This window comes from Sarcophilus harrisii, chromosome 5, assembly GCF_902635505.1.
Source record: "Sarcophilus harrisii chromosome 5, mSarHar1.11, whole genome shotgun sequence".
NCBI lineage: Eukaryota > Metazoa > Chordata > Mammalia > Dasyuromorphia > Dasyuridae > Sarcophilus > Sarcophilus harrisii.
In genome coordinates, this window is record NC_045430.1 from 142,196,620 (window position 1) to 142,340,798 (window position 144,179).

The following is a 144,179-nucleotide window of genomic DNA, read 5'->3' on the forward strand; positions in this document are numbered from 1 at the left end:
ACTGTTTTGAGAAAGAGAAGGATATCTTGTCTTCACACACAGACACATTAATATGTGTATATATGTATAAATGTGTGTGTGCATGTGTGTGCTGGCCTTCTGTTTGATACTTCAGTTCTAGATAACATCCCTTTTATTTGTTCAAAATTCTGTATTTCTATCAAAAACTTAGTCTTGTGGTACTAGTATTTGTTAGCTGACTATTCCTAAGCATGAGAAACTGCTGTAAATATTAGTTTTTATGTTAAATCCACTGTTATTAACATTATTAAATATAGTAGAACATTCTTAAATATGTGATTTCAAAATATTTTTAAGGACCAAGTCTTAAAAGCTCTTTCCCATAGTAAATATCCATTTATCTTTCTTTTTAATGCACAAGGAACAAGTGTAACATGACTGGATCATATGCTGAGCTAATAATTTTAAAATTGTAAATAATAATAATAGTAATATCAATATTAATACTAATAAATCATCATTGCTTGGCACTATAAGGTTTAAAAATATTTAACCTTTCTAACCTACTTGATCTTCACAGCAAACCTGCATGAAAGAAGGAATCTTATCACCCCCAATTTACAGATAAGAAAACTGATGGTTAAATAATCAACCTATGTCACATGGCTACTAAGTTTGGGACAGAATTGTAACTCAGTTCTTCTAAATCTAAGTCTTATGTTTTATCTACTATACCACCTAGAAAATATAAATTTTATGCAGGAGAAGACACTGGAAAATTGTTTAGTGTTCAATTAAAGGAGTGACTCTTCCTTAAGATTTATCTGGCAAAGGGATGCCTTAGGAGAATTAAAAAACAAACAAACAAACAAAAAATTGTAAACCAGGAAAAAGGAAATGCAAAGATAATTGATAGGCCCAATGAAACAGCATTAGCATTCAAATTCAGGAATCCTATATCTTAATTCCTTGCAATTATGCATTTAGGGATTTAAGACATTTTTTAGCTCTTTTTCTTGGTTAAACAGAGCACTGGCCTTCTACAGTGTATACTAGATGATATGAAAACATTGTAAACTGGATAAATGCACCCAGCCAAAGTGACAAAGTCCATTTAGAAAGTGAGCATATTCAGGAATTCAAGGCCCCATTCCTTCTCCCCAAAGTAGTCTACCATTATTTCCTTCAACCAGGTGCAAGACCTACTGGGAGCAGAAACTAAGGAAGATGATGAAGAGGGCTGACAGCAGTCTCATGTAAGAGATGCAAGAGGGAAAAGGGAAGATGTCTGAAAGGGTGTGCCTGTCAGTGCAAAGCTCCATGAACTAAATGAACCACAGAAAGAGCATCTGGTTGTTGAAAGCCAAAGGGAATAGAGAAATCATGAAGGAATGAACATAGCTGTGCTGAGTAATACTTGGACACTTGAGTATGAGAGGACAGTCAGATCAATGGGAGATTACTATTGCAGGAGAAAGCTGCTGGCTAAGAGTAAAAAACTAACAACAGACTCCACTAAAGTACCTATCCTGAAATCCAGTTTGAGAACACATATAAATAGCATGGAAAATACAATTGTGACTAGAAATGATTATTTTTCCAACTCTCAGTCACCAGGCTGTTTTACTTCTTCTAACACTTCTTGTAAGGAATGTCTTCCTTTTCAGCTTTCAGAAAATAGTTCAAATTGTATTTGAATACTTGGTCTATGCAGGTTAAAAGAGTGACAACAAAGTATAATTTGGCATTGACTTGAGGGTAGAGTTTTAAGATATACTTCCCTAGGATGAAATGCATGTCATTATAACTACATATAATTATTTTTACATGTTATTTAGTGCCTGGATTCTGAGCAGCCTAGTTCAGAAGGAGGGAGGGAGAAAATTAAAGAAGGAAACTCCCTAATTTAAATAAGAACATTCTCAAATTCATAGAAGGGGAAAGGGAAGGGGAAAGGAAAGAAGGAAACATTCATTTATAAAGCTTAAGCACTTAATATGTGTTAAGCACTGTATTAAGCTCTTTAGAAATACTATTCATTTGATACTCTCAACCCTAAGAGATAAGTGCTATTATTATCCTTATTTTGCAATTAAGAAAACTGAAGCAGATCAAAATTAGGTATGTAGTTAGTATCTTGAGTCTATATTTGAACTCAGGTCTTCCTGACTAACAAGGGAGATTAGTGGTTCATTACCCTGAAGTTAGGAAGACCTGAGATTAGTTCTGTTATGCCAAAGTTCCCTTTTAATATTATGACCCAGTTTCTCCACTGTCCTTCTCCAATTGTCCTATTTAGTTATTCTGCCTTAGGTTATAACCTTTCCTTCTTAATGTTTGGGATAAAGGTTTTATAGACATTCCTTCTTAATGTTTGACAAGATAAAAGTTTATCCATTTTAGATGTCATTAGAGTATCAGTAATGTCATTGTTCTTGTTATTCCATAAAAAGCTCGCTGCCCCATACTCGGGCTAGACTCTTTGAGATGATAGTCTTATCTAGTCCTGGGATCAACCATGGATCCATTGGTCCCAGTATTTCTCCCCATTTAATAAACTATTGAATTGGTCTCTAATCTCTTGTCTTGCTCAATTTCTTTGACATTACATTTTGGAGCTCCCCAGCAAGATAATTAGAAAATGAGCAGGATTAGAGATAAGAGACATCTGGGTCTTTCTGACACCATTGATTCTTTATGAGTGGCTAACTGGACATGGTTGTCACTATTGGGGTGTCCTTGAGAAATCCGGAACTCTGGACAAGGTAAAAGACTTTTTTTCTTTCCTAATCTTGTGGTGGACACTGCAGTCATCAAATGGATGATGTTTGCAGTCGTCGTGGATCTCTTGGAAGCTCTGGCACAATTCTTTAGGAAATGCTGCAGCTCTGTCTCTAAAAAGAGATACAAGGGAGGCTGGAAAGATTTGGAAAACTAAGTTTTTACCTGTCCACAATCTAGACACTCTGCTGCCTCTAAAATCTTTTCCTGGAGCAGATGCTTTGCTTGAGGAAACTCTTTCTGTCCAAATCCTTTTCCAGAGACAAAGGTCCTTCCTTTGCATCTCAATGCATTTCTAAGAGAGGTCCTCTCTCACCCTCGCTTTGGCCTCTCCTCCCACTTCTTCCATTGAGTGGAGAGTGTATACATTAGAAAATGGGACTCGGTTTTCCTGTTTTGGTCATGCTATGTTAGAGCAATGCCCCTCCCATCACAGCCTTTTAACTGTAAAAGCCTCAGAATTAGGCTTTTGCATGCTTAGGGGGCTATCTACAAAGACTGGGGATTTTAAAAAGCCATTTTTTTTTTTGGCTTTAATGTTAGTGTCCTACTGAATGTTGTAATTGTGTAGTTCTGTATGGCTTGTATGTTATTAGACAGTCTAGTTGCGCTCTGTTCTGTGTGATTTTTGTCTGTGTTAAAATTGTTTGTAATTTGTTTTGTTCATTTAAGAGCTCTGTTAAATTTAAGAACAATGATCAAATTTGGGAATTGGTTATTTCAATACTGAACTCCAGCTACAGAAAACATTTCATTAGGAATTTAAAGATGATTCTAAATTTGGGAAATGAATTGGTTATCTTTAAGTATAAGATCTTAAAGGAACAATAGCTTGTTAAAGAAGTTCTGTTAATCCGCCTGAAAGGGGTCTGACTTTTCTGAAAGTTTCAACTCTGGCCAAATTGAGGCTTAGGACAAGTCCATTGGGAATAATGGCCACATGGGGCCAAAAGGAGAGAAAGAAACTATGTTGTTTATTATTTGAAATGTGATACAAATGGATTATATGCTTTAAATCCAGCTCTGCTGGATTTGTGGGTTTTATGGGATTCTCCCACCCACCTACTGATTTCTGCTACTTTAAATGTTGGGTGGGGTAGGGCTCTTTTGTAAAGATTTAAACTCTTCCCCCACTGCTGCTACTTCAGCTATTGGAGCATGTAGTTAGCCTGGAGTGAAGTTTAGTTTAGGTTTAAAACTAATGAGAAGCCACATTTTGTAGCAGTCCTTGTGGACCAGTCTTTCTATCTCAGACTGTTCTAACTTTTCTTTGTTAGATTTGTTTTAATTTCTGGATTTGGTCAAATTACAAATATATTGACTTGCTCCTGGGATCTACATCAAGCTTTGTCAGCACGCCACACTACATGCACCCATCCCCCTCGCGGACTGAGCATCGTCCCTGTTCAGCAGGAAGAAGCAATTGAGAACCATTGCCCACTTTTCCTGATGTAATTTGGACTGATATAGGGGAGTGGGAAAGTTGTTGACTTGTTAGAATTTTAACTGTATTACTGTGAGTTTAAGACTTGGGATGGAAATTGTTAAACTTGTGTAACTATTGCTGTTATGTTTGAGGGACTTTTAGTCTGTTATGTACATGTATATGTATATGATTTATATGTGGGATGGTCATTTGATAATTCCTTTCCAAAAGAAAAAAAGGGAGGAGAAGAAATAGGAAATTGGGGAAACTGGTGTATTTCCTTAGGCATTTCTGCCCTACCTCCTATCTTGCTCATTCAGATTTAATTGGAAGTCCTTTACTCCTTGCTTAAATTTACTAGACTATGATTTGCTGATTGTGCTTTAACTTGGAAATCCCTTATTCTGTTGGAATTGCCCTGGCAGACTCAGTTTTGGGGATTATTTTTTAGAAACAACCAGAAATTAGATACCTGTCATGGAACTGGCAGTCTCTCTGATCTGTTTCTCCACTCCTGTTACCCCAGGTACTTAATTAATATTTCAGCATACTTAAAAGGACTTTGTAGCTGATATTGAGGCCTCTAAAAGTTTGGGGTTTGCCTGCCTTGATCTGACTGTGCATAATCTGCTCAGAAATCTGATGCTTTCTACAGTCCTGTTTGTTCCTCTGGGCAGGACAGGTGGAGCTGCTCCAAGACTCACCCTCCTCCCCCGGAGCAGGCTACCCCTCTGAATGGGCGGCACAACTGCCTTGAGTCCTGCTGCTCTGTAAGCAGAGGCCGAGTCATGCACAAATGACCACAACTGTCCACACGCTCTCCAACTGCAGAGGATCTGACAATTGATTGCCAGAAATAATTGAAATAAGGAACTTTGTGTATTGCTGATTAATTCTGGGGTTATGGGGAGAGACTTGACCTTGCCATAAGTCCTTGCATTGGTCTAGCTTTATTTTGATTTTTATTTGGTCTATTTACTTCACATAGGGTTGTTCAAAATTATGATGCTAAGACCTTCTAGAAGAAGGTAATTCAAAGATTTGAACAGTTCCAAGAGAAAAAGGGGGGAATGTTATGGCAAAGTTCCCTTTTAATGTTGTGAATAGTTTCTCCAATTGTCCTATTTAGTTATTCTGCCTTAGATTATAACCTTTCCCTCTTAATGTTTGGGATAAAGATTTTATAGACATTCCTTCTTAATGTTTGACAAGATAAAGGTTTATCTATTTTAGATGTCAATAGAATATCAATAACCTCCCTCCATTAGGTTATCTCCACCTGCGTACCTCCATTATGTCATTGTTCTTGTTATTCTATAAAAAGCTTGCTGTCTCAAATCTCGGGGCTAGACTCTTTGAGATTATAGTCTCATCCAGCCCTGGGATCAACCATGGATCCATTGGTCCCAGTATTTCTCTCCACTTAATAAACTATTGAATTGGTCTCTAATCTCTTGTCTTGCTCAGTTTCTTTGGCATTACAAGTTCCAACCTCAGAAATTTAATATCTATGAGATATTAGGGCAAGTCACTTAACCTCTGTTTGCCTTAATCTACTGAAGAAGGCTGTATCTTTACTAAGAAAATCCTAGGGACGGTATGTTCCATGGGGTCATGAAGATGGAATCACACGTGACTGAACAACAATAAAACTTCTTGTCTCTGAGCCAGACTTTGTGCCACCTGGCTTCCTTTAGGGATCAAAAATCTGAAGAAAGAACTCAATCTTGTTATTCTGGGATTTTGTTTGTGAAGAAAGGCATTTCCTACTGTTTCCCGAGTGGAATCAGTAAATCAACATTTATTAAATGTCTCATATGTTCCAGGCACAGTACCAGGTCCTGAGAGTGCTAATTAAAAGAGCTAAGCTCCCCTTCTCAAAGAGCTTACATTTCAGCGTGGCCATCATAGAATGTGTAGGAAATAGATGCTGGACTTGGAACAAGGAGACTCAGGCTAGCTATGTATTATAGCCATGTGACCCTGAGAATATTTTTTAACTTCTACAGGCCTCACTTTCTAAACCTGTGAAATGAAAGGGTTGGAATCAATGTCCGAGTGCTCATTCAATTCTAAATCTATCTTCTTATATGTATTTGTAAATATTTTTGAAATGGATGCAAGGTAATTTGGAATGGAGGGCACTAATACTTGAGGGTATCAAGAAAAGCCTTCTGTAAGTAGTGTTGCATGAGTTATGACTTGGAAAAAAAGAAATCTTATGATAGAGGAAACATTATATTCTGGGTATATAGAGTATTGCAAAGGCATAAAGAGAGGAGAAATGGATCTTCATTTATAAAAAAGAAAGAAAAGTCCATTTTGAGTAGATGTGGGAAAGGGAATAATGTTGGTTGATTGTTCTTTCTTAAAGAGGATAAAAATGACATTATAATGTTAGGGTCTAACTGTGGCTAATCAGACCAACATGAGCTTGGAAGTTTTTGCCACAAGTTGGGACCAAATAATTCATGTAATGTATTGTGAGAGTGAAAAGAATTTTTGGTCCTAGACTTTGAGAATCAAACAGAAGTGTTTAAAATTGATCACAGAAATAAAAGAGAAATACTTAAGTTTATTGAGAAGGGGAGTGACATGATTAGGTTTATGCTTAAGGAAAGTTATTGGGTAATGTAAGAAGAGAGAGATGAGTCAGGCTGAACCAAGGAAAGCTATAGGAATACTTCCTAGAAAAGATACAAATTATCCTTTTTTTTAAATTTTTCTTTTTTATTTGTTTGTTTATTTTAACACATCGCTTTATGAATCATGTTGGGAGAGGAAAATCAGAGCAAAAGGGAAAAACCATGTGAGATTAAAAAAAAAAAAAAAACAGAAAAAGAAGTGAATATAGAATGTATTGATTTACATTCAGTGTCCTTAGTTCTTTTTCTGGATGCAGATGGCATTTTCTATCCAAAGTCTATTGAGATTTCCTTGGATCACTGAACCATTGAGAAGAACCAAGCTTTTCATAGTTGATCATTGCACATTTTTGCTGTTATTATGTACAATGTATTCCTGGTTCTGCTTGTTTCACTCAGCATCAGATTATGTAAATTTTTCCAGACCTTTCTATAATCATCTTGTTCATCATTTTTTTTTAAAGAACAATAAATATTCCATTACATTCATATACCACAGTTTGTTTAGTTATTCCCCAATTGGTGGGTATCTACTCATTTTTCAATTCTTTGCTACCAAAAAAAGAGCTGCTACAAACATTTTTGAAGAAGTGGATCCTTTCCCCTCTTTTATGATTTCCTTGGAATATAGATCAAGTAATGGCACTGCTGGGACATTGGAGTATGCACAGTTTTATAACCCTTTGGACATAGGTCCAAACAACTTTCCAGAATGGTTGGATCATGTGACTAGCCCACCAACAATGCATTAATGTCCCAATTTTCCCACATCACCTCCTATATTTATCATTATTTTTTTCCTGTCATCTTGGCCAATCTGAGAAGTGTGAGGTATTACCTCAGAGTTGTTTTAATTTTCATTTCTCTAATCAATAGTGATTTAGAGCATTTTTTATATGACTTATAGATGGCTTTAATTTCATCATGTGAAAATTGTTCATAGCCTTTGGTCATCTATCAATTGGGGAATGATTTGCATTCTTTATATATTTTAGAAGTGAGACCTTTATTAGAAATATTGGCTGTAAAGATTTTTCCCAGCTTTGTACTTCTCTTTTAATCTTGTTTCTCTTGGTTTTGTCTGCAAAGCCTTGTTAATTTATTGTAATCAAAGTTGTCCATTTTATATTTCATAATGTTTTCTCATTCTTCTTTGGTCATAAATTCCTCCCTTGTCCAAGATCTGATAGATAAACTCTCCCTTCTTCTCCTAATTTATTTATACTATTATCCTTTATGCCCAAATCATGGATGCATTTTGACCTTATTTTTGTATGGGGTGTAAGATGAAGATCTATGCTCAGTTTCTGACCTATTATTTTCCAATTCCCCCCCCCCCCCCAATTTTTGTCAAATAGTGAGTTCTTATTCCAGAAGCTGGAGTTTGTGAGTTTATCAAATACAAGATTGCTATAGGCCTTAATTATTATGTCATGTATATCTAATCTATTCCACAGATCCACCATTCTACTTCATAGCCAGTACCAATTTTTTTTTTTTTTTTGTGACTAGTGCTTTATAATATAGTTTTAGATTTGGGGCTGCTAAGCCACCATCCTTTGTAATTTTTTTTTCATTAATTCCCTTGATATGCTTGACCTTTTGTTCTTCCATGAATTTTTTTATTTTTTTCTAGTTCTCTGAAATAATGTTTTGGCAGTTTGATTGATAAGGCAATATCCCTTATTGTTGATGCTAGGGGCAGCAAGGATCTCTTAATTGATACCATATTAATGACTGAATCCACAAGTCAGGTAGCTCTTGGGTTTAAGCTTTTGCCACGTGTATTATTAAACTTTGGGTTACAAGAAGCAGATTAGGCTATATAGCATGGTTGTAAGCATGTTTAGCCATTAATCATGAAATGCAAAAAAAGATAGGCCTTTTTGTGAGGAGAAATAGCTTTTTGAATTTGACAAAATATTTATTCCCAGGTGGGCTGCTGTTGTTATTAATCAGGTTAAGTTCAAATGAGTTGTGACATGGAAAGCTATACCTATATGTGCTTATTGATTGTCTTTAGTAAAAGCACTTTTTACCATTGTTTTTTGCCTTATTAATTCCTTCCCATACTTCTCACACGGTCTTTGGAGCTGATGTGACTGGGACTAAAATATCTTTAACAAAAGAAATAGAGACACAGAAAAAAAAGTACAAATATATGTAACAAAAGATAGGAAGGAAGTCAGAGATTGGTAAATAGACATAGAGATTTTAGGCTACTCAAAGACTCTGAGAGAGTCCTCACATCCCTGTGACCCCTTAAAGATAATCACACATGAGAAGATTGGAAGGACTCCAGAATCCTTTATGAGATGGCACAATAGCAAGTTACTGCAATAAAATGCTACTTCTGAAATAGTTTGTTTTAATGAACCTCATTAAAAAATGTGGATACCTTTGAGGAAAAAAACAAGGACAGCTTCTATAATGTCCTCTAAGACCTCTCATGTCTCACATTGAAACTGCTATTATTGGTGCTGCTCCTTCATATGCCTAATCATCTTTCAGTTTTCTGAGATAGCTATACTGTTATAATAACTAAAATTTATCTGGTGATATATACACATAAGTAGGTATCTATTGTATAAAAATAAAGAGATCTATATAGATTAAGATCATTTTACCTCCCCTATCTCTACCTTTTTTTTTCCAATCTAGTTCTCTTAAATCTCCCTTTACCTATGTAAATGTCCTTCATACATATTCACATATTGACTCTGGATTTTTCTGTTCAGATTTCTACAAGCTAAAAGGCAAAAGAACACCAACTGATTTCAATTTTGGTTGATTCAGGGTCATAAAATGGCAGAGAACTTTATTTATTCTCTTCCAGTCAGTATGATATGACTACTTTGTCTTTTTAATATCCCACATTCATGTTCTTCCTCAAGACTTAAATCAAGGGAGAGTCTATTATCTCCAGAAATAGTTTATTTAACTTTTAGATAGCTCTCATTATTAGCAAGTTTCCTTCCCCCTAGCATCCCCAAGCATCAAACTTTAATTCTCCTCTTTTCAAGTTTTAGTCATTATTCTAGTTTTGTTCTTCTGTGGTAGACCTAGCAGGTAAGTGCCCTAAATATTAGCACTAATGCATTTTCCCCTTCAAATTAGTCCTAAATAATCAGGATTTATTTATTTTTAATAAATTGTAACAGTGAATGCCATTGTTCTTGGCCAAGTTCTGCAGATTCTAATGCTATTTAAAACTAATACCATTAAAATCAATATATTTATGATGAACAAAGTAGGCCTGTGAATATACGCACTTATTGTATAATTTAAGTCTTGAATGTGTTTGACTTTAGTCATGATATTCCAATATGAAGCCTCATTTGATAGCATGAAGTTCAATAAATAATCACTTTATACAAATAACACATAAGTATGCAGGTCAAGTCACAAACTACAGCAGCATGCTTTGTCTTTTTAATATCCCACATTCATGTTCTTCCTCAAGACTTAAATCAAGGGAGAGTCTATTATCTCCAGAAATAGCTTGTTTAAGTTTTAGATAGATCTCATTATTAGCAAGTTTCCCTGCCCCCAGCATCCCCAAGCATCAAACTTTAATTTTCCTTTTTGCAAGTTTTAGTCATCTTTCTAGTTTTGTTCTATAGAGACAAAGAAAGCAGATTTATTCCCTTTTCCACAAGACAGTTCCTCAAATGAATGGACACAATCATCATATCCTTCCCAAAGTTTCTCCAGGCTAAACATATTCAATATCTTCAATCACTCCATAAATATGTTGTAGAATCAAGGTCTTTTGTCATCCTGATTGCTTTCTTCTGGATCTTTTCCAACTTAGTGTTCTTCCTAAACTGTAGCACCCAAACCAGTCTTCTTTGTTCAAGTTATGGAAATGAACACAAGATTCTATAGGTTGTCTGATAAGAATGTAGGACAATGGAAATAAAACTAAATAAACTGAGAATTACACATACAAAGTAGAATAAAAAGAATTTCAAATGAGACTCTTATTAGTGAATCTCTTATTAGTTATAGTTTGCTTTAAACGTGTAAAATTTAATATGAAATTTTCAAAGTTGTCCTATTTGTATTTCCTTCTCATTTCAGTGCATGAATGTATGCAAATCTGCCAAGGTTTTCCTGAAATCATCTTTTTCATCATTTTGTACTGCTCAATAATATTCCATTATATTCAGATACTGTAAATTTGTCCAGTCTTTCTTCAATTGATGGGTGCTCACTCTTAATTACCATTTCCATGCTAAAGTTTCTAAAAGGTCTTTTTTTATATACGGACCCCTTCCCTCTTTACTTGATCTTCTTATAATATAGGAATGCATCTCTCTCTTAATAAAAAGAAATAGGGTAAACAATGTTCTCTGCCCTCACAGAGCTTCAAGCTTCCTGTGATCTAAAAGATTGGTTTGAATTGCTCCTTTATTCCTTTACTTATAATTTCCTTGTGTTTGCATTTATAAACTCTGTACATTGATTTTATATGATATTAAATATGCTTCATTCTAATGTATTCCTTTTATAGATAAGGAAACCAAATCCTAGAAAATTGAAACTGTGTCCAAGATCACACAAGAAGTAAACAGAAGAAATGAATTAGAACAGAGCTGCTCTGACTGTAAAGCCAGTGGTTTCTTTTGTTATACTACACCTTCTCTCTATCTTGTCCTCCCCACAACACTGTAAACGTTTAATTCACTATTTTTTTTTCCACCTCATTTTACTGATCAAAAATGAGGCAAACAGATTTAAATGCCTTGCCCAAATTTACCCAGGTAATAAATGCCAGAGACTAAATTTGAACTCAGGGAGATGAATCTTCCTGATTCCAGACCTGGTGCTCTATCCACTGTATCACCTAGCTCCCCTACAAGAAGAGCTACTTATAATTATAATTTTCTAGAATTATAAATATATAGAGAAATTTGAATTCTGATTTTATATCAGCTTTCTTCAATATTCAAAGTATCTTTTATAAAGTAATCGGTAAATTTAAAAATGGTTAAGTTCATGTGGAATTTGTCTTTTGATAAATGCATTGTCTTGCCTACTTCCTGGTGGGAGTTGGTTTTAGACCGTTGGGTTAACTAGTGAAGTGTTCTAAAGATTTTTGGAATGCAATAAGCAAGATAATTGTGAAATCCTAAAGTAACTCTGACCTTTCATACCTTTCCGTATCTCAAAAACAATGATATGGTGGTATTGGCTAGAATCAACAATCAGAAGAGCAAGCGTCAGGGTAGCTGTTCCTTTGTGATGGTAAGGGCACTGGAGTGGAAATAGAGGAATTCAGAGAGTGAGTTGAGTCAGGAACAAGCTAAATATCCTCAATGGAAAATAATGATGATTGTTGGAGGGGATGCGGGAAAACTGGGACATTGATGCATTGTTGGTGGAGTTGTGAACGAATCCAACCATTTTGGAGAGTAGTTTGGAACTATGCTCAAAAAGTTATCAAACTGTGCATACCCTTTGATCCAGCAGTGTTACTACAGGGATTATATCCCAAAGAGATTATAAAGAAGGGAAAGGGACCTGTATGTGCACGAATGTTTGTGGCAGCCCTTTTTGTAGTGGCTAAAAACTGGAAACTGAATGGATGTCCATCAGTTGGAGAATGGCTGAATAAATTGTGGTATATGAAAATTATGGAATATTACTGTTCTGTAAGAAATGACCAACAGGATGATTTCAGAAAGGCCTGGAGAGACTTACACGAACTGATGCTGAGTGAAATGAGCAGGACCAGGAGATCATTATATACTTCAACAACAATACTAGATGATGACCAGTTCTGATGGATCAGGCCATCCTCAGCAACGAGATCAACCAAATCATTTCTAATGGAGCAGTAATGAACTGAACTAGCTATGCCCAGAAAAAGAACTCTGGGAGATGACTAAAAACCATTACATTGAATTCCCAATCCCTATATTTATGCACACCTGCATTTTTGATTTCCTTCACAAGCTAATTGTACAATATTTCAGAGTCTGATTCTTTTTGTACAGCAAAATAACGTTTTGGTCATGTATACCTTATTGTGTATCTAATTTATATTTTAATATATTTAACATCTACTGGTCATCCTGCCATCTAGGGGAGGGGGTGGGGGGGGGGTAATAGGTGAAAAATTGGAACAAGAGGATTGGCAATTGTTAATGCTGTAAAGTTACCCATGCATATATCCTGTAAATAAATGGCTATTAAATAAAAAAAAAAGAAAAAAAATAAATATCCTCAATGGGCACTGTCAATATTCTGTATTAAAAATAAGGCCTCTACAAGAATAATTGGAGTATATTATTGAACACAAAATAGATAATTTTGATTATATTAAGTCAAAAGACTTTTGTACAAACGTGACCAACACAGACAAGATTAAAAAGGAAGCAATACACTTGGAAAAATATTTTTACATTCCAGGGTTCTGATGAAGGCCTCATTTCTAAAATATATAAAGAATTGGCTCAAATTTATAAGAATTCAAGCTATTCTCTAATTGGTAAATAGTCAAAGGATATGGACAGACAATTTTCAGATGAAGAAATTGAAACCATATCTAGTCATAAGAAAAGTTACTTCAAATTACTATTGATCAGAGAAATACAAAATAAGACAACTCTGAGATACCACTGCATACCTTCTCAGATTGGCTAAGTTGAAAGGAAAAGATAATGATGAATGTTGGAGGGGATGTTGGAAAACTGGAACACTAATATATTGTTGGTGGGGTTGTAAATTGATCCAACCATTCTGGAGAGCAATTTAGAATTATGCCCAAATGACTATCAAAATGTACAGAGCCTTTGATCCAGCAGTGTTTCTGCTGGGCTTATATTCCAAAGAGATCTTAAAGGTAGGAAAGGGACTCATATGGGCAAAAAATATTTGTGGCAATCCTTTTTGTAGTAGCAAGAAATTGGAAACTAAATGGATGCCTATCAATTGGAGAATGGCTGAACAAGTTATGGAATATTATTGTTCTATAAGAAGGAATCAGCAGAATGATTTTATAGAGGCCTGAGAGACTTACATGAACTAATGCAAAGTGAAATGAGCAGAACCAGGAGATCATTATACATAGCAATAATAAGATTATATGATGACCAATGCTGATGGACGTGACTCTCCAACAATAAGATGATTGAAGCCAGTTCCAATGGTCTTGTGTTGGAGAGCCATCTACACCCAAGAGAGAGGACTGTGGGAACTGAGTATGGATCACAAGATAGCATTTTCACTCTTTTTGTTGTTTGCTTGAATTTTGTTTTCTTTCTCTTTTTTTTTCCTTTTTGATCTGATTTTTCTTGTGCAGCATGATAATTGTATAAATATATATACATATATTGGATTTAATTATATTTTTAACATTTTAACATATATTGTATTACTTGCCATTTAGAGGAAAGGGTGGGAGAAAGGGAGGGAAAATTTTGGAACACAAGGTTTTACAAAGGTAAATGTTGAAAAATTATCCATATATATGTTTTAAAAATAAAAAACTTTAATAAAAAAAGAGAAAATAAAAGAAAATAAGACCATCCCTTGAGGGTACTTCTGTGTGTATGTGTGTGTGCCCACAATGGGTGAGATCTACAAGTATCTAATCCTATAATGATTTTACTTGTTTGGGATTAAATATGCTTGCAATTTTTTCAAATTTGGAAATTCTTCTGTGCTCACTTTACTTACAATCTTTATATTTATTTCACTGCTGTTCTCCAGCTGGACATAAATATGCAACTTTTCTTTAATTTAAAATATTGGATTTTGCGGCATCTAGGTGATGCAGTGGATAGAGCCCTGAAGTCAGGAGGATCTGAATTCAAATCTGGCCTCAGACACTTAATACTTCTTAGTTGTATGACCCTGGGCAAGTCACTTAACCCCAATTGCCTCAGCAAAACAAAACAAAACAAAAGAAAAACATTGGATTTATATTAATCAACAATGATCTTATGCATATTAAACCTTGGCAATAGCTAATGCTGAGATTTCAGTAACTTAAGGGAGAAAAACTACAGAATCTCCTTCTACTATTCAATATCTGAAATTTTTACCTTAAGCCATCATCTGTATTATTTCAGGCTTTCTTCCCTGGGAGACACATATTAGTTACATCTATATCTCATTCACAGTCAAGGCCAATGAGAAAAAGACAAGAAGCATTAGCTTATTGCCCTAGAATAGTGAGTCATCTGGAGCTGGTCAATTCCGTATGCCAGAAATCATGTAAAAAGCAAAGAGAAATAGTGTTTGGGAGGGGGAAATAAAAGGAAAACAAAAGCTTCAGGGCACACTAACCTCCCCTCCTTCAACTCCAGAGATTTCTAACAGAGGGTATGGCTAAGAATAAGGAGAAGTATCTTTTATTAAAAGGCAAGGATATAATTCCAAATACTTGAACATTTTTATGTGCAAAACAAAGAAGTTCTTAATAAAGTATAAATAATTTTAGACTTAAAAAGAATCTTAAATGTAGTTTATTGCAAATCCTTTATTTTATAGAACATTCAAAGGGCTAAAGGGGTTAAGATTTACCCAATGTCACAGGCAATTAGGTGACTCAGTGGATAGTGGTCCTGAAGCAGGAGAACCTGAGTTCAAATTTGACCTTATACATTTACTAGCAGAGTAACCCTGATTAAAATTTTAACCTTATTTTCTTCCATTTTCTTATCTGAAAAATGAGCTGGAAAAGGAAATTGTCAGTCATTTCAGTATCTTTGCCAAGAAAATCCCAAATAGAGTCACAAAGAATTAGATAGTTAATAAACAACAAACAACATCAAATATTGAGACTTAATTTCAGAGCTGGGAACAGAACCTAGGTCTTTAACTCCCTATCCAAAGTTCTTTCCTTTAGGATAAAGGATTTACAGGGGGAAAGGACCTTGGAGGTCATATAATGTAGATCATTTTAAAGTTTCAATGACTTACTCAAGCTATATAAGTAATAAGTCATAGGAATAGAGCCTTTATCTTCTGAATCCAAGTCCATCATTGTTTACTGTGTATTATGATAACTTTCTAAGCCATTCCATTATATTCATAAATAAATTTAGTGCAGAATAATAGTTACTAATGCATGTAAAGAAAACATCAGTGCTATGTTCCCATTCTAATTTTATCAAATAAACAGGCAAAAAAAAATTTTTTTTTCTATTTCCTCCTTTGTGGTTTTCTTTAGGTCTGTGTCTGCCACCTAGTGGCTATTTTAGGAACATGTTAAAAACCCAGTGAGTAAGAGATGAAGTAGGTTAACATGGAGTTGGAATCTTGCTTGCTATTTCTTCCTCTAGCATCTATTGAAAGGCAAAGTTTTCTGATATTTCATGAAGTTATTTTAATTCATTGTTCTATTAAATATGCAAAATTTCTAGCTTACATATTCTCATTTTGAGAATTCTAAAGTATAGTAAAGCAGTGATTTAAAAAAAAAAAGAGGGTAAAATGGAAGTTCAGGCATAAAAAGAAAAATTTAGACTGCGTCAAGAGGGGCAAATGGAATAAAGAAGGGAAAAAAAAACATGAAGCCTGAATGGCACAAGAAAATATTCTGTGGTATGAGTAGATGGGACAACAAGGAATTGATTCCAAATTACATGGATATTCTATTGCAGAATGATGGAAGATCCATGAAATACTTGGAAACAAATAATATAGTCAAAATGATGCTAATACCTAGGCTGATAAATAACATGTTTTGTGCTTTATTTTTTACATAGTAAAAGTAATCTTTTAAAACATTTAATTATTGGTGGAAGCATTTTGGATGGATTGCAGTTGTTTGGATTAAACCTATTATGGGAAAAATATTTCATTCTGTAAAACAATAACAGAATTATCACACTAATGTACACACTAATTTTGTGTAGCACCTTGATGGAAGGGTGATGGTGCAGGACAGGAGAAACACACACAAAGAGAGACAGAGAGAAAGAGAGAGAGACAGATTGAGAGACATTGACAGAGAAACAAAGAATGTTCTGCAATCTATCTTGATATTTCTCACTGTATTGGGGTTGGAGGAGATTTTCAAAATTTATTCTGAAGTTATGTGAACTACTTGGATAAATCATTTAACTTTCATGATTCCTCTTATGTAAAATGAATCTATTGAATTAGATTGCATTGGAGGTCCCTTTCAGGTGTATATCAAGAAATCATAGTAAATTTGACACTAAACAGAAGACTCTATGCTACTGAGCTGATCAGAAAATGCTGATAACTCTTATCAAACCATAAATTTGAACGGTGCAATACATTGTAATACAGTAGAATGCAACACTGGTGCAATAAATATTAGAGGACAGAGTCTAAACATAAAAGAAAAGTTCTAATCTGCGTAAAGCATCTTAATTAGGTAGGGGCAGGGAAATATATGATGTTATTCAGTTGTATTTGGAACTTTTACAGGACTTTAACTTAAGAAATCATCACCTCACCTGGTACGTTGGCTGGAACAATAATTACCTTTGAGGAAGTTATTGGATTATTGAAAAATTAAATGCAAATATTTTGGTATTGATGTTCCTGTACTGAAGAAAAATACAGACACTTAATCCTGAAATTGCTATTATTCTTTTACTCTTTCATTAAAAATGCCATATGGAGGATGACAAAATTCCAAAGTGTGCCAACTCAAGTTACACTATCCTACGGATTAACTTTATTTTTCTAATCTCAAAGTGATAATAGAGACATTAAGAGTTTCAAAGTATCTGTGTTTATAATTCCTTGAGTGGGTTATTGACACATACTGTTCACACTAGATAGAGTCCTTTGTGACCCCACTTCATTTGGGTGGGAAATATACCTAGAATGAAAATGATGTTATCATTAAGCCACAAAGTAACCATAAAACTTAGTCCAAGGTTACATAGAATTTTTTTTTAAATCACCACAGGATTATATTATCTGTTCTGTAGGACTATGTATAAATAGAACTGATTCCTTGAGTATTTTTCACATGAGAATACTTTGGAAAGTAGCATAATTCAGTGAAAAGAGTTCTTGCTTTGGAACCAGAGAATTTGAGTTAAAATCTGATTCTAATACTATTGGTATGACATTATGTATGTCACTTAAACTCCCTGGGCCTCTATTTCCTCATTTGTAAATTCATGGCACTGGACTATATTGTCAAAGCCTCTTACTGACCTAATTCTGTCATTCTACAATGAGATAACATGCTTAAATATTAACTGAATTAAATAGGAACGGAAGCATTAAATGATGGATCCACATCATCTAAAGAGAGTATCCATATAGTTAAAATATGACTACAAGTATGCAAAATAGTAAGAGCTATGCAGAAAAAGAGGAAGGAAGCAGAAAATACTCACTATTATTTATTTTTTTTGTAATGAAAGCTTATTTATTTTTACATACATTTCAAAATGGTACTATTTGGGGGTCATAAGTTGAAAGGCAGAATGTTCTGTATCTTTAATATAAATATAACAACTCATTGGGAAATGATTAATCAAATTATACTGTGAAACAAATAAGAGTGAAGATACTTATGGGGAAACAGGCAATGTAATTCTATGAATACATATGAAAAGAGAAAAGAGTTATAAAAGTATACAGAATGTAGTTAGAATGATACCAAACCTCCAAGATTTCCACAGTTTAGGGGGAAAGAAAAAAAAGATCATTTACTACTCTTCTCCTCTGAGTGACTTCAAATAGAAAGTGGTTTATCATATACTCCAAATTAAACTCTAATAGGAAAAACAATGCTTTGTGTGTAGTTTGACATTTATCATGGGTAATTAAAATAACACAGAAAATGATTGAGACATTATTGCACACATACATATCAACAAGCATTCAGCCCTTTTACAAAGTAGAAACAGGCTGTGTATAACTATATCTATTGCTTTCACAAGCAGTACTAAGTATATATATATATATATATATATATATATATATATATATATATATATTATATATATAATATACATTTTTCCTGAGAATCCAAGCACAATACCATTTTTTTTGTTTCTCAGTTCATATATTAACAGTAAGAAGCATTTATTTTCTGAAAAAAAAACGATGTCTTTTAAATGGCAAAATTTATTCAAGAAAAACTATTTTCAAGGATTTTCATAATTTTTTGCAATTAAGGTTATGGATGATTGCTCTGTATAGTTTTGCATTTTAAAAAATCATGAATTTCACCCACATATAATTACAAATCCTCAAACACTTAACCCCATTGAAAACTAGCCATTCATTTGGGAAAAAACCCCCACTATTTTTACACAAATAAAACTATTAAAAATCCATGCATCTTTTTTTTCTACATGAAAGATATACCCTTGTCTATCTTATATTGTCCTTTCAAAGGTGAAACAGCATTCAGTTTACTGTGAAATATTTTCAATACATTTTACATGAGAATGTTCAGTCTTTGACAATCATATGAAGAATTTTAAAAATTGAAATGCAATGCCTAAAATATAAAAGGAGTGCTGTGAAGTTAAGGTTGCATTTAAACATTCAATGCATGTGGGAAAATAAAGCATCTCATTTCACTTCCCTGATTTGTAAATGCCTGAATCAGGGCTAGAATCCATTATAAATGTCATTAAGTTCTAGCAGTGTAACCCCATGGAACACAGGTCTAGCTTTGCTTTAGGAAGTAATATTAACGAAAGTATTGGGGACTGGAGGTAGATCATGTTTCCTGTCCCAAAACTATGTTAGCCTAGTTCTTGAAGCCCTGGATCTTCCCTAGTACATAAAGATGTTTTGGTGGGTTTTTTTTATTATTGTCTTCTAAATAAGTATGAAAGATAAAATATTTCCACCACAGCAAGTACATCTAAACTTTTTGTCTTAAATGAAATTTCTTGAGGGCTGAATTAACATAAGTTATTTTCTAACTTAAGTAGTCATCTAAACTTTTGGTTATCTTATTGATTGGTTAATATCTGAAAAATAGATTTTGTACATCATAATAAACTAATAAATATTTAGTACACTGAAAAAATATATATCCAATTAACTAATTTTGTTAGATCTCTGAATTCTCCAATGATATTTTTTTTCTCAGACATGCTATGGTACTTTTTGAGATACTAATATGTTCCCAATTTAAATATGAAAATAAAGGATTAATATTCTGGTTCTTGAATTAGCATTTAATGTAAAAATATAATTGTTTTCCTTTTTCTGTACATGAAACCTGAAGTATACTCTTCTTTATGAGAAAAGCAAATTTTTCTTCTACAATACACTGGTGTTATCAATGCCCCTAGAAGAAACAGGCCTCTACCAATGTGGGGGATGGAGGAACTCTATCAAGAGTACATCAACATCTATTTTTTAAAATAAAGAACAAGAAAAGGAACACATCATGTTTCAGTCTTTTCTTCCCCAATTCTTCAGAAAAAATTAAGTTAAAACAAATCAAGATATTGTAACTTGAATGTCAGAGAAACTTAGGTAGAATCTGGATGAAGAAAAGACACCTTAAAATATTCACATGTTGGGAGAACAAAAAAGAAAGATATGTGCTATATGAAAATGAAGATATAGTACAGTAAGATAATATAAAAGAGAACTAATTAAAATCATTTGAATTTTAAATCAATCCTTTTGGAACTATATAATCCTCAGTTATAATGTCACTATTAACTTTATTAATATACACATTGTATGACTGAGCATAATTCATAAAAAAACAACACTTTTGATTCATATCTTTGATGACATTTCTGCATTCTGAAGTAACCAACCTTAAACCTTGGATGAATGAAAGGATGAAGGACTATTCTCACAAACTTCTTAAACAACTGAAAAGCTTGGGGAAAATATCCAAAACCGTATCCGTAAAAAGGAAAAGACAGGAGATTGAAGGATTTTCATTTTTCTGAGCACAGGGTCAAGAATAACAGGGCCTATATTTAGGCAAAATGTAACTGATACATTTTATGTTTCTCAATGGGCTAAAATAGAAATAGTGAGGCCAATGATCAAACAGTCTTATTGGCCTTTCAAGTTATTTTTTCCTCATGAAGTGTTGCACTAATAGCTTTTGAATAAGGGGAAAAAATACTTTATTATTATTGACTATAGGCAATGTGATTGGTGATAGCTCTTTTCCCATGGAACTTTGGAAATCTCAGTCCTTGTGGCCTGTGCAAACTTCAACAATTGTACTGAATCTCTTACCAGATAGTACTAGTGATAGGAACAATTTACTCATGTATAATTGTATTTTCTAGATTTTACAACCAACATAATCATGATCCATTTTTTAAAAGTATGAGATAAATATGTAGTTTTAAGATCAATGTCTCAGCTTTTCTTTACTATAGTCTGTGTATACAAACTATGTCCTTTATTTGAGTCAATGTTACTAAAGATCCTGATTATGACACAGCTATCCTCTGTATCCAGAGTGTTTCTTGCTACCTGTAAAAAGGAGTGAAAAATTAGCAAGTTAACTTTTAAAAGTTAAGAATGTAAAATAAATAGGTTTGTAGTAAATACCAAGTCTCTAATACTAAGTCTCTAAAATACCTTTTTTGGGGTGGGTTGCTAATTCTCCAACCTCTGGGCTACAGAAAAAAATATAGAAAAAAAAAAAAACTAGGAAAAAATGTGTTTTCTAAGTAGTAGTAAAAAGAAAACTTCATCTTATTGCTATTTGGCCTAAATGCTAACAAGTAAAGTGAAAATATCAGACTCATATATACCCTAATTTTCCCAAAAATCTTAGAAAAAACACAACTTAGTGAATGATTAATTTCATGACACAACGCCAGATATAAATGAAGGTAATATGATATAATGTTATGAAACTGACATTCAACCACTACATAGAATTCCCAATCCCTCTATTTTTGTCTGCCTGCATTTTTTATTTCCTCCACAGGCTAATTGTACACTATTTCAAAGTCTGACTCTTTTTATACAGCAAAATAACTGTTTGGACATATATATATATATAATATACTATATATTATATATATATATATTGTATTTAACATACTTTAGCATATTTAACATGTATTTGTCAATCTGCCATCTGGGGGAAGGGATGCGGGGAAGGAGGGCAAAAGTTGGAACGAAAGGTTTTGCAACTGTCAATGCTGAAAAATTACCTATGTAAAAAAAAAAAAAACTATATATATATATATATATATATACATACATATATATATGTATGTATATATGAAATTGACATTCAATTCAATTCAATAAACATTTGTTAAATGCCAAGCATTGAACTGAACATTAGAGGTATACAAATAAAGAAAGCAAGGTGGTTAGTAGTCATAGTAGATGAGGGAGAGCATTTCAGTGAAGTGGAACAGAGAAAATGCCTGGAATGGAGGAATGGAGTGATTTTTCATGGAGGAACTAGTGGGCTATTGTCTGTGAAGAGTAAGTATTAGGAAGTAAGGTATTAACAAGACTAAAAAGTTGAAGAGGGTTTGGTTATGAAGGCATTTTATATGTACTGCCAGTGGCAGTAGGCAGGCCCTGGGGTTTACTGAATAAGGAGATGATATGATCAAACCTGCATTTTAAGAATATCACTTTAGTGGCTCAGTGGTAAAAGCATACAATGGTAATAAAGGGACTTTACTTTGTAGGTTTGTACATTTGAGTCCTTTGGTTTTGGATGAGATAAAGGGAGAGTAAGCTGCCTCTCAAGTATAACATCATATCTAATATATGGTGACCATTTGATCCTGGGGAAGTCACTCTATATCTCAGGACAATCTTGAGGAATACATGCTATTATTTCAATTTTACAGTTGAGTTAATTGAAAAATTAAGTGACTTGCCCAGAATCACACAGTTAGTAAGGGTCTGAGAAGAGACTGGACCTCAGATCTTCCAGGCTGCACCACATATCCATTTTATTAGCTAACAACAACTAGTAATATTATATTATAAAGTTTGTAAGGATTATTAAATAATCTCATTTGATCTCAATAACATTGCAATATAGTGAGTTCTTTGTCAGTAGAAATTTTCAAGCAGAAGTTGGATGGCCAGTAACCATAATATCATAGAATAGGAATGTTTATATTGGGGTTGTCCTATAGAGCTACTAAGGTGTATTCCAACTCTTCAACTCTAAGAATCTATGAAACTATGCCTTCTCTACTAGTTACTTTTTTATCTAAAAATTCATCAAAGTTGTAGAGTAATTGAATGATGGGTTGTTCACACAGAAATATTCACACTTTTAGCTGTATGAATCTTCTTTTGAATACCATGAAAACATTGAAGTTAGTACTTATGCTAAGGCAACAACAATTTTACATTTGTTTGGTTTATGAGAATACTTACTTATTTTATTTTTTTTGACCTGCATACACAATATGCAATCATGGATGCAACAAAGGTCACCAGACCAACGGCAAGTAAAACCATTTCTACCATACCCAAGAGGTTTATTTTGCCAGTTACTTGTTTTCTGAACATTTCAGCTTTCTCATCACCAATAGTACCAGTCTGAAATTAAGACAAAGTACAATTACTTATGAAGAAATAAAACAAAATAATCAACATTTGACAGATATTCCCCTCTTGGATTCTTGTGTTTGTGTATTTTAACAAACAAAGGTATGCATGAGAAGCTTTAAAAAATGTGATTAATAATTAGGATTTATCTGGGGCTAATTCAGCCCAAAACAGAAAAAAAAAATGGATTATGATCAAATGGCTCCCTAGATTAAGAGGAAATCTTATATCCATGCCCTAGGTTTTGCCTAGTAAAAGTTTTTACTCTTTGTGGATCAAGGCAGACTTGAGATAAAGATATGTGCAAAGTGCATTAAATCACTGATGTAGCTTCACTTTTTTCATCCCATTTGCTTTTTCTTTTTCAATAATCTTTCCCCTTTTGCAAGTAGTTACCTCCTCAAAACTCTTGTGTCTGCCCAATTCTCTTTTTACAAACAAGGTCAGGACTGAATGATTAGATTTGGACTAGAGCATGAACACTGAAAATCAGTGAATTATAACCATTCTTCATGTTTGATTTCATTAATCTTTCTTTATTCCCAGTAAGGCACTTTGATAATAATAGTGATTGATTATTACATAAGATTCTAGCCACTAGTAAGACTGATCAGCAGCTAGTTGTACCAAACTGTCAGTAGCCATTTGTTCACCAGTATCAGAAGGAAAGTTCAAAGAATTTTTTGGTTCATTTCCAGTACTGGGGCCCCAAGTATTTATTAGCTCTGTGACTAGTTGTCTTGAATGATTACAAGATGGTATCCAAGTCTTTTAGCAGCAATATGTCCCATGATATTTGTAAACTTGTCCTTGATTTGACATTAGCACACAAAATGTGTTTTAGCATGACGAAACTTAACTAGAACCACTCTATGAAAGATGTAGAATTTGCTTAGGATCTGTTGCCTATTGCAAGACCCTATATAAGCAGATGCTTGAGATAATGAATTAAAATAATCTTAATGGTGCTGATTGGCAGAAAATATTGTTATTTGGTTGGGATAAAGGAACATTTATGTTGCTGTTCATTTTGGTCATTTATTAAAATAGAAAAACACAGGCACTCAGCAGCAAGAGACACAAAGAGAAATTCCATTTAAAATAACTATAGACAAAACAAAATATTTGGGTGTCTACCTGCCAAGACAAATTCAGATACTATATGAACACAATTATAAAACATTCTTACACAAATAAAATCAGATCTAAAAACTTTGAAAAATATCAATTGTTCTTGGGTAGGCCAAGCTAATATAATAAAAATGACAATTATACCTAAATTGGTCTACTTGTTCAGTTCCATACCAATCTATCTGCCAACAATTATTTTATAGAACTAGAAAAAATAATAACAAAATTAATTGGAAAGAACAAAAGGTAAAAAATATCAAGGTAATTAATGGAAAAAACCCACAGAGGATGGCAGCTTAGCAATACCAGACCTAAAACTATATTATAAAGCATTAGTCATCAAAAGCATTTGGCACTGGTTAAAAAATAGAGTGGTACTGGAAAATAATGTTGGAAACTTGGCATATATCTACATCTCACAACACATACCCCCCCAAAATATCAAAATGGGTACATGATTTAGTAATAAAGGGTGATACCATAAGCAAATTAGGAAAGCAAGGGAGAATTTACTTATCAGATCATTGAAGAAAGGAAGAATTTATGACCAAAGAAAAGCTAGAAATAATTATGAAAGGCAAACTGAAAAACTTTGATTACATTAAATTTAAAAGTTTTTGTACAAGCCAAACCAACAGAAACAAAATTAAAAGGGACGTACAAAGCTGGGAATTTTTTTTTATAGACAATGTTTCTGATAAAAGTCTCATTTCTAAAATATATAAAGAACTATGCCAAATATATAAAAATGCATGTCATTCCCCAAGTAATAAATAGTCAAAGGATATGAACAGGCTATTTTCAGATGATGAAATTAAAGCCATCTATAGTCATATGAAAAAAAAAAATTCTCTAAATCACTATTGATTAGAGAAATGCAAATTAAAGCAACTGTGAGGTACCACCTCACACCTCTCAGATGGGCCAAGATGACAGGAAAAAATAATGATAAATATAGGAGGTGATGTGGGAAAATTGGGACATTAATGTATTGTTGATGGGGTTGTCACATGAACCAACTATTCTAGAGAATAAATTAATTAATTAATTAAATTAAAAAGAAAAAGAAAAACAAGCTTAAGTACACATGTGCATATGACCATCCACAGATAATCAGTGCTGCCTAAATTCATTAGCATGCAAACACATTCAAAAATAATAAAACATATCCAATCCCAAACCTTAAACACATCATAAATAAAGAACATATTTTGAAGCAACTATAGGAAGAAAAAAGGAAGGTTTGGGGAAGTATTAAGCTCACAAAGAGAACTGTCATTAAAATACTTCTTTTACGAAGAAAAATTCTTCTGACTTTTAGTAATTAATATATTCAAAATACTTACTTCATTAAGCCAAAGAATTGGGACAATGTAGTGTCGTTTCAGTTTACTTAAAGTTCTGTGAAACAATGGAAAACATAGATTTTTAAAAATTGAATTACGTATTTGGTTCAACCATTTATTAACTATCTTTTATATGTAACAAATTGTATTAAGACTACACAGATGAAAACCAACAATTCTTATCCACAAGGAGCCTACCATCTTCTATGTGAATTATAATCTGTACACTAAAACTAAGAGTTAAACAAGGTATAGTATAAGAGAAAAATGAGAGATCTGGACACAGTATCCTCAACAAATCTGAGGAGGTGGGAAGTTAAAGGGCAGGGAAAACCTCTTAAAAGAGGTGGTACCTGACTTACAAATGAAAAGGAAGAGAAAAATTTCAAAAGACTGACTACCCAGAGGCACAAACTGGCATGTGAATTTCACAGAACAACTAATAATTCATTTCCCTAGAATATCTTCTAGTGTATGAACAAGTTTAATGATCTTGACTCAGCTTATAGAGGCAGATATGAAAATCTTAGGGACCGGGTACCTGTTCACTGGTGATACTTATTTGTTTTGTCTTATAGGGTTACCAAACATTTCCCAAGTTTTTGTGATCTTTTCCTTGACTTTGTACTGACTGAGAAGAAAGAGAAAGAAAAGCTATCCCATGAGGCTTTAGGGGAAGGAAGAGCTATCAGTCAAAGATTTTGCTTGCTAGTAGGAGAGGATATAGGAGACATTCAGACTATAGTTCAAAAGTTAAAGTTGGGACATCATTTGAATTGCTGACTAAGGCCCAATTCAGTAAAAACTGTAGATGGTAACCTATGACCAGAAGCTGTAGGAGACCTCAGTTGTGTGACAACTTCCTGGCCCTTCTTTGAGAACTAAAAGATAGAAGAAGATTCAATTACTGTCAAGACCTTACCCTTCATCCCCACTTTCTGGTCCTTCTTCCTCCCCACTCCTCTTAGAAAAAAAACAGCAATAACAAAAACAAAAAGAAACCAACTTAAAAAAAAAAACAGCTTTAACTCTCTGTTCTTTTCTCTTGCCTTCTATAGAAGGGAAGCCTCTGACAGAGGAGTTTCAATTTCTCTATTTCACTTTATGATACTAAAGATGCTTATATAAATACTTTAAAGCTGATTTAAATTTGGTTATCATATGAATTATTTATAATGAGAAGGATGAATTTCTACTTATAAAGAAGATTCTTAAAAATACAATATATACATATACATATATTATATATGTATATATATATACATATATATGTATATATATATTTTTTTTTATTTTTTTTTTTACTTAGCGATGCTGGACTGGGACCATTGTCAAAGAGATAGTTCTGGTGTTCTTTTCTCTTAACTTTCCTTTGCAAGGGTATCTGAGTCTAATAGAAATAGGTCCAGAAATCATAACGAGGTTCATGAGCTGGAGAGAAAAAGTATCTTTAGATTAATGGGCTATAGGTGTCTGGATATCTTTTAACTATATCAGTCAACAAGAATTTTGGTACATATTATATGCCAGACATTATTTTAGGAGCTTTCACTTATCGTTGAGTCACAAGTTGAAAGCTTAGCCCAGTGAGAGGGAGGAGACAACCTCATGAATGTGTCTTTAGTGTAAGATGAAAGGCAAAACAGTGAATTAGTCAGCTTTAAAAAGAGCCAGCTTTAAGCTTTTAGGGCATAGGCAGCTCCTGTCCTTGCTTATTACCTGTCCAAATAATTAGATGAGTAACCTAAACTAGGTCTGGAAAGGTGAGAGCCTGATAATGGAGAGTCTTAACTTCTAAAGAAATTTGAATTTTACCTTCTTGGCATTAGGCAGTTATTGAAGGTTTTGAGTAGAGGAGGGAAAGAAGTATCTAGTCATTAAGAATATTATTTTGGCAGTGATATGAAGGATGACTAGAGAAAGAAGAGACTACAAGCAGAGAGACTTCTCCAGATGAAAAGTGATAAAAGGCTTGAATCATGGTGGTTGCAGTATGAGAAAGCATGAAAGGTAAAATGAAAGCTATATTGTAGAAATGTAAGGTAATAAAATGTGTGAGGAAGCTGCAAGAGGAGAAGGAATTAAAAGTTTCTTGCCTGAGAGTTTTGCAGTGCCATTAATAGATGTATAGGAGTAGGAGTAGGAGGAAGTTTAAGAGAAAAGTCAATTCAATAAGACAAAAAGTTTCATGGGATAGCAAGAAGTTCAAGTGGAGATGCTCAACAGGAACTGAAAGGTACAAGAACAATATACTTAAGAAGGGTTTCGTAGATTTTTCAAAATCCAATAGTTTAAATATTCCTTGTTTAATTTCCATTTATTGCTTGTCATACCTGTACATCTCAATTGTTTGTTTCAATTTTTTTTCAGTCTTGTCTAACTCTTCATGACTCTACTTGGAGTTTTCTTACTAAAGATACTGGAGTGGTTTGCCATTTCCTTCTTCAACCCATTTTATAGATGAGGAAACCAAAGCAAATGGTGTTCAATGATTTCCCCAGGGTCACAATTAGTAAGTGTTTGAGGAACTCAGGAAGATGAGTCTACCTGACTCCAGGTTTGACACTCTGGTAGATAGATACACTATACCATCTAACTTCCCTGTTTCAAAAGTTTGAAATGTGTCATTTGTGCTCCTTAATGCAAATGATATTGAATTACTAAGTGAAAGCCATTAGCAAAATAAGCAAAAAAATAGATCTTTTGGTTTTAAACTAGATTACATTTGAAGTTTGACCTTTTATATAGATTTAATGTTCTAGTTCCTTTGGTCTAATTACAAGAAATTGTTTTTTATTCATGCAAAAATTCTAAATAAGATACAGAAAACTTACTCAATTTTTTTTACTGGTTTAACAAGTATGTTAACCTGTAGTCGTTTTGCAAATTGCAAAGTAAATCCAGTGATCTAAAATGAAATAAGAATGAAATAAAATTACCTATCTACATTTAGATATTGACCATCTAGAATATATGACAAGATTTCTTAAATGATAATAATAATAATAATCACATAACAATTTAGAGTTTGCAAAGCACTTTACATGTGTTATCTCATTTGATTTTCACAACCTATTGTAAAATACGTTTACCTATTTTACAGATGAACAAACTGAGACTATCAAAGGGGACTTTGATCTGCCCAAAAGTTCATAGCTAGTAATTCTGAGTCAGGATTTGTCTTCAGTCATCAAGTTTAGTATTCTATCATAATAATCCAATATGCATAAATGTGTATATTTACATACATACATATATTTATATTCATACATGTTTGTATATATAGATACACACATTCTCTCTCTCTCTCTATATATATATATATGTATTCACATATATATCACTATATGTGTATTCATACTCAGAGAACAAATCAGCATCATGTTTATAACAGTAAGATATTATTCAATAATTTTCCATTTCATAAATTGGATCACAAATTGGGTCATTAAAATAACAAAATAACATGACTAATTCTAACATATCTTTGTAAGAGAAATTGAAAAGTTGGAAATAATGGCAAAGTAGAAGGCTTATGATTTGCATTGTTGGATCATGTGCCTATGTTGCTGAAATTCTTGAAATTTTAAGGAAAATATTATTTCTGATTTGAACCAAAAGAACTGCCTTGTAAAAGTTTGTCTACTTACAAATTAAGATGAGATTGTCTTGATACTGTATAAGCTTATCCTAGATAACAGAGATAGAGGACTACCAGAGACTCCAGAGATCACCTGATTTTACAAATGAGAAAATAATTCCTGGGAAGTTTATTGACTTGCTCAAGTATTAAAGGTAGGATTTGAATACAGATCCTTCAACGGCATTGTACTATGTAGAAAATCATAGCTCATTATTAGTAATTATAATAACTTACATTTTATAGAAGGAAACAAGGCACACATAGAAAACTAATTTTGGAGCCAAGAAGACTTGGTTAAGGTCCCACTTCTAATATAATCTGGCTTTGTGAATAATAATGAAATCACCTATCCAGTTGCTATTCCAATCCTTTCTAAAGCTTTTAAAAGTACTTTAGAGCTATAATCTCCTTTGATTCTCAAAATAATGTTATAAATATCAAAAGTATTAGAATCTCCATCTTACTAATGAACACAGTGGGTTCAGAGATGTTAACTGCCTTTCTCAAACTCACAAGGCTAATCAAACTCAAATCTGCCTTCAGGTCCATTGTCTTTCCTATTATAGCATGATTCTCAAAAGGGGATCATAAAGAAAACTTTTTAAATTTAGAATGGGAGAACAGGGAAAATTTGAAATGAATTTCAGGTAAGAGGGAAGTATATGTTTATGAGTAAAAATGGGTTTTTGAATATTATTCTAATCACACAATCATTATCCTTTTTCTTACAGGTTCAACATCCAGGTATGTCCGATGTTCTTCTTCATTTGGATTTAGCCCATCTATAGGTTCTGGCACATCAGGGCTTGCATGTAGAAAGTGAGGAAGTGAAATGTACACTGGCTTTTCTGGAAGAAAAGGTAAAAAAAAAATTGATAAAGCCCTTTTAAACATCCACAAAAGCTGTCACAAAATAAATAGTTGAAATGGAAAATATGCTTTTCCTTCTAAAGCTAAACTAATAGAAAAAAAAGTTAAACATAAATATCACATTAATTTAGAAGTGTCATGCTAAGACCAAATATTATAGAGTAGGTGGAATACTATGCTCTGAGTCAGAAAAACTTAAGTGGGTTCAAGTCTTATATTTCATGCCTAGAATATAGGGATCTCTGGGCAAGTCACTTAAGCTCTTAGAATCTTTAGGGAACTCTAAGACAAAAGGTTGCAGAGACCATACTAATTAACATTTGTAGTTCTCTACATGGATAAATTCACAGATCTGGTCAAATAAAGGAAAGGTCCTTATACAAGATGTGAATTGATGATAAACAAGTTGATGTTCATATTTCAGTGGACCTACAATCGCATCTTTGTAGATACACTCTTCCAAGGGCACTTGGAAAATAATATGATCTATCTATGCCATTTCATTCTTTCCCGTGATTTTCAATGGAAAAATGTTTTTTTCAGGTCACTTGGAGATAGGATATAGGAAGTTGGGCAACACTTCAGTTATTTCCTCTTCCCCTATTCGATTTTGGACTCAATTCATTAACCATTTTTAGCTTTTTTCCTAGATAGATGAAATAATATATTAATTCAAGGGAGTGATTCTCTAATCACACACATATCAGCCAGAAAAATTGTTATTCATCAATTTTCCTTTCTTCTAAAGACTATTAGGTTGATATCTTCCTGTAAAAGTGGATCTCATAAGCATTTTAGGACTTGATATAATTGATGCAATGCAATCTATCTCTTCCATTTAAACTGTCCATCTTTCAATGTAAATTATAACAATGTAAACTTAAGATGAGAATGTTTATCCTACTTTGACACTTTGCTTGACATCATATTCAGATTTTCAATGAAGAATTATTTCAATAGCTATGGTTTTGAAAGAATTTTGTATATGGAAAAGAGACATTAGAAGAGAGAGAGTCTTGAGAACATTTGCTTGTCAAATATTGTTTAAATAAAAATATCCTACTAATACATATCATATTTTAAGATTTACAAAATATTTTACAAGCATTACCTTATCCTCACAACAATCCTGGGAATATTTCATTTTATGATGAGGAAATTGAAGCAGACAGATGTCTGTTTCACAACATGAAAAAGGATTTGAGGCCAGATTTCAGCTCAGGTCTTGTAACTCCTAGACTGGGGATATATTCCCTATGAAATCTATCTGCTTATATTGTAAATTTTTTTCAGTCATGTCTGACTTTTTTGTGACCCCTGGCAAAGATACTGGAATGGTTTATTATTTGCCTCTGCAGGTCATTTTATAGATGAGGAAACTGAGGTGAATAGGATTAAGTACCTGCCCAGGGTCTAAGGTTGGATTCAAACTAAATATTCTTGACTCTAGGCCCAGAATTCTTCCACTGAGCCACTGAGCTACTCCTCTAACCTCAATAATACAATGAAATGTCTTCTCAACTCTTTCAGGCCAATGTTGGAGTATGATGATCTGGTCAGCTATAGGAAATCCCCATTTCCTTCTTATTTTCAATCAAGGATATTAGTTTACATAAGTAGATCATCATGTTATCATTCTCATGATGATTTTATTGAAGTAAGAAAGTAAGGAAATTAATCACTATGCAATTAAAAATAGTAAATCTGAGGTATTTTATTACATCATTTGGCATTTTCCCCTTTTACAGACATTTTGAAAATTTATCTCTCAATGCTTTAAATCACATCATTTTCCTAAATTTTCTAACTAATTTTATTTTTTTCCCCAAAGGGCTAATTACTTTCTTATTTAGCACTCTAGGGAAAGAGATTTCACTATTCAAATATGATAAGCTGTAATACTCTCAAAAATGAAGCTAATTTTAAAAATAGTCTTAAGTCTAAATGATCCATGAAATTATAGTTTAAAGAATGAACAGAGTGGGAGGGGCAGGAGAAAAAGATAAAGAAATAGCTTAAATGGAAAAGGCAACCCAGGAAGAGCAAGACATTATTCAAAGAGTTACTTTCATTTTACTCTCATCCTAAAAGGGACATTAAGTAAGCAGACAACCATTTACCTAATAGTAACTACTCATTTTCATAGAATTTAGGAATCCAATTTTACTTGTAGAAACTTGCCTTCAAACAAATATTGTAAGTACTATTCTCTGTATATTTTAAATCATTTTATCCCATTAAATTTTGGAAATTTTAGATATTCTGAGAAAAAGAAAGTAAATTTTGGATAAATAGTCCTATTGATTTATAACAGTAATATTTCACTCACTTCCTTTGCAACTGCTAATGTCTAGAACACCAGCTGATGTGCAGTTGTTTGAGATAACTTTTTCCGTGCAAAAGCAATCATTATCTGGATTTACAACAGGAGATGCAAAGGCCTTAGATGGAAGGACAAATCGGTAGACCGGGATCCCTTTCAGATTGATCTCAGTTTCAAATTCAGCATAGATTGACCTAAAAGTAGAAAACATTTTGCTTTGTTCCAGACACATTTGAAATTCACTTTGCGGATGTTTTTATATTTCTTCATACCCTTGACCCTTGATTAGGGTAATAAAATTCACTTGTGAAATTTTTAAGCTTTGCCTTACCCAGTGATGATAAAATGTAGTTACAAAATGTTACAACTTTACTAAGAATGAGAACCTGAAAATGAACTTTTTTTTTTCTTCTTATCAAATATGAGAGGACATTTCAACATTCTGGATTAGAATTCTGGTAGGAATTGTTATGCTTTTGTCTATATAATGAGCACATTATTTTAATGCATATGTTCAGGACAAAAGTTGTTTAGGGGAAAGTGCTGATTTTTTTAAAAAAGCAATAAAAAATCTGTACTATAATGCCAGCAAACAGTTTAACAGAGCTCCTTAGCATTTATGAAAAACCCTCTGAGGTACCTTTAAAAAGCATGTTTTTGGACAGTTAGTGTTTGATTTAAAATAATAATAATAATAATAATGGTAGGTTAAGAAAAGAGAAAATAATTTTCTTTTAAACTGTCAGCAGATAACATTCCTACTTCTGAAATCAACATAATCCACTTTAAACTCCTTCAGCTCTCTCCCTTAAGCAGACCATATTTTTACACATTTTCTTATCTACAGGGAAGAATGTATCCTCTGTCAATGTTATTACCTCACCCTCAATAACAGATTCCATCTACAGGAGTAGATTCTAACAATTCTTCTCTCTCATGCCTTAGTCAATTTCTCCTTCTTCATAATCTCTTTCCCCTCCATTTGCAAATATGCTTGTTTCCCTCATCCTAAAAAACCTTGCCTTTATTTTTCTGCTTTCATTGCCAACATTTCTTGAGAACATTATTCTATGTTCATCACCATTTACTTTACACTTAGTCCTTTAATATCTAGCTTCCAACCCTATCACTAAAGTGAAATTGTGTTCCCAAAGGTCAATAATCTCATGTTAGTTCTGTTAGTGCCTTTCCTCCTCTACTTTCCAGAGGTATTTGACCCTGCTGATCAAGCTCTTCTTGTTGATGAGTTCCTATCTTGTTTCCATGGTGCTGCATGATACCAAGTTTCCATCTGCCTCCCTTACTACTTTATTGTTTCATTTGCTCATATTTCCTTCCTCTTCTTACCCCCAAATATAGACCTAAGGATTTTTGTTTTTTGCTTATTCCTTTCTCTCCACCCCTTCTTTTTTATATAGTACTCCTTTGGAAATTTCATCTGTTCTCATTTACTCCAAATATCACTTTGTTCAGGTGATTTCCAAATCCTCATCTTTCTCAACAGTATGATTTCTAATCACCCATTGGCCACTCTCTAGATCTATACCCAGAAAACCATATTCAACTTGCCCTAGGGAGAAGGGGCATTCTTTATGACATATCATGTAAATTTGTCTTTTGTGTGTGTGTTTAAAGTGCCAATACAATGGCAGAGACACTGCTTCTCACAAACTTGGGTAGATTTCTAAACTATCTTTCTGCCTCCAATCCACTTCTATTCCCAATATATTTTTATACTATTTCCAAGTTGATCTTCTCATTCAAACATCACCCCACTCTATGAGAAAGTTTAATTGTATCCTATTGATTAATAATTTCGATTAATCTTTTTACTTTAGCATTCAAAGTTTTCCTTTGTCTGGTTCCAGATTCCTTTAATCTTGTTGTATAAAACATCATTTAATGCATTATCCAGTTGTTATGATTATGGTTAAGTTATCCTTGGCTTCTCTTTAAATATTCATGCTTTATCATATTTTGCCAAAAGTATAATATTGTCCCATTCTCTACCCCTAAAAATATCTATCCAATGAAATCACATATATATACTCTTGGTTGGTACCTGTCCCTCGTAACTGGCATTAACTCCCTTATCACCTGCACCCACTTCTTAAAATCCTTAGTTTCTTAGAGGCTAAGCTCATAATTCCTTCTATGTGAAGCCTTTCCAAAATATTTCCCAAATTATCTTGCATACATTTTCTATGGAATTTGAATGTACAAACATATGTACATGTTATCCTTCATTGACTAGGATGTAAGCTGCTTTAGGACAAGGTTCATCTTTTTCATTTTCCTCCCCCCCCCCCATAGCTAGTCCCTAACATGTACCTAATAAATGTTTTATAATTCAGAAAATTGCTCCTCTATGTTTTTTTTTTCCCCTGAGGTAATTGCCCAAGGTGACACATCTAGGAAGTGTTAAGTGTTTGAGATCATTTTTGAACTCAGGTCCTCCTGACTCCAGGGCTGGTGCTTTATCCACTGCACCACCTAACTGCCCCCTTTTTTATTTTTTTAAGAAATGGATTGCTGAGTACCTAGTTTGAGATAAGAAAGGAGATTTGATTCTATATTTGGAAATTATAGTGATGTGAAAACAAAAGTTATCAATGAATGTTTAAAGAATAGATATAATTCTTTAAAATTTTTCAAGATCTAATTTCCATGTTTTTTCTTTCATGAATTTTCCCAATTCTCTAAACCAGTGAACAGTTTTGCCCCAGATGTCTATAAGCCTTTCCACCTTTCTTTGTTCTAATTTGTATTATAGTCATACATATATGGGTCTTACTTCTCCTACTTCAATGCAAGCTCTTTGGGGGCATGGATGTCTTATCTATGAATTTTCTATAGTGCCTTTCACAGTAATATCTATATCATAAATGCTCATCATATCTTAATAGAAGATACAAAAGAGACAAAGACAGTCTGAGTTCATGAAGCTGGAAATGCATTGATCAAAGGGAAGAATGGAAAAGCAACAGTGACCTTGTTTCAAGTGACCCAAAAATTAATCTTTTGTGTCCTTTGAGATTAAATACACACAGCTGACTCCCCTTTCAAACAGTCAAGCAAAATCTCTAAAATTCTAAGTCAAATAATATTTATTGATTTATTAGAAACTAAGCTCTATAGGAATTAAAAACTAAGACAGAATCCATAAGAACAAACTGCTTACAGCAATCTAGCAGAAAAGTATAATTATAATATGTTTCCTTAAATGGGACCTATTAATATGGTATCTTTAACTTTATATCAGTTTATTTGGGAGAAAATTGAATGTAATTTTGAAATGAACTTCAAAATAATTATCTCAGTCTTACCTGCAAATATCAGAGGAAAAGAACCTCAATATCCTGGTCTTCTCCACAAAAGGAGGAAATGAGGCTGCATCTGTTTTTAAAACAATAGAAAGATAAAATGGAAAACTCATCAGATTTTTTTCTGGGCGTAATATTATGTCTAGGCTAGAAAAATCCTGTTATAGACAAAACCTAAATTCATGTGTTTTCCATGTGTGAATCAATTTTATCTCCTAATAAAATGAAATGAAGAATTTTTAAAATACATGGAAAAATCATGATATTATCATAAAAATAATAAAAAAAACTAGCTATTTGTGGTTGTTTACAAAAAAGAAAAAAAAAAGCCATGGAGAATTTGTTTTATAGTTATTGGCTCACTGAATAAGCATTTTGGCTGCCTCAGGTTTTACCCTCGAAGTTACTACATATTATTGTTTAAACCACACAGAAAAGAACAAAAACAAACAAACAAACAAAAAACATAGGAGTCTATATATTCACTCCCAAGCAGTAACTTAGATATTTATTGACAAGTTACCATATCCAAGGCACTGTTTGTAAAGTGGATACCCATACTTACATATGTACGAACTTATATAAAATTATACATAGTATAGGAGAATCTATTCATTATTTTTGATCCAAGAAATCAGTCTTCCACTTAATATAATGCTATCGTCTAGATTGCACACCATTTAATAGCCATGATTAAAGAAACATTGACCATTAGTCTGGATTTTTCCTCTATTTTTCCCTTTCCTATCTTCACTCCAGTGTCTAGGTTTGGAAAATATTAAAGTAAATGATTCTTTGGCACAATAGGAAACAATTAGAAATGCTTTGTGATTTGTACTTTTTCTGGACACTTTGGGGAATAGAGTTATATAATGGCCTTCTCAATAACTATGCCTAATTAGTAAAAACAAATTTAATTGTTATGATATAGGAAGAATTGTACACCAAGGAAACAGCATAATAAATCTCTAAAAAGATTCTTATCACATTTGATCATTTGACTTTCCCATTAGATTATTTAAACTCATTGAAGAGGCCAAGGGTAAATATCTTCAGTGCAAGAATGGCTGCTGAAAACTTGTTTTCTTAGGTTTGGGTCCCCTAAGTGTTGTTACTAAGAAAATATCCTTCAGGGATTTAGCCTTGGTCCTCTGTTCTGGCCCCATTTATCTCCGCATCTTTCTCATGTTATCCTTATATTTTTCTCTTAATTTTCTAGTACTTCTGTCATTCCATGTTTAATAAAGTCAAAGTGCCCCTCAACATGGAAAAAAAAATTGTATCTTGCTTTGTTTTATTTTGTTTTGTTTTGTTATTAATGGAAGTTTTCTCCTTTAGAAAAAAAGAAAAAATGCTATGCTATTTAAAGATGATGCAGGATACTTTCTATTTTTATATTTGAAGAAATATAATTTTAAATGCTTCTAGTCAGTCATACTGGCCCCTGCAAATTTCATTTACTATGACAATTTGAACCAAAACTCAGAATGTTTATTGGTATTTATTGTAATAGCATGCCTATAGATTTACTATAAGGGCTAGATTGAGATGTTAATTCATTAGGAGGATGTGAATAATTGAAACAAGGAAAACTAGCAAAAGAAACTAGAATCATTATTCAAAAAGTTGAAAACTTCAGAAAACCAGGCATTGAAATTATTGTCTACAAAGAAGAGAAAACGCAAGTGTTTTGCGAAAGTGATATCATAAAACTCAATACTTCCTTATTCTTATTTTGTTTCAATTAAGTTAAAAAGATTTCATTGTTCTAAGGAACTCCTAACAATATAGGTTGACCCCTTCACTGAAGTTTTTAAATAAAAAAGTTGCAAGAAATAATATGTTCTGGGACTTAAAGTTGGATCATTCTGGCTCCAAGGCCACTTCTCTATCATGCTGCCTCTGCTTAGAAATTGGATAACTTTGTTCTTTCTTTGCTCTCATATCTCATACTTTACAATGACTACAAGATTATAGGATGAGGTTTGTAACAGAAAGAAATTTCAAAGCCTCTCATTTGAAAGAAACAAACACTAAAGCTCAGGGTAGGGAAGTTTATCGAATTAAATAACAGAGGCAAACTCTGAACCCAGGATTTCTGACTACAGAATGAATATAATTCACACTGAACCCTGATAACTCCCTCATTATGAATAAATCTTGGATGTTAATTTCTTTAGCAATAATGCCCACTCATTTTCCTAGAACTGAAATTTTTTTTTCTAGTTCCTAATGCCTTATACAATTATGTTACTTCCAGTTATCATCTCACACTTTGTTACTAATTATCTGACTTCCCTGTTTACAGAGGAGTTGAAGATAGTTTTGAATGTCCAATTTTAATATATCTCTTACTGGATTAAAATTGGAAATAAATTTCTTTACATTTTTACTCATTCTCTTTCCCATGTACCTTCTTTTGTCATTTCATTCATTTTCCCTTGATTTCAAAATTCAGGTAGAAACATGTTTACCTTTCAATAATTATCATAATTTCTAGTTTTTCAAGCCCATGTTATTGTTTCTTAAGTTTTTGCAAGAGATATGAACAGAAAACTGGAAAATGAGTGGGCGCCCAACAATTGGAGAATGGCTGAATAAATTGTGGTATATGAATATTATGGAATATTATTGTTAGCTAAGAAATAATCAGCAGGATGATTTCAGAAAGGCCTGGAGAGACTTACATGAACTGATGCTGAGTGAAATGATCAGGACCAGAAGATCATTATATACTTCAACAACAATACTATATGATGATCAATTCTGATGGATGTGACCCTCTTCAACAATGAGATGAACCAAATCAGTTCCAATAGAGCAGTAATGAACTGAACCAGCTACACCCAGCCAGAGAACTCTGGGAGATGACTATGAACCACTACATAGAATTCCCAATCCCTCTATTTTTGTCCACTTGCATTTTTTATTTCCTTCACAGGCTAATTGTATACTATTTCAAAGTCCAGGTCTTTTTGTACAGCAAAATAACTGTTTGGACATGTGTGTATACACACACCAACACACACATACACACACACACACATCATATTTACCTTATACTTTAACATATTTAACATGTATTTGTCAACCTGCCATCTGGGGGAAGGGTTGGGGGGAAGGAGGGGAAAAGTTGGAACAAAAGGTTTTGCAATTGTCAATGCTGAAAAATTACCCATGCATATATCTTGTAAATAAAAATCTATAATAAAAAAAAGAAAGAGATATGAATAGAAATGTCATCTACTCTAACACTTCAACATTCTATATTATTGTTATTAGAGGATTCCCTCACATTTTATTTTTTTTGAAGGACTCAGGTAAACCTATGTGTTCATATAGGTTTGAACCTTTGCATGCCAATATTGGATGGCCAAAATATTAAAATAATAAAATTCTTTCCATGAATATTCATCCTTACCTGTGCCATTGATCATGTCACAGTAACCTGGCCAATATGAGAGATTCCTAGAACAGAAGATATTCTAATGAGTTGACATAGTTAACTTGTGTGTATTTCTTTTGTAAAAATATTTCATACTCAGTGGGGAGATCTGTGGGTGGTAGATTACAGAATTTTAACTGGTTAGGACATATAATACTTAGAATAAGCAGGCAGATTTATGAAATGGTTGTTACTTGCATTTTCAATTACAGTTAAAAATATGAGTAAAAAGATGTGAAAGTAAACTGAATCTGTTATAAATCAAAGTGAAAAAAAATTAGACAAACTAAGTTTTTCAAAGTGAAGCTACAAAGTACATACTTTCTATTATTTCTCTTTTTTTAAACCTCACAGTGAAGCTATAAGTACACACTTTCTACTGTTTCCTTTTTTTTAACCTCACAGTGAAGCTATAAGTACATACTTTTTACTGTTTTTTTTTTTTAACCACTATTCTAACTAGGATGTTTTGCAGGTAAAACAGAGAATTATTTTGTACCTATATAAAATAAAAAGACATGCACAATACAGAAACTTTATTTTAACATATGTGCAATGCTTTATGTATTACATATCCACTTTTGTTTCCTTTGGTCAGATCTACTAATTCTACTGACAGAAAATTTTCTCTACCAATGAAGATAAGATACCACTTTTGAACTTAAAGTCTTAGATAGCTATCTAAAAACTAAAAAATAAAGGGCTGAACCCAGGACAGTTCTCTACCACATAACATTTCTCTTTTTTCCTATATTCCTTTAATTTTCCTGACATTGAATATAAGATTCAGAGATGGAAGAAATCTCAGAGACCTGAGATTTCCCATTTGTTTAATGTAATCCTTCCTTTTTGTTAAATGAAGAAACTGAGGCCTAGGGAAGTCAATGAACTTATCCAGAGATAACAGAGCTCATATTATCTTATTTCTCTGAGATATTAACACCTTAAGTAAGACTAATATCAATGTATGTAGCAACAATTGATCACTTGATAAACACTGTCAAATATGAAAGCATATTATCTGAAAAAAAATTCTTTTTCAATGATGACAAACTTGCATTGAATAGGCCAAAGTTTGGTCCTACTTTTGTTAAATTGTCTTAGTCTGTTGACCCTTGTATAAGTCACTTATTTAATCAAAATTTTCCTGACTCCATGATGTTTAAAACAATATTTTCCACCTTACTCAGATTAATGAATTAAATTTATTTTAATATCTGGAACTGAAAACATATCCTTATTTTTAAAAGGAGTCCAAATATTTTCTCATTTCTGAATATTCTTTCACTTTACTTTCAAAATTCCTTCACAAATTGCTATTTATTGGATAAAACACATGAGGTTATTTCCCCATGATGAGCACAATGCAAAGGACTCTCTGCCTTTGATAGGTTCAAGCACTAGATAACTGACTACTAAAATAGTGATTTAAGGGGTGAGGGAAGAAGATGAATTTAGATTGGTGGTTACTTACACATGCTAAATTATTTTCTTACTCATTTTTATTCCATATTTTATTTTCAGAAACAATTTTTCTAACTCTATAATGATCTATTAAGCAGGGGTAAATTGTTTAAGGGGACAGTTAAGTAGCTCAGTGGACAGAATCCTGGGTCTGGCAACAGAAAGACCAGTTCAAATCCGACCTCAGACATTTTCTAGCTGTGTGACCCTGGGCAAATAATTTAACACTGTTTGCCTCAGTTTCTTCATCTATAAAATTAGCTAGAGAAGAAATGGGCAAACCATTCTAGTATCTTTGTGAAGAAACCTCCAAATGGGATCATGAAAACTCAAATGTGACTGAAACAAATGAACAAGAAGTTGCAAGGAAAATTTTCATCTCACTGAATCTAATCTTATGTCACTGTATCTTCTTTTTCTTCTTGTTTTTGTCTAGTTCTTCCATGTGTAAGCATAAGTCTAATTTCTCTTCCATATCAAGATCTTTCTAATAATTGAATATGCCCATTTTATATTCCCTGCTTCCCCAAATTTTTATCTTTTCTAGTCTTAATAAATCATTACATGAAAACTTGGGAGTCTTCACAAGGCTGCCTCCTTGTTGGTTAGTATCCTTTCTAATGTAACCCAAATTTCCAGTGAAATCAGGAACATTTTGCCTGAGACTCTGCTAACTGTTAGAAAGAATGTTATGATTCTTTATGCCTTTGTGAAGGATAGAGTTAGTTGGCAAAAGAGCTAAGAGAAGGAGAAACTTTTTTTTAGGATTACTGACAAATGGGGAGAGAAAGAAAAAGGTTCATGTGGCCACACAGTGGAGACCAGCTCCTCATCACTACCCTGATTTCCACCTTGCTCCATAAAGACTGGATAATTTTTCTTTGGCTGAAATTAGGCTCTTTTTTAAGTGAGTGTGATTTTTGCTTCCATTTGAATAGCTCATTCACAGTTGGGTATTTGATGGTATATTCTAATCTAGTATTTTCCCCCTTTTATTTGCAATCTGTTTAAATAAATCAATTGACTACTATTTCTGAAGGTCTTTGTTTGAACACTCATTTGGCAAAAATGACATGCAGATAAAAGGTTTAGGTGTCTTTTTCCTTAAGAGATAGTGGTCAGGAAAGTATTCCATACCAAGGAGGCTTAAGTAAGCAAATAGTAAAATTCTATTCTGGTATTTCTTTTCTCAGAGGAGAAGAAAGAGGTCATCTTTGTAGCTCCTTTTTATGTCACTTTCAAGAAAACAATTAAAATATCCCTTCCAGAGATAGAAGCAAGATTCTAGACATAGGTAACACTGTCTCCCCTGAACTTTTCAACACATTCTTTATATTTACTTATACAACTTAAGTACACTTAAATGTGATATCCAAAACTGAACATCATATTGCATTTGTGGTCTGACTGGGTCAAAGTATAGCAAGACAATAATCTTCTACACACTGAGCCCCATATTCCTCCTAATTTGGACTAAACTCAAAGTAGGATTTATTTGTTGTTGTTGTTTGGTTTGCTTATCATGATACATTACTGATGCATATAAGCTTTCAGTACACTAAATACTTCTCTCCCAGATTTTTCTTATATGAACGTAAAACAACAAAAACAACAGGATTATATATATATGTTTCCCTGGAATATATACATATATAAGAATATATTTATGAATATGTATGAATTAAAACATTTAACTAATAGAGTAGAAAATATGGAACAATTAAGTGACCAATTTCTTTCTTACAATTATATTTCTTAGCTAAATATGAGATAAGAAAAGAGAGCTGTATTTTCTACCTCCAAAGTTAAATTAAAATATATAGAGAGAGATTACAAATGTGCTTATAATTCCTAATCCCTTTTCATACTAATTCTATTTTTGGTCAGTCAAAAGAAGATATTGCCTTATTAATATAGAAATATTAGGTCACTTTCTCATAATTGAGCTTTATAAACTTTTCATATTCTTTTTGGGCACATCTGGCAATAGGAAGAAGCCCAAAGAATAGCATTTCATCCATTTTTTCTTAAATACAGAAAAGAGAATCACTTTATAGGCAAATCTAACCTGTCAATCATATTTGGTTGTACAAGTCCAGAGTGGAAGAATAACCTTTAGAGATTTCTCAGTGGTAGTATTCTAGTTAAAAAAAACATGATAATTCACTCAATCATGTTTAATCACATTCAAGTTTACTTTAATGCCAACAGATATATCCTAAATTTTTTATGGTAATCTCAACAAAGTTTAAACCAATTCACTAGCTTTTTTATGTAAAATAAAATTAGCTATTCCATTTGATCTGTCTTATTTACTTGGCTATTGTGATAAAATAATAAAAAAAATCAGATTCAACCCCAAAATTAAGTACGTATTTAGAAAAAAAATAATTAGCTTTAAAAGTTCCCAACTTAAAACACTTCTCAAAATGTTTTAGATATACACAAGTAAAAACAACAAGAAAAAATTAAATCAATGAAAAACCACATACTTTTTATCTTTATAAGTGTCAATTATGGCAACTTTGCTTATGTCATCTTTTCCACTGAAAACTTTGTAAACTCCATCTACTGTATTGTTGTACTGCAAAAAAAAAAAAAAAAAAAAAAAAAAAACAAAAAAAAGAAGAGATATCTGTTTTTGCAATGAGTCATTTTTAAAAACTGTATAATGATAGGGAATAATAATAATATAATAGTAACTTTTTATTTGATATTCAATTTAAGATTCAAGGTCCATGGGCTATTTAATTTAAATATAACATTCTAACAATCTTGAAAAAACTAAGTTCTGAAAATTAAATAACCTTTTTTAGTTTGGAAAGCAAACTAATTGTTTACTAGTATAATGAAAAAAGGAAGAAATAGAAAAGAACTGTCAAGGAGGCTGTACACAATAAAAGTTGATAGGGTAGTATTTGAATTAACAGTTGAAATGAAATAGAGAAAAATGACCAATTATAATCAAAATGGTTTCAATACATGATAAAGACTATATTCACTGTTAAAACAAAAGGTTCACTTGAAAATACCAGCATAACTTTGATCATTTTCCTGGGTTTGTGTCCATTTCCATTATTTTAACAATACATTTTTTTCTAAGAGGTCTTAAAATATTTATGGTATTTGTTCTCTTAATAATATAAAATTACAAGTCAAAAAGAAAATATCTATCAGTTTTCTTTACCCATCCAAAAGGCATAATGAACTCTGAATATTTATTACTTACAGGATAGAAGACACCAACTGTGGTATCAATAGGGTAGGGAACCAAACTTAGGAATGGATCTTTATAGCCCCACAATAGTTCTTTTAAGGTTCTGACTTGGAACATAGAAGATTTGGACTTTTTGATAAATGAGTTTAATACCATCTGGACAAAAGCATTTGGATACAGAATGGGTGCAGCCTGTAAAAAAAAATCAACAAAGCATGTTATAATAAACTTTAATGGAACTGGCAGCCTTTATTTAAGACTACTGCCAAATCTTGCCAAGATCAAAAGATTTAAATTGCCAAATCCACTGAAACCACTGCTGTTTGAATAAACATAACTAACAAGAAAGCAGAATATTTTAAGCTCAATTATTATCACTGTTTGCTCCAGTCAGTACAATTCAATGCTTTTATAATCCAGCTGGTCTGGTGATATGAATTCCCCCAAATGATCATAAAAACAACAATGACAATGACAAACAAAATCAACAGTTTTGATTTGGAAGTAAGAGAAGGGAAATTGAATTCATTTTCTGCTACTTCCTACTTATATAGCCTTATGTAGGAATCATTATCCTCTTTAGGCATCAATTTCTTTATTTGTAAAATGAGACAGTTCTTCATCATCTGTGACTCCATGCATTGATATTTATGATAAAATTCAATTAAGCAACCAAGTTAAGATAATTTTGATATTATAGACATTGATATTGCCTATGCTGCATTGTCTTGAAAGGAATTCCAGCACATTATCACACTAAGAGTTAGATAATATTTTGTAACTCACAGAAATATTAGAATTACTCTTATGAAATTAAGACATTGGGGAATGAGGGGGAGTAACTTCTTCCCTACATAGAAATAACTTTTGAATCGAGAGAAATAATATCTGCAGATAACACTCATCTTCTCAAAACTTTGGGGAGAGAACATGGCTTACTTTTTTTTTTTCAAAAGTGGAAAGAGCTATCTTGTGAGAGAGAGAATTTGATTTATTGTTTGTTTGTCCAGAGAAGAAGACTAAAGGCAATGTGCAGAATTAATAAGAAAGTAGATTGGGGCTTAATAGAGAAAAAAACAATTTTTAATAAAGTAATATAACTCCCAAATGGAATACCCTCTCTTTTTGGATATTGAATTCACCCATCATTATAATTCCTCAAACTAAAACAAGATGCTCACTTATCACACGTGATTAGGAAGGGATTCATTTTGGGGTAAATGGTGGGAGGAGTGTGACCAGGAATCTAAGATTCCTTTTGATTTTAGGATTTCAAGGTAGATAGATTAAATAGATTAGATAGATGCTGAGATAAATCATGATTTGCTTAATGTTCCAAATTAGAGAACTTAAGATTCAGACCAAGTATGTTAACTGTTAGACTAAATATTGAGATTAACATATTATAACCCAGTAGAAATCACAAAAAAGACAAAGGAAATAAGTTCCCTGTCCTGGGAGAAAGTAGAAGCTATAGACAGTCTTATTTTTACCCTATTATCTCCTTCTATATTTATTACAATAACCTTGTAATTGGCATTTATTTTCTTTTGATCTAGTTCTCATACTAACTACAAAAGGATAATTAATAAAGCTATTATTCTTCTTTCTACTTTCATAATTTTAACTCAATTTAAAGTATATTATTAGTTTTATAGAATTAGGTCATAACTCCTGATCCTGGCATTTAATATTCTCCAAAACTACACAAATTTTATTCAATCTCATCTTCTACTACTGTCTCATTTGAGCCTTTAAATCCACCCAGAACCTAAACATATCTTGCAAATACTCTTATATTGTTATTGTTGTTTTTAAGCTTAGTCATATTTAAAATCTACTTCCAAATCCCATGATGGTTCCCTATCAAAATTCCAATATTATGCACTGTCTAAATTTTTAAAAATCTTGGTGTCACAAATTAATACTTGCAAAGCTTCAATTGATCATCTTGTTCAAACAACCTCATTGTTACATCCTGGAATATAACACCTAAGGCCCAAGGCCCAAGGAAATTAAATGACTTGCCCAAAGTTACCACAATTCAACAAAATACCTAAATACTTAAATATTTGCAAATAATAAAAAGGAAATAAATCAACACATTGGTAAAGCCCCAAATAAATTATTATTCCATTTTGAAGCTTGAATTTATTTTTTTCCCAATCACTTGTATTGCTTTTTTTGTTTATTTGTTTTTTCCCTCCGAGGCAATTGGGGTTAAGTAACTTGCCCAGGGTCATACAGCTACGAAGTGATAAGTGTGCAAGATCAAATTTGAACTCAGGTCCTCCTGACTTCAGGACTGGTGCTCTAACCACTGTACCACCTAGCTGCCCACTTGTATTGCTTTTTGAATTTCACATACTTTGATGACTCCTTTTACAGATTAGTATTTGGGAATATATAATACTCATGTGATGGGCAAAATAAGATTAAGAATTGTTTTTGATCTGCTTAAATTTATAATAATTTTGACAAGCTGACTTTAATGGAATCTTGGAGATTTGGAAACAAATTGTATTATTTTTCATTGCTACATCACACACACACACACGCACACACACACACACCCTGCCCCATCCCCATCCCAACACACGTACTGCCACAGCAAGATTGAGGACAGTAAAGCTGTCATCTTCTGACCCAACTGACAGTCCACGTTCAAAGATGGCACCATTGGGCTGCACAAAAGAAACTGTGTTATCTGCATTCTGAGTTAGATTTTCCTTGGCTAGATAGCGAACCCTGAAAAATAAGATAAAAACCTAAAATAGTTTTATAAGCACAAATTATAATAAATGCAATGTTATAATCTGCTAAGAATATAAATAATTATCAATTTTACATGTAGAGTAATATCAAGGATAAAAAAAACTTTTCACATGAATTTATAATTATATAAAATACTAGACTTTGAAGATTAATTATATACTTAAATGAATTTCTTTAGATATATGTTGAGACTCAGGAGAGGTAACTTACACAGAGTGAGCAATTAATTAATAATAATTTAGTAGATTTCGTGAGTCTTTGGTTTCACTTCTTAGTTAACCCTAATAAAGCAAATTTAAACTTATAAAGTAATGTATAAAGAGTCATAGTTCATCATCTAATCACAGGTTAACTAAAATATTTATCAGACTTGTTTCACAAAAATACCTGGTTGCCTACATGGTAAGTCTGGTTATACTTTTGTGGGAAGAACTATACATTAAGGGTTAGGCCAAGTAAAAAGAGAGACTTTTATAAGTTCATATTTCTTCTCTTTTTTGTCTGGAAATAGCTAATTGAAAAAGAAAGGAGAGTTTGGTCATATCTCTAAGCTATAACTATATACAAGGTGACTCCTGCTCCCATGTTTTATTTCAAAAAGATGGGGATCAAAATGATCTTTGTCTACACTTTATTTATCCACAATTTGACTAGTCCCTTCAAAAATAGAAGATGAAGGGGAATGTCAAAGGAAAATATGTAACTTGGTGGCTAGGTATGGGAAGGAAAAGATTGAAGACCAAGGGAAATTTTCACATATTGAGTTAAATTTTATGAGTGAGAACTTAAAATTTCCTAATTTTTTTTATTCTGTTAAGAATATAGATGCTTGTAAAATGAAAAAAAAATTCTTGTAGAAAAAAAAATATTTTGTGTTTTACCATAAAGCACAAAATAAATTAATTAGATTGTCATGGCTATCACAACATCTACTTTATGGAAAAAGTGATTATTCTAGACCTAGCAATACTCAAAATTTGTGGGGTTTATGCCTAAGGAGTCAAAGCCTCGTTTTTCACTCACGACATTTACAATATAATAGAATTATATACTCTCCAAGACTTTGAAAAATCAATAGAGATAATATATTTACTATTTCCTTATTAGAATTTCTATAAATTATTTAAAAGTGGATCATGCTTAGTCTTTGCTCTATTCCAGGGTTACTTGGATTTTTGACAATCATATATGTGTAATTATTTAATAGCACTAGAAGTGTCTATGAATATTATGGTATCCATGATCATTTTTTTACATGCTTTTTAAAAGAACACTTTCATAACAGTAATGATTTATACACTAATATGGCTGTTTACTGTTTTTATAATTACAAAACCTAGCCAACAGATGGCACTCTTTAAAAGAAAATGCTGGAATGAAACAGTTTTTCCTAATTTCTAGTTTCTGGAAAAAAAAAATTGTAATTGGATTATATGGATTTGAAGGCTAATATGCATTTTATCTATGTTTTATCAAAGTATGAGTTCAAAAGGAAATGGTAAGCATTGTCCAAATGCAAATCATTGCTTTTAATTTTTTATTTCAAAGTTAGAATGCCTTAAAGAGGATTTGAATTATATAAAACTTTTTATAAAAACTAAATTATGAACTAGATGCTAGAGAACCTTAAGAGGTTTACAAAAGCATATCTTTCTGGGCCTACATGTAATGATGATTTGAAGGCAAAGATATGAAGAAGAATGACTTTTTTTTTCCTAAAGTAACTTCTAATCCTAAATACTGTCACCTAGCTAATAGACATATTTCTTGTAAAAGATAGAAAGTTCCCATTCTTGCAAGACTGGTCTGTAGAAAAATAATTGTGTTTTTCTTTTCTTTTTTACTTAATTTATTTTACTTTAGGAGAATAAAGAAAAAATAATGGCTACTTTTACCAACATATTAGGAACAATTATTCACTAATTAAGCAGTCATTTATATTTCTCTGGGAGTTAATTTTAGAAAGCAGGATGAGAAAAAAAGAAAAGGCAAAGGAAGGGGAGGAAAAGGAAAATAAAGAAGATGAAGACGAGTTGGGAGAGGAAAAAGAGAAGGAAAGGGAAGAAAAAGAGGAGGTAGCACCAAATAATGTAAAAAGAAAAGTTATACTTTTTTCTGAGTGAGACTGTTTATTTGCTAATTACCTGCTAAGTGCAAAACACTGTGCTAAGTAGTAGGATAAAAAAAAGGAGGATGAGGAAAGAAAGAATAAAAACCTAACTCTCATTCTAAAGGGACTACTCTATATTGAATATGATCTTCATTTTTTAACCCACTCCCCCCAAAAAAAAGGAAAAGTAGAATTTGAATGTGACCAATAACCAAGGGCAAATAAGATGCTTAACTAGGGGAGTAGTTAGGACTGATATAAATTATAAATTATTTTGATAGGCATGTAAACATCCATGGAGAGGGGGGATCATGAAATTGAATATAGATTGAGAGATAGAAGGCACCTTTCAGATCTTCCAACCACCTCAATCTATAGATGAGGAAACAGATTTTCAGCAGTTATTTCATTTGCCAAAGATTACATATGTAATATATAGCAGAGTTTATATTTGAACTCAAATGCTTTGATCACCAATTTGAAATTTCCTACTGGCTCCTATCAGATAATGTGGAATGATTAATTTAGGAATCAGAAATATAACATTCTTAAATCTAGTCTTTTAATTTAAAAAAGAAAATCAAGCTCCTGTTCTCTCTTTTTATGCTTTTACACTTAGATAAGATAATATATGCATACGATCATTTTATTTAATGTAAAAAATTAAGTTCTCATTGAAATAAGCAGCAGCAAGTTATATCAGAAAGAAAAACCAAACTAGAAGTTAGAAAGCTAAAATGATAATTGCTACTCTTCTATTGTATTCCTTGTATTCCTTGCTTAAGTTATGTACTTCCCCCCCCCCCAGCCTCAGTTTTCTACTCTGTAAAATGCAGATTTTAGATTATATGACCTCTAAGATAGATTTCTAACTCAAAAATTGTATTCAGCTATTCAGAGATCTAAGAAATGAATTTTAGGAGTTAAATTATTGGATAAAAGCAGGGGAAAATAAAGGAAGGCTTTGGATTTTTAAACTCTAAAACCAGAAATATATGAAATATTTTTTAATGATTTTCAACAACCCATAGACAAGTTTATTTCTTTGAAGGGAAACCTTAGAAACTATACTGCATGAACTTTGTATAGTGACTGACAGGGAATTAGCATGTACTTAATGTTGGCAAAATTGATTTTTTGTTTTTAAGTCCTTGAGAAGATTTTTCGACGTAGCACATACATCCAATCATTGAACTAACAGGAAAACATAATAAAAATGTGAACTCTAAAAGATGAAAAAAAAATGAATTTCTTGCTAATAACTATATAAATGACAATGTCATGAAAGACATTTGGAGTTAACCAGTGTTCGATTATGTTCATAGGATTTTAGAACCTATATGGTATTTTTTTCTGCTACTGATTAAATTATTGAGGAAACCAGCAGGCTGACTTCTTTTGGGTATCTATTTCTTTCATCCCAATAAGAAACACAGTATATTCCATGTTGTAAAACAAAGGATTCATAAATACATGCTTAGTGAAGTGGTTGTATTGAGTATGACAGCCTTTGTAATTCAGGAAACATTTATTTGATTAGATCTTCACCTACCTGTATGTATAAGGGCCTCTCTGTTTAACTTTAATGTTGGTACTATTAACCATCACCTCTTCTGGATTTTGCACATCAAATATCCAAAATTGTCTGTAAACTTCTGTGCCTGTTTTAACCCAATTTTTATAAGCAATTGTACCTTCTTCGATGACACATTGCTATGGAAGGGAAGAAAAAAAACCAGTAAATTTGTATGAGTTTGCAGGGGGAAAAAGCTGATTGTAGCAGTGGGAGTTCATAACATTTCATCACCCAAATGGAAAACAAACACCTAGAGTAACTTTGTTAAAAAAAAAAATGGCCTTGCAATGTTGCCACATACTTGCAACAGAATTTGTTTTAAAGTATTATCAAAACCTTTTCAAGTTAGCCTTCTGCCAGGAGACAACAAGTCTGCAGTAGTGCAGACTAATTTCTGTGATTTTTAAGGAAATGATTGTGAAGTACAAGATTAACCCTTCAGCAACATTATTGCAAAATTTAGCAACAAAATTTTAAGCAAATTTTGAATGTTATAATGAGAATTTCATTGCAGTGAAAGAGCTATCATATTGCTTAATGTAATAGATTCAGGTTAATCACAAACAAGAAGAAAAGAATCAAACCACAATAAGAACAAAAATACAGAAATATTTAAAAGATATTTTCTTAAAGAAAAAAAAATAACACTGGGAATTGAATGTAAACTGCTTGCATTTTGTTTTGTTTTTTTCCCGGGTTATTTATACCTTCTGAATCCAATTCTCCCTGTGCAACAAGAGAACTGTTCGATTCTGCACACATATATTGTATCTAAGATATACTGTAACCTATTTAACATGTATAAAACTGCTTGCCATCTGGGGGAGGGGATGGAGGGAGGGAGGGGAAAAATCACAATAGAAGTGCGTGCAAGGGATAATGTTGTAAAAAATTATCCTGGCATGGGTTCTGTCAAGAAAAAAAATAACACAAAGCCATCTATACTTATATAAAAAATACTCTAAGTCATTGTTGATTAGAGAAATGAAAATTAAAACAACTTTGAGGCACTACCTCACACTTCTCAGATTGGCTAAGATGATAGGAAAAGATAATGATAAACATTGGAGGCAATGTGGGAAAACTGGAACACTAATGCATTGTTGGTGGAGTTGTAAAATGATCCAACCAAAGGGCTATAAATCTGTGCATACCTTTTGATCTAGCAGTGCCACTTCTGGATCATATCCCAAGAAAATCAAAAAAGAAGGAAAATGACCCACATGTGCAAAAATATTTGCAGCAGCTTTTTTGTGTGTGTTTGTGATGGCAAGGAATTAGAAAATGAAAAGATGTCCATCAATTGGGGAAAGGCTGAATAACCAATCTGAATAGATTATGGTATATAAAAGTAATGGAATATTATTGTTCTATATAAAAAAATGATCAACGTGCTGATTTTAGATCAACTTGGAAAGATTTACATGAATTAATACTGAGTGAAACAATCAGGAAAACATTGTACATAGCAACAGCAAGATTGTGCATGATGGACTTTCTTCTTAGCAATTCAATCATCATGGCAATTCCAATAAATTCTGAGTGGAAAACTCCATCCAAATACACAGGGAGAATTATGGAGACTGAACGTTATGGTATGTTCACTTTTCTTTTCCTCATGATTTTTCCCTTTTGTTCTAATTTTTCTCTCCCAATAGGATTCATAAGGAAATATGTTTTTTTTTTAAAAAAAGAATGTACATAGATAAAAAATGCTTCATATGTAACTGGGGAGAAGAAATTCTGAATAAAAAAAAAAGAAAAAAATATTCTAGAACTTAAATAGGTAACTCAAAAGTCTTTGAGAAATTCTGGAGAGAGCCAATCATTTACTTTGTAACTTCAAGGAATTGTGATTTCATTGGTAAAGCCTACCAGTTACAAAGGAACTCCAATAACACAGATTGTAATCATTAATAAATGATTTTTCAGAGTTTTTATAGGCAAAAAATAAGCCTCTGCATTTAGCTATGACAATTGTCTGATAAGAGAAATATACTCCAAAGCATCAGTTGAAGCCTTTCCAGTTTAGCATCCCAGAGCAATGACATTTCATTGGTTTAGCTTTTCATATCCACAGTCATCTGAAGTAGGATTATAAGGGAAGATTGAAATGTCAGTAAGTGTCTAGCCAAACATATCATTAACTTTTTCCTCTTCATATTCAACTCTAATACATATATATATACACACACACACACACACACACACACACACACACACACATATATATATATTCTTTTTATTTGCTCTATTCTGTGATTCAAGGCCTCAGGAAAACTCAAATTCTATATTCCTATAGCTTCTGGTAAAGGACTTCAGAAGATCACTTGACAAGAATGGTATGATATTATCATAATCTTCCTAAGTAGGGACAGTATACACATTTGCAAATGGCACCATAGTGTCCAATTATACCATGTTTTTAATTTACAAAAATCTTGCAAATACTGCAAAAATAAACGTTGTATTCCAATGAAACTAGTAGTATTGGGCTACTTGCTGATTTCTTTTTTCAGGGAAAAGTAATGATTAAGTTATCCAGTATTTCAAATGAGGAGGCATAGGAAGAAAGCTCATGTCATGAAAGTTTTATTCTAGAGTTATAGAGAAGAAAAAGAAAAAAAGATCAGAAAGATTCTATTTGAAGAGTCATGGAAAGAGAAATAGTTTTTGAATTGGCCTTTTCCTAAGGATTGCTAATATCTAAACTTTTACCTTCCTCCTCATTCTCTACTCTTTGTACTTCAGTTCAAAATTTCCTTCTCACTTTCAGAGATGTTTTCTCATTGTTTAAAAAGTGAGACAAAAGCATTTTTTAGAAGAAAAATTGGCTGCGGAGTCCAATTGACAATAATTTGTTTAAAAAAATCCTATAGTTTTGATCTATTTAGAACTGACTAGTTATAATCATCTAAAAATATGACATAAAATAGAAGAGAGATGAATTCAAGAAAACAAAAACAAAAGACTAAAGTCTGACTCCTTTTTACCAGTGTCACTGTGAAAAAAATATCTTTTTTTTTTCTTTTTCTATAAAATGAAAATAATGCTTGCACGTGGGTCTTTTCAAAAATGAGATCAACCAAATCAATTCCATTTGTTCAATAATGAATAGAATCAGCTACCCATCGAAAAAACTCTGGGAAATGAGTGTGAACCACTACATAGCATTTCCAATCCTTCTGTTTTTGTCTGCTTGCATTTTTGATTTCCTTCTCAGGTTAATTTTACATTACTTCAAAGTCTGATTCTTCTTGTGCAGTAAAATAACTGTATGGAGATATATATATATATATATATGTAGTATTTAACATATACTTTAACATATTTAACATGTATTGGTCTACCTGCTATCTGGGGGAGAGGGTGGGGGAAGGAGGGGGAAAATTGGAACAATAGATTTTGCAAGGGTCAATGCTGAATAATTACTGATGCATATATCTTATAAATAAAAAGCTATAATAAAAAAAAGAAAAGAAAATGATACTTGCACTACCTTTCTCAAAAGGATTTTTATGAAGAAAGTATTTGCAGATCATAAACAATTTATAAATATAAGGTATTATTATTGTTATTACTGGCATGGTAATTTAATTTACATTTTTTTACAAAACATTGTCATCCCCTCATATATATTCTTGAGGTAAGGGAATATTTTCTAGGTAACCACTGTAAAAAATTCTCATAATGAGGTTGATGACAATAATGATATTGTTGTTGCTGTTGGTGGTGGTGGTGATAGTAGCTAACACAATATATAAATAGAAAAAAGAAGAAAGGGAGGAATGAGAGAGACATATACATATAAGACAGATATGAGAAGAGAGGAGGAGATTTAGAGATAGATACAAAGATAGTGAGAACAGGGGAAAAGTAAGAACTAGACCAAATTTAAATTATTTCATTTGATCTTAACAGAAACAAAGTTGATACCAACAAATGAGGAGAGAGGCTTATAATTAAATAACATTTCTAGAATAATAGCTAATATGTGTCTGATGGAGGATTTTGACTCAGATCCTTTTGACTCCAAGCCTAATGGATATCTACCAGACACAATGCCAATTCAAGTGATTTGGGGTTACTTTACTAAGGTAACACTCAGCAAATATATGTTGTACCTTGTGATATCACAACTGTATCACATCCTGGTTCTATTGCATGATTACATCCTTGAAAATGTTTTAAGATTATACAAAAATACTTATTCCCAAAGTTTACTAAACCCACCAAAATAATCATCCTAGCATAATGGATAGTCACGGGTAGACTTTGGTTGAAATCCAGGCTCTCATATTTATTAACTATTTGAATCTAGGAAACTTAGCCTCTCTTTCCCAAACAATTCCAACATACTTTTCTAGTAAGCCCTTAATGGGTGGTAGTCTTTATTAGTAGTCTCACACTAGTCTCAAACTGGTAACAAATCAATTTCATTATGATAAAGCAAAAACACAAGAGCATCATTCATAGAAATGACTTTTTTCCCTTTATGTAGCATTTAAGAAGATAAACACGTTCTATGCCTTGTCATATATACAAATACAAATAAGGGTGTATACTCATGGGAATAAGAGTCATAAATCTCAAATTTCACCAAAAAAGAAGATGAGTGGCAATTTTAGTGAGGGAAAAAAATGAATTAGATAGCTAATACATTTCATTCAGCTAATGAATGCTCACTTCAAGGCAAATATATTGTTCCAAGCATGTAGCTGATAAAGGCAAGATTTTATACTAATATTTTAGTGTTTATTGTTCTGATTAGAGAATATTGTTTTTTCCAAGTAGGGTCCGATTATTTGAATAGCTTTCAGTACAAGATAAAAACTACATGCTGTGCTGGGAAAAAAATCTGTAACTCTTTAATTCTATAATTGTGGGAAGCTGGGGGTCCTGGCAGAAACTATATCAAATATATTTAAAGGAAAGATCAATCTGTAGCAAAAAAAAAAAAAAAAAGGCATCAGAGCCTTTTGAAGGGAAGTAAACTCACTAAAAAGAACTTCCTCCTGATATTACAGCTTTTACTTAAAGTTTTAGCAAGAATAATTATCTTCTCTTTAACTTGTTTGCATATTAATTTGTGAACTGCTTTTTGTTTTTGTTTTGTTTTTTGTTTTTTTACAAATTTATATATTTCTACTAGAATTATAAGCTAAAATTAGAGGGTACTCTTTTTTTAACCTACAGCTAGATTTTAATTAGTTTGAATAATGAACTAATGAAAGGCTCACACATATTTCAATATGCACTATATAATTCTGCTGGGTTGGAATCAATTGCCATAGTTTACATAATTATAACTTCAAATAATGTAAATTCAAATAAATGGGACCCCTTCAGGGCATTATTGTATTTCCCTTCTTTCACCTTGTTTTTCTTTTCACCTTTGTTCCTTGTCACCTAAGCAAAATCATGAGCTTATATTATATAATTTATGGATTTGAGTTGATAGCATTGGTTGCCTATGATGTCAACCATGAAGTGAAAAACAGACCATCTTTTATTCGATTCTGTGTATGTTCACAAACATTGCCTTTCTTACTATTATAATCACTACCTGATATGTACCTTTCTTATAAATTCAAGTGAAATGAGCAATCATACCTGGAAAGGATCTTAACCTCTTGCAAAAAAGGAAATTATATACTACAGATATTTCTTAACTTGTTCAAGATCATATGGCCTAATAAGTGGGAAAGCCAGCTCTGGAACTCTGTTTTGATTTCTAGCCTAATACTCTTCCTCCTACATTGGAGCTTATTCAAAGGTGACTTAAGGAAATGATGAATGAGATAAAACTGGAACTAAAGTCTTCCTGATAATTGTGATATTTTATGTACAAGAAATGTCAGTTTTCAACTCTTTCCTATTCTGACATGATGAGATATAAAACCATGTGCATCTCCTGTTTTCAACAGAGATATAAGATAGCTATTTGACAAAGGAATAGAAGGGAGGTTTGATTTTTTTCCCCCTTTGAGTCTCAGGCATTTCAAATAAGATAACTAGCCTACTGTATATAATCCAGCACATTTTAATGGAATTTGATAATGAAAGATTCAGAATTTTTCATCAATTTGAATCTTTTAGGTCAGTATCCACTTCTGAACTACAGTATTCTGATAACTCATAAAACAGTTGAATCCTTAGCTGCTTCTAAACCCTTAGAGAGTTTGGGGAGAGAGTGGATATCCATCTCAATAAAACTTTCACTCTACTGAGTAAGGATAACTTACAAGTAAATAGTTATATTGTTCTCTATCCTGTTCCATTTTTTGTAGTTTTGCTCAATCATCATTGTACAAAAATTTATTTCTCAAAGTAAAAGCAACCCCCCTATAATTGTTATTATTAATATTTTGGTGATTTATTATGATATTGATATTTGTAATTCTAGTGAGAAACATGGTATTAAAATCATTTAATGAAAATTTATTATTGATGAAATGACTTTTTCCTTATAGAATGCAGAATGTTTCACATATATTACTTGAAGCTTAAACATTATTTTACTTGAGACTTTTCACCCTCTGAGAGAAGTAAAATTCCTATTTTAAAGATGAGATCCTATATTCACCTAATAGCAATAATAACTAGCATTTATACAGCACTTACTAAGCACCAGACATTATGTTAAAAGCTATAAAAATTATTTCATTTGATTCTCACAATATACACAGGAGATAATTACTAACATTATCTCTGTTTTACAGTTGAAGGAACCATGGTAAATAAATTTAAAATCAAGTTTTATTGATTCTGGGTCTAGAGTTTTCATTTGAAGATAATTTTCTAGTTTTAGGCAAATATTGAATTCCAAGATTTTGGAACCAAAAGAAACCTAGTCGACACTTTTTATTTCACATGTAAGAAATTCAGATCCAGGTCTTTAGTGACTTTCTAAAAGTCAAAAAAAAAAAAAAATAGTAACAGTTGAGACTTTCTTGAATTCTAGCCCAGTGGTTTTTCCATTTCATGATCTTAATAATACTAAGAACTGCCATTTTCATAAGTTATTAAAGTAAATTGACCATAAAGAAAATCAATCTTTCAAGGTCACAGAATGGCTGGTTAAACCTATCCATTTGAAAAAGGACAAGAGAAAATACATTTGAATCAGTACATTTCACTCCATGCCCAATCCTTTTGAAAAAGGGAAGAGTCTTGCTTTTATTGCTCTTTTCCCCCTTGTGTTTCATACTTCAACCTCTTGCATTCTTGCTTCTGTCTGACTTTAAAACTCAACTGAAACTCTTCTTGGAATCTCCTGCAGCCTGCAATACTGATGATCATTCTGTCTCTTCTTCCTCCTTTTCCTTGACACGACTCTCTCCTGTTTGTCCCTTCACTCAAGGGAGTGTTTTATTACTCAGCCATTGTAAATTTTCAGTTGTTTTCCATCATATTTTATGCTTTGTGATCCAACTGAGGCAAACAGGTTTAGGTGACTTGCCCAGGGTGACAGCTGGTAAGCATCTGGGGCCATATTTGAACTCTGTTTTTCCTAAATTTAGGACCAGAGTTCTGCACAATATTATGCCACCAAAATACCCATTATTCATGGGAAGCAACATATGTAGGGAGAAAAACATATTCTGGTCAGATAATCTGACTCAAATCTGATCTTTTAGAGTTATTTTGATAATATTGGGTAAGTCATTTAACTTCGCTGGGTCTCAATTTCCACAGTTGTAAAATGAAGATGGCTAGGACTTGATATCCAGAGACCCCTTTCATTTTCAATTTCTAGCTGTATGTGTTTGTCAAAGTTCAGACTTGGATCTTCTTTTTTTTTTTTTTTTTTCCTCTTTTTCTCGGGTATAGCATGGATTCAGCCATCTCTATAAAGGTAGTTACTAGATATATAAAATTAGTCCTAATCTTCCTCTGGGTTTGTATAAGAATGCAAAATTTATGTTTTAGAGATCTTCAGCTAGATGTCCTGGAGGCATTTCAAACAAAAGACTAAAACAAAACTCATCTTCATTAAATCTATCCCTTCTACCATTCCCTTTATTTCAGTAGATAAAAAAAATCTTCCCACTTGTTACAAATGTTCAATCAATCTTGGATACAATTATTCTAAATTCCTTCTCCCTCGCCCTAAACCTTAAGTCCCAATCAGTTAACAGTCCTATTTCTTTTACTGCCATATTACTTCTCACAATAATGATACCACCCTATAATTTGGAGTCTCATCACTACTCATTTGAAATACTACAGTAATAATTGGACTCCTGGTTCATAGCCTCTCCCCTTTCAATCTAAACACCAAAGAACTGTTGTCATGATATTCCTAAACCACAAATCACTGCTCAAGAGCCATCAGTACCACTGATAATCATAGCCTTTCTTTCTATGCTCAACTTTACAATTCCCCTCCCTTCATCCCCACCAACTCAGCATATATACTTCTTTATTTGTTCTACCTCTGAGGCAAAGTTTTCTGTTTGCTATACCTTAAGCTCAGGAATCCATTTTCTTCCTTTTTGCCTTTGGGTAGGCTATTTCACTGTAACCATTCCTAGTTCTCCATCCCTTGAAAACTCCTCTCTGTCCATAGTCAACAAACATTTACTAAGTATTTTTATTTAACAGTAGTTTATTATTAATATTTTTATATTATTAAGTATAATAAGTATGACAAATATGATTGTGTTGAGAGTTCAAAGAAATGAAATAAAATAAAAAAGACCCTGCCTGCATGAAATTCATATTCTTTGAGGGAAGACAGCATTAAGTAAGTAATTAAATAAGTAAGTAAGAGGTATAGAAATTATTTAGTATAGCTACAGATAGTATTTATAGCTGGAGATACTATCTATCTATATTCAGTAGAAAATCATTTCAAAAGAAGAATCCTAGCTAGGGAGAGGGCCAGAATTCTTAGTTTCATTTAAGGTTCAGCTCCTATGTCATATCCTAAAGAAAGTTTTTGCTGAGTGCTCCTAGGCAATATTATTCTCACCTGCCACAAATTATCAAACACTCACACATATATGTATGTGTGATATACATACATATATATGTATGTATGTTTCCATGTTTCCATTTACATGCTATATTTATCTGTATAATATATGGCCTTTGAAGGAAGGCACTGATTTTCATTTTTTACTATATCTCTATAATCTGGTCATAATGCCTTCTATATTTTAGATATTTAATAAATACCTTTTAGATTAGATGTGTTCTATTGATATTAAATTATTCAGAGAATTGTCTGATTATCAAAATGCCCAGGGTCACACAATCATTCAGTGTCAAAGGTGGAATTTCAGCTCCAGGTTTTCCAACTTGTATGCTAGCCCTCTATCTTACAGTGCCATAGCTGGCTCTAATAAGTCTAGTTTTTTTTTTTTTTTCAGGTGAAGTCAGTGTGTCTTGCATCTCACCATCATGTTATTATTTAAGGGAGAGAATTCAGATGTCATAATTTCTATATCACATATTTTAGAAGATATAGCCTTCTTATTGAGGGAATTGGGTATTATCAATTTTCAGATTTTCTAAAAAGTAATGTGAGATGTACAAATTTAGAAACATTTTCACTCCAAACTTTTAAGTGAACTATTTGTACCCAATCAATGGTAGAGTTTTCCCTACTTGTATTGGATTGATCAGCCACAGTTGGATACATTGACCCCAAACTAGTGATATCCTTTTGATCCTCTTTGAGCATGAAGGATAACAACTAATCAATCAACCAAACCAATTGGTTCTTATTGGGACTTTATTGCACTACCTTAAAGAGATCCTGATCCTTCCATAAACTGGTAGCAAGTTCTTTAGGCAGCTGTTGACAGAATTAGCAATTTTTGCTGAATAGAGCAAGTGCAGACATCTCCTGTTCAACAATTATTATGCAATTAGCTGATCTTCCAGGTTGTCAGAGAGTCTGCACAGAGAGAATTCTTTTGTTCTCTGTAAATTCTTTTCTTCTGGGTCTAAAATTTCTCAAGACAACCCTCACTAATTTCTTATGCTCAAAATGATTACAATAAAGTGACAAGGAAGAAAGTATAATGTAGATGATTAATTTGGTTCCCTCTGCTGGTTTACAATATAAACATCTTTGGTAATATAGGCAAAGGAAATATACATCTTAGATGTTCCAATTCACACATAATTTGAGAGAGAAGAAAATTCCTTTAAAAAGGAATGTGTCAGACAGTATGTTCTTAATTTTGGTCTAAAATGCATGATCATTGGTCTTACAGTGAAGGGTAAGTTCCCAGTATATATGTCATTCAACTTATATTTTAGAGTCCTAGGACCATAAATTATAGAAGGAATCTCAGGGATCATCTAACCCAATCCCCACATTTTACAAAAGAAAAATGGAGGCCAAGTGACTTTTCCTATGTCATCCTCAAAGGAAATCAAGCCCAAGTTTTGGTTTCCTGTCTCCCTCTTTTCACTGCTACCACACTTTATTTAGTCCTCAGTTGCTTTCACTGAGTATAAATGAAAATTAGAAAATATAGCTTTCCTTCCCTAATATCCAATTATTAGAATAAGGTTTTGGGACTTGGAATTTTTTTCTTTCATGTTAATGAGTACAGAAGGAAAAAAATGAATGCTAATTACTTTAATATTACTAAAGATTTATGATCCTTTAACATGGAAATGCCTTCTATCAATATAGATCATGGCCTTATAGAGAGGACAGTTAAATCAATTGTTTTGGAAACATAGAGAATGACTTGCAGATGAAGATCTCTAGGCCACTCTTAATTAAGGAGCCTGTATTGGACACCATTCAACCTTTGAATTTGAAATTGAAGACTGAAATTTGCACTAAAAAGTAAAATTTCCTCTTTGTCAATTTGTACTTTTACAAAAGCAATATGAATAGATGAAATGTGGGAATGTAGTACATGGAGAATTCACCCTGGATTATTATATAAAAATGTACTTATGATACATCAATAAAATTATTTTAGTTAAGGATATATGACCAGGAAGCTGTGAGGATGGGGATCTTACTATATGGTGGTAGATAGAAGGAAATAAAGATGTTTAGTCTGGAAAAGGAAAGACGTAGAAATATGACAATTATTTTCAAATGCATGTAGAGCTAGCCTATGGAAGAGGGATTAGACTTCTGTTTGAATCAGAGTAAAGAATTAAGAACAAGGGGTAGAAGTGATCCTCTTCCAGGTCACTAAACTTCATAGAGCCTCAGTTTCCTCTTCTGTAAAATGAGGGAACTAGATCTAAGTTGTAGGGAAGCAGTTATAGGCTTACTAGAATGAAACATTTCTTAACACTTAAAACTCCAAAATGGGCCTTTTCAGAATGCATAACTTATTTCAAGTGTGCAACCTAATTAAATGCCTAACATGTTTGTTAAGTTTCTAGAAAAAAGACTGATTTCTTTTATTAACTCTGGATACTTTACCCATGAGTTCATAACTGTGCTATGCATACAGTAAGTGCTCAAAATACAATACATATAAACAATAATTCTGAAATACATCAAAGAGGCCCATAAGTCACTCTCATCAATTTTTAAAGCAATAGTCTGAATTGTCCTTTTGAACTATGTGACCAACGTACTTCTTGAAAGTCCTATTTAGATGTTTCTCCATTGTTTTGGAGTAACTGTAACTCAAAGGCTTTTTTTCCAAAGTATAAGCTCTAAGAGATATAGTGGCTTTTACTAAGCTCAAGCAAAGGGCTGTGTTTGTCCTCTCAGCACCATCTTGCTAAACTAAAGAAGTCTAGAGAGAGTTAGCAATAGTCTTGACTACCCGGTAGTGCTATTTTGTTTGTGTCACAATTGAAAACTTCAAGGACCATGAACTATTTTTGAGGAAGAAGATTTCAACTTGACATGATCATCATTTACATTTTTAAATGTTGAAGAAATTGGCTTAATTTAGCTGTTTTGCCATTCAATAATAAGCAATAGGAAATAGTTTTAGTCAGTGTGCATAGCACTTGATTCCAAGCTTAGGTTTCCAAACCTAGACTGCTATTTTTAATCTGTATTACTTTGGATAAACCTGTGTGATTCTCTAGAATCTATTAACTTGATTTATATGCTCAAATATGCATACATATGTATTTAAGTACATAGACATAAATATGCACATGCATATAAAATTATGCTTTAAACATATATAAGTAAACTATTTTTACATAATTATATCCTTTGGAATCTGATATATTTTATTGACAAATTATTCTAAGAAGTCCATTGGCTTTACCATTTTGCTCAAAAATGTCCACAACAAATGTGTTAAGAGTACCTACTGTAAAGTATTTAATTTCCAAATATATAAAATGGAAGGACTACACTAGATAAAGATCTAGAGCACACAGCTATATATCTCAATATCCTAATTAAAAATTAAATTTGCTCATCAGGTTTAGTTCTATAACATACTAGGATAATTCCTTGGCTAGTTACTAAACCCTTATTATAGAAATGGATAAAACACACATGCACGCACACACACACACATATATACACATATTGTCTTGCTACTGAGATGGAGACCTATAGGCAGCCTTTTCCAGATTTTGTATTTGTTGCAATTGAAACATATACTGAGGACCCTTTTCCTCATAATTCAAGTCAAATCAATATAAACAGGTTAGAAACATTATATAATTGACTTGAAATCACAATTATATTCCTATCATACTAAGATATATGAAATGAGTTATAGCAAATTATGAAAATAAGACATATTTACATATATCAATGCAATATAAAATTAACTGAGGAAAACAACAACAACTTTTTTTTCCCCCTCTTCCATATGGTCTTCAGGATTCCTTTCTGGCACAGTACCCTGTTATACTGCAAATATTTAGAAACCATTATGATGCCTTCTTAATAGGAAAAAAAAATAAAATGGAAAATAAGCAAAGGAAAGTCAGTCACGGAAAATTTCTTCCAGACTGATATGTACCTTTTTAATTGTGTTCTGAATAATCATATCTCCAACAGGCATTAATATGCCTCCCAGTACAGCCAGCACTCCACCTATGACAGCACCTGTGATGAGCCCACAGTTCCGATCACAGCCCATTTTTCCTGTTTAAGGAACCACTTAGGGTTTGGCACCAGGTTCTTTTTTATTCTTCAGGTCTCTCACGCTGAATGTCCAAGGGACTTGATCCTATTACTAGAAACATCATAAAGCAGAAGCTAAATATCAGTTCAAAAAGATCAAAGTACAAAAAACAAGCAATGAATACTGATGGGAAGATAATTGTGCTAGTTGTAAATAAATGCAAGCTTGGTTCTATTCATTTATGATTCTAATATAGACTTTAGGGTTTCTCACTCTTTTCTTTTTACAAACATAAATTAGAATATAATTGGCTCAAGTATATTCTATAAACTGTTCTGTTCTTTTTTTCTAGGGTATTTAGCATGACAGATAATACTCATGCACAATGTTATCAAACTCACATCTGCCTCATTCCCCCCCTTCCCTGTAATAACTTTGTGAACTTCCTGGTTTCTCTACTCAGTCTCTACTCAAAGGTTTTTTTTTTTTTTTTTTTCAAGTTCAATAGGTTTTTGTTTTGATATCTCTGTAAATCAAAATATTACTAAAAATAATAGTTCAGTAATCTGCTTCCTCATACCTTCTTCAGGAAAAGCAGCAGGAGGGAGGCTATACAGAGATTTTGAGATGATTTATTTCAGAAAAATAGGTAATTCTTCCAATCATTTGAAATCTACAAAAACAAACATTACACAATAAACTGAGATAGGATTGAAAACAAAATGCTCAAAAATAAATAATTAGTTATAATAATGATAATAATACAGTAAACATTTATATGTCATCTTACAATGTACAGAGCACTTTTTGTATGGAAATTTTATAAAGTAGGTTTCATTATCCCCATTTTACAGATGAGAAAAGTAAGATTGTATGAAGCTAAGTAAATTGTCCAGGTCTCACCTTAACAGTCACTCAAACCACAGTGACTCTGAGTTCAGTGACCTTTGATTTCAGTGATACCATGTTGACACTTGCCAAAGAATACATTCTAATATTAGTTATTATGATAATTACTGTTATGTATTAAATCTAACTGCAGAGAATTGAATATCAAAGTCAATAAAAACTCCATAATTTAGTCAGTTCAAAAATTATTAATATATCCTTATGACAAGCAATCAAATGCAATATTTTTCTTTGTGATGGTATATAAAATAGAAAAAAAATGACTAAACTTAAACTGAATCAACTACTATTACTTTCAGTTTTTATTTTTAATGAAAAATAGCCTTTAATTTTGTTCTCCTTATCATTTACAGCTACAAATTAAGATTTCTTTTTATGACAAAGCAGCACTTATAAGTTGTTTTGTAGTTTATGAACAGAATGTTTCTCCTTTTGAACTAATGTCTATTATTATGAACAAAACTAGTCTTTTATAAGATGATAAAAGCTCTGGAAGACTTTAGTAAGCAACTTTGGAATCAGTGCTATGGGCAGAATCATGTGCTAAGTGGGAGTAATCAATGATTGAAGTATTTTTTAAATTCATTTTAATGATTTTTTTTGTATTTTACAAATTTGACAAAAATTGATAAAACAGCATTATAACGGATCTGCATAGTATAGCTTAAAGTACACTGGGATGCAAAACAAAAGAGCTAAATTCAAGTTCTACATCTCTCATTAGTTAGGTACAAAGTACTAAGTGTTTTGGCTCATCTTGTACATTGACTCATTTTTATATGCACACACAATACATATGTACACATGTACACATATACACACAATACATATATACATGTTAGGAACCTTGAGATAAACACTGCAGAATTTTGTTAAAAGGATATGAGTTAATACAGATAAAAGACTTTGGAATTGAGAATATATAGTAAAAAATATTATAGATTGAAATTTTGAGACATTTGCACAAGAAATTCTGGTTGTGATGGTATTTATTGTAACAGGGTTGAGAATGACAATTACACTTAATAGATTTATGAAACAAATAGTGGCAAACCAGTCCCTATGCTGAAAATGCTCACAGAGTATAGGACTGGGTGGGAGAGAAAGAAAATACCAGAGGAAAATAAAAGGCCAAAAAAATAATAACTAATTGCATGTATGCATATACAGCCACACACATATATGATATATATCCATTTGTGTATTATACACATCCATATTATACACGTATATATTGTTGTTTAGTTATTTTTCACTCATGATTGACTTCATGACCCATTTTGGGACTTTTTGGCTAAGATATTGGAGTAGGTTAACATTTCCTTCTCTAGCTCATTTTACAGATGAGGAAACTGAATTAAGTGCCTTATCCTGGGTCACATAGCTAGTAAGTGTCTGAAACCAGTTTGAACTCAAGAAGATAATTCTTTCTAACTCCACACATGGTACTCTATGTCAGAGCCACCTAGCACTCTCTCTCTCTCTCTCTCTCTCTCTCTCTCTCTCTTTCTGTATATATATATAGCTTTATATGTATAATATATATATATATATATATATATATATATATATATATATATATAGTATAAATCTCTATATATTACACAGTATATATCTATATATACACATATGTATAAATACATGCTTGTGTATATTTGTACAGAAGAGACTCTTATTTCTTTTTTTGGCCTCATTTAGTTATTATTTAGTAACCTGGGCATAATCCAAAATTGCTTTTCAGAATGGTTTTACCATTCACTTGTTTCAAGACTACATCAATCTACTTGTTTCCCAAGGGTATCTCCAATATGTATCATTTTGACAATAACAATATTATAAAAAGTATCAATTTTGAGCAGTTTTGTAAACCTGTGAACAATAAAATATGAAGAAACAGGAGACCAGTTTATACAATAACAACACTACAAAAATAATCCCATAAAAACTGTAAAAAACAAACAGCTTTGAAAGCTTTAAGAACTATGGCCAATAAAACTGCTTTTCATGATTTAAGAGGACCTGTGATGAAAAATGCTATTCATTATAGCAAGATTGCAGAATGAAATGTATATATTTTGAATACAATCTTTTAGGGAATTTGTGTTCTTTCACTATCTATATTGACTACAAGAAATTATTTTTTTTAAATGAGTTTAGGTGGAAAAGAGAGAATATAGATTTCTTTTTTTTCTAACAGAGAGATAGGAGGTGCTATGCTGCATATATTTTCAGATAAAATCATTGTATTAATACTTTTAGGGGCATCTAGGTGGTGCCATGGATAGTGCATTAAAGCTGGAGACAGGAAGGCTTACTGAGTTCTAATCTGGTTTCAGGCACTTACTAGCTGTGTGACCCTGGGCAAGGTATTTAACTCTGTTTGCCTCACTTTTCTTCTCTGTAAAGTGAGCTCGAGAAGGAAATGACATAAACCTCCAGTATTTTTGCCCAGAAAACCTCAAACAGAGTCATAAAGCATTAGACATGACAAAATAACAGTTATTAATTTTACTGTTTTACTTTATTATAAGTGGCTTTTCATAAGGTAAGAATAATGTGTAAATGTTGTTAATGTAAAAACACATTAATAAAATTTAAAAGAAAGATTAATTCCTGATTTTTAATCAACAAAAGTATTGTTAAGAAGGTCAAATCCACTTTCAGCATTATTGTTCTCCTTGGAAGCAATATTAGTTAGGATTCTTCAAAGCATGGGTGAGGAAAGCATTTCAAACATAAACTTGTACAAAAACATGGAAGTTGGAAGCCCCTAGAGGGATTTAAATGTAGTGTATAAAATAAGATTAAAAAGGTAGGTGAGACAATACTACAGAGGGTTTTAAATACCCGAACACGGAGGAGAGTTTTGATGTTGGGTTTTTTTTTTTTGTTTGTTTGCTTTGTAAATTTATCCAACCAAGACACAAGGCAGGGTCTGATATGTAGATTTTTAGAACTTGAACTTAGGTAGCCTGACACTTAGCCTAGTGGCTTTTTAAAGACATGACCTTTAAAAGCCATGTCTAAAATGTTATGACCAAAATATATAGAGAATTGACTCTAATTTATAAGAAATCAAGTCATTCTCCAATTGATAAATGGTCAAAGGATATGAACAGACAATTTTCAGATGATGACTTTGAAACTATTTCCACTCATATGAAAGTGTTCCAAATCACTATTGATCAGAGAAATGCAAATTAATACAACTCTGTGATACCACTACACACCTGTCAGATTGGCTAAGATGACAGGAAAAAATAATGATGAATGTTGGAGGAGATGCAGGAAAACTGGGACACTGATGCATTGTTGGTGGAGTTATGAACAAATCCAACCATTCTGGAGAGCAATCTGGAATTATGCCCAAAATGTTATCAAACTGTGCATACCCTTTGACCCAGCAGTGCTACTACTGGGCTTATACCCCAAAGAGATACTAAAGAAGGGAAAGAGACCTGTATGTACCAAAATGTTTGTGGCAGCCGTGTTTGTAGTGGCTAGAAGCTGAAAAATGAATGGATGCCCATCAATTAGAGAATGGTTAGTAAATTGTGGTAATATGAATGTTATGCAATATTATTGTTCTGTAAGAAATGACCAGCAGGATGAATACAGAGAGGCTTGGAGAGACTTACATGAACTGATGTTGAGTGAAATGAGCAGAACCAGGAGATCATTATATACTTCAACAACGATACTGTATGAGGATGTATTCTGATGGAAGTGGATTTCTTTGACAAAGAGATCTAATTCAGTTTCAATTGATCAATGATGGACAGAAGCAGCTATACCCAAAGAAAGAACACTGGGAAATGAATGTAAACTGTTTGCATTTTGGTTTTTCTTCCCAGGTTATTTCTACCTTCTGTTTCCAAGATATACTGTGGCATATTTAACATGTATAGGACTGCTTACCATCTGGGGGAGGGGGTAGAGGGAAGGAGGGGAAAAATTGGAACGGAAGTGAGGCAAGGGATAATGTTGTAAAAACTTACCCTGGTATGGGTTCTGTCAAAAAAAAGATATTTAATATAAAAAAAAATTTAAAAATAAAATAAAATGTTATGACAATTTATCTATGAAAATGAAGCACAGACCAAAGAAACAAATTCAGTTTCTTCTGTAGCCCTATTTTTCCATTTTATATCTAACTAAAAATTAGTCACAAAATAATATAGATTCATTTATTATGTAGAAATATGTGGGGAGAGTCACAATATTAAATTTTTTTTTTTTTAAAGAACATTGTTCTTTAAAATCTCTATGTACAAAGATCAATATTCAAGAACTCTACCTTTCCACCTTTTTATGGAGGCTTTTTTTTTTCTGAGGCAATTGGGTTAAGTAACTTGACCAGGGTCACACAACCAGCAAGTGTTAAGTGTTTGAGGCCAGATTTGAACTCAAGTTCTCCTGACTTCATGGCTAGTGTTCTATCTACTAGACCAATGAGCTGCCTCCTTTATGGAGTCTTTAAAATTAAAGACTTTCACACACATTCATTTCCTATCCCAAATCATAATTAAATTCTCTTTACTCTAGACCAGTAGTTCTCAAACTTTTGTTTTAAGTATCTTTATCCTATTAAAAATTATTGAGGATCTCTCCAAAGCATTTTTGTTTATCTGGGTTATATTTATAGATATTTACCATGTTGGAAATAAAAACTATTTTTGAATTTGTAGACCCTCTAAAAGGTTTTCAGAGATCCCCAGGATTCTCGAGACCATACTTTGAGAACCACTGCTGTAGGTTATGGAAAATAAGTCTATCATTTTTTTAAAAATCCCATTTACCTTTTGAAGAGAAAAAAAGTTTAAAAATTCACTTATAATATTCCTATCTCAATTATATTTAGATGGGTGCCTTTTGATATGATCTTGAAGAGTCAATACAGTCATATCTTTAATCTCTATTTCCAATGTCTGGCAATTCTCTAATATACTCAAGAAGAATCTCACTGACATCCTATCTATGGGACATAATGCCTCCCCTGGGAAGATTGCACTAAAAATTCCCAAACAAAATGATTCCAGTTATTTTGGGTATTTGCTATAAACTCTAAAAATCATCCTCTGTAAATTTCCCACTTTTTTTTTATTATGCACTTGTTAGGGAGAATCTGGAAGCTCCCTTAACTATTCTTTAAGTAAAGGGAGGCAATACATTTTCTAGGAAAGTTAATTTGCTGAGCTAACGTTATTTAAGATTGCTCTTGAAATGAATAGTATTCTTTAAATAGTCTTATGTTAAATAATAGTATTATTTTACAATCCTCATCTTAGTCTGACTTTGGTAATTTCTTTATTTCCTTTTAATAAAGATAGGATTAGTGAGTGCTGGGTGAAGAGAAATAAAGAAAGATATTATTAACAGAAGTCACTAGAATCCACCACTAATTGAAATTTTCTCGTTGACTTTCCTTGTCATTTGGCTTAACATTAAAGATCAAGATGTATGACAAAGAGATGTTCTGTTGTTGCCATTAATTGCTTTGGGAAATGTTTAGATCTAGAATTAGAAGAAACTCCAGAGTCTGATTCACTCTTGCAAATCAGGAAAACTAAGTTCCATGAATATGATTGGACTTGCAGAGACAGATAGATGTTGCAATGGATAAAATACTGGGTCTGAAGTCAGGAAGAATGAATTGTGATCCAGCTCAGACATGTACTAGCTGTGTGATCTTGGACAAGTCACTTAACCTCTATATGCTTCAGTTTCCTCAACTGTAAAATGGGAATTATAAAAACACTTGCTTTCAAGGATTATTGTGAGAATAAAAAAAAATGTGATAGCATTTCTAAAGCTCTTAGAACAGTGCTTGTCACTTGGGAAGCTTTACATAATTACTAACTATTATTATTACTTGTCCAAGGTTCCACAAGTAGCCTCAGAATTGTAACTAAAGCAAAATCTTCTGACTAGAGAGTCAGGACTCTTTCCACTGTTTCAGAACATCTCCAAAAACAACCACAATAATTACTACTACTGCTATTACTACAGCTGCTATTACTATCCTTTATAAGAACATTTTCACAAGTGGTTGGAAAAGAAAACTGTAGAGCTGTAAAGGTGAAGAAAAAAGACTATACTATGATTTTGCTTTTTGCCTTACATTGATGGTTGGAATGATTGGATAAGGTGGAAGGAGAAATATGGAACACTAAAAATTTAGAACAAAATGTGCCCCTTTGGGCTCCACATGTTAGTCAATGGTCAAAATAACAAGTAGTCTAGCAAAGCAATAAGAATCTACCAAAGAAATGCTGAAAGCCATGCTAGCTACTGGTTGGCTCTGTGTGTATTTGCATTTTTGCACACACACACACACATATATGTTATGTATATATATATATATATATATATATATATATATATATAATAAATATATACATTGTGCATTTGTGTGTATATATGTATATGCACACACATACATATATACCCACATATATTAAGCTGCACTCTCATTATGATTCTTCCTATGACTCACAATGTCACAACTACGAGGCTGATGCATATTAACTTTGTATAAGCTAACTTAAACAAGATATATTATACCAAGGTTATCCTACAGAAGTGTTTTAATTTCCTATTTCAAGGCTATCAACTTTACCAGCATACCCTCAATTTCCTTACCTAGCCACATCCTCAACATTTCTGTCTTTTTTACTTAAATATATCCTCTATTGATCTAGATGTGTAATTCTTCTGAAATATTAGTCTAATACTATTATATTGTTAGGATTTATATGATATGAAGACATTAATTGGTTGAATGTAATTCCATTTATTATATCATAATTTTCAAAAAAGTTTTTTTTCAACTATGAAACAATATTTTTCTGACCTTAAAGGAACATTTATCCATCCATCCATCTATCCCTCTATCTTTATTTTATAAAAATGAATATAACTTTATTATTTTACATGCTTTGATGCCCCAAAGAGAACTATAATGATTATGCTTTACATTTCTATAACGTGTCTATCTCAGCAAATTTGACCATTATCATCCTCATTATTTTTTTTTTTTTAACTGTGGAGGACCTGAGGCAAAGGAGAATTCATAAGTACAAATTATGTCAGTCTTGGGGCTGAGATCAGAAAAAAGTCATCTTGCCATACCACATGCTAGTTGGCAATTCTCCCTGTTCCAACTCTCAGAGAACCTTCTAATTTGCCATTTCATATGCTGTTATTCTTGAAATGCAAGATTAATGCCTTGTAAACTTAACATTCTTTTGACTCATGATATAAGAGACAGACAAACTGAATTCCTCTCACTCTCAAAAGTATTGGCTTAAGATACATTTTTCATTCTTAACTATTTCCATTTTGGAAAAAAAATAAATTGAGTGACAGTGATATGTAGAATAGAACACATATTTTTAAATAGGCTTTAAAGTTTTTAATTTTAGAGGAGGATAGAAAAGATGAACAGAAAATGAGAAAGATAGAAATAGCTAAGGTGTAGAAAATAAGAGGAGAAAAATAAACTGCACTGTTAAAACTTCTCCCTGATTACATACCTTCAATGATCCCAAAGGTAGATCAGATGGCTTTTTTCCTCAATCTTCAACACTTTATGATTTTTATTCTTCTATTTTTCCACTTAAAAACAAAGAAAACCCCTTTCTGATCCCTCAGGCTTTTCTTGGGAAACCACCACATACACAAATAACAGCAACTGATGAACTCTTCTGGTTTTTTAATCCATAGATTTTTTTAAGGATAGAATTTTTGACAATGTGGTAGAAAGTAAGAAGCTGACTTACTGACAACTACTGTTGTAGGCTGTACTCTAAGAAACTCCTATGTGCCAGGATATCACAGAACCTAGTTTTCTAGAGAACCTATAATTATTCTCATATGTGGCTAGACGCTATGACTTGGGAAACCCCACCCAGAAGAGGGATGACCCAAAAGAGAGATTTCCTGGGATAAAAAATGTTAAGGCTGGACAACAAAATCAGTTCCAGTCTTCCAAAAGACTCTTATAACAAATGAATGACAAATTCTGGATACGTTCTGACTGAAGAGTAGACATGGGGCTCAGATCTTCATCTACCCACATTCATTTATTTTTTTTTGTTCCCTGCAAAAAGGACAATAAAATATAATATCCTCTGATCTATACATTCATTTGGTCTTTCAGATTTCTCCCCAGCCTTGTCTGTTATAAATACTTCAAGACCATTTGACATATCCAATTCATTTGAAAGTTATACTTAAATCAAATAACTGGTTATCTTGGGGGAAAATAGCTAGGTTGAGGTTATTCAAACTGGGGTTGGGATTCAATATATTGAAAATAATTTATTAAAATATTTTGCATCAGTTTCTCTTCTTCTGTTCCTTTGTAGTAAATCTCAGTATATACCTGTTTATATAGTCCATATATGTGGACTTTACTTCTGAAAGGCAACAAAAGTATGATGGGAAAAGGCCAAGTTAGGAATCAGACCTGCATTCTAATATTAGCTTTAAGCAAAGATGAGTTCATTAAAAAAGGCTTTTTAATACTTAGTTTAAGAAAAAAGTTATCCAAAGCCAAGTAATTTGACTCCATACATAAAGTTCAGGCCACTTTTACACCATAGGGAATGGCAGCTTTCCCTCTATAACTTTGGTTAAAATGGAAGATCCTTATCAAAGCTCAGTTGGATCTTCAATGGAGATAGACTCTAGTTTAATTGATGTTATACCTAGTCTTCAGGTTTGGGGTCTTAGGCCAGAAAGGAGTTCCACAATCTTATCCAGAAAAATAGCAGGACTTATTGCTGAATACAGCTAACATATCATTGTGAGTATTTCAACCTCATAAAAGAAGAAAAATAACTGAATCTACACATCTATATGCTCTTGTATTGTAAAGTATTTGTGGAAAACAAAGTAAAATTCAATAAAACAACTAATACCTTTAATATATAGGTGCTCTGTCACAATATTCATAATAACATCCTGCATAGTATGGCAGGAGAAAGGGGAAATGTTTCAAAAATTTGAACAGAATACAAAGGAGTATTATTATGAGATTCTAGGGCAAGAATTTAAAACAAAGTTTGAAATAAAATTAAGAAAATAATACACACACAAATATGATTATTAACCTCAACTTTCTTGAAAAATATCAGTAATGACTGTACATTTTGTCCAAATACAACTGTGGCTAAACAATAACTACCTCATTTGCTACTTGTTATTAAATGTAATTTGTGGGGGAATAAGGAGAGGAGGCAGGAAGGAGTAACAATATCATAAATAAGTGATCTAGCAAGCTAAATAAGGACATGTGAATTTTCCATGATCACTTTCACTCTCCATTATGTAGCATACATAGCCACTATTTTCAACCTTTAATTTGGAAGTTGAAATGTGTATTTAAAAAAAAAAAAATCAGAATTTATATAGCTATTCTATTAGGTTAAAATTTGAGTTCCATTTATGTAATAGGGTACCAAAATCACATAGAATCAATGATTAATCAAGATGAATTTATGTATCTATCAAGGTATCTGAAACTAGCTATTCTAAAATCTACTTCATGATAACTGTAGTGTGAAGGCAATACTGAGATGGCAATACTTATTACTGTTTCCTAAGTTATCATTTTGATGTGGCATTACCTTTGTTCAAACTTCATATCCTTTTTTTTAAAGACTTACAGAAGGAAAATGTAAACTCCAAAAGAAACATATAATTTATTTATTTTGTTTAGCTTGGTGAATATAGTTATACAAAAAGTTAAATTTACACAAATTTTTATAACTGCTACTAGTATTAAAATAAGTACTGCTTCTAGTCACTTATTAATGCTTAACTATGAAAAAAAAATACTCAAGCACACATTACATTAGTTATCTCATCAGAGTCTATTCCTCCTAGAGTTATGCAATTCAAATAGATTAATAATCTATTGCTGATGTCAAGCATTAAATAATCACATGCTATAGAGTGTTATATTGTTAATCAATATGAGTAAACAAGTAATATATAAAATTAAACAATAGCATATTGGCTGCTTTTTTCTGCATAATATATATATGTTGATGAAAATTTAAATCAAGAAATACTTAAACTATAACACATAGGATCATAGATTAACACTGATGGATGGTCATTTAGTCAAATCTCAATTTACAGAGGAGGAAACTGAGACCTAGAAAACTAAACTGATTTACCCATGTTACATAATAATTTGCAAAGTCAGCTGAAATCCCATTCCTCTGACTGAAGTTAAATTATTTATTAAAACCTTTCTATTGCATATTTTGCAGAATGTATTCACCAAATTGCATTTACTTAGAAAATGATATTAGTATCTGACATTAAGATCAAATATTTGCTTTGCTATTTACATACATGGATAAAAAATGTTAAATCATTAAAAAAATATATGAAATGTGATTGGCTACTGACCCCCCTCCCCAAAGTGTTAAATTTGTTAATATATACTATGAAAAGATTTGTAGTGCATTGCAAAATAGCTCCATGTGCAATGTGTCTTTCAAACTTAGAGATTTAGAAGAAAGAAATAAGTTAAATTTGTAGCATTCACAGGGACGCTTTATGTTCCACTTTCTGCTGGAAGACGGGAAATCCCTTTCTTAAATGATTTATATATAGTAACCTATGACTTACCTTTGAAAAGTTGAGAATGAAATTTCAATTGATTATTCCAGTATTTAGTCATATAGTGCTCATTAGAGTCAAGTAGCATCTGTAGTTAAAGTCTCACACTGAAAAAACTTCCACTAAAGACTGTGAGAGAGTTTAAATATTCAAGAAGACGTCAGATCCCAGTGTGTAGTTTGTTGCCAGGAAAAAAAAAAAAAAAAAAAAAAAAAAGATTTATATTGCTATGGTCTGACAAAGACCTATTACCTATATCTCATGGTAAATATTGAGTGGCATTTTTTTTCCCTTTTGGTAAAATTCCAATCCAACTAAGTCAGGGGCCAGGCAGACAAAGGGGAATTTAGTTACTCAGCTGCCATTAAATAATCTGTTCTGCTGTACAGTTATAAGTTCAAATGCAGAAGCTGGGGGTGTGAAAAAAAGAGTCATCACTTACTTCCTTATTTATAATTTTTTTTTTCAAAGCCTGTGTCATGAAGATGGTGAGATGCCTATTATGGAACTGGTACATTTTTCATCCATTAAAATGAATTATTACAATTTTGGAAATCAAAATTGATTTGGTTAAAAGATTTTTTTAAAAACAGCTGCAAAGATACTGTCAATCAGCAAGGATAAAATACAGACCTTAAAAAAAAAAAAAAAAGGAAATGATCTATTGTTCTAGCTGGAAGTCCTTTTTTTATTTATCAAATTTTTGTTTGTTTCATAAAAACTAAAAATCACAATGCAATCTGCAAAAATGTCCTTCAAATATTTAAGCCAAGATATTATTATCTGGGTTTTATTATATTCTCATGTTCAGACAGTACTAAATTCTAGGTTGATTTATTTTTGACACTTTACCACCATCAAGTGATGTTAAAACAAAATAATTAAAAAAATAAAGAACTTTTAAGAATAATACAAACATATTGTCCAAATTTATATTGCCCAAATATAAAGATATGGAGATTGTAATGGAAAGATCTTAAATAAAAGAAACTCATAATATTTCTCTAGAAAGAGTCCTAAGAGGAATAAAATAGTCATTTCAAATAGAGGACAGTCATTTAGAAACCTGTCTATCCCTAAATCCTGAATCAAGTTAACATGCAGAATTTTAGTTTATTAGACTATTTTAAAACCACTCATTATCACTGGAGTAACCATTAGTTTCTTCTAACCTTGGAATTTAGATAGATCAAGGTCTCTGTCATGTACTTTAAAATTTTCATGCAGTTAAAGGACTGACTAGCCTAAGAATCTAAAAAGAGACTCCAAAATCAAAGAAACAAACTTGGCTTTTCAAATATATTGTCTAAGATATATTGAACATACATATATTGAACAACATATATTTGAACATACAAATATATTGTCTAAGATATATTGAATATACATAGCTATTTGAGTTCTATCCAAATTCAGGGTTCTTTATTTATATCTTAAAAATAGAACTGTAGTGATTTTTTATTGCTTCCTTTTCTTAAAGTTAAATCCTAAAAGTCTGGAAAGACCCCAATGACACAATAGTGGAAAAAGTAAAAAATTAACAAAATAGTTCAACAGAGATATCTGTGTACAATTGTACTTTGCTTTAAATAAGGTAAATAGACCTAGGTTCAATCCCCATTTGCTAAACATAGCAGTCATGTGATCCTGGGCAAGTCAGTTAACCTGTCAGTGGTGCACACAATTCATCAAGGGTATAAATGACTAGAAACAAACCAAAAAAAAAAAAAAAAAAAAAGACAATTAAAGTAGCAAAGTGATATAATGGTTTCACCTGGGCTTGGAGACAAGAAGCTTTGCTTGATTGGTTATTTTCTGTTTAACTCTTCATGACCCTTTTTAGGGTTTTCTTGACAAACAAACTAGAGAGGTCTGCTATTTCCTTCTCTAGTCTATTATACAGATGAGGAAACTGAGGTAAACAGGGTTAAATGACTTGCCCCATGTCATATATCCAGATTTGAACTCAGATCTTCCTTAATCTAGGTTTGGCACTATCAACTGGATCACTAGAATCAGAAAGTTCTGGGATCAAATTTGTTCTCAAAAGTCTGTGTGTCTCAGTTTCCTCATCTGTAAAATGGGAATGATATCAGCATCTGCCTTATGGAATCATGAGGACAAATGAGATATCAGTGCTTGTCACTGTGTGGGCACTTGCTATATAAATATTTATTCCCTCCCCAGATCTTATTTGTTCAAGAGAATTTCATATTCTGATGAAATTGCAGGACTAGGCCTTAGCCCTTATACCACACAGATACAGGTGGTGGTTGGGGATGAGGTTGGGAGAGAGATGGATATTATGGTGCAAAAAAAAAAAATTCATTATAAGATTTTTTTTCAAATTATGAATTTCCCTAAAGCATTTAAATACTGATTTTGAAAATAGGCAAAGTATGCTGGCAAAAATATTCACACCAGCCCTTAATTCTAAACCTATCTCACTAAAATATATTTTAAATTGCCCAATTACTCTGGTGTTAATTCTGGATTCAATAAGTGTGGATCTTTGCTTCAAGGATCATTGATAAGTATAAAGACTCATCTTACTGGAAATGAAGGGAAAAACCTACATTAACCCTAAGACAGAAGTGTTTAAAACAGTGAAAGAACTGTATCCACCCAGTTCACATCCAAGAAACTGACAATGTAATGACCCTAATCTTTTTGGATTGTAGCACAGGTTGAGAGTATTACCATACATGTCCACTACTTGGTATTATTCAAAAAAATGTAAACTCACATCTATTAATACCCCCCCCACACACACACTATACTTCAGAGTAAAGTCTCTTTCTGTATCATTGATTCTGTTTCTCATTCTCTTTCATATGAGTTAGATACAATCATAAAGTGAATGGTCAGGAAGATCAGCACTTCTATCATCTTTTTGTTCCTGGCGCTGTACAGCAGCACCAGAAACAGCAACCATTTCCTGCCTACAGGGGGAAAAAAATCAATCTAAGTGTTCTGTGATTTAATATCTTTAACATCCTATGATTAAAAAAAAAAGTGATTTCATACATTTTTACTTCAAATCTTTCTGATTTCCATTAGTTACTTTAAAATGTTTTAAAAAAAAATAATTTAAATTGTCTTCACCATTGAATTATTAAGCTTATCTGTGCTTTGTAGGTTATAGGAAAGTCTCTTTTTAATAGTCCACATTATCCAAGAGCAAAGTTAATTAAACCTGTTTGATGGCAACTCTTTGGTGGACTGGAAAACTGAGCTTTCATTTGAAATGTCTGCTGTAGATTAGAAATTATTGTTATTGCTCAGCCATTTCAATTATATCTGATTATTTGTGATCCCTTTTGGGATTTCCTTGACAAAGATACTGGGAAGGTTTATTATTTTCTTTCCCAACTCCTTTTACAGATAAGGAAACTGAGTCAAACAGGGTTAAGTGACTTGCCCAGGGCCACCCAGCTAATGAATACTTGGTGCTAGCTTTGAACTCAAGAAGTTGAAGCTTCCTAATGCAAGCTTTGAGTTCTATCTACAGAAACACATTGCTGCCCCATATTATGAATTATTCCATAGAATTTATAGCAACAGCAATAACAAAACCTGTATTTCATTCTCCTTGGAGAGCCTGCGTCATTTTGCATACACAGGTTAAAAAAAAAAAAAAAAAAGGAAAACGGAAAAAAAGATGGAAGAGATATTGTCAGGTATTTCAAAACCATTCCTAGGATCCTTGAAAGGTGTGGTTTCCTATCCAAGATCAAAGTGAGATAAAACTATTAAGTCCAATTTAAATGATTGTTTTTGTGAATTGAAAATTTGGAGCAAGGTAAGAAGCTTAGCCCATATATGACAGCAATACTTTCCAGAGAAGGCAATTCAGAGGTTTAAAATCTGTAAACTGAAATAAGAGAATATAAAGAGTTGAGTAATTCAGAAAAAAAGTTGCATTAGTTTGCTTGCTCTGTCTCTCTGTCTCCATGTATATGTAAATGTATTTAAAAGTCGTGAGAGGGTATAAAAACATTAGTCCAGGAGTCTAATCTTAACTGGACCAGTCTGGATCCTTCTATTCACAATTAATCACCATTTAGCTTGGGTATAGTATGCCATTTCTCAATCTCTAAATTTCCTAATCTACGAAATCAGGTTAATTTTCATTCCCATCATTCCCATCAGTTTAGCTTCTAGAGGTGAAAAGGGTCTTAGAAATTATCTCTTGCTCAATATCACACAGAGGTTATAGAGACAGAATAAAGTTCTGAATCCAAACCTGGTTTCTTCTCTAATATCTTTTCTACTGTATATTGCTGGTCTTAATGTAATGATCAAATAAGATAATAAATAAGAAATTAATTCAAACGTTAAAAATAACATAAAAGTTCTATTGGTGCAGCAGTTTAGTGGCTCAGTAGATAGTTCCAGCCTTTGAGTCAAGAAGATTCACCTTTCTGAGTTCAAATCTGACCTCAGAAATTTAATAGTTATATGACCCTGAGCAAATAACTCAACCCTGTTTATACTGGCAAAACACTCTAATATCTTTGCCAAGAAAACTCCAAATGACATCACAAAGAATTAAACATGACTAAAAATGACTGAACAAAGTCTCTATCAGAAAGCATTTAATTGGTAGTTTAGGTCTGAAGAGAGAATGAATATTTTGATAATAAAAAAGAGGAAAAGAATCATATCTTACTTGACAATGTACTAAAATTTTATGTTTCAAAAATGAGAGTAATGCACATCAATATATTCTGCATTCAGAGGTGACTTAACTCTTTACTTCTAAGAAAAAAAAATGTGAATAGAGCACCAGCCCTGAAATTAGGAGGACCGGGTTCGAATTTGGCCCCAGACACTTAACACTACCTAGCTGTGTGACCCTGGGCAAGTCACTTAACCCTAATTGCCTCAGGGGGGAAAAAAAGAAAAGAAAGGAAAAAGAAAAGACATATTTCCAAACTGAATTTGGATTTTTTTACATTTCCTCAATCACTTTTAAGTCTCTATAATCCACAAAACAACAAAATCAAACCCTGGGTTGAAGCATTTGACAATTCTGAGGTGTGGAAGTGACTCTAGCTTATCTTTGTACCTCAATGTTTCATTGTTATAAACCAAGGAGAAGGGTTTGAGAAAAACAATCACAACTTATAAAAGCTATAAAAAAAATATTCACAAATTTTCTTAGTTCTGCATTTCTTAATAACTTCAAATAAAGTTGTGAAAAAGATGAAGTACATATACATACTGTAAACCTTTTTGGCAACAACCCATATAGTTACACAAAATACATTTATACCTTCAACAGAACGTTACGAAAGTAGAATTTGAGGATAACATAATTGGCTACATTTTTTACTGTATTTTCTCTTTGATGCCTCTTTGGTATGTATGCTTTCCCTCTAAAATTTTTTATCATTATAAAACCCATAATAGCTCCATAGATCCATAATACCCATTCCCTTATCTTTCTGTTCCAATAAAGGAAATAGAAAAGACTTTTACTAATGTTAATTAACTGACTGATAAAGAAGATTCTGTTTTTCTTTGGTCTGGTGTAAGTAACTATGCTGAAGGATATTCACTTTTCAAAAAAAAAAAAAATAGACATTTGATATTTCTTGTTTTCTTCCCTATTTTTCCTTGATCTTATCCAAAACTGTTTGGTGACAAACACATTTATACTTCTGTTACTCTTTCTGGGTCCTATATCTCAGAAGGAAAGAATATTGACCCAAGAAAAACAGTATCTTTTTTATAATTAAGGGTTTGTGTGTGTGTGTGTTTACACACTTATTTGGTTTATTTGGGCAGTAGCTAGTAAGGAACCTGTAAATGTTGGCTGCCAAAAACATATTATATAATTATACAAAAGAGAAATCAGAGTTCAGTATTAACTTCAAAAATAATTCAAAATAAGGGAATTTGTGGCTTAAAATAATTTAAATATATTTATAATCTGATTCCAATTAGAAGATATAAGTTACAAAGAAAGATGCTTTCAAAAACGTCTATCACATCAAATGAGATATAGTTGTGATGCTCAAGCTAATTCTCCAATTTTCAAAAGTTTGTGGATGCAAAAGTTGATTAAAAATAATAGTACATAAAGTTTATTTAAAAAGGAATGGATTTTTTTAAAAAGATGTTTTTAAAAAGATGTTGAAAGGATGAAAGCACTATGGATGAGGCATTTTATAATTAAAAGACTAGATATGTGGAATATGAGAAAGAAGAAAGAAAAATCATCCATCAACACTTGGAAATTGGCTTACTGCTTTTGTTATAATTTAAAGTTGCATGGGACACTTATTTAAATGAATTTTATCTTTAAATGGCTTACAAAAAAATGAATGGGAAAATTGAGAATACTTTAATAAATTCAAGAAAAAGGGAATAATTTTTTTATCCTTATATCCATGGAAATTTATAATAGATTGATATGTAATTAAAATTTAAAAAATAGGATTAAGCCATAAAGGAGAGACAGTATGTGAAAACACTTTCAAAGTTTGGTGAATATAGAAAATTGAAATAAGTGATTATTTTGCAAAGACATGTTAAAGAAGAAATAAAGATGAAAAGAACATATATTAGTTGAACAAAAGTCAAATAGATTAAAAAGTTATAAATAACCATGCTGGAATTTCTGGGAAAAAAATAGAAGAGAATGCTTCAAACAGAAGAGTAGTTTCAAAATACGTGTTATTTTGTAGGTATGGATTAATTTATAAATGTTTATGCCTTCAGTGTTTGGCAAACTTGACCACTTTTTTTTAAAGCCATGGATAAGACTCAATAAAAAAGAATTGTAAAGAGTAAAAGGTAAAGGAAGTGACCCAAAATGTAAGGTAATACTAAGAAATTTGAACATTTACAAGGAAAATGTAGAAACATTCTGTGGCTTGGAACTTATTAGTGGGAGAATGAAAAGCTCAGAGAAGAAGAATCATCCTATCTCAAAGAATTCTGTGGGAAAGTAGAGGGACATAATAATATGTGGTTAGCCAATGCCAAATAACAATTAAAAATATAATTTGAAAAAAATTAACAATTGATTTGAAAAAGAAATGTGAAATTATAAAGAAATCTAAGGGATTGAAAAAAAGAAAAACAAGCCTCTAAAGCTTAAGCATGATAATATGAAAGATCCTCCAAATTGTAATATTTTCTTGCCAATTTGGTGACTTAAATTTAAAGATTCTCTTCTAGAATAAAATCAAGATACAGAATGTGTGCTTTTTGAGAGTTTAAATAGGTATTAACATTTAATTCAATCAGGTTGGAAAGGGTTAGGGTTATCAGGAATCATAAACTTGGGACCAATATTTTAAAAAATGTTTAATAATTGTTTTTTAGTTTAGTTAATTTCCTTCAAAATTCTGGGTTCTGTTTTTCTTTTCTTTTCTTTTCTATCTTTTATACACTTATAAACACTATTCTAAGAGGCCCTTTGCTGACTTTACCATATTACCAAAATTACTCATGACATAAAAATAAAGTTTAAAAACCTGTAGCATTCAATCAATTTTAAAATCATTTGCCATCTTCAATTTTATTCAATATTTTGCTGAGTCTAAGGATTAAGGAATAATATTGTTTAAGATCTGCTGTTATGAGTGAATTTTCAAATTGAGAATTTAGGAGTATGTGATTTTTTTAAAATGGTAACCACAAGCTTAATCACTTTGGCATAATGATATTTAACCTGAGCACCTAAAGAGCAATGCTCTTTGTAACTCTACAAGACAAATGTAGGTTTAGAAACTGAGTACCTGGATTTATATTTTGATTTTTACTTGACTTTTGGTTGACTAGTACTCCTTCTGTGACATTGGAAAGTCACTTAATGTTTTCATTTGATATAATCAGAAGGAGTTGGGCTAAATGAATAAGTTCCTCTACAAGTCTCAGGTTAATAGAGTAAATTTCATTTTCTTATATGACATATGTGTTTATAACTTCATTTTCAAGAGTTATAGAATTATAGGATGTTTAAAGATCACAATATTGTGGAAGGAGATTAGGGTTATGATTTCTTGCTTTCATTTTTCATTCCTTCTTTCCTACTACCCCAGGGTTTATTGTGGAGAGGTAAGAAAGACTTTGCAATATATGACTTCTTGACTGTTATTACAATAGATTCTTGTGTCTTCTCTTTTGATCTGCTGAAATGATGTCACCTTAGACATCACTTTAGAAATGATGTCCACTATATATGCTTATATTGTATTTAATTTATACTTTAACATATTTAACATGTACTGGTCAACCTGCCATCTGGGGGAGGGGATGGGGGAAAGGAGGGGAAAAATTGGAACAAAAGGTTTGGCAATTGTCAATGCTGTAAAATTACCCATGCATATAACTTGTAAATAAAAAGCTATAATAATAAAATAAAAATAAATTTAAAACAAAGAAATAATGTCCACACTAGTTATACAGTTAGACCTTTGGGGCTTGAACTGACTTTTCTAAGTTTGTCTCCCCCTGTTTAACCTCCATATCTCTGTCTCTTCTCAAATCCATGGGAATCAAAATGGCTATCTTGAAAACTGAAAGCTTCTTTATCCTATTACTTCCCCAGTAACTTTCATCATTACCTAGCTTAAGTCTATCTTTCATCAGTTCCTCTTCTCCTTTATCCCCCCTCCACCATGACCTTCCAGACCCAAGAACATTTCTAATAATCTCTTATCTTCAATTAAGAGCTTTTATTTTCATTCTTTCAAACCTGCTGCAACGTAAACCTCTTGCTTTCCCAGAATCCTGCATCCAATCTTCATTTCTCTTGCTTTCTATCCTCCTCCTCTCCACTGTCTCTTAGATCTCCTGGATCTGCATCATCTAGAAAATAGCCACCATGAACTTTACTTCTCAAAAATTTCTACTTTATTCTATTTCTCAAAATCCCTTGATATCACCTCCCTTCTTCCTCATCTTTGATCACTCTTTTTCTTGTTTCATTCCCTTAGTCAAAGGTAGCTCTTCTGTTTACCAAGGCCAAACTCTCTAAGTAGACCCATGATACCATACTTTACCCCCCACAAGTATCTGATTTCTCTCTACTCTCCTCTCTCTCCAGATTTATCAGTTGCCTGTTGCCTACTTGCCTTCCTTTAAAACTCAGTTCAAATGTGATTTCTTCTGGGAAGCTTTTTCTGTCTTACTTTTCAATCTTTCCAGTGAGATGACTTTCCAGACTTCAGATCCTGGAACCAGGAAGATGTGACTTCAAATCTATTATCAGATATATTAGCTAGGTGGCTGGCTGGGCAAGTCACAATTTTTGTTTATCTTTATTTTCTCATCTGAAAAATGGGGATATTAGCTTATTGTAATGATAAAATTAAATGATATGTGAAAAACCCTTAGCTCAGTGACTGGACCATAATAGGAACTATATAAATATTAGGGATGATAATTGTGAGATCTTGATGACAACAGATAAGCCATTCAATTTGAAATGTTCAATGTGGAATCAAAAGACCTGGATTTAAACCTTGTATTTAACATCATTTATATGACTTTGAGGAAGTGAGCCCTGGGGCCTCACTTATCTCATCTGTAAAATGTGGAAAATGGATTTTGATGGCCTCTAAGTGATTTAGGTCTTCCAGATCCTCTTGATGCCATAGATATCTATTTTTTTTTGGCCTCCTTTTTCTTATATCTAAAAGGGGAATGATAAAAGTATCTCTGTCCCAGGATTATTCTTCCCTCTTATCTCTTCCTATTAATTAATAATCATAATGCTAGAGTTTAAATTGTTCCTTGTAGATATTGACTAATTTTATCTTTAGAATAACTCTGGGAGACAGGCATTATCAATATCACAGATAAGGAAAGTAGAGGTTAACACAGGATTAAATGAAGCTCAGGTTTACTAAGTGGGTAGATTTGAACTGAGATTTTATTAGCTCCAAAACTCAATCCACTCTACCATTTAATTGCCTATTCATTTTTCAACAACCATAAAAGTAATCTTTTTAAAGCAGGAAGTCACTGTCACTCTCCTTTTCAAAGGTCTCAAGTACCTCTCTATTGATTCAATTTTAAATTTCTAATCCCTTAGCCTGACCTTTTTAAATCAGTCCTTAACCTAGTGCTAACCTACCTTTCCAAGCTAATTTCTACTGATTCTAGCTAGAGCCTACAATCCTACCACAGTAGAATACAATCTTTCTTAAAATGAGCATATTTGCCATCTCCTCTCTTTATGCATTTGTTTAAAACAGAAAAGTTTTTTTTTAAATGTTTTACATTTAATTAGGGAAGAATAAAATATTAAGTAAAAAAAATGCTTTACATTTAAACAGTTTAGCCTACTATAGCTCAGAATCCCAGAATTTAAGAGATCTGCCAGCCTGTGTTCTAGTCATAGAGATTACATGTGTAAAACATTAAGCCTGCCCCCCCCCCTTTTAATTTCTGTCCCCTCTGGTATTCTCCAGCCAATAGTATTTCTCCCATACTCCAGTATTCCTAAAACACTGATCACTTTTTAACTCACACTTACATATGCACTTATTGCATCTTTCTTTATCATGGACAAAGTGTAACTTTTTAGATACACAGACTATTTCATTTTGGTCATTACACAACTTGTAACATGTTGCAGACAGAAAGTACTTCTTGTAGTTAGGGAAACTTAAGTTCAAATTCTGCCTGCATCACATTCTAATAAATGAATCTGAGGATTTTTATGTTTGCTTGTTTTGTTTTGTTTTTACTTTCTTAGTGCCTCCTGGCAATTATAAAGAACCACAAGTTGAAGCGAAATACAGCACTGGGTAAAAGAATTCCTTTACCAAGTCAATGAAATAATTGATCCACTTCAAAAAGAAAATAAATTCACTAGGAACCAACTTTTGGAATATAATATTTCCTAAGAAATACAATTAATAAAGTACTTTCACATCTTCCTCCTCCCCCTAACTTCCTATCTGAATGATACCCTCCTTTCAGTCTGTTGTAATCTTTGGTCAGTTCTCAAATTTTGCTCCTGATTATACTGAAACATAGTTGGGAAAGCAGAACAGAAAACACTTCATTTCAAAATGTAGCTAAAGAAAAGCAAAGATGAAGTAAGAAAATCCCCAGGAACAGGCAGAAAAGCTTTTCATAAGTGATTTGTTAGCATTTTGACAACAGGAGGAGAATGCATCCATCCATCCATCCATTCATACACATATATTAATATACATACATATCTAGAGGAAGAGGTCAACATTTCTCATTCTTTCTTGCCCTCTTGTTCCCCCAGAAATACTACTTCATGGTAACTTTTGGATGAAAAAAACAAACAAATCTCACATAGTACTCTTTTTCAAAAGTTTTAAACCAAAGTGTTTATTTTTTTTTCTTGTTGTAATAATTTTAAGGAAGTTTCCTTATAGGAAAAAAAATGAAGTAGTACAGGAAGCACAACAAATTAGACATGAAAGTAGGAAAAAAAAAAACAGAATATATAATATGTCACAACCACATGACCTACTTAGCTAGTAAGGTAAGGAAAGCAGTCAAGAGTGTCTCAACTTTACCATCAGTTTAGTTTTCAGTATTCAACTATATAAATATTGAAAACTAAACTGATGGAAATGCATTGCCAAGTTTTTGTCTGTTGGTTTGCTTTTTGCACTGGAGTAGCTCTACACCAGCTAGTTAGCATGTTTCTAAGCAAGATGTATCAAATGAATTGGAAACTTCATAACTCCATAATCTATTTAATAACTAAATAATAATATCATTGACTGCTAGGATACAATGTATAATAATAACCTGAATATATCAATTAATCATCTCTCTCAAAATATAAAAATCCATGATTTTTACAAAGAAATTTTGGCCCTATGGAAAAGAGAGAAGAAAAGAGAATCTTGGCAAAGTTGTGTTTATTTTTCCATATTGACTTGCCTGACAACTTTTTTGACTCCTCTGACCCTTAAAGATGATCTCTCTAGATGTCATCTGTATACAACCATAGACCTATATGTGTGTGTGTGTGTATATATATATATATATATATATATATATATATATACACATCAATGGATCTGATGGTAAGCCCCCAAAATCCTTGCTATTACCTTTTGAAACAGCCTTTTTCAAGGTCACCCAAACAAAATTCTTAAGCCACTGTTGGGACTTTGGGATCCCTTTGAAAACCCCTTGATTTTTTACAATAGCCAGGAATATCTACTTTATAGAATAGACCTCTAAGACTGCCTTGAAATAAACTGCTAATCTAGTCTTGGGGATTACGAAATAGACATAAGTATTTATAATTTTAAGAATACTGGTAACACAAATTTAGCTTCCAGAGTAATATAAGTCCTATAGTGAAACCATTTTATTTTATGTAAAACATCCCAAGACCAAATAGAAGAAAATTTGGACTTGGCCTCTTCAGTTGCCATTGAAGATTTCTAAGCAAAGGAGTTGCATGATGAAAGTTGTGCTTCAGGCAAAGAAATTTTCTTCAGCAGCACAGTATATGGCAGATTGTGGTGCCAGACCCTGGCATTGGCAACACTCTTTAGGAGGTCACTATAGTAGTTAATAATAGTAGATAAAAGGTAATGGAAGTTTGGATTAAATGGTGACAAGGGAATGAAAATAATAGATTGAAAGGAAGGCATTCAGGATAGGGAATCAGTAGATCAATATGATGCTCTTTGAAGATTGGTTAAACAAATAGGGATTTGTTTTTTAAAAAAAAAAAGATTCAGAGAGGACATAATAACTGCCTCTAAATATTTGGGTGGATTTTATTTAGAAGAGGAAATGTTGTGCCACAGTTCTCTTTTAATGTCCTGACCCAGTTTTCCTAATTGTCCTATTCAGTTATTCTACCTCAGGTTATAACCATCCCTCTTAATGTTTGATAGGATAAAGGTCTTATATCTTAGACCTTAGACTATAATCATTCCCTCTTAATGTTTGATGGGATAAAGGTCTTTATCCATTTTAGACATCATTAGAATATCTGGAGCCTCTCCGGGACCTCCCTCCATTATGTCATCCTAGGTGCCTCCCCTCATTAGGTCATCCCCATCCAGGTACCTCCCCCATTATGTCATTGTTCTTGTTACCCTATAAAAGAATCTTGTATCTGACATTCATTGCTGGATTCTTTGAAATGATAGTCTCATTAAGCCTTGGGACCAAATCATGGATCCATTTGGTCCCAGTAAATCTCTCCCATTAAATAATTGTTCTCTAATCTATCTTGTTCAGTTTTGGAGCTCCCCAGGAGATGTTAGAAAATGAGCAAGATTAGAGATGAGAGACTTTCTTGTCTCTGCCTTGGGCCTCAGGGAGGCCCTACTACTCCTTCTGGGAGTAGGGTCTTCTGGATGCAGGGGACTCTACCTGGGTGTCTAAGACACATCTATGTGCCAGTTGGCACAACTCTGGGCATTACAGGGTATAAATCTGGGTGCCATTTTTAAGACACCATCTGGCTAAAAAAAACCAAAAGGCCCTGTTTGGATTATGGGAGGAAAGACGAGCTGTCAACTTCCTTCAGAGCTATTCTTTCTAGATAGCCCCTGGTCTGTGTTAAATGTTTTGACTACGTAGTCTACATGTGTTCTGTGTTCTGTGTTACTTGTTTGTCTGTTTTGTTAATTTAAGAGCTCTGTTAAGTTAAGAACAATGATTAAGAAATTTGGGAATTGGTAATTTTAATGTTGCAACTGTACTTAGTATAATTCTAAACTACAGCTGGAGAAAACATTTGATTAGGAATTTTAGGATGATTCTAAATTTGGGAAATAATTTTATTATTGCCTTTGCATGCCAGATTTGTTCTTTTGGGGAGTTTTAAAATTGTGGGAAATAATTTTACTGTTGCCTATGCAGGCTAGATTTAGTGTAAGATCTTAAAAGAACAATAGCCTGTTAAAATGAGGTTCTGTTAAGTTGCATAAAAGGGATCATGTGCCTCTAATTAGGTAAAGTATGTAGCAAAAAGGATCTGACTTTTCTGAAGGCTTCAACTCTGGCCAAGTTGGAGCTTAGGAGAAGTCCATTGGGAATAATGGCCACATGGGGCCAGAGGGAGAGAAAGAAAAACTATGCTCTTTCATTATTTGAAATATGATAGGAAAAGCAGTTTTATATTATTGAGAATTTAAAGCTGTATTTTGATTCAGAGTTTGTTACCTGTATTATAACATTGTAAATTATGCTTTAAATCCAGCTCTGCTGGACATGTGGTTTTTATGGAATCTTCTCCCTCCTTTTCCCCCCACCTCCCATTTCTGCTACTTTAAAGGTTGCATGGGGTAGGGATCTTTTGTCTTTAAAGGTGAAGATTAAATTTACCCCCCCCTCCCCCCCACTGCTCTCTGCTACTTCAGGTATGGAGCATCTAATTAGCCTGGGCTGCAGTTTAGTTCTCCTTCCCTCCCCCCTGCCTCTTTGGAGGTGGAGTGGGGGAAGGGCAGCCATATGGAATCCTCTCCTTACCCCCTCCCTCTAAACTGTTCCAGTTGTTTTATATCAAGTTGTAGCCACCTGGTTCTTGGCTAAAAGGAGCAAACTGACTTGTATAAATATAAGGTTATGGTAAAAATCTGTTTAGGATTTGTCCAAAACTTTGGTTAATGGAATTTATTATTGGAGGTAAAATTTCTTGGGTTTGTAGTTAATATGTCACTGCATTTTTACCTCCTGTAATTGATTTCTATAATCAGAGCAATGTGCAATAAGAAACTGTTAATGTAATTCAATTATGTCATACCTTGCTGTTTCCAATCTAGTTATCTGTAATCATTATACCATAAATACTTGAGCAAATAAGTATTTAGTCTGGTCATTTATTGGTTACTAGATATTGTGTCTGGATATTCAAGTTTTTTTAAGATTTATAACTAATGAGAGGCCACATCTTGTAGCAGTCCTTGTGGATCAGTCTTTCTATCTTAGACTGTTCTAACTTTTCTTTGTTAGATTTGTTTTCGTTTCTAGATTTGGTCAAATTACAGATATATTGACTTGCTTCTGGGACCTAGATCAGCTTTGATTGTCAGCACACCATACCACACCCATCCCCCTCCCTGGACTGAGCATCTCTGCCCATCTTCAGCAGGAAGCAGTTTTTGAGAAAACCATTGCCCCTGCTCCTGATATAATTTGGACTGATATGGGGGAGTGGGAAAGTGGTTGAATTGTCAAAATTTTAACTGTATTACTGTGTTTAAAACTTGGGATGAAAATTGTTAAACTTGTGTAACTATTGCTATTATGTTAGAGGGATTTTTAGTCTGTTATGTATATGTATAGGAATTTTGATTCACTCTTGGGATTTATATGTGGTAGGGTCACTTGATAATTCCTTTCTGTGAGGAAAAAATGGGAGGAAGACAGAGGAACTTGGGGAAACTGGTGTATTTTCTTAGGTACTTCTGCCCTACCCCTAGCTTACTAGTTCAGATTTAATCGGAAGTCCTTTAAATAGTCCTTTTCATTTTTTTTTTTTTTTTTACTGGTTAAATTTACTGGATTTGCTGGTTATGCTTTAACTTTGAAATCCCTTATTCTGTTGGAATTGGCCTGGAAGACTCTGTTTTTGGGATTATTTTTTAGAAACAACCAGAAAGCAAATACCTGTTTTGGGACTGGCAGTCTCTCTGATCTGTTTCTCCATTCCTGTTATCTCAAGTCCTTAATCAGTATTTCAGCATATTTAAAAGGACCTTACAGTTTGGTGTCAGGTCTCTAAAAGTTTGGGTTTGCCTGCCTTGGTCTAATTGCATAATTCAAAGATTTGAATAGGTAGAAGAGAGAATGTGTGGAATATTGTGTCACAGTTTTCTTTTAATGTCCTGACCCAGTTTCCTTAATTGTCCTATTCAGTTACTCTGCCTCAGGTTATAACCATTCCCTTTTAATATTTGATAGGATAAAGGTCTTATATCTTAGACCTTAGGCTATAATCATTCCCTCTTAATATTTGATGGGATAAAGGTTTTTATCTATTTTAGACATCATTAGAATATCTGGAGCTTCTCCAGGACCTCCCTCCATTATGTCATCCTAGGTGCCTCCCCGCATTAGGTCATCCCCATCCAGGTACCTCCCCCATTATGTCATTGTTCTTGTTACCCTATAAAAGAATCTTGTATCTGCAATTCATTGCTGGAATCTTTGAAATGAAAGTCTCATTAAGCCCTGGGACCAAACCATGGATTTATTTGGTCCCAGTAAATCTCTCCCATTAAATAAATTATTAAATTGTTCTCTCAACTCTATCTTGCTCACTTTCTCTGGCATTACAGAAATAGACTTGTTTTGCTTGATATTGGAAGACAGACTCAGAAGCAATGACTAGAAGAAATACAGAGATCTGAGTTCAAATTCAGCCTCGGGTACTAACTATATGACCTTGGACAATTCATTTAATGCTAAGTAACTCAAAAGGAAAAAAAGAAAAAAAAGAAAAAAAAAAAAGAACAGAAAGAAAGGAATCACAAAGATGCAAATTGAAACAAGGTAAAGAGAAAAAGTATCCTACTGTGATTTATTATATTTGAATCAGCTACAGTATTATATATTTGATAAATCTTTTTTTTTATTTAATAAGACTTAAATTAAACCTCAGATATTAGTAGCTATATGATTCCAGTTAGCCTGGTTCTCAATTTCCCTTTCTGTAACATACAGATAAGGCTAGTAGCTACCTATCTCATTGGATTATTTTGAAGATCAAATGAATTCTAGGATCAAAAAATCAGAAAGTGGAAGTAATCTTATGTATTATGTAGTCCAATCTCCTCATTTTGTGGGTAAAACAACTTAAGCTTATTGAGGTAGACTGACTTACCTAAAGTGACACAAACACGCTGGCAGGACAAGATCTGAACTTAGTTGTAACGTAGTGTATTTGTACCGCATTATGTAAAATGATCTAAATGCTATAATATAGTGATTATTTTTATGTTTACTTGCTAGAAAATTATAAACAAAAACTGAATGATCACTGATTGAATATGTTGTACAGAAAATTTGTTCAGGTTTAAGCTGGATGAGATGGTCATTAATGCTGCAGCTAACTATGACATTCTCAGAATCCATTTTTCTTCCAGTCATATTCAGCTTTCCATGACTGTGTTTGGGATTTTCTTTGCAAGGAAAATAAAGTGGTTATCTTTTTCTTCTCTAGCTCATTTTAAAGATGAGGAAATTGAAGCAAACAGGATTAACCAGAGTCGTACAGCTGTATGCCCAGAGTCATATAGCCAGTAAATGTTTGAGGTCAAATATGAATGCAAGATAAGTTTTATTGATTCCAGGTTATTCACTGAACCATTACAAGTTAGAGAACTGTCTGTTTTCTATTCAGAAATCAACAATATCTTAAAAATTGGACATAGTCTATTCCACAACTGAATTTTAGACCCAGAAGCAGTAAGGTGGTAAAAAATGTTTAACGATCAGATCTCCAGGGCAAAGAAGGACTCACAAGACATTAAGTTTAATCTTCATTATTGTCTTTCCTCCATTACTTTCTTAAGTCTAGAAAACTGACACAACAATAAATGAAATCTTTATTTGTAGCATTTTAAAATGTGTGAGATGTTAAAACTTCCATTGAAAATCTTGCCCAGAAGGGATCTTGAGATCATTTTGCTATCATTTTACAAATAAAGTTTATAAAGTTAATTTGCTCAAAGTCACATAGCAACTAATGTGAATTCTTAGACTATTTTGTGGATCATTGTCCAGGAAAAATTGTTTTATTCCTTTATTCCTCTCATTAATTGCAAATCCACTAATTAAGATGAGCAGTCTTTTGAGATAGCTGAATAGTCTTCTGATATGATCCAAATTGCAGATGGCTAGGTGCTACAGTAAATAGAGCTCTGGGCTCAGAATCAGTAAGAGTCATCTTCATAATCAATCAAATCAATCCTCAGACAATTACTAGATGTATGACCCTGGAAAAGTCACTTAACCTTATTCACTTCAGTTTCTCATTTATAAAATGAACTGGAAAAGGAACTAGCAAATCATTCAGTATCTTTGCCAAGAAAACATCAAAATAGGGTCACAGTCAGATACAATTTTAAAAATAGCAACAGATGATCCAAATTATTAGCTTGGAAGCAAAAAACAGAAGTCAACAGAAATCAGATTTTTAAAAGTGTAAGGGATCTCAAAGAGCATTTTCCCTTACCTTACCTATGAAACTACAGAAATTATTAAAATATAAAATGTGGTGATAGAAAAAGAAATAGAAAAAAAAATCTCACTTCATTTTAAAAATCCACATTTTCTGAAGGTTAATTTTAAATAATCAAAAGTCCTATGACAATCTAAGATGAGTTTTTTGGCAATTTAAAACAGATTTGGAAATAAGAGCATGGCACAATCAATGCTTTTCACAATGGAGATTGCTTTCATAGTGTAACTTGTGCCCACACAGTTCAAGATTTGTAAAAGATTCTTAAGATTTGGCCCCTGGGATTTGGCCTACATTTAAATTTCAAAATACAAATAAGTACTCCTTGACTTTTTGTGAACTCCCATTTACTCAGCAAATATTTTTGGCATAGTTAAGGAAAAACCTTTTGCATTTAGAACATCAGAGGGAAATGATCTATTACAGTATCTTACTGTGTAATCAAACATTATAGTCTTCATAACTAGGTTTAACATTGGCAACTTACCTAGAACAGATAAATGTTTCCATCAACAACACCATTTCAAAAGAACTAATTAAATGATTTTGAGATTATGTCTGATGTCTCTAATATAATGAACTCATTATGATTGAGCTCCTTATGATTCTACTCTTCCTCAAAGCCTCTGAAATTGATTTTTAATGGGATAGAGTAGAGGAAGTAGGAGGAGAAGCAAGTGTGAAAGATGTAAGCTCACCTTGTTCACGTTTTGTTCTTGCCACCACCAAATATCATCAGAAACTTTGATTTTTGTCCACCTCAAATACCTTTCATACTGTTTCCAAGTCCTATCATGCCAACAGCTTTTATATCTGTCTTTATAGTCTTAGCAGTAAAGTCATGCAATCTGTTCACGTATGTATTGCTTCAACCTGGGGTTATATAAATAGCCAGCAACAGATACAGCATGGGGACAATTGAATTTCCAAATCTTATTCCTTCTAATCTGTCTTGAACCCTAATCCAACCAAGTAGATTTATCAATATTATGACTTACATACCAACATGATCTTAAGGATTTAAAAGAAGGAATAACTTTCTTTTAATGATCAGTATTTAGTTTCTGAGATCACCTGTTCCTCAGTTTCTGAACTCAATAGCTTAGGATGCATAAACCTTGCTACCCTGCAAAGCCTTAGACCTATGGGTAAAGGTGCATATGTGGGTTGAGTATGTTTCAGTGTCAATGTGCAATATTCTTATTGTTGTAAACAGGGCTTTCCTGTTCACTGTGAATAGGCTAAGAATATCAGTGTTTTCCATATTACAAGGCTTCTGACAGGATCCTTACTGTAATCCAAGGTCTAAAGTGTTTTCTGGGCATGACCCAAGAAAATTTCTGGGCCTGTTTTCCTCCTTATTCTCTGTGGTTCATCAGGGAATAGGTATAAATCACTGCATGGAAGAGGGAGAGTAGTATTAAGGGGCAAAAGAGATTTCCTACAAAGGAAAATAAGTCCTTGAAGTCTGATATCCATCCCATTTTAGATGGTCTATTTTTATATATCATTATCTCTCATGAAACTATCAAGTCCCTTGTTTAAATGGGAATCTAAAGTGATTGTCATGTTGGAGCGTATTTTTTTTCCTTTCACCTTCCACTTTTCATTTATGTCTTGGTCAAATCCAATATGCTTTCATTTATTCTGCTTTTGATGTGCCTCCTTTAATCTGGCTTCATGGCAAAGCATGTAAAATTGTGAGACCATCAGCAAGGGTAGAAATGAGAGAAGAATGTGGTATTATGTTTGTACTTATAATTGCCCCCAAATAAATACTAGGAAAATTTTCCTTGTATAGAACAGAAAGAACTGACTATTGGGGAGAGGGGGGGGAGGGGGAGGGAGGGAAGGAGGCAGACAATATATGTAGGCAATATTCAATTCAGCGAGAAAAGGTGAAAAAACATAACATTTTGTGATCTTAAAAGCAAAATATATCAATAAAAATCATTATTTAAAAGAAATTAAAAGCAAATCAATCTTCCTTTTCTATTAGAAGAGGTAGGAAACCTTGAAATTTGGAATATTGAAAGTATAGGCAGACTGGTTTGTTTTGTTAAAGTAGTTTTTTCCTCCTTTTTACTTTTTTTAAGACACTGGCTAGTTAGATTGGCAAGGATTGTTTAATGAAGCTGACATGTAAGCAAAATATACTAACTAAATTTAGTGATACACACATGTACATGTGTGTATGCATATATATCTATATTTATATCTATATTATAAAATCATAGAACAAGAACTCCAAGAAACAACAAGAAGGACTAAATTTATCCTGTTTGTTTAGTTCATAGACCAGACTTACTTTATGGTTAAACATTCCCTTTGGAGATTCGACTTTCTTAATAATACATCAAGAAATTTCGAATCTTCTAATTGATAGATTAATGAGCAAGTGATTTTAATTCTTATCATGATTAAAGCTGCCTTATCTTCCTCTCCTATATAAAATGTTTCATATATTGGAAGATAGGAATTTGACATGTGAAATTCTCTTGCTTCAAATAGGAGCTGATGGTTAGTTTTGTACCTTGTCCTTAGAAAGACTATAAAACATTTCTAACTTTTGCCACATAACTATATCAGAATTAAATATGTTAAAACTCTGAGTAGTTATAGCAGTCAGTTTGTCCAATTCCTTTCTATATAATATGCTAGAACCATATATAGTACAGGAAGTATAAGTGACTTTCCTAAAGTCTTACAACTAGTTAATGAAAATATTTAGAATAGACAAACTCAGGTCACTATATTCCCAGTATGCTATTCTTTCCCCTATGCTAAACTGCCTTTCTAAAATAAATATATTTTTAAAATTTTGTATGATGCAGAATTGCATTGGCATAGAGTCAGATTTCTATTTGAAATTTAAGTTATTCTATCTTTACATTTAACTGTATGACTAGACCATAGGCTGTGGCTCTCATCAGAAGAAACCTAATTCTCAGAAGTGAATCCCAAGAAAATTACTTAAATTCTGCCAGCTTCCCTCTTCCCTCAACACACCACACCCCCTTCTGTGAAATGACTGATATTACTGGTCTCACAGGAATATTATCCAACTAAACTGATGAATAATCGACACAGTTCCTTTAATAATTAGAGAAAGATGCATGGAAAGAAGTGAAGTAGAAAGAAAATCTGAAAATGCAATCCAGTCTCTTATGACACTTAATGATTTTCAATCATATCTATAATGTGGAAGACTTTTATCTCAAACTATTTCCTAAATAATTAACTATATCATTTTTATGAATTTGCTTATAAACAATAAGACAAAAGAGTAGAAACTGCAAAACCACAGGGAAAAGGAAACTAAATAAAACCTAGTAATTTTATCTCAAGGGAAATCTCTAGCTCTTTGTAGGATCCCAAATGCAGTATGCATAGAAAATGCTGCTTTCAAAATAGAAAGCACAGATACACATATAGTTCACAAATGCACTTGTTCATGTGCCCATACATCATATTGATTGTATATAGCTACATTAATTGAGAGGAAGAGATGAAAATTTAGCATAGTTATAATTAGGTTGGGTGAAACAATACAAAGAGATATTGGAGTGGAAAATCATATACCCAACCCCAGGAATAAGATAATGATCCAATGTATCTTTTTTCATTGTTTTTTTTTTGCAATACCATGAATTTAAACTGATTTATTTTCCTACTATGTTTAGTAGAAAGTGTTAGAATATTATGAAATTGAATATATTTGTTTAGCACAGACTAATAAAAAAGCAGAAAATTTAGTTTCTTAGCTCAGTATACAATCATTACATGATAGCAAATTTAATTATTAAGTAATTTAAAATGCAAAAAAATTGTCTTAAAATTTTTGTTTCAGCACAAATTTTAAAAGACTACATGTCAACAAATGTTGAGTTGAATCTTTACCAATTAAATGTAATTTCAATTCATTACTCTGTTGTGCCAAAAAATGTATTTACTTACAGAAAACTAATTAAAATACTATTAATTATTGTATTGCTACAATTATCTCTTTACTTAGCATTAAGTGGAATGAAGGTTCACAATAACATCTTAAAGTAAAAATATTTACTGTTGTATACATAGTATTATCAAATGAAAGAATTTTTCCAATAATTGCCCTCTGGCATGTAAAACCTAATTTATGAGTCTTATAAACAATCTCTCCACTCTCCTGACCCAATCAAGCTTGATTCATGATACATTATTCTTCAGTCATATAGAATTTTATAATTCGTTACATACCTGTTTGATGGAAGATTTGTTCTAAATATCTTTCCAGCAGATTAAGGAGAATTGGAGAAATGGCAAGTAAGTTAGTTTTGCATTCACTGATAAATTGGGTTACCATAGCAATTCCATAGTCACTAAGTTTCTTAGCAACCTAAGACTCCACAGCTGCCCAATATTTCCGAGTCCACAAATTTTTCATCACCCAATAAGTAAGAACTTTGGAAACATCGTGGCACCAAATTTCCCACGATGTCAATTTTATCATTTTTTTAAATTGGGGAAGTCACTGTATCAAACAATATAAAAATGGATGCACAAAGAAATAGGGAAAAATAAAACAAGAATATCTTAGAAAATAGTTCTTCTTAAAAAAGAAAAGACAAAAAAAATGTTGATATAAATGTGCATCTTTTTTTTTTTACAGCTTTTATAAGCTGAATATGAGATAAACAAATTCAGAGCTAGACATCTTAACATTTTTTGTGCCTTCATTTAGTGTGACATTTTTACCTGCATAAGGTAAAATTAAGACCTCTTGCTATGGAAAGTTCTTAATGTCAAAAAGAAAATTTTACTTAAATGCATGTTTGAAAAGGACTGGTAAATGGATTTGCATAAAATTGGTCAGATATATCCTAATTTAAAATTTAATTTCATGAGATATGTCACAGTCCAAAACAAACATATTTTGTAAACAACAGTTGAGGAAACTGGTGATAAGTAAATGCTTGTCTTTGGCTAACATGCTTAGTATTTCAGAGAGCTTCACTATTTTTCACAAGGCCAAAAGTATCACGAAAAAGTAAGGCAAATGCGAACCTCAAGTTTGTGTAGGGGAAAAAAAAGTGGAATCTGGAGAGGGATAATTAGAAGTTGGTCCCAAAGGCAGGAATAAACAATTGAATGAAGTATCCATAGAAACTCTAATACTTTGACCTTAGTTCTGTTAGCATCTCCTCCTTTTGCTTCACCATTATAAGCATACTAGTATGTTGGGGGAAAGTAAGTGGAGAGTACAGAGCAATGAATTCACTTTATGTTTAGACATGTATTGTCTTCAACAATTTAAGATAATTTTATAATATAATCAAGATACACTTAAACTCTGGAATGTCCCTAAACAAGATATTGAAGAGCTCTGTTTTATCAGGGCACAGTAGAAAGTATAATATCACAGTCTGACAAGAAAATGTGAAATAGTACATAGCCAAGTGAGATTTGTAGCCATATTCTTCTGTTCATAGATTCAGAACTAGGAAAAAAAAAATAGAGATAATCACATCATTTTATAGAGGAGGAAATAGGATGGGAGGAATCAAATGATTTGTCAACTATTCTTATTTCCATGATAAAGGAAAGAAATCTTTTCAATTTCTAAAGCTATGGAAACTTAAAGAATTAACCAGAAATGGACTCCTCATAGTTACCTCAATTATTATTTTTTTCTGCTCATATTGCCAGATTAAACATCTGGTTGCCCAAGTCAAAAACTTACAATAGCCTTGGCACCAAAAATATTTCCTTCAACGACTCATCAATTAATCCAAAACCTGAGGGTAAAATATAGAAGTGCTGAATAAGAGCAAAGGGAAACACCATATAATTAACAATGATAATCTCTGAATTACAAACACTCTAAAAATGTCTGCATGTGGAAATTCTATGAACTATTTTCTTCTATATTACCATTTGAATAAATTATCATGTAAGAAAAGGGAAGAGCTCACTTGTATTCATCATAAAGAGGAGTAAGGAGAATGAACTAAATTTGCATGCTTGTTTGTTTTTTTCTACACACAATGCTTGTCACATAATGGATAGTATAGACTGATGAATTCTTCCTTTTTAATACATTATAGCTATAAATTCAATTCAAAAAATATATATTTAAGCAACAATTGTGTAAGAGTTACTGTGCGAGTTTTTAGAGGCAAAATAGTTTTGTTTGTTTTTGTTGTTTTATTACATAGATCCTGCCCTCAAAAGAGTTTATAATTTCATGGGAAGATAAAACAAAGAACACAAGTTAGATTAGAATAAGTTTATAGGAAAGGTCAAACAACAGAGAATGATGAATTAAAAATTTCTGTGGTAAATGAAGTACCTTTTTACACCAGCTAAAGATGACCAACACAAACACAAATCCTTTACTGGAACACTTTTGTATGGAAAATTAAAAATAATTGTCAATCAATTTAATATTGATTTACTGGATAAAAAAGAAGTCAGTATCTTATATCAGTTTTTGCTATGCATTATACCCCCTTTCCCCTCCTGATTTTATAAATATACTACATTCAAGGCACAGTAGTAGATAATAGGGATAGAGAAATAGATATGATAGTCCTTATTCTCAAAAAATATTATCAGTTGAAGCTCAGACTAAATGCTCTAGTTTGTTTGTTTGTTTTTTTTAAACCTTTATAATTACCTACTACAATGTGCTATGTAAACAAGTATTTGAAAAATGGCTCCAAAGTTGATGATTAAAGTCATCATACTTGAAAGCAAAGTCTTTCACTTTCTTTTCCTCAACAGTTCCAGAAGGTGTATACAGCATAATGCTGTCAGACCCATTCACTCATCAGGATGCCTAATTTTGTCCTACTTTTAATAGACAACAAAATCTGCATTCAAAAACAACAACAATAACAAAAACTATACAAAAACCAAATCAATACATTCCAAGACAGCATGATCTCTAAAATTTTTATTACAACAATCTCTAGACTTGAATTCATATGTCATTAGAGCATAATTCTCAGAGAGATGTATAAAATACATACATTTACCAATAAGAAGTGCAGGAACAAGGTCACCAACGTAAATCGGCCATTGAAATTGCAGTTAGAAGACTACGTGACTAACATTGTAGGCTCTCATTTTTTTTGACCTGTGTTCAGAGCTAAAGCCTGCTGTTTATCAGTCAGCTCCTCCTTCACATGGTCAAGAATGCTGCTGAATTTGATTAACACTCAAACTAGCCTGTGCAATGCCCAGGTCAATTTAATCTCTCAAATCAGCGATTGCCAAACTCTTCATGACAGTTCTTTCCTTTTTAAAACAATTACTCTGCAACTTTTAAAAGAACACAGCAGTGGCTTCTCTCTTCAGGGATTTCATGACTTGCTCCTTTACATTAATTCCCTGGTCTCGTTTCATCCTGTGTCCTAGCCTATATCTTTTCCAGTTCTCTTAGAAACCATGCAACAACATAGTTATTGGCCGTCCTTGGGTAGAGAGAGTTGATTGCAGCCTTTCTGTTTTATAAGAAGCTAGAGAGGAAGGTAAAAGTGAAAGGGCCCTTTCTAGACTTTCAACACTTTGAAAGGAAATTAATGTATTTTGTAACATTAAACACATATATATATATCTACAAAAGCCAAATACATCTATTCATTTCTCTGGAATTCTGCAGCAGGATAAATTTTGGTAATTGTTTTGCTGTACCCATATTAATGATGAAGTCATATTTTCTATAAAAAAATTTATCGGTGGAAACATGTGTTCTCCACATGAAAGAAAAATGACTTGAAAGTAGAATACTTAGGTTTAAGACACAACTTTGCCCCTCACTAGTGAGTTCCATGTTCCCTTTGGGTTTCTTTTTTCTCATTTATACAATGAGAAAATCAGATTAAATGACTTGTCTAATATCCTAGATTTCTATGATTTCTCATATCTAGTTATTTACAGATATAGATGATTATTCCCACATATTTCAAGATTACTTTTTTCTCTTTTTTTGACTCACATCTCATTTCATGCTCATCTTCTCACTTCACTCTTTATTACTCTAGGCTCTATCATTAGTGTTTCACTTACATAACAATGCAACTTTCCTTATGCTTTTTGTCTGTCCAAATTCCAATGTAATTTATCCTGTTTTTGTTTTAACTCTTATCTTTCCATTTGTTAAGCTCAATTCTTTTCCAATTCTGTTCTCAACACTTTTTTGTATCTTTCAAGTTTTTCTGTTATATTTCCTAGTCATATTTTCCCTTTTAGTAACTAACACATACATATACATACATTGATATGCAAAAAGAATTGGCATATGTATAAATATATGTCAAAATAATTTCAACTTTTCATACTTATACTCTTCATTTTTTTTTTTTTTTTTTTTAGCAAGCCAATTGGTATTATTACTTGCCCAGGATCATACAGCTAGTTAATTGTTAAGTGTCTAAGACTAAATTTGAGGTCCTTCTGATTCCACTGCTCTAGCCACTGTATTATCTAGCTATCTCTGCTTCTGCTTCATATCTAATTCATGTAGTGTTTCCTTTGATTTGCTTTTTTTTAAACTATTAAAAAATAATCACATTCCTTTTTCAGGATTCTTATAAAGTGAAAAGTCAGTTGTCTAATTTTAGTATTGTGCTTAGCAGTTCTCTAGTTCAGAGTTCACACTTTTCACACCTTTAACAATTCACACATTAGTTCACACATTAGCATTCGAGATTCACAAGTCAGGATTCATTATGAGATTCACAAGTTCAGTGGAGTAGATTCACAAGTCAGGAACCCACAATCCCACTCTCTTGGATGAGGAATCAACCTTTGAGTTCACACCTCTAAAAGAAAATATTAAAGGACAAACACTAGAGATTTTGAGAGATGGAGAAAGTGGGAGTCAGTTGAGGAGATTGAGAGAGCCAGAATTTAGTCGAGAGATTCAGAGCCAGAATTCAGAGAGAGCTGGAGACTGAAGCTGGCAGAGGCAGAGGCAAAGGACTAGCAACAAGAGCTCTCGGAACCAAGGAAAACTTACTGGGCTATTTTGGAAGAGACAATAAGGGACTGTACTTTAACAGCTGGCTGCATTTGAGGTGATTATTACTCTGAACTGAAACTAAGGCTGCCTCCAGAAGCCACCTCCCCCACCCCCCAGAAATCTGCTCCTAGAGAACAATTATATTTTAGAAAAAAGAACACTATATTCCTTTGCATTTTTAAAATTCTTTTCTTATTTTTCTGAATTAACTTTTCTGTAACAAGCCTGATTCATGAAGTTTAATTGGGTAATAATCATTTTGACCTCTACAAAGCTAAAATACAATATAAAACATTTGAGGAAATGCAATCTCAGTACATGAACATGGTTGATAACAAAATAAGAGGTGAACTTTGTTAGAATACCTGTAGACTGAGGCAGTCAGCTCAATGGATAGTGCATTAGCTTTAATCAGGCCTCAGACACTTTATACTTTCTAGTTGTGTGTTCCTGGGCAAGTCACTTAACTCCAAATGTCTCCCCTAAAAAGAATATCTTTGGATGAAGAGAGTGACATATATAGATGTAGAGATAATATTTTCTATTTTTTTTCATTATTTCCTTGTCTATATTTGCTTTCTTGCCTTTTCTTTTCTCAACTACTTAATCCAGTTTTTCTACACTTTTCCCAGTTGTGTTTTTCAAATTATAAATATAATACAGATTTTAAAGTGTTTTTCATTCAGTTTAGTTAGACAAAGGCTACAATACCCAATATTTTCTTAGATTTTAGTAATTTGTACAACAGAAACAATAACAAATGTGTTAGGACATTATTTTTTAAAGATCTCTCCATCTATCTGTAGCTCTGTTTCTGTCTCTCAGTGTCTGGCTGTCTGTCTTCCTTTCTTTCTGTCTGTCTATTTCTCTATGTGTGTGTCTCTCTCTCTTCCAGTCTATCAGTCCCATAATTTAATTGTGCCCTATGATATACTGGCTGCAAGATCCTGGACAAGTGATTTAGCTTTCCAAGACTCCAGACAACTATCTAAGAAGTTAAATATAAGACTATGAATTTACATTGGGAGAAGGTATTTTCTTTGGAAATCCCTTCATCAGAGAAATGATAGGTACAAATGTTCCTTCAAAAAAAAAAATAACATTGAAGTTGAAAATAGAAGTTCAAAGAAATATAATAAGAATTGTGTAACAAGAATTTAAAATTACTGTACAATCAATAAAATTAAATTATACCAGCCCAAATTTATAGAGCATCTTGTACATATTGCAAAATAAAGATGTCTTTATTTGCTAATAAATGTGTTACTTTCTCTTACGCTTTGAAAAGTAAATGGGTAAGGGCAGCTAGTTGCTGCAGTGGATAGAGAACCAGCCCTGAAGTCAGGAGGATCTGAGTTCAAATTTGGTTTCAGAAACTTAACACTCCTTAGCTGTGTGACTGTGCAAGTCACTTAACCCCAATTGTCTTAGCAAAAAAAAGAAAAAAGAAAAAGAAAAAGAAAAAGAAAGAAAAGAAAAGAAAGAAAAAAAGAAAAGTAAGTGGGTGATTAAATTTTTTTCTTCAAAATATTCATGGATATTCCTATTTTTTCCTAGTCATGTGATTATATTATATATACCCATATATCAAACTTTCTTGAATCTTACATGCCCTACAAATTTATTATTAAAGTTATAAGGAAGCAATTAAAGGCAATCCATGACTTTTGATCTATTTCAGTGGATTAAGATCTACAAGTATATAGAACATATGCTTAACTAAATGCACCTAATATTTACAGCAAATATTGCTTCATTGGATTTTTCTAAAGAAAATTAAAGTAAGTTTTGTATATTTTAGATAGGCCCTAAACACATCTTCTTACAGTGAGAAAACATCCAATTCCTAATTGTCAGGAAAAAAATCAGAGTGAATTAGTTACTTAGAGTTGAAATAGTAAATAATCAGCTTTAAAAACATAGAATTTCTTGCTAAAAAGAGCGAAGTACCTAGTCTAACTTTCTGCTGCATACACGCATTGCTTCTAGAAAATCTTGAATAAATTTGTTTTTGATTTATCAAATCTAGTGATATAACTTGCTACCTAATGGAATAAACCATTCTATTTTAGATCAGTTTCATTATAATGTTCTTCTTTTAACTGTTCCCCAAATATGTCCCCTTATAAATTCCCTGTTCTCCCCTTTGTATATAGAACAAATTTCATCCTGTTTCCACATGGTAGCCCTTTAGAAGCAGTATGGCATTATGGAATGAACACTAACTTTGGAATTGGGATTACTGATATCAGGTGACATCTAATTCCTAGATCCGGCTCTAATTAGGACTATGTTTTTGGAAAATTCAATTTTTTAAACTTCTCAACCTCAGTTTCTTCTTCCCTAAATGCAGATGTTGGACAAGATCAAATAATAGAGAAAAGTAATCAAAAGTAATTTCATTTCTCTTCTAAATACATTTTTGTTGTTGTACTGATATATTTCCATCATATACTCTCCATCGTTGGAACTATTAAGGGATATTATACAGGGGATTTTAACAGTGGGTGAAAAGCTGGATTTCTAAGATACCTCAAAAAGTCTGAATCTGTTAATAAAATAAGTAACCAGACAGATATTATACTTGCTTAACATAAACATCATTGCATTTATTTAAAAAATCCTTCTAGTTCTCCCATGTCCTATTATATCAAATCTCCTGGCAAGATGTGGGCATTTATATTTCTATTTATTTCTGAACTTAATACCAAAATTATGGCTGAGAAACCTTAACCTTTAATGACATGCATCTTTTTCTTATCTCAGTGTTTTCTTATCTCAATTTAAAAATAATTTTTTAACACCTGAACTATTAGTGTTCTTTTGCTGAGGGAATTAGGGTTAAGTGACTTGTCCAGGATCACACAGCTAGGAAGTATTAATTGTCAGAGGCCAGATTTGAACTTGGATCCTTCTGACTTCAGGGTTGATGTTCTATCTACTACACCACTTATCTGCCCTATTAATGTTCTTTTAAATCTTTACTAATCTTACCAGAAGCAGTAGACAACTTGAAGCCTGGAATCTGTTCCCATTCTCAACAATTTATTCTTAGAACTAGGTCTAGAAAATCTTAACTATATTCTGTTACTCTCCTGACTAATTTAATAAGTAAGCAATGAGCTCTTTACTATTAAAACTCTCCCCTTTCCAACTAAACATCATCTAACCTTAAAATAATAATTCCTTGTCAATCTTTTAAAAAAAAAACACCTAATTTTAAAGGATCCTACACAATATAAATTAATGATGGTAGCAAGATTTAGTTTATGGTCAACATGTTTGGAGTGAGTTCAATGTACACATGTTCACAAGGAACTAAAATATTATAGGCATTCAATTTCAAGAATTCCAGTTAATTCAATAATGAATATATTGATGTTTTCAATTTTTAAAAAATACATATGCTAGCAAAAAAAAGTTAAAAGAAGTCTATGAAATAATCTATCTTAGATGTATCATAGTTTTAACAGATTTAGTACTAGAATGAATCAGAAAGCCTTGGGTTCAAATATTTTCTCTGATACTATCACCTCATATGCATATTATATGAAAATCTCAGCCCGTCACTACAGGCTATATTAAACCGTTCTGTGATGACTTTATTATTATTTTTTTTTTTGGTCACGTAAGAAAGAGTCAGATTAATTGGAATAACTAAAATTGGTTCCAGAGAATAAATGATGAAATATTTCCCTCTGTTCTATGAGGAAAGGAACTATGGGTGCAAAATGTTGTATATGTTGGCAAAAGAAGTCATTTTGATCTGAAAATATAATGGTGACACTGAATTGCACAATGACTAAAACAATTTGGTCAAAATTTATGTAAAAGAATATTATTTCACTATAAAAATGATGAGGTTTTGGTGTCCTAAAATAAATGTAAATAGCAAGTATTTTCTGTTGTAGCCATTAACTTCAAGGATCTCCCCAATTTAGAATGATCATTTTGTGATGTAAATTAGATAATCTTTTGTCTCAGTACCTACTCAGTCCTAGTCATTGAGTGGGCTTGCCACAGACAAACTGAGACTTGGGAAAGACCTTTTTTACAAAGGCCAAAGTAAACCACTGCATTCAAGGCCATCACCAATCAACTGGACTTTGTTTTGCCATTGGATTTTAATGAATCTGGAGGAAAGAATGAGACTGATGTTTTTGTGCAGTTCTACCTCACTTAAATATAATTAATGCACAAGTCAAGATATTGCCCTCACAATGTCATTGGTCATCTTAGAGAATGAAGGATGAACAACAATAGCAACAACCATAAAACCTCCCTGGCTGTTCTGCCTATTCCAAAACCGTCCTATTTCCAGCCAATTTTTCACTAAGCTTTCAAAGTGATTTGCAATAAATGTAGATGCATGATCTCACCCTATACATTACTTCTCTATATAAAATCTTCTGCCTTTTAAAACTCCTTATTACCTGGTCCCTTTCTTTTTTTCTAGTCTTACATATTCTCCTCCACATACTCTATGATCAAGTGGCACATACCTCCTTGTTGTTCCTTTCACAATACATGCTGTCTCACATATTTTTCATGCTCTCCCTCCTTTTCTCAGCTTCCTTACTTCCATGCTTTTCATCAAAGCTTAGCTAAAAAATTTCACTTTCAACAAGATATCTTTCCAGATTTCTTGATTTCTGTACCTTCCCTTAGTGATTATCTCCACCTTACACACTATATATTTTGTCCATACATAGTTTCTTGTGTATTTGCTGGCCCTAATTTTCCACCACTAGAATGTGAGCTCCTTAAGATCACATATTTTTTCTTTGCTTCTCTTTGTGTTTCTAGATATTATCAAAAGATTAACACATAATAAGTGATTAATAAATGCTGACTGACTGAAAATTCATACTATTGTTTTGAAAGTCATAACTCATGAAGTCCAGGGGGAAAAAGTATTAGGAATTCAAAATAAAAGGGACAAAAAGATAATATACAGGTCATTATTAATATTTCCTAGAATTTCAGGATCATTCTAGAATCTCACAAGTACCTAGAGGGGTTGCCAAGATTTCCAGATTAGTGATGGAAATAAATGGTAACTTTTAAGTTATTTTTTAAAAATATGAATTTTTAGATTTTTACTGATTGCTTCATTCTAAATTATTGTGAATTTTAAAGTATGTATAAAATATATGTACTTTCCATCAGTATGTATTTCTTGCTGGTATTTGAAAGAAGGAAATCAACTGACAGTTTAATATTCTTACATATATTGTAACTCCCCCACAGCAACTCAGTCCAATGACAGTCACATGCTAGCTAAGAACTTCCTACATAACCATCGTTACACATCTGCCATTTTCCCATTAGCTCTTGGATGGGCCTCTCTGTTCCATCACAAAGAGTTATTCATTGACTAATATGATTGCAGCATGGTTTGGAGCAAGTGTTTTAACCTCTTTTTTGTTTTACATCTCCAACTACTGGCAAATTATGCCAATTTGATGAGTAAAAGATTAGAGTTGCTTCAATTTGCTTTTTTCCAATAGTGAGTTTATCTTTTTTTTTAATGGTTATTTAAATTTTATATTTCTTCTTTTGATAATTGCATGTTTTCATTTAATCATTTATTAGAAATTATTAATCTTATTAGTTTTCATCACTTTACTGTAAATTTTGGATGTAAAATTTTGCCTGAGGCATCAGACAAATATCTCTCATAAATCAAAATAAAATGAAGCAAAATAAAACAATAACCCTACATCCCTACTGGCCCTGTTGTTTAGAGTACTAGCATGGCATTCATCTGATCTGAGCTTCATTCCCTCTTGTTTTGTCATTAATTTATTAACCCCCCAGGCTTTGAAAAGGAAAAAAAATGGCGATAGTTCCTTGGAATTATTGAAACAAATGTATTTTTCTTCAGGGAAAAAGTGTGATAAATATCTAAAAAAAAATAACTGGCATTTGTAATATATTCTTCATTAATTATTTAGCCTCCTGGTATGTTAAGCAACTTTGCTAAAACAATAGTGAGTATAACATATAATGGGATAGTATTCTGTCTTAATAAATGCCTTAGTAACATTACAATAAAATTATATTTAAAACTCCTCCAGGAAGAGATTAGAAGCGCAGAGACTATCTTTGAAAAAAGGAATCTGCTGCCAGAGTTATCTTTATATTTTAATGCATAATTTGTAGTAATAAGTGATCAATGCTTCATCATTTATTTGTTCATGCACCCTTTGCTCTACTATTTCTGGGCCTTTGATCAAATTTACTTATGCTCTTAAAATCACTCCTACATGTTTTCCTATTAAATTCCTATCTACTCCTTAAAGCCCAATTCAAAATATTTCTTTGTCTGTGAAGTCTCTCTGCATCCACTCACCTTCTTTATCATTTTTTTCCCCACTCCATTTAAATACTTATTTGTTAGATCACTTTTGTTTTGGATATTAGATACTGGCAAACACTAAAAACATAAGGATTATGTCTGATTTAAACTTTGTATGTACTCCTGTTTCTACTATATGTTTGTGTTTCAGTGAATTAACTACTATTACTGGTTCACAATTTACATTGCTTTAAGCATTACATAGCAACCCTCTCAAAGACATGTGATCTTTATACTGGAAAATGATTTCCATTTAACAAATGAGAAAGTGAATCAGATTGCTAATAAGTGTTGGATCCACGACTCATATTCAAGCTCTTTTCACTTTCAGCCTAACATTCTTTACTTATGTACCCACACTTATGTACCCACACTTTTTAAAATTTAATTTTCTGTTTATATCATTATTGAGAGTTAGTAATGTTTTCATAATTGTTAACTTTAATGATCTTTTTTTCATTTCCCATCCTGCGTGAACTCTCTTCAGCTGTTGATTCCTTCATTCTCACTTTTCTCTAGGTTATAACACAGCTCTCTCCTGGTTCTAGTCCTACTTATCTAATGACTCCTTTTCAGTCTTTACTGGATCTTTATCCAGCTCAAGTCTTCTAATTATTGGTAAATCCCAAGGTTCTTCCCTTCTTTTTTTAAAATATATTTTTTAATTGGTGCTTTTTTCTTCCATGGATTCAATTATCATTTCTACACAGATGATTTTCAAATCTATTTATACACCCTAACCCTCTCCTGACCTCCAATTTTACATTTGAAACTCTCCATCAATCATCTCAAAAAGCATGTTCCATAAACATCTTAAAACACAATGTGTCCAAAAATGAACTCATTACCTTTCCTTCTAAATCCTGCACTCTTTTGCATTACCCTATTACTATTTAGGATATAACCATACTCCCAGTCACCAAGGTGCAGAACCAAGGTGTTCCCCCTAACCTTTTTACTTTCTTTCACTTCCATTATCTTACTTGCTGCCAAGTCCTATTGATTCTACCTGGACAACATCTATTTTACTTACCTTGTTTCTCCTTGGACACTGCCACTACTCTGGATTATTGCAATAACCTCCCTAGAGGTACATAATTATAAATTTGGGATAATTTAAAAAACTGTTGCTGGTCTTCAAAGGGCACCTTAAATAATTATCAGCAAACATGTATGCATATCTGCTATATTCCAGTTATTAGAAAATAATCTTGAATTTTCTTGTCTAAGAATTCTCCAAAATGAAATACTGAGACAAATGAAGTCATCACAGCAATGTTTTCACCAAACAATTGTTTCTTTTTGTGAAATCTTAACAAGTCTATGTTGTTTTATTTTGCTTAAATTCTTCTTTCCCCCCTTTTTAATTCTTTGCTATAAAAGGTAGTTCTGTGGGATAGAAAATGGCAGGAAGTACTGAGAAATGAGTGACATAAAAATAAAATTAATCAATATTTTTTGATGTTGCATAAAGGCACAGACATTTATTACATATGTGTAAATATATGTAATATATTATATATGTGTGTTTTTATATAACATATATAGTACTATATATAATATACAATATTATGTTTTCCAATAAAGAGGTATTTTACATAGATTTATCTTTGTTCAATTCAAGAATAATTTTCCTCAGTGAACTTTTCCCTTTTCCATTTAGTCAGTTTTTATTTTTAAGGCATTCTTCTCATTGTCTTTTCATACTTCCTTTTGTATCAATCTAATTTCTCTTCCTATCCCTCTATCTCTTTCATTTGATTTTTGAAATATTTTTTGGGTTCTTCCATGGCCTGAGATTAATTCTTATTTTATTTGGCAGCTTTTGTCTTTCTTATCTTCTGAGTACATGTTTTGATCTTCTTTGTCACCACAGTAACTTTCTATAGTCAGGAATTTTTACTGTTGTTTGCTTATTTTTCCAGCCTGTGATATGGCTTAATTATTTGTTAAAGTAGGACTCTATTTCCAGGGTGTGTGGTGGGGGGGACGTGTAATGTCCCAAGCTTCCAGGGATGTGTGTAGTTCCTTTCTAGGGACCTGTAATTTTTCAGAATTCAAAGAATTGTCTTTACTACTCTCCTGGCCTGTCCTTCAGTCTGTGAGAGACCATAAGCAATATTTTTTTGCTCAGTAACTGTGAGGCGGTTTCTTGGTCATTTGTGGCAGTAAATTCTAATATACTATTGCTCCTCTTCATCCTAGGAGTGTAAGCCAAGATAGCATCTTGGATCTGAGTATGGGCAAAGCAACTGCGTCATGCTTCACGTACTAGCAAAGAGACACCTATAATATTTTTCTGACTAGCTATTTCACTCCCTTACCATCTGTGTGTGAGACCTCTGGAAAACACTGGAAGCTTCTTTCCTGTTAACTTTCCAAATTATCTCTTGCTGGAAAAAAAATTTATTTCATCTTTTTGTAAGTTCTGATGCTCTAAAATTTGTTTACAGTCATTATTTAAAGGTGTTTGGAGAGGTTTGGATGGAGCTAGGGAAAGTCCCTGACTTTACTCTGTCATCTTGGCTCCACCTTCTCATCAATAAATATTTTAAAAGAAATTTCAAATTCTGAAGAATTATTGATACAGTAACCATTGACTGTTAGGATAATTATGCTTTCAGAGATATCTCTGGTTCATTTTGAACAAGGTAGAAATGGAGAGGAATATTATGGTAGAATAACATAATTTGTATAGAGCATGCAAATATATTGCCTGAAACTTCTAGTCAGTGATTTGTATGACTTAGGATTGGGTTTAATCAATTGCCTCTGGCCACGTGGGGAGCCAGGGCTAAAAGAACCTGGCATTTTTCTATGATATGTCAAGCCTTAAGTAGTGCCATGCTCTGTTCCCATCACTGAAACAGGGGCAATAGGGTCATTGTATCAGTTAATAAAGAACATATCTTCAGATGAGTTCTTTTTGCTTCAACTCCCTGATATGTGACAAGTTACACATTGAACTTATTATTTAAATTTATCATGAGAGTTATGAAAAGAGAGATTCTTTTCCACTTTTCTGTCAACCCCACAGTATAGATTTACTCAAGTGTGTGTGTGCCTGAGTCTCTGGCTTGTTTTTCTGCTCTTTTTTTTTACTTCCCTGAAAAAAAAAAAAGATAGATCACCATTCCTCAGTGAGCCATGTTTGGGCTTAAAGATAATCTTGTAAATTGAAAAGGAGGCCTTGAATACAATGATTCAAGGTGGTATTTGTCATAGATAGCTTCTATCCTGAAGAGGATGGTGACTGACCAAAGTTTTGTCCTAGGCCTAATTGTTTTACTATCTGAAATTATCAGACAATGCAAAGCCAAATTGAGATACAAAAAGACTAGTCAATTCTCCTTTATTCCTGTTAGCATATTTTAATAGACATTGTAAATTAAGTTAGTAAGTCTTATTTCAAGTTGTTCTATTAAAAGAGGCTGTGAATGTTTTACATTCAGCATTTTTGCTTTGTATAGGAATGAAACTTGATTCTATGCCTATGAATAAACATACTCTAAATAAGTAAGCTTATTTTTCTACCTCTCTGGCAGAAGTCACTATAAACTGATCATATGATTTAGGGTTGGCAAAATTGAACAGATTCTGGGAAGAGTCAGAAGTTTCTATGAGGTTCAAAAGTAGAAATGGCTTAATTAGGTAAAAATACATTAGACTTCAACATGGCTGTCTAGAAAGGAATCAAGCTGAGAATGGGAAATCTCTCACTCTCTGAGAATTATTGACAACTTACCCTTGCAGAGACCTCTCAATATGGTATTGGGAAAAATATACAATTACCAGAGTTTATGTGGAACTTAAGGACTAAGCTCAGGTCAATGTTTATCAGCTTTACTTATGACATTCACACAGTAGGAAGGAAACACAACCATGTCTCATGACATTAAAGAGGAAACATTGTACTTCTGAAATCACACGATGGATGTCTCAGTCTGGTCCTTAAGGCCAGTTCTATACAAACCAAATGAGGAAAGGAGTGGGTAGTAAGATTTCATTACTACTTCCATGGAATATTAAAAGAGAATTAGGCAAGTAGATCAGTGGCCTATGGGCAGTTAATCACCTACTACAACAAAACAAAACAAACATTATTCATAGAGCTCCTTCAGAACAGTCTTAAGATTCTTCTTTATAACCATTTCTAAGTAACATTTATTTATCTTGCTTTAAGGATTTCAATAAGATCTAGGATAGTAACTTAAGAAAAAGAGTAACAGAAGACAAATAGCTATCATATAAATTACCTTGAAGATATATAGTCTCATCATTTTATGAGTAATATATATTTTTCTAGTGCTAAAAGAACAGAATTCACAGAGATAAAAATAGGTAGTTATGGATTCAAAGAGGAAATATCATAATCATACCAATTGCTTCCCCCTAGGCTTAGGAGGAAGATGTGGCCCAAAAGAATTTGGAGACATTTAGTGAAAAACATGAAATCTCCCCCTCCCAAAAAAAGATCCAAACCAAAATGAAAGGCTATATGAATTTACATCTGTGTAATCATTTTTTTTGTTTGTTTTTCTTTATACATACTGGAATCTCAGTACAAGTCATTTTCAAATGGATAGACTATTGTAAATAACATCCTAACATGCCATAATATAAGGTTACATTAAATTACCAAATAAGTATTGGATCCAGGAGTCACATTTAAACTCTTTTTCAATCTCAGTTTAATTTTTTTTCCCACAAGATCACACTTCCTTGAATTCAAACATCTGTCTATATCACAAACATTGTTGATAAGTTAGCAGTAATTTTTGAATTGACAACTCCAATAGTCTTCTCCCATTCCTCATTCTTCTTGACCTCTTTAGTAGTTCAGACTTTATTAGTCTTCTTCTGTCTCAACATTGCAAAACGCTTTGATATTTCCTAGACCTATCTTTCTTTTGTACTATAATATCATATCATTTAGCACCCTTCACTGGCTCTTTATTCCTCTGCAGGGTAAAATTGCAAAACCTAAATCTGACATTCAAGACCCTTTATATCTTAGTTCTGAATTTTTTTTATACCTTTCCATCTTTACTATTGCTCACATACTCATATTCTGGAGAAACGGAACTGCCATCTGAATCTACCCCAAGACCTTGTTGCTTTTACCAGGACTTTCTCCTTTCTTCTTCCCACATGCCTAACTAACAATTCTGAACAAAATATAATTTTAAAAAAATTATCCTAGAAAGTCAGGCTTAAGAGGAGCTATGCCTTCTGATCTTACATCAGTTAAATTCCTCACACGTACAAATACAAATGTGTTTATTTTGCATGCCTAGCAACCCCTCCATTCTCTATTATTTTCTGTGTACAAGGTGCAGATTTTCCTTGTTCTCAATCCTCATTGTCCCAGGACTTTGTTCTTTTATTGATGCAACTTCACAACTTCCTAGTTGCAAGAAAACATAAGCTGGCTTATGGGATGTAAGAGGAGACAGATTGACTCATAGATATAGATTTACTAACTCACATGAAATGATATTTATTGAAAGTAAAGGCACAGGTATCAGGCCACATATAGATCTGAGGAATGCTTGCCTATCTGTGAATTTCCTACAAGAAACCAAAAGTGCTGAAAAGCTAGCATCAAATAAGAGTTGCAGAAAGAGAGAAGCATCTCAAGTAAAAAGAAAAAAATGTATTTGGAACCTCTACAAGAGGAAGAGGAAGTGATGATATAGAAAGCCCAACTAGCTTGAACTGGAGAAGGGGTGGACCTCACCAGCTGTTCATTTCCAAAAAGAAAGGAACAACAGTATAAAAGGGAACCATGTGCACTAAAGAACAACTTACGTCTAGCCATTCACTGGTATCATGTTTCATATGAACCTTGTAGGTTCAGGGAAAAGGTGGGAACTTTTAAAAGATATCATTATTTATGCCTTCCAAAAAGCAAAGTTTTCATGCCTAAAAGGGAGATGAAGTATGAAAATGTAATGTTAGAGAAACTGAGGCAGGATAAAGATTAGAGTTATAATAATTTAATTTATTGGAAAGTTTAATTAATTGATTCTAGTCTCCAAGTGTCCAGTATTGAATTCCTAAATCCAAAGATCTTTATAGGGTTTTGATGATTAAAAAGAATAATGACAGAATGGAGGAGGCACTGGACATTCTGTCTAAGCTGGAGTGACAAAATGGGGAGAGGCTGACATTCTGATAAAGTTGGGATGGGGAGAGACACAGGACATTCTGATGATGTCTAAGATAAAAGATCTTTATCCTTATCAGACATCCTGATGATTGAGATAAAAGGGTAGTGTTACAGCCTGGGGATTGGGGCAGAATGACTGAGGTGGGACAATTCAAGAATGTGGCATAACAAAATGATTCTGTATTTCTTTTGTTCCTTTAAATAAAATTTGTTCTATATCAAATTGCTTGTTGGCCAAATAATAAATGGAATGTAAGACTTTGTGGTCTGAGCTAAAACAACTCATCACTTTTTAAAAATGCATTCTTCTCAGAGCTCCTAACATGAAAGATCTTAGGAAAAGGTAATTCTTTTGTTCAATAAGATTCACTCAAAAGGTGAGAGCCATTTTCTAGGCAGCACAGTGGATAGTGCTATATGTGAAGTCAGGAAGAGTTAACTGATCAAATTCAGTCAGACACTTGCTAGTGTAACTTTAATTTTTGTCCTAGTTTTTCATCTGTAAAATGGGGAGAAAAATAGTCCATGCCTCTCAGGGTTATGAGGAGAAAATGAGAAAAGTTTTACAAATTTATTATGCAAATAAAATATTCATAAAATACTTAAAGCGATATTGAAATGCTAGCTCTTCTTGCTATTAGATTAAATAAAATTATACTTCATAGTATCAATTATTACCATAACTTGATTCCCACTATCCTTTCACAGCTGACAAGCTATTACATCCTCTCATCTACTTTACATTTTCAAATAGGGGTGTAGGGTGTATTCAGGGAAGACTAATACTTCTGGTATGAAGACTGCCAAACCCTTTTTAAGGTTGTTTTTCACCTTTGATGTCCACCTGATCCACCTAACTCTCAACTGTGACTTCAAGAAGCTGTAGCAGGTATAGCGGCCACAAATTGTTTTGGGAAATAGGCTAAACCAGTTTGAGGGTAACTAAAGAGTCTCATACTCTATGGCAAATTAGGGGGATGTCTTCCCCAGGTATATAAAGAGGAATGAATAGATGAGAACAATTTATTCCAATTGCCATGAAGGCAGGTGAAGCAGTTGCTATGGAGGACTGTGGTGTTCTCTTCTTTTCTATAATATATGATGGTTCTCTCTGGGAGAAGGTTTCTTGGGGAGGTTTTCTGGAGGCAGCCTTAGTTTCGGTTCAGAGTAATAATCACTCCAAATGCAGCCAGCTGATAAAATCCAAATGTTTATTTTCCCCTTCCAAGTCTTGTCTCTTTCCTTGGGCCCGATTAGCTTTCTTTGAGGCCTATCTCCTTCCTTAGTTCCAAGAGCTCTTGCAGCTTGTCCTTTGTCGCCTCCAGCTCCCTCTGAATCTTGGTTCTGAATCTTCACAACTATCGCCTCCACTCACTCCCGGCTCTCAATCTCCCAGAGTGCTACTCGGCCCTGAGAGCTCCTTGCTTATATGCTGTACACTGAGTACACACCAATCATTATATCACTGGGAAACCATTATTTGTTGTAGGATTAAATCAGTTTTAAACTGGATTTAAACATTGTGTCCTCAATTCCACTTAGTACCTTGTTCCAAGTTCTGGCCCATAACATCTCCTTGTAGGATCAGATCAATCATACTGAACCATGCTTAATTAGATAATTATTGTCTCTATCAATTCTAATGACTTAACACTTTGTAAGGATTCCAACAGAGGGCTTAGAGTTTGGGTGGACATTGAAGACCCCAAGGTTATCCACTGCATTTTGAATCATCACCAACATTTTGACTCTGTCCTGCCATTGGATAATAGTGACTTTAGAAGAGAGAGTGAGGCTGAAGACTTCATGCACCTTTGCCTCAAGTAAATATAGTTTATGCATGAATCAAAAGACATCATCATACCATTGTACCATTTTAAAATAAAACAGCTATTTTCTATTCCTGTTTCACAATATTTTATCTTTGTGTCTTTGTACATGCTAGTTGTTAAGCAAACCTTAGAATTTTGTTTCCCTTTACCTCCATCTCTTGGAATCACACTCCCCATTAAAGTCTTTCCTGATCCTCTTAATTAGTAATAGCCTTTCCTAATACCCTGGATAGGGAAGCCATCCTTGAAGTCATGATAACACAGGTTCAAGTCCTACCTCTGACATCTCCTGGATGTGTGACACTGGACACTGAATTTATCTTCTCATTGTTCCCAGGCAACTCTCTAGGACTCTATGTTGGGAAAGAGCCTCAGATCTACATTAAAAGAAGAGATTTCCTTATTAGGGTCAATCCATAATTATAAAATCATAGCACCTCCCCCAAATTCTGTTTCTTTATCTGTGTACATTTTGTAGGACATAAGCTCCTTGAGGAAAGGGGCGATTTTCATTTTTGTCTTTATATTTCCAAGGATTATTACCATGTCAATCACATGATAGAGCAGATAATTTATTTTTTTTATTTTTCCAGAATAAAAGCATGGCCAAGCTATAGAAATTATTGTTGAAAGACATTGTATCACAAGTCAGGACCCAGTTAATACTGGGTTTGGTTATTTTTTCATTGCATAAGACTGTAATGTATATCTGATGTAATCCTGAATTACATCAGCACACTGATCTTATTCTTATGTGTTTATATTTCTAAGTATTTATCTGTCCCTGAACAAATCACAGTGTTAAAATCTTTCCCAAAGACCATAAAAGAGCAAATGATTGCATTAGTAATTAAAGCTGTAGGTCTGTGATATCAAAATGTGGGACTGTCATAGACGACATATGATACTGACAATTAAAGAATATACAGGGCCAAGAGCACAGCAGCCAAGCACATGCAGTACTCTCTGTGAATGGGAAGAAGTGAAATGCTATAGTGAAAGATTAAGATTCCAATTAACTTCTTGGTACAATTTTTTTTTATTCAATGTCCATATTCTTAAGATTGACCAGCCATGGTTTCATTTGAAATGTAAGAAACTTCAAGCATGTACATAAAACATTATCATTTAGATCAGAAAATAGGAATCCTATCCTGGTTTTCTGAAATCTCTGTCATGGAGTTTGAATACATAGCACAAAAATGAGCTCCATAACCAGGGCTTGTCTGCTTATTGATATGTTCAGCTACCTTATCTACTCTGGAAATGTTTAACTGGCACTCTTTAAGGATTCCATTAAATTAATTATAATTTGAAATCATATCAATATTCATTTCAAGTAATTAATAACTTATTTTGAAAAAATGAAGATAAAACCAAAAAATGAAGAAAGATCAGTCATAGGAAGAAAATGAATATGTAACCTTTCTTTGTCTGGATCTTCTCTTCAAAGAAAAATAAAAGCTCAGCTGAAAAAAAAAATTTTTTTCTGTTTAGAGTCAGAGAAGAGAGGAAATGACAAATATAAATAATTTCTATTTTCTTTGAGGTATTTTTTTTAAAAGTCTGTGAAATTCATATTCAGAATGCTATTCAGAATTAATTCCTATGTGTAAAAGAACTTCTAAAATAAAATGATCACCTCTACTGCATATATTTTTAAACACACACATATGCACACATCAATTATGACAAATTTATTCACTCTCTTAATTAATAGTCCCTAACATCTACTTAGGAAACCTGAGAAAAGGCACATTTGATACCTCTCAGTATGAAGAGATTGAATCCTCATTTCTGCAATTTACAATGTTTCAGAACTAAAGAAAACAGAAGTCCTTGAAGGAGCAGCAATTTGAGTTATAGATGTATGGAAATCCGCAGAATCGATTTTTGGTTTCTTTCCCACATGACAGATCCTGGTTTACTATTTCCTTATAATTCACTTTTCTTAAACTGGGATTGAGTAGGGAAGTATCTTTCAACCTTTCCCCATTTTCTCTTTTCTCCACTGCTTTGTATGGAACTAGAAAACCACTAACCAACACAAACATCTCCCATACAAAGAAGATTAGAAAATTGGAATTTTATATAAAATTATAAATCAATATTAATGTTTATTTTAACATATATGTATATATATATAAAACTTTAACACAGTAGTACTAATACTGACCTATTTGTCTCTTTCCCCTTCTGAACTTTCTGTTGTGTACTTTAAAATGTTTCACTGATGTCCTGTTCTTTATTTTTATCACTATCACTACTTGCTCAGCCTCTCTTTTTTTTTTCCTCCTCAAATAAGAACTCTCCCCAATAACTAAAAAAACATTGCTGATCAAAATAATTTGTGTTGCGATAGTAGTGTTTGACAGTGTACATCTCACCCAGAGGAGATGAATGTGTTATATTTGCATATATTTTCAGACTTTTTTTTGACATATTAATCAATGTTGCTGTATTTTTCTTTTTTTCTGTTTTTAAACAAATGTAATACACAAAACTTTCTGCCAGGGAGAAGGAAACTGGGAGAAATTGCCCAAATAAAATTTTATTTTAAATTTTTATTTCATTCTATACCTCCTCACCTTATTATCTCTCTCGTAGAAAGTTAGAGGCACATTGCATTATTAGTATTCTACATTGTTAACACTACTAATCAGATTTCTGATATTTTTCAGAGTTGTCTTCCTTTACATATTGTTGTCATTGTATAAATATTTTCTTTTTCTCATGTTGAATTCCTTAAACATTGCTTTTTGATATGGCTCTTATATGTTAAATTTTCTCTTAAGTTTGAGTTTGGTTGATAGAAAATCCTGAAAATCTGCAATTTCATTGAATGTCTATTTTTTCTCATTCAAAAATATAGATAACTTTGTTGGATGTATTTCTGGCTACACGCCCAATTCCTTTGCTTCTCTGTAGTTATGATTCCAAGACCTGAAGTCTTTTATTGTAGCTGCTGATAAATTTTGCACAATTCTAATTATAAATAACTCCAGCATGTTTTCCTCTTGTTTCCTGCAAAATTTGTTCTTTGATTTGGGGATTTTGAAAATTGTTAATAACATTCCTATGTGTTTTCCACAAGGATTTCTATGAGGTGGTGATCAGTGGATTTTTAAAATTTCTACTTTCCTCTCATGTTCTATCACTCTAGGATAATTTTCTAGAATTATTTTGATAACCCCCCAACTCCAGCTACTGGAATAAGAACTGACTTTTCAGTAAGTAGTTCAGTGATCCAAAATAATCCCAATAGACTTTGGACAGAAAATGCCAGAAAAAGAACTAAAGAGACTAAATGTAAATCAACACATGCTATGTTCACTTTGTGTGTGTGTGTGTGTGTGTGTGTGTGTGTGTATGTGTGTATGTGTGTGTTTTAAATCTCTCCCATGGTTTTTCCCTTTTGCTCTGATTGTTCTCTCCTAACATGATTCAAAAAGCAACATGTGTTAAAAAATAAATTTACTACACTAAAAAATAAACAAAACAAAATTTCTATTATTATTTCCTGCATTATTGTGTCAAGGTTCTCTTTTTGTTCACAAACTTTCTGGCAGTCCAATTATTCTTATTTTTTCTCTTCTTGTTCTTTCTCCAGATCTGTTGTTTTTCTTATAAGATGTTTGATATCCGGTTCTATTTTCTCATTACTTATGGTTTTTAAAATTATTTCTTTGTTTCTATTAGCTTCACTGGCTTCCCCTTGCCCAATTCTAATTTTCAAAGAGTTATTTTCATCATTGAGACTCTGTACTTCCTTTTCTAATCGATTAACTTTTTTTTCATAATCTTGTTTTTCTTTAATGGTTTTATTTTTTTTCCTTTAGTTTTTCCTCAATGTCTCTCATTTGAATTTTGAATTCTTTTTTGGGTTCTTCTATAAATTCTCACTGGGCAAGGAGCCATGTCATATTACTCTTTGGGGTAGAAGCTTTTTTTTTTTTTTTTTTACTAAAGTGTCCTCCTTTTTAGATGAATCTTGGTCTTCCCTGTTCCTATAATATGTTTCAATGGGGGGAGGGGTTTCTTCTTTGCCCTTTAATTTTTAATAAGAGGTATTAGTATAAGCACCTCTAATTGTGGGATGACGGGGATGTTGCCACAAGCTTCCCTTCAGCTCTCCACTCTGTCCAGGAACCCCAAACCAAGACTTAGAATGGAAAATGCCAATAGAGAGAGAACTATGAAGACTAAATACAGATCAAAGCATAGCATTTTCCTTTTTTTGTTGTTTTGTTTGTTTGTTTGTTTTACTTTTTTCATGTTTTGTTTTCCCTTTTGGTCTGTTTTTTTTTTCCTGCACAACGTGACAATTATGGAAATATGTTTAAAAGGTTTACACATATTTAAAATATATCAAATTGCTTGTCTTTGGGAGGAAGGAGAATGGGAGTGAGGCAAAAAAATTTAGAACACAAAATCTGACAAACATTAATGCTGAGGGGCAGCTAGGTGGCACAGTAGATAAAGCACCAGCCCTGAAATCAGGAGGACCTCAGTTCAAATCTGGTCTCAGACATTTAACACTTCCTAACTGTGTGACCCTGGGCAAGTCACTTAACCCTAATTGCCTCAGAAAAAAAAAAAGAATTTTGAAAATCTCTTTACATGTATTTGGAAAAATACTATTAAAATAAATCCAATTATAACTTCCTGGTAATGTTGTAAATATGTTCCAGAAATATCATATACTATTTCAAATGAGCTTTCTATGATCTGAGCATCATCAGCATATTCAATACTATAGAATTAAAACAATCTAGAATTCTTTGGAATTGGCAAAGTACAATTTTCTTACTTCCTAAAAGACCAAATTCTTTTAATGGCCTATATTCAAGATCTCATCTCTGAGCAAAATAGAATTTCATAAGGAAGCCTTAAATTGAGAATCACTTCATCCAAAATACATATGCCAAGAGGTCTTCTGATTCAGAGTTGGGTGGGCTAGAACATATACTCACCAAAGGTGAGTATAAAGATTTTATACTTTCTTATACTTCCCAATGTAAGTTGAAATTGGTAGTTATTTCTACTCAACATACCTGCTATATTCTTCATTAATACCTTTAATAGGTATTAAATAGGTATATTTAATACCTATCTTATCCTAATAATTGCAAATAGTAAATGATTTTATTTGATCAGAGTAAATATGCATTCTTTAACGAGAGATTATGTAGTTCACATATTTGAAAGACTGTCAGAAAAAACCCTGACAATTGTAAATGGATAGATTTAGGCCAACAGTCCCTAATCTGTCTAACATTTTTAGTAATCTTTTGTCCCATTCTTCTGAAACACAATTAGAGAATTCAGGTACACAATTAGTTTCTAAAACACATCAATTTTTTGTGATCTACTGAAAAACATTCAAATATAATAAAATTGAAATAGGCAAAAAAATCCAGTTTCCTTTTGATCATTAATATAAAGAAGAAAACTACCCCTAAGAATGTAAGTTAACATTTTCTCTGGAACTTTCAGTGTCAGAACCTTGAGAACTGAGAAGTTAAATAGTCAACATATTTCAAAAACAGAACAGAAGCCATGACTATTCATTATGTCATATCATTTCAGAGAATCAAGATGAAGAGATTCAATAAATATACTACTGATAGAAAAGCTCTTTCAGGTAGTTCTTTAGATCCCTAATCTCAGAAAGAGAAATTTTTAAATGCTTTTTTTTTTTTTGGACTAGTCAGGAGTCATATAGGTGATTAGTGTGTAATGGCCCTTTACTCCTAGTTTTTAGTTTCTTTCTTAGATAATTTTTACATCCATCAGGTTCTAGGGAGTCTGATATATTAAATCTGTCAGAATTTATCAGTGACTACTCTGTTAACTTAGACAGTGCAAACACATTTTATTAGGTTGCAGAGAACTTCTATATATCTTACCAACACTGTTTTCCAGTTCTTATAAAGGTCTCCATGAGAGGAAAGGATGGTGAGAGTATTTCGGCATTGAACTCTTGCTTTCTGCCTATAGTACTCAGCAATAATTCTAAAGAGACTTGAATTTTTTTTTAATTATAATGGTAATACTGGGAATACCTCTTAAATCTTGTCATCAACAGTTATCTCTATTCACCTCTTTGCTGATACTCCTGAGATCCACTGGGAATTTCTATTTTGATATACTCCTGGTATGGGTAGTGGTTTTGACTGACTCCATAGAGGCCTGGTATTTCTACAGCCTCAAAGGCTCAAAAGGCCTCAAGTTTAATTATAAAACAGGTCTCATATAAATATAAAAGTTAATTGTCACTTACTATGAAATACAACCAAATCTTCAATCCTTTCAATCTTCATGGTAGTTTCAGTCTGTGGACTCATGAATTCTGGAGGAATGGGTCCAGGAAGAAATGTAGAGTGGTAGGCTCTTCCTCTGATGTCATCCTTCTGATATCTGTGGCCTTCTTTTATTCTTTACAACCCTGATTTGTAGTTCCCAGTGTGTACAAAGAATTGGTTCTCAGGACACAGTGCCCATCCTGCCCACAAGATTAGTCAACTCCATTCTAACCTCTAGCATGTTTTTTAATACAATTTTAAGACTTGATCTTGATAATTGACTGAAAAATTCCTCTGAATTGTAACTTTTAAAACCTGAACTTATTTCAGTTCCTATTTCATACTGGTAATCAATATCTGATTTGAAAACAAGGGAACCTTTTGAACTAATTTTTATTTCTTTCAACAACTATTTTAATGACTTTTTCTTGTTCTTTTTTATTTATCAATTTTGAATTAATGGTCTGTAATTGGAAGACTGGTGCTGCTTTTCAGATGACAATATCTGCTACATTAATAGTCTATCATTTAAGGTCCCTTGAACCCTGCACAAATCTAACATATTTCAGGTTCTTTAATGTTAAGAACTTTTAATCATCACTTTCAAAGGGACTTTTGTCAACTTCTCTATATATTCAGAAACATTTTCACCTTATATTTAGTTGTATCTAAGACCTTGAAATGCAAGTTCTCAAAATTCCCCATTCCTCCCAAGAGACTGCTGAGTACCTTAAAGAATTCACCTAATGCAATTCATGTTTTCCACTTTTAAGCTATGCAAGTCATCAAATGTAGGCACCTTGAGGCTTTTGAGTAAATATGTTTACTTTTTCTTGTCTGACATCTATCTACTAGTAGCACAGAGGGCTCAAATTACTCCTCTCCTAGATCAACCTCTCCTGAGAATAATGGGAACGTTTTGTAATGAATCCATTGATAAGCTGTCTCAGTACTTGACTAAAGAATTATATTCATTCTGCTGAAATTGCTATCTTTGGCCCTATAGACATACTGTGTATTATTATAGTTTTCCAGTAACTAACATAATTCTTTCCTCTAGCTGAGAAGTTCAATCTCTTCCAAATAGTTTGAGGGATGGGGGTTTTATCATTATTTCCTGTCTCTCATGCCTAAAAAGCTACTCTTAGAGCCAGGATAATCTGGGTCCAAATTTTACCTCTCATACCATCTATTTGAGTGACACTGAACAAAGCACAACTTAGTTCCCTGAGAAGCAATAAACTGGGAAAATATTTTTACAGTCAAAGGTTCTGATAAAGGCCTCATTTCCAAAATATATAGAGAATTAACTCTAATTTGTAAAAAATCAAGCCATTCTCCAATTGAAAAATGGTCAAAGGATATGAACAGACAATTCTCAGATGAAGAAATTGAAACTATTTCTAGTCATATGAAAAGATGCTCCAAGTCATTATTAATCAGAGAAATGCAAATTAAGACAACTCTAAGATACCACTACACACCTGTCAGATTGGCTAAGATGACAGGAAAAATAATGATGATTGTTGGAGGGATGCGGAAAACTGGGACATTGATGCATTGTTGGTGGAGTTGTGAACGAATCCAACCATTTTGGAGAGTAGTTTGGAAGTATGCTCAAAAGTTATCAAACTGTGCATACCCTTTGATCCAGCAGTGTTACTACTGGGATTATATCCCAAAGAGATTATAAAGAAGGGAAAGGGACCTGTATGTGCACGAATGTTTGTGGCAGCCCTTTTTGTAGTGGCTAGAAACTGGAAACTGAATGGATGTCCATCAATTGGAGAATGGTTGAATAAATTGTGGTATATGAAAATTATGGAATATTACTGTTCTGTAAGAAATGACCAACAGGATAATTTCAGAAAGGCCTGGAGAGACTTACATGAACTGATGCTGAGTGAAATGAGCAGGACCAGGAGATCATTATATACTTCAACAACAATACTAGATGATGACCAGTTCTGATGGATCAGGCCATCCTCAGCAACGAGATCAACCAAATCATTTCTAATGGAGCAGTAATGAACTGAACCAGCTATGCCCAGAAAAGAACTCTGGGAGATGACTAAAACCATTACATTGAATTCTAATCCCTATATTTATGCACACCTGCATTTTTGATTTCCTTCACAAGCTAATTGTACAATATTTCAGAGTCTGATTCTTTTTGTACAGCAAAATAACGTTTTGGTCATGTATACTTATTGTGTATCTAAGTTATATTTTAATATATTTAACATCTACTGGTCATCTTGCCATCTAGGGAGGGGGTGGGGGGGTAAGAGGTGAAAAATTGGAACAAGAGGTTTGGCAATTGTTAATGCTGTAAAGTTACCCATGTATATATCCTGTAAATAAAAGATTATTAAATAAAAAAAAAAAAAAACAACTTAGTTCCCTGAGCAACTTTCTAAGCCTATCAGATGAAGGAATGGCACTGACTTAATAACTTTAATAAAGAGAATTTTTTCTCATTCAAGAGTTTCAATGCTAATGAAATCGCAGATCTAGTTCTATCTTTATCCTTTCACAGAACTGTAAAAGAAACTTTATTGTATATTGAATAGAATGCAAGCTTTAGTATCAGAAATACATGGCCTCAAGTTCTGACTCTTTCTGTCTCTGTCTCTCTGCTTGTCTCTATCTCTCTATCTCTGTCTCTTTCATAGGCGCGCGCACACACACACACACACACACACACATACACACACACACAAATACAGCTATGTGAACATGGGGAAACTATCTAAATTCTTAATGCCAGAGAAAACTCGAAGACTAACTTTCAGGTGTGTATTTGGTCTATATCAGCAAACAGAGTTTTCCATAAAATGTCATCCCCAGATGGATAAATCCTAAGCCTAAACCAAAAAAAAAAAAAAAAAAAAAAAATATTGCTTGCTCAGAGACTACAGAGTGTTTTTCAATTTCCTTTAAAAGTGTCTTCAAAATCTATTAATATTATTAATGGAGCTAAAAGTTTTAAGTAGAGTCTTTATTGCATTATGCATTAGTTTTCTAACAACTGAGAAGCCATTTCCACACCTCATTATCACACTCCAGTACACAAATGTATAATGCCCTCTAATCCAAGCCATAATGCTGGGAAAAGGAACTATCCAAATAGACCAGTTTGAGTTAGATATATGCTTAAATAAGTATTCTGTAGGATGATATCTATAAAATGTTATCTTATATAATTGCTCATGACTTGAAGGACCCAATCATTCTTTGAGCCCTTCCCCCCATAATTTGATCAATGTAGCCAGTATTTATGAAACTAAGGATGACATATTTGGTATCTCTGGTGTTCAGATCCCAACCCCCCATTTGCAAATGCATAATGCATGAGATTATAAATAAAAGTTTACTTTAAAAAAGAGGAAAGCAAAATAGTTTCTTGAATTAATAAACATTAATTCCAAAGATCTATGTAAACCTAAAGGGTTACTTAAAGTTCTGAATACAAGGATTGCCTTGCTAAAGGTCTTTTGTCAGAAATTCTTTTCTACTCAAAATAGAGAGTAATATTTCTTGATATCCTTCTCTCCTTTTGGTGGATACTACTTATGGCTGCATAACACAGCAACTTAGTTTTTCAGTTTCCAAATCCAATTCTGGGTGTCACTCTCTCCAAGGCATAATATAATGACAAAGAAAACATTGTGGTTCCCTTTTTTCTATCCTGACAGCAAATATTATACCCCTATTTCCATAACCTTTTTGACTTCTCTTCCTTCAATCTTTTTTTTTTCAAATTCTAGTTCATGAATAGATCTTGGGAAAAACCTTCTTTATTTTCCTTAACTACTCAAGGAAAGGAATGGGGAGGAAGAGAAATATTACATATAGGTACATATGTGTATATACATATTCATATATATAAGTATATATGATCCAAGTGACAAAAATCTATTTTATAATACTTTTCTAGATATTCTTAAGTAAGGAAATGTGTGTGTGTTGCTAATAGAAAAATCAATGATCTGTGGTCATTCTTGAATATAATAGTTATGAACATTCCTCTTCAGCTTTATGAGAACTTTCTTTACATTTTTTATATAAACACTGGATAGAGAGGGTAGGAGACATAAGTTATAAACTATGACTCATAATTATTAGAATGTGTGTTTCTTAGTGGCTCACTTGGTCTTTAGTCTCCTTACCAGTAAAATGAGAGAGATTGGACTAATAATATATCCTTAGGAGATTGCTCTCTGGGAAACCAGAGAGAGAATGTAACAGGGAGAAAATACAGGGAGAAATTTAGATGTTAAAACAATATATCAATAAGCTTATTTAAAAATAACCCGAGATAGCTGCAATTTAAAAGGAAAAATGCTATATTATTCTTTCCAAAATACAGAATAACAACAAAACAAAGAAATGTTTAAACATTACCCTAAGCTATCAACTTCTTAAACTCTTAGGAAATTTAATTTTAAAGGTTCTGCCCCAACAAGGTATCTCTATTGCATATATTTGGATCATATAGAATCTTACTATGAATACAACTACAGAGGGATAAAGATCCCTAAAATAAATAAGATCATATAAAGATATTATCTTTATATTAAAGAAAATATAAAGATAAATAAAATAAGATAAAGTTCAATGCTCTGCTACTAATATTAATTGAGGGAAAACAAGGAACTATGTTGTAGTGCAGAACAAAAGTACAAGAACAATCTGTTGAAGATGGGGAAGTCTTTAAGATGTTACAGTTTGAAAGTGAAGTATTGCTGATTGTGTGAAACCTCAGAGTATTTTAAAAAATCAGTGATCACTGATCAGTGAATCAGTGAAGTTCAAAAGGACTCAAAAGAGTTCAGTCTGACAGTTTATATAGAAAATAACCAAATGGATGAATATTAATAATGATAATATCTAAAATTTCTCTAAAACTTTGCAAAATTCAAAGTTTCACCCACATACTAATTAGCTCAGATGATCAAGCTGATAAGTAATATAAATACTAATAAATATATAAATATATATATATATATATGGTAAATTCAAATAAGCGAAACAGATAGTGAAAGGCCATCAGTCTCAGATTATGAGATGACTGGTTGACATTGAAGAGAAAGTAATTTCAGTAAAGAAGCACTGTTGGGAAGTTATTTAAAAAGGGTTTGAAGAATTAATGGAATCAAGGATAGAAAGGTGATGAGGATAGACTACTCAAACATAGTTTGCTGACATTTATACTTTGTTGAGTCTGTGATATCAATGTAGGTTGTCTTTCTAGTGGTACAGAACACAGGCAATCAATTCCTCATCCCAAGAGACTTTTCTCCATTTAGTCAGTATCTTCAGTTACTTAAAGGTGACATATCTTTGAACATTTAATGGATGGCTTATAAGATGCAGGATACTTTCTATACTAATTAATCAATCAAAATGCATTTATTTAGTGCCAGTCACTGTGTTAGATTCTAAGGGTACAAAGATGGAAGACAAACATCCCCTGTCCTCAAGGTACTTGGTGTCAATTAGTGGAGACAAAACATATATCTATAGGTTCATGTAACATAAAGGAAACAAGGAATTATACAAGATAGAGTTGAGGAAAGGTTTTAAAGTTAAGAAATTCCAGGCATTTAGGTCAACTATCTCAAAGGCAGAGTGCCTTTTTTATTTCAGCACCCTGGCATAAGCAAACATTTATTAAGCACCTAGCAGAGGATAATGGATAGAGACTAAGGCTTGGAGCAAGGAGGAATGGGTTCAAGTCTTGCCTTTTAAAACCAATTTGCACAAATAGAGCTAGAAACTATTCAAAACTATGTTACAGTAAAATGTCAGTCTGTCTTACCAGCAAGTCTTTCCTTTTCTGAGAGTTCCCTATATTATCAAAATGTTTTTGTCCCTTGGTTTAGAAAATAGTACTTAGCATTAGAGTTACATATGTGACAAAGACACATATTATTTTCACAGAGCTTATAGTCTTGACATAGTCCCTTTGTTCCTCACTCTCTCATCTCATATATCTAATCTGTTCCCACAGTTTCATGTTTGTATAGTCACATTATTTTCATACATATCCTTATCTCTCTGCTCATACAACCATCACTCTATTATAAACCTTCATCATTTATACTATTGCAGTAACTTCATAATCTCTGCCTCAAAACTGTCTCTTGATTAAGCCCTCCACACAACTACTAAAGGGTTTTCTTTGAATGCAGGTCTCATCTTGGTATCTCCTACTCAACAATTATGAAAACACAATAAACATGTCAGTAAAAGAGACAGAAAAAAATTAAAAAAAATAATATCCTCATATCCAGAATGAGTCAAAGGAATAAGAGGCACAAAAGTTCACTGGAGAAAATAATGCCATAAAAATTTTATTGGACAGGTGGAAGCTAATGATACCATGAGACATCACAAAACAAACAGAAATGAATGAATATAAATATAAAATGCTTTTTATAAAATAAAGTCAGATTTAAATAAATGAAATCTCATTTATTGTTCAACTATAGGCAAAGCCAATAGCTATGTATTCGTCATCCCAATTAAATTGCTAAAAATAATTACTGAGTTACAAAAAATAACAGCAAAATTCATTTGGAATAAAAGGTAAGGGATTTCAAAGAAACCCAAGGGGGAAATTTAAAGGAAAGATATTAAATAATGTGAGACCTTAAACTATATTTTAAGATGAGAACATTGTTGAAGTATAAAATGGACCATTTGCGTTATTATAAATTAAAATTTTCTTGTATAAATAAAACCAAAGTAGCCAAGAATAAAAGGAATTTGTGATATTGGTTTAAAACATTCATAGACATAGACAATCTCTCACATAAGATATGATGTAATACTGTTGTGGCATAGGAAATGATAAATTGGTTGATTTAGAAAAAACAAAACAAAACAAAACATGGACAGTCTTGGACCTATGAAAGAAGATATTATCTACCTACAAAAAAAGAGATGGCAAGTGGAAATATCTATAGTACAGTCTTACAAATATGTGTATGAGTATATATGCATATATCTATATGCACGTATGTTTATATATCTATATTTAATTACAACCTTCTCTTGGGCTGGTTGGGGAGAGGGTGGCAAAAATAAAGTAAAAAATGCACAGTAGAGAACAACAACAAAAAAAATCTAAAAGGAAGCAAAGAAAAGCTGAAAAACTTTGAAAACAATGTGTAGTATTTATTACATAGGTTTACTTGAAATTGAAAATTTTCATGTTTATTGTATCATCTCTGATGTTATCCATATCCCTGGAAATGTTTGATTTTTTTTTGTTTTATATTTAAATTTAAAATGAATAAAATAACCAAAAAAAGGGGGGGGGGCAAAAAGGAAACAATAAAATAGTCAAAGAATGGGGAAAAAATTGTGAAATAGCATATCAGGGAAAAACTAACCTGAAAAAAAGACTGCAGAGAGATCATTTAAGAAATATTGGCCTACCTAAAAGCCATGATCAAAGAAAAAACATCGGTATCATCTTTAAAGAAATTGTTAAGGAAAACTGCTTTGATATTCTAGAAACAGTGAGTAAAATAGAAATAGAAAGCATCTACCAATCAGAAATTGAACATTCCCAGAAATAGCATAGCCAAATTCTAAAGGTCCCAGATCAAGGGGGAAAAAAAAAAAAAAAAACTTCAAGTAAATCAAGTATTTTTATATCACAGTCAAGATCAAAAGGAGGTAGGTGGCTAAGTAGATACAGTGATGAATCAGGAAAAACTGAATTCAAATTCAGTGACAGATACTAACTAGCTGTGTGACCTAAGTCAAGCCTCAATTTTCTTATCTCTAAAATAAGTCGAAGAAGAAAATGACAAACCAGTCTAGTATCTTTAGGAAGAAAACCCTAAATAGGGTCACACAGTCAGAAAGAAATGAGACAATTGAACTGGTCAATTGAAATAATCAGTTTCACACAAGATTTAGCACCATATTAAAGAATTGAAGGATTTTAAATATATTATTCTGAAATTTAATTTTTAAAAAGAAACAAGAAAACCAGGGTGAGAACACTGCTAATGAAGATAAAATTAAAGTAATTTCTAGGAGTTCTTTTGCCCAATGAAATATGAATAAAACTGACAATCTAAGTGAAATGAATGAGTATTTACAAAAATATAACCAGGATTACTGAATAGGAAATAGATTATTAAATAAACCTGTTTTAGAGATTCATTGAATAAACCATCAATGAGCTCATTAATAAAAAAAAAAATCTCAAGTATCTGATCGATTGACAAATGAATTTTACCAAATACTTAATGAAACAGATTAAACCCAATAACATATAATTAAAAAGATAGATAAAAAAAGGAGTCCTGAATTTTTTTATTACACAAATATTGTTTTGGTACTGAAACCAGAGAGAGAAAAAAACTGAGAAAGAAAACTGCAGACCAATTTTCTTAATAAATATCAATATAGAATATTGATGAAATATCAATATATAAAATAGAATAGAAAAAATAGAAAAAAAATGTAAAATACCCAATTGGGATAACAACTGACCTGGAAAATAGATCTAGGAGAGACAATATAAGAATTATTGGACTCCCTGAAAACCATGATGAAAAAAAGAGCTTAGATATTATTTTTCAGGAAATCATTAAAGAGAACTGCCCAGATGTCATAGAATCAGAAGGTAAAATAACCATTGAAAGAATTCACTGAACGGCTCCTAAAAGAGACCCCAAAATTAAAACTCCAAGGAATATTGTGGATAAATTTCAGAACTATCAGACCAAGGAGAAACATATTATAAGCAGCCAAAAAGAAACAATTCACATAACAAGGAGCTGCAGTAAGGAGTACTCCGGACCTAGCAGCTTCCACTTTAAAGGATCAAAGGGCCTGGTATTCCAAAAGGTGAAGGAACTTGCAATGCAGCCTAGAATAAATTACACTGGTAGACTGAGCATTTTCTTTCAGGGAAGAAGATGGACATTCAATGAAACTGATAAATTCCATGTATTTTTGATGAAAAGACCAGAGCTAAACAAAAAAAATTGATTCCAAGTACAGAAATGCAAGAGAAACATAAGAAAGGTAAAAAGAAAAAAATCTTTTGAGAATTGTATTTCTGTTATCAGTGTACATAGGGAGTACATGTATAATCTGATTTTCCTGTTATAATATAAAAAAGAAATTAGAGGTGGAAAGGGGATTGTACCAGGGAAATTAGTTCTCATGAAGAGGCAAAGAAAACCTATTATAATTGAGGGGGAAAAGAAAGGAAGATGAATATTGTGTGACTCTTACTCTCATCAGATTTGGCTCAAAGAAAGAATATTAGATATATATGGTCTCACCTAGAAACTTCTCCCACCTTATAGAAAAGTGGGAGGGGAAAGAGGAAAAAGGAAGATGTAAGTTAAATATAAGGGGAAACAGAAATAGTCAGGCAAAGGTATAAGAAAGAGGAGGGGTCTCTAAAGGGGGAAGACTGCTTGAGGCAAGTAGTGCTTATAAGTAAAATATTGGAGAGGAGAGAAGGGGGAAAAGGAAAGACAAAAGGATAATTTGGGGTTAATAAGATAGCAGGAAATACAGAATTAGTAGTTTTAACTATAAATGTGAGTGAGGTAAACTCTCCCATAAAGTGGAGGAGGTTACCAGACTAGATTAAAAGCCAGAATCCTACAATATGTTGTTTACAAGAAACACATTTAAAGCAGTGATACATAGAGGTTAAAGGTAAAAGGCTGGAGCAGAATCTATTATGCTTTAGGTGAAGTAAAAAAAGTAGGAATAGCCATCCTGATATCAGATCAAGGAAAAGCAAAAATTGATCTAATTAAAAGAGACAAGGAAGGAAAGTATATCTTGCTAAAGGGTACCATAGATAATGAAGCATAAACATATATGCACTAGTAGCATAGCATCTAAATTCCTAAAGGAAAGATTAAGAGAGTTGCAAGAAGAAATAGACAGCAAAACTATAATAGTGGGAGACCTCAACCTTGCTCTCTCAGAACTAGATAAATCAAACCACAAAATAAATAAGAAAGAAGTCAAAGAGATAAATAGAATACTAGAAAAACTAGATATGATAGATCTTTGGAGAAAATTGAATGGAGACAGAAAGGAGTACACTTTCTTCTCAGTAGTTCATGGAACCTATATAAAAATTGACAATATATTAGGACATAAAGACCTCAAAATCAAATGCAGAAAGGCAGAAATAGTAAATTCAACTTATTCAGATCAAGATGCAATAAAAATTACATTCAATAAAAAGTCAGGGGAAAATAGACTAAAAAGTAATTGGAAACTAAATAATATCATTCTAAAGAATGAATGGGTAAAACAGCAAACATAGATACAATCAATAATTTTATCCAAGAGAATGACAATAATGTGATAACATACCAAAATCTGTGGGACGTAGCCAAAGCAGTAATAAGAGGAACATTTTATATCTCTAGATGCTTACTTGCATAAAATAGAAAAAGAGAAGATCAATAAATTGGGCTTGCAACTAAAAAAAGCTAGAAAAAGAACAAATTAAAAACCCCAAATACCAAACTTAAATTCTAAAAATTAAAGGAGAGATCAATAAAATTGAAACAAAACCAAAAAAAAAAAAAACTATTGAAGTAATAAATAAAACTAAGAGTTGGTTTTATGGGAAAAAAAAAAAACAACAAAATAGATAAATCTTTAGTTAATTTGATGAGAAAAAATGAAAGAGGAAAATCAAATTGTTAGTCTCAAAAATGAAAAAGAACTATCCACCAATGAAGAGGAAACTAGAACAATCAAGAGTTACTTTTGTCCAATTATATGCTAATAAATTTGACAAATTATGTGAAATGGAGGAATACCTACAAAAATATAGATTGCCCAGAATAACAGAAAAGCAAATAAATAATTTAAATAGTCAATTTCAGAAAAAGAAATAGAACAAGCTATTAATCAACTCCCTAAGGAAAAAAATCTCCAGGACCAGATGGATTTCCATGTGAATTCTACCAAACATTTAAAGGACAATTAATTCTAATGCTATATAAACTATTTGAAAAAATAGGGAATGAAGGAGTCCTACCAAATTCATTTTATGACACAGACATGGTACTGATACCTAAACCAGGTAGGACAAAAACAGAAAAAGAAAATTCTAGACCAATCTCCCTAATGAATATTAATGCAAAAAATTTAAATAAAATATTATCAAACATATTATAGAAAATCATCCCCAGGATAATACACTATAACCAAGTAGATTTATACCAGGAATGCAGGGCTGGTTCAATATTAGGAAAACTATTAGCATTATTGACTATATCAATAACCAAATTAACAAAAACCATATGATTTTTTTAATAGATGCAGAAAAAGCATTTGATAAAACCTAACACCCATTCCTATTAAAAACACTAGAGAGTATAGGAATAAATGGACTTTTCCTTAAAATAGTAAATAGCATCTATTTAAAACTATCAGCAAGCATCACATCTAATGGGGATAAACTGGAACCATTCCCAATAAGATCAGAGGTGAAACAAGTTTACCAACTATTACCATTACTATTCAATATTGTATTAGCAATGTTAGCTTTGGCAAGAAGAGAAGAAAAAGAGATTTAAGGAATTAGAGTAGGTAATGAGGAAACCAAATTATCACTCTTTGCAGATGATATGATGGTATACTTAGAGAACCCTAGAGAATCAACTAAAAACCTACTAGAAGCAATCCACAACTTCAGCAAAGTTGCACAATACAAAATTAATTCACATAAATCATCAGCATTGTTATACATCACTAACAAAATCCAACAGTATGAGCTACAAAGAGAAATTCCATTTAAAATAACTGTTGATGATATAAAATATTTAGGAATCTATCTGCCAAGGTAGAATCAGGTAGGATATGAGCAAAACTATAAAACAAAACACTTATCAAATTGCTTTGTAAGATCAAAGCAATTGGCATAATATCAAGTACTCTTAGATAGGTTGAGTGAATATAATAAAGACAATACTCCCTAAACTAACCTATTTATTTAATGTCATACCAATCAAACTCCCAAGAAACTATTTTATTGACATAGAAAAAAATAACAACAAAATTCACCTGGAAAAACAAAAGGTCAAGAATTTCAAAGGAATTAATGAAGAGAAAAGCAAATGAAGGTGGCCTTGTACCAGATCTAAAACTATATTATAAAGCAGCGGTCATCAAAACAATCTGGTACTGGCTAAGAGAAGTTGATCAATTGAATGGGTTAGGTTCATAGAACAAAATAGTCAATGACTATAGCAATCTAGTATTTGACAAACCCAAAGACCCCAGCTTTTGGGATAAGAATTCACTATTTGACAAAAACTTCTGGGGAAATTGAAAACTAGTGTGGCAGAAACTAGGTATATATGCACTCCTGGCAACATAACATAACCCAATATAAGGTTGAAATGGGTTCATGTTGTAGACATAAAAAATGGTATTATAAACAAATTAGAAGAACATAGGATAGTTTACTTCTTAGATCTATGGAGGAGGAAGGAATTTGTGACAAAAGAAGAACTAGAGATCATTATTGATCACAAAATAGATAATTTTATCATATTTAGTTAAAAAGGTTTTGTACAAACAAAACTAATGCAGAAAAGATTAAAAGGGAAACAATGAACTAGGAAAACATTTTTATATCCAAAGTTTCTGATAAAGGCCTCATTTCTAAAATATATAGAGAAATGAATTAAATTTATAACAGCTCAAGCCATATTGCAATTAATAAATAAAAAATTGATATCCAACAGCTAATTTTCAGATGAAGAAATTGAAACTATTTGTAGTCATCTGAAAAAATGCTCCAAATCACTATTGATCAGAGAAATGCAAATTATGACAATTCTGAGATACCACTACACATGTCTCAGATTGACTAAGATGACAGGAGATGATAATGAACAATGTTGGAGGTGACATGGGAAACTGGGACACTGATACATTGTTGGTGGAACTGTGAATGGATCCAACCCAACCATTCAGGAGAGCAATTTGGAACTATGCTCAAAAAGTTATCAAATGCACATACCCTTTGATTCATCAATGTTTCTACTGGGCTTATATCCCAAAGATATCTTAAAGGAGGGAAAGGGACCCACATGCGCAAAAATGTTTGTGGTAGTCCTCTTTGTAGTGGCAAGAAATTCAAAATTGAGTGGATGCCCACCAATTGGAGAATGGCTGAATAAATTATGGTACATGAATGTCATGGAATATTAATGTTCTGTAAGAAACAAGCAGTATGTTTTCAGAGAGACTTGGAGAGATGTACATGAAGTGGTACTAAGTGAAATGAGCAGAACCCAGAAGATCATTATACAGCGGCAACAAGAAGATTATACAATGATCAGTTCTGATGGATGTAGCTTTCTTCAACAATGAGATGATTCATCAGTTCCATTTGTTCAGTGATGAAGAAAGCCACCTACATCCAGAGAGAGGACATTGGGAACAGAGTGTAGATCACAAGATAGCGTAGATCACAACATAGCATTCTCACTCTCTGTTGTTATTTGCTTGCATTTTGTTTTCTTTTTCAGTTTTTCTTTTTCTTTTTTCTTGTTCTGATTTTTCTTGTGCAGCAAGATAACTGTATAAATATGTATACATATACTGAATTTAACATGTTTTTTAATATATTTAACATGTATTGGACTACCTTTCAACTAGGGAAGGAGATTGGGGGAAGTAAGGGAAAATTTAGAACAAAAGCTTTTGCAAGGGTCAATGTTGAAAAAATTACCCATGCATATGTTTTGTAAATAAAAAAAAAACTTTAATTAAAAAAAATATATATATTGGACTATGGGGCAGCTAGGTGGTGCAGTAGATAGAGCACCAGGCCTGAAGTCAGTAGGACCTGAGTTCAAATCTGACCTCAGACACTTAACACTTACCTAGCTATGTGTCCCTTGGCAAGTCACTTAACCCCAATTGTCTCAGGGAAAAAAAAAAAAGAAGACCAACATATATTGAACTACTTGCTGTTTAGGGGAGGGCATGAGGGAAGGAAGGAAAAAATGGTTTTGTAAGGGCTATTATGAAAAATTGTCCATGCATATGTTTTGAAAAATAAAAAGCTTTAATCAAAAACAAAAAAGAAAGAAACAATGAATTGAGAGAATCACAGAAAATAAAATGATCAATTTTGACCAATAAAACTAAAATTTTATTCCCAGACAAAACAGATGCAATTAAAATTAGAAAGAAAGCAAATGCCCAATGGGAGGAAAATTATATTTAGAACAAGTATCTGATAAGGTTTTCATTTTTAAAATGTACTGGATGTGCCAAAAGTCTTAGGTACTTTAGCATGAGTGCTATTCAAGTAAAAATCTTGAGAGTGGAGGGAACTCACTGAGTAAAGAATTAGTGGTACTAGGTGGTGCGGTGAATAAGTAATCAAGCCTGTGTCTGAATACTCAAATTCATTTATTATTTTAATCCAGGGCACTTAACTTAATTAAGTGTTCTGATTTGTAAAATGGAGATTCTAATTGTACCTCCCAGGTTTGTTGTGAGAATCACTTGATATAATACTTATTATTAAAGTTATAAAAACCATTTATCATTTGATAAATGGTTAAAGCCATTTTGAGCAGGCTGTTTTCTAAGGAAAAAAAATCAAAACAAAACCCAAGCTATTAATAGCTGTTAAAAAATATGGTCTAAACTACTAACAATTAAAAAAAAAACATGAATTAATATTACACTGAAGTTCTGTCTTACATCCCTAAGATTGGAAAAATGGACAAATAAGGAAAGTAACAAATTCTAGAGGGGCTTTGTGAAAATAGGTACATTTAAGGATAGTGAGAAGTCATTTAATTTGGTGAAATCATTTGGAAAAGTAATTTGACCCTAAGCTCCTAAAATGTCACCATAATATGTATTTGCTTCAGTAATAATACAGCTAGATCAAAACTACAAAGTAATCCAAGTATAGAGGGAAAGGACACATAAAAACATTTACAATAGCATTTTTTAATGGTTCCAAAGAAAAGGAAACATAAAGCATGCTTACCAATTGTAATATAGCTGAACAAATAATGTAACTGAGTAATAGTATTTCATGAAAAATGATGAGAGGGATAATTTCAGGAGAAAAAAAAAAGCAGGAAAATTTGAATATTTTTTCCCAAAATGAGTTGAAGTGAATTGAACCAGAATAATGAATTCAATAACAATGTAAAACCAAGCAATTTTTGAAATGAAAGTTCTAACAAACACAATGAACATCCAAAATTCCAGAATATCCATGATGAAACATGCTTCTTACTTTTTAAAAGAGAGAAGATAAATTTAATTGATGTGAAAACATAATTATTTTGGGGCATAGCTAATGAGAGAATTAGTTTTGCTCAACTATGCATACATATTTATGTGAAGATTTTTTTTCTTTTTTTCCTTGAAGTGGAAGGAAGGTAAGAAGGAGAAAAATGAGAAATTTATTAATTATTTTTTAATATGCAAGAATAAACCCCCTATTCATAAGGAGCTTATATTCTACTGCAGAAGAAAAAAAATTAAATAAAACAATAGAAAGCAAATAAATGCAAATATATACAATGTAACAACATTGTTTGGCAGAGAGAACACTAACAGTTAAGGGAATCAGAATTGTCTTCATGTTTACCACAAGAATCAGCTGAATTTTTCATTTCTCATTTTCATATTGTTTGCTATCACAAAGATATCACTTAAGATATAAATCTGACATATGGGTTGTGAACAAAGACGGTTATTGGTTTTGTTTTAGGTTTTTGGTTCAAGGAAACTGTTAGATTGACCTACCAAATAATAATATTTGGATTCTTATTATGGAAAGTATTTGACAGAGTTTCAAGATTATAATAGGAATTTCATTGGGTTTTAGTCATTTCAGTTCATTCATGCTATAACATTTGACTAAGCTAAGTTTTGGATTCATCCGATATCAGGGATAAAGTTGGAATTTTAAGTGAATTAAGTTGTCAGGGAAAAAAAAAATTCTTCAAGATCCATTTTAAGGATATCTCTTAAAGGATGTCTTGAAGAAATCTTTTAATAATTATTTAATAATTATTTTTTTTCTCAAGCATTAAAAGATTCATAATTCTTTCCATGTGAGGAGAAATCTGTCTCTGTGTCCTTATTGGGAAGCCTCATTATCCTGTCTATAAATTAAGTCTAATTTTCTGTCATCCATGTGACAAATTATCTCCATTCATGTTTTAAACTGTCTTAAAGAATTTGAAGGACTACCTCCAAACACACATTCAAAACTAACATTCTCATTTACTATGTAATTTTCTGTAACCTAAAACCCGTATTACTTTTTAAAAAACACTTCTGCACATTTACTTGGTTGAGATTTCACATATTCTTGTATGGAAATGTTGTTTCCTCCTGTTTAGAAGACAAGGTTCTAAAAGACATTGCAATTCCCTCAATGTCTAGCATAGTGTAGATCAGTTGGTCAACAAGCATTTATTAAGGTCTTGAAATTTTTGAGAGACCACATTGCCTAGTAAATGCTTGTTGACTGATTATAAGAAAATGATCAAATTTTTTATTAATACTATATCATTTAAAAAACAATAATTCATTTGTAATGTTATAATTTTTACTTTTGTTATCCTTAATTAGTATATATATATATATATATATATAAATACACACATACACACACAAATAATGTGATTTTGAAGCACAAAGAACCTGGGGAAAAGGGGGTTAAGGGAAGGAAAAGGAATAAACTACTTTTTGCCTGGCACTATCCTAATCTATGTATCTTAACAATGCCTATGGCCTTTTACCAGCTCTAAAAAATATTTTATTTTACTGATTAAAAATGTACAGTGCTTTCTGATTTAGGCATCTATTTGAAGGAAGCATTTCCATAATCTTTAACATAAGATTGATAATGTAGCTTGTTCATTTCGTTGTAAAATAGATTCATCTCTCATCACTTTAGTCATACCCTTGCTTTTATTTTCAATATTTATGTACTCAACAGCCTGTAACAAATCTTTATGATTCCTTTTTTGTAAGGAACATGTTCTCTTCATGAGGAATATTTAATATAAAAATGACTAAGGAAAGTAAAAATCAGTTCACTCCTTTCCCATTCATTTTTTAAAATTTTGTGAAAATTCTAAATACAAAAAACTGTTCAGTGAATTAGTAGTCTAAAGCAGTGTTGTCAAATTCATATAGAAACAGATTCCTGTCCTGGACAGCATATTCACTTAAAAACACAAATTAGCATTTTTCATGTGTTATATTTTCATTTAGTTTGTTAAACATTTCCCAATGTTAAAAATTCCCAGACATTTTCCAGTTTTCCCTATCAGAATCTGATAACTCTGATCTAAATCACAAGCAACTGGTACAGTAACTGGCATGTGGTACTTAGTACAATAAATAATTTATGAATGAATTAATTGTACATTTATCAAACAAAATAAATAATTAGCTCAACAATCAGAAACATAACTCATTGTTTTAATAGCAATATAATATTTATTTGTCTATGTTCTATAAGGCCAATATGTATTTTTAGATTATTAAGCATTAACTGTAACCATACTGTTTGCTTTTTGTTTATCAATATATCAAGCATATGTCTTTCACTGGTTGAAATTGCTTCCTCTGAGGTTGATAGCTTGTCTTTTCCTTTTAGTTAAATTGTTCTGTTATCCCCAGAACTGCTCAGTTTTCTTTCTTATTTAAATCCTCAAACCAGTTCATTATTAAGTAATCACTGTCCCTAACAGGAGGCTCCAATTGCAACTAATTGGTGTTCATGTTGTCTATCACTTGGATTTATTTCTCTGGCTTTTCAGGTCTGTTAGCATGTCACATATTTTCCCACAGCGGCTATGTTTATTATTTACCCAGATTTGCCTGGGATAATGGTTCAGAATGTAATACCAAGAAGGTTAAGCCAGCTATATTAAAGTTTAAAGAATGTAACCCAACTAATCTAAATTTATTGTAAAATCATATTCCTGTCCCAGGAAGAGCAGGATTCCCATAAAAAAAAAAAAAAAAAAAAAAAAAAAAAAAAAAAAAAAAAAAAAACCAGCATTGTATAGTGAAAACACATGGTTCTGGAGAAAGGCCACATGTGTTCAAATCCTGACTATGATGCCTACTGCTTTTGGGACCTTGATTTTCCTGGACCTCAGTTTCTTTAAACTATAAAACTGGATGGTCTTGAAGGTGGTTTTTATCTTTAGAGATCTCTGACCTAATAGTTAGGAACAAGTATATGTACTTACAGCAGGAGAAGGCAGGAAAATCTTAAATTTCTAAGAATTTCCATTCCAGAATATCTTCCCCAAAGTTCAAATGTCTGTATCTCTGTGTCAAACTCAAGACTTTGCTTAGATCCAGTCATTTTCTAAAGATTTGGAGAAGAGTAAGTTAAAGATGTGTATGTGTGTGTACATGTGTTTGTGCACACACATGTGTACCCATGTGAATCAGAGAGGAGACATTAGAGAAACATAAACCCTGACACACAGAGACAGATATATAGAAACACAGAGAAAAACTTTCAAGTACAAATTTGCTAATAATTCATTTCAACGTTTTATATGGGCATACTGACAAAGGATTGATTTCTTCCAATAAGTGTGTGTGTGTATGTGTGTGTGTGTGTGTGTGTGTGTGAGTGAGTGTTATTTCAGATAAGTCTGCACATAAATCCATTTTCTAGATCATTTAACTTGTATATCACATTTTAAACTACTCATAGTTTTACATAAGTGTTAGGGTAAATCAGCTATATTACTGCTTACATTTTAAATAAAGTACTTTAATAAAGGATTAATATTACATTCATATTGCAATGTGAGTACTAGTAATATATATCTTCCATGACTGATACAGATGAAATTTGAAGAAAATCCTTTTGTGTAGAATTACTAAATTTTCTTCTAAATGGTAGAGAAGTTAATAGAATAAAAGGAATTAGGCATATTTCAGTTTTTTCTTAAACTTATTTCATTTGAACTTGATAGAAAACCAAAAAAACATAATTAAATCTGCAAAATTAAGGTTACTTGGATCCTATTCTTTTAAATATTTTATTTCAAATTGGCCAAAAATTACACAATAAATCATTATCATAACTGATCAAATTCAGGGAAAATCTTTTTTTCTAAAATAAAATTGTAGTATATGCATATATGTATAAAGATATATACATACATACATATGTATGTATGTATCTATATACACATATACACACAGGGTGAGGGAGAGAGAGACACAGAGAGGAGACAAGTAGTAAGCTTTTAAAAATAAGTTCATTTAGAGGCAGACATGCCAACTCAGCCTCAAAAATGCACAAATAGCTAAGTTAAATTAAATTTAGATATAGAAAAGTAAAAAAAAAAATAAACATTCAAAATCCCATCTAAAGAAAGCAAGGAAAAAGGCAAATTTTACAGTAAACGTGGAAACAAAGACAATAATTTTAAAAAATTAAATTTTAAATGAAAACTTAGGAATTTTAAGAATGCCATTTTGATGTCAAATAAGGCATCAGTGACTTTATGTATTATGAAAATGTGCTTAATACTTTAGAATTTTAAGACTTTTTCTTGTTTGAATTCTTTTGAAATGCTTATTTTCATAAATCACTATCAGATTTCGTCTTTAATCTTTTAAAATTTTCCAAATTAAAAAAAAATATAGTTCTAACCACCCCCCAGCATTGTGCCCCCAAAATAAAATCTGCTCACCGACTCTTACAGAACACTCATTTCCCAGATGTAGCCTCTCAGTACTGAGTTTTGAAAGACTGGCTCACAAGTAGATTTATTAAGCAAGCATCTGATTTCCAAAGCACAACAGCTGAACACTGAGAAAGTAGGTAGAGGGTCCTGGATATTCATCTAGTTTCAAGGGTACCCTGCCATTTGAAAGCCATTGACATCCAGGGAGTCCAACACTTCTAACTCGTGCCTAAAGCAAGCTAAATATAGACCCCAGACACCTGATACCTGAACTGCACTAAATGAAAGTTAGCTTGGTAATCTCTCTTATTTTGTGCCTCAGATGAAAGGAATAAAAAAAAAAAAAAAAAAAAACTTAATCCTTTTATTAAGGAAAAAAAATAATAATTCTTTTCTGAAACTTGATATTTACAGACAATGGTAGCAGTTGTGAAACTGAGGAAGTTGACACAATCAATTTTTGAGATATGCATTTATATTTTAACATGTATATCCAAATTATAGGTCTCCATCAGCAGAAGAGTGAATAGGAATATTCTTCCCAGGTGTGCAATAGATCTAGCCCATGTGCTTAATTTTTTCTGTTTATTTTTTTTTCTTTGTTCTTTTCTTGTGAACAATAGTACTATTTTTTTCTGTGTGAGAAAATAAGGTAGTGTGGCCTTGTGGCAAGGCATTGGGAGTATAATTTCCAGATACCTTCAGTTTTATGTTTTTCAATGAGAAAATTTACCCTCATTTGAAAACAATATATTTAAAACATAATCTTGATCATATGACTGGTTGTTTGGAATTTCCTTTTTTAGTTTTCCCTTTGGAAATTGGGTAGCAATTTTGTCTCTACCTCTGATATGGAGCAGCAAGGCAGGGAGAGCTGTTTCCTGATGTATTGGGCAGTGGGGCAGTATCTGAGGTAGTGTGCCGCTGGCAAGGGTACATATGGAAAATCTTGCAATCACAGAAAGCTTGGTGTGCCATCTTTCTAGCAAAGCTTTCCATTAATAAACAATTCTGCTGAGAGGAATATTGAAAAGGTTTCTAGGAGAGTATTCTTTGTTTCATCTCAGGACTAGAGGTTTGTCTCTATCATTTGTTTACCTTAATCTGTGATTTTTTTCAGTATTGGAATTCCTAGTGTGGTAAAACTTCCTCTGCTATATAGACCAGCAGCTAATTGGTGTACACAAACACACATATGCATATACACACATAGTCATTTTGTATGCATATGCATAATATGTAATTAATGAGAGAGGAGGGAGAGACAGGAGGGAAAAACGTATATAGCATTGAAAAGTTTTACCCTTAGTAACTAATGTAATGTGTTAGAATCTGTGTTATGCTGTCCCTGCTGTCTTTTTTAAGTAGAAAAAAGAACCACCAAAGGATAATTAAATTTGACCAATTATGTAGTTCTTCATAAAAAAAAAACATATTAGTCAAAAGCATTTATGAATAACTTATTATGTAT

General features: G+C 32.4%; 1 protein-coding gene and 1 long non-coding RNA gene across 6 annotated transcripts; both read right to left on the reverse strand.

Annotated features, from left to right (window-relative positions):
• Positions 1 to 18,875: 18,875 nt before the first annotated feature.
• CD36 (CD36 molecule) lies at positions 18,876 to 100,421 on the reverse strand. 5 transcript variants are annotated; one of them, XM_012550915.3, is made up of 16 exons: positions 100,297 to 100,421; positions 75,124 to 75,243; positions 64,148 to 64,240; positions 63,463 to 63,678; positions 50,504 to 50,664; positions 46,670 to 46,814; positions 44,079 to 44,258; positions 43,342 to 43,433; positions 39,362 to 39,408; positions 35,944 to 36,013; positions 32,624 to 32,811; positions 30,154 to 30,272; positions 28,616 to 28,689; positions 25,782 to 25,836; positions 23,131 to 23,295; positions 18,876 to 21,237 (listed from the first exon to the last, which is right to left on the reverse strand). In XM_012550915.3, the coding sequence occupies exons 4-15, from the start codon at positions 63,580 to 63,582 to the stop codon at positions 23,131 to 23,133; spliced, it is 1,416 nt and encodes a 471-aa protein (XP_012406369.1). In that variant the 5' UTR covers positions 63,583 to 63,678; positions 64,148 to 64,240; positions 75,124 to 75,243; positions 100,297 to 100,421; the 3' UTR covers positions 18,876 to 21,237. The 5 variants fall into 5 exon arrangements, with proteins under 5 accessions (XP_012406369.1, XP_031794536.1, XP_003771509.1 ...); XM_031938676.1 differs by lacking the exon at positions 100,297 to 100,421 and adding an exon at positions 72,012 to 72,093 and having other exon boundaries at positions 75,124 to 75,303; XM_003771461.4 differs by lacking the exon at positions 75,124 to 75,243.
• A 40,822-nt stretch (positions 100,422 to 141,243) lies between these two features.
• LOC116419332 lies at positions 141,244 to 142,951 on the reverse strand. Its single transcript, XR_004229605.1, has 2 exons — positions 142,715 to 142,951; positions 141,244 to 141,366 (listed from the first exon to the last, which is right to left on the reverse strand). It is a non-coding gene; the product is annotated as an uncharacterized LOC116419332 (long non-coding RNA).
• Between the last annotated feature and the right edge of the window lie 1,228 nt (positions 142,952 to 144,179).

Coding starts and splice junctions, on each gene's coding strand:
- CD36 (XM_003771461.4), bottom strand. CDS start 63,582: ATGGGCTGTGATCGGAACTGTGGGCTCATCACAGGTGCTGTCATAGGT. Junction 46,815..50,503: donor AGAGGCCCTTATACATACAG/GTAGGTGAAGAT, acceptor CTTATTTTTCAG/GGTTCGCTATCTAGCCAAGG. Junction 39,409..43,341: donor GACACTTATAAAGATAAAAA/GTATGTGGTTTT, acceptor CTTCTGTTCTAG/GAATCTCTCATATTGGCCAG.